Below are 144179 nucleotides of genomic sequence, written 5' to 3' on the forward strand. Positions count from 1 at the left end.
CTAAACCTAATCGAGTAGTTTTAATGTCTAAACCAAACCAAACTATGAGCATACGACACAGAACCTATTCAGTCGTTTAGGTGTGAGGACGTGTTGCTAAAAACTCACTGTACACTACCTGCTCAGCACGTAGTGGCCGATAGACAGAGTTAGGAACTAGCTGGTGAATATACCTTAAATACGTAAAATTTCTGAAAATACACTACCATATTAGTTTTAACTTATATATCTAAACATCTTTTTACCTTCAAATCACCCACACTTGACTTGGTTTCTGCTGATCACGTCTGTAATTTGCTTGTCATGTCAGCAGTGATGTTCCACAAATACTCATTGAGGATGCAGCATCTGTGGTCTTTGCCCTCCAGATTTAAATAATTCACACAAAGCACAGTCTCCATTCAGTTTTTATGAGCCCCCAGTGGCAGTTCAAGGCAGTTTCAGCCTGTTTATTTCACAATCTCCCTTATGTGCCCTCATCCCAGCCTTTCTTAATTTTGCATTTGGTTGCAGCCCGCGAAGCTTATAACCTCTTTGTTCTCCTCCTGCTTTTTAATAACAAGCACCAGCACCATTATAAGGGTTCTGTAGCCCTAACAAAGAACTACTGTCTCTGTAAACACACCACACCGCTCTGATTCATGGCACAGGTTATATAAGTGCACATATGACTTTTAAGATAAACCCAAGGGCAAATTCCTGGACGGCTTAGAAGCCTACCAACAAACAAAAACAAACAACCCATCATGCAGAGGCACCAACAGCTACGGGAAGGGCCTATTGTACAGAACGGCTGAGCGGAGCCGCGCCGGGCCTGGAGTGATGCACTATTCTCATCTCTCTCATAACGTTATTAAAAGTTTGAGCCTGGAGGCCATGAAGGTTTAGCAGAGGATTATTATTTCAAGCTCCCTGCAAAATAAATCAATCCTTTATCAAAGTCCGCAGTCCCCATGAACTGCGTAATCAAATTGAACAGTGTTGGAGGCTAGTATCCCGTTACTGTTCTATTAAATTGAGCTATTGCTGAGGGAGATGGCTCAAATATAGCCTTCCACATAAGACATGGGTGTTATGCGCAGACAATTGAAAAAGCCTATAAATTGGGCACTGTAAAACATTTGTCCTAAAGGATTCTTTCTTTGAAGTTTTCCTCTCTCGTCATTATCACCTTCTGAGTGCAGTTCGGTCCACAGTATGTAAGGTTAGCTGGATGTATTTTTAATGTGCAGGCAGTTTACCCCATGAAGCAGCCGAATCCTCATTTCTTCAAAACTCTTTACACTCTCAACTTTGCATGAGGTAACCAAGAATGCCTCTCTGACATTTAGGGAGAATACATTAGCCAGACCCGTTCCTATTGTTATATCACGTATTCCTGTAATGCAATTTCTGAACAAGAATGTCTCTCCGGCTCTCTCTCAGGCTGGGTACGCCTGTCCGCGTCCTCTGATTGGACGAAGCCTTCCTGCAGGCTCGGCGCTTCTATTCAGCCGGTCCCCGTTGAATAGCGGCCGTCAAGCGGCGGAGCAGATGAAGTGTTTTTGCCGTTATGGTCAATGAAGGAAATGACAGTGAGTTTGAAAATATGCTGATGACTCCACTTGAAACAGCAATTCCACTGAATTTAAAAGAGGCAGTGTTTCTATCACAGCCCCGACTCAGCCCTCCGCACCCTCCCGCCTCTTTCACAGGGTTTCCCGTGATGTTGGCAGGGATTTCACCTTGGAGATGATGTGAAATTATATTGTCCAGGGCAATGGATACAATGTGTGCCTGAGACCACACGACAGGCTGTGTTTTTCAAACAGGGCAGTTTTTTTTTTTTTTTTGTTTATTCCAGTCAGTCGGCGGCACAACGTGGGAACACATAAATATTTGGATGTAAACATTTTATAGAGCAAAAACACCATGTCCCTGTACAAACTCAACCAATTCAGAGGCTGAGAGAAAATCAACTGCACATTTTCTGGCATGTACGGTGTTACCATGACCTGACTTTATGCCTCTTTCACACTGTAAAGCTTCTATTTTGGGTTAAAAGCCACTTAACACCTTTGACTTACTAAAAATGTGGGCATAAAACAGGACCTCATTAATTCTTTATTCAAAAGCAAAGGCGTTTTTGCATAAGGCAACATCAACATTCATGCAGAGGCTAAAATATCTCATTAAAAGATCAGTGACATCCTTGCAGTGTCAGTATATTTGAATAAGGTAGCACATTTTAAAAACATGTAGAAATTCTTTTCTTTTCTTTCGTGTGTGCTTGTGCATGAGATTCATAAGCGGCTCCTTTGTATGCAAAACACGCATGCCATTTGCACTTCACATGTCATCCACTGTAACCTAGAGTGCGTCATTAAAGGGAGTGTCGAAATGCAATTTAAATTGCAGCTTTGACTGAACTTTTGATGATTGCTCGGAGGTGTTTGGAGGTACACCCACACTACATACCTGGACGACAAGAAAGAGCCGCTCTGCCTTTAAAGCTCTAATTAGGTTCTAGAGGAGCGACTGTGACAAGAACATCACTTCCTGTTCAAAGACACGGGCTACGCTGCTCATCTACTCTACACACACGCTTTTTTCCCCCCCAGCAGTAATGAGATGGGCACGTCCTTTTCCATTTGACTCAAGCAGGTTTTGTTTTTTTACAATCACACCTTCAGACGGTACAACTTATTTATTTGCTCAGAAGCTTGTCAAATTTGAAAAGCGCCGCCATTATCTTGTAACTGCTGTCATTTATGAATAGAAACATCAAATAACCAGAGACTCTTATCCTCTTCCTCTCACGCCCGCTCACAGAAACACACTTCACTTCTGATGTGAATGAATGAATTCTCATTCTTGTTATTCAGGCAGTGTCTGGGCCTGTAGCTTGTTCAACTTTGTTGCAGGAGTTGTAGTAAAAGCCTGGTATTTTGCAACGATGATGGGACTCTATGCACTGTCAGGTGCTGACAGAGCCTTTTGCTTCTGATACACTGAGCTTCTAATGGACTGGCAACAACTTGAATACTGAGAGAGGAGTCTAAATTACCTAAGTGTGTGAAAATGTGCTTTGATCTCCTGTCACGTTAATGTTTATTTAATGAGTTTTTACTAACTCATTAAATTACTATATCAATACTTTCTCCTGCGGGGACCGTATTGGAAAATTTCAAAAAGAGGGCTCAAGAAGGACACTGTAATTTATACAACTTGAAGTGATTGCTTAAAGTGTCATTTTATTAAATGTAATCTAATTTCAAAAGCAAACTGTTACAGTAAACAGGAGTAATTGTAATTTCTGCCTTGGGTTACTCGTGTAATTTTGAAAAGGTTCAATGTGAAAAGTTGGTTAAACATGCGGGAGCACTGTGGACGTTGTGTTTTCCCAGAAATTTGCCAAAAAGCTTTGATAAGAAGCTTCATACCACTCTCACACTAAATATGGAGCTAATTTAGCTTAGCATAAACAGTGGAAACAGGGGAAAAAGCTAACCTAATCTCTATAAACAGATATCTGCAGGCAAGGAGACTAAATGTTGGTTTTAAGTGTGTTCTGGTTTGCATTTGTAGCTCAAGTTGTGTCAGCCCTGGAGAGAGGTCTGGCTGCACCAATTCTCATTCTGGTGTAAGAAAAAAAAAAAGAATGCTTGCTTGCATGTCTTTAAAACAATCTCAATCATCTTTAACAGCACTTAACCTGGGATGCAGCGAGGGAGCCCCTGCAGAATGGTGTTGGGGGAGACTTCGGTTTGCATGTGGGGAGGCGACATGGGTCTTACAATTAAAAGGGAGGTGAACCCTGACATTAAAATGACTAAATTCCCTCAAAAAAGGGTAACAGCTGCTAGATTGTTACGCTGGGACTGTAAACAATGACTGGAGCATGAAAGGGGAAGTCTTGGGCCAGATATCGGTTTTCTGGATACCTGCTGGCCACACCGGGAGCCACAAAACATTAGCCGATTGCCACCAGGCTAAAATGTTGAGACTTTCCAAAATATTAAATCCCTAACATGTCCTCAAACAAACATTCAACATGCTCATATTTGACTTTGGAGGTAACCAATCTAGCCGCTTCCTCTCAGTGTCGGTCTTTACGCTAGGCTAGGCTAGGCTAACCGCCTGTTGGCTCCATGAGAGTGGTCTCAACCCTCTCACTGAAACACCCTCTCATATAGCCTGATATAATTATTTTTATTCTCTGGACTTTTTCCAAGAGTGCAATGGTGCAATGCTACATCGTTGCTATGTGTTACATCACTTTAACGCGATTGGCGATCTAACTGAAGGCGAAAGCAGCAGAGAATCGACCTTGGAGTGAATAACACAAATGCGGCATTTCATGAGAGCAAAAGTCTGCTTGGACGTGTGCTGTAACCCTCAATGATACATTTTTAAATATTATGAATTACTGGCCCCACAAATCACTATCCATTTAAAATGGCTTCATCTCGCAACATGAAAGAAAATAAGCTTATCTTCCAAAATGTCAAACTTCTCCTTCAGGGCTAAGATCATCTCAGTATGATTGTAAGTCTATGTGTGACAGTCATCTAAGCTTCAAGACGCTTTTGGGAAACATGGCCCAGATCAGTCGCAGATATTATTGCATTTGACTCACGGATGAGTCAACAAACTATGTAGTGACCTCGCTATGTGCTGATTTGTTTATTTATGAAAATGTGAGAGCGTTATCATTCCCCACAGTTTAGTAAAAATCCATTACACAGAGCCCCCCTGTAGGACAAACAGTGTGATTTAGAAAAGGCTGCAGTTGAGCAACAACATACACTTGAACTTTCATCAAAAGCCAATCAGTGGTTTCTGGAGGGATGGACCACAGCTGACTCATATTCCATTTTGTTATTGTGGGGAGCAATTATAACATCATAGAAAAACTGTTATGATGTTTGGACTGCACATTAGACTGTAAAAGCCTGAGCTGAAGACCGGTGACCCAAACAAACAGTTACCAAAGCAATTTCCTTTTGTGAGAAATAAAACAACTTGCTGCATGGTGGCAGCTGATGACTGATGGCTACTCCACTTCTGAGCTGTGCAATATATTTGGGTCAACATGAATTCTGTTTCAAAGGGAATACTGTTTCAGCCAGCCGTATGCTGAATCTATTACCGTAAAAAAGCCCGCTCCCCTGAGCTATAAGGAAGAGGCGCAACGTCCAGATGTGAAGTCACACTGAGCTACTTGTCGGTTCTAATGGGGCGTATTAATGAAGCTCTGCAGGACTTCAACCCCTGCTACTTTCTGTATTTCTTTTTCATCCAACTCTGCAAGACCTTTAAGTATGGTCCTCTGTCCTCCACATGTTTAGTGAAAGTGAAAAACTACATAGAAGAACAATCAAAGCTGCCATAAATCACTTACATTCACTCATATGCACTTTTGTTGATACGCAAGACTTCATTTTACTTCAAGAGCAGAGAAAGTCATCAAAGCATTGATTCAGCAAGATACAGGAAGCGCTCCACAGGGATGTTGGTCCATGCTGACTTGCGGCTGTCATACAGTAACTGCAGATTTTTTCCAACTATGTTTTGAAGATCCTTCATCTCATCCCAGAGGTTCTTTATTTGGTTACGATCTTGGCACCATCAGGGTAGACTTAATGCAGAAGCCACCGCAAACATTTTGGGAAAAGTGTCTGTCTTCTTCAAGCAAACAGCGAGCCTGGTCCTGTTGAATATGTGCAAAAACTGAAAGTTGTTTGACAAAAAAATGAGCCCTCTTTTAACCCCCTGTAAAACCATCAACATATCATTTCTAGTTTTGGTTTTGTAAGGATTAAAGGTCCCATAATAAGCACATCAGGCGTATATCTTATTTAAAGTGTCTACTAAAAAATTTCCCATGCTTCAGTGTTCAAAAGAAAACATTAGTTTTCTCATACATCTCTGGTTGCAGCACCTCTATTTACCCTTGGTCTGAATGCTCTGGTGTTTAGCTCTCACAGGCCTGAACAGGCACCGTCCACCATGTTTCCACATCAGCTCTGCCAGGGTTTTTGCAACTATGGCTGGAGGCAGTGGAATGTATATGAAAGTATAATGTTATTTAATTATGTAATTATTATATGAAATGCATAACTGTGACATCACAATGTTACCTCGGTTCGTTTGAAGGCACAGTTTCTGAATACGGGCTGTGTGTGTGAGTGTTTTGATGCTTTCAGTGTAAATATACTGCAGCACCTAGAACTGCTTTATAATTAACTTTCTACATTATGAGACCTTTAAACAAACAAGATATAACGTTGAATTAGTGAGCGTTAGAGGGCAGACTTTATTACCCCCTGACAGCTGTTTGCCCTGTTTGTAGTCTTTGTGCTAAGCTAACCAGCTGCTGACAGTAGCTTTATATTCAATATGCAGATATGAGAATAGTATCAGTCTTGTCATCAAACTCGCTGCCAGAGAGCAGAGAAGAGTATTGTTCCCTTTTTTTTTATGTTGGAACAGCTAAGGGCAATTTAATTTGCAACCCTGAGTGCATAGCTAGCACCTTCACTTGAAAAATCCTTTATAACTCTTAATAACAGCTGAGCAAACTCAGATGTGGGTGAAAGCTCTCGAGGACATCTAGTCAGTGGACCTTAAATTAAGAACTTTTAAAGCACATTTAGGAATTATTTTTAATGGTGAAACAGTTGTGTGCCTGTTAAGAGTGCTAATAAATGTTTCATGTCATTAAATACAAATTAAATAAATATAAAACACACATTCTACATGTGTTATCAGTCAATTATATACTAGTTACTCACTTAGTAAATCTAATCTACTTAGAACTGCATCAGTGTGTTTACTGTGGATGGACTTCTAGTAAATACTAGTGTTACCAGTGTTTTTTAATTTTGAAGTAGAGAATAAGTGTCAAATGTAGGCGAGTACAATGCGCAGCCTCGATAGCCTTTAATGAGACAGCGATGTTTAACCAGCAGGTTTTACTGTCTGTTCCTTCAGAATCAAAGGACAGAGAATTCAGTACTCCTGGGAGAAATGATCGTTGTAGAGAAGGAGATACCAACTTCTCCACAGAGCCCAAACGATCAATAATGTAATGCAGCCGCAAGATATGTTGTGTTTTGAGCAAGAGGTTCAACATCCTCTACAAAGCCTCCCTGAGCACAGCTTTCACTGTTTTTTTGGGATGGAAATGAGAGAAATGTAGGAAATCATGACCTGGGGTATGACTGAGGCAGGTTGAAAGAAAATGAAAACAACACTGACGATATGTTATGGTGCTAGAGGGTCTCAAAATTGACTTTTTCTTTAATCGACTGCAACATTCGTGAAATTGGAGAGACAGCGTGCTTTGTGACGTGGGACCTTATTTTAAAATGTGTGACAAAGACAGACTGAGGCCATGAAGGGATCCACCTGCAGAACAATAGATTTTAATCACAAGTACTGCTCATGTGTGCACATGCTTTACATTCAGTATGAAGCAGCAGAAAGCAGGACAAGCTGTTTTTTGAGCCTATCAGCTCAAACGACCCTCATGATTCTCATCTGACCTCTCTCTTTGAGGCTTTTTTGGTGTCAGGCTGTATGTGTTTTGTATATATTGCAGCATTCATTCTCTATTAACTCTCGGCCCTGAATCTGTGGTGCACAAATCTCCCATGAGGACAGCCGTCTCTGCAGATGCTGGCACATCTATCGCCAGCGATCACACTGTGTTCAAAGTCGAATCGTGAGCCATGCCCATTCAGGTTTAGTCAAACTGTAACAGGATCTCCTCTTCGCTATCTGCACGCTGTCTGTGAGTCACACTTGCATTACTCACCGTCTGGAGAAGCTGGGTTTTGCATAAACGGGAGACATGACTAAAAAAAACATGGCAAATGTGCATCATTCATGTCACCGTTGTAATGCTAAAGAATGAGTTGTGGGCCACGGTTCATGTAGATCTCTTACTCAGAGCAGAATGCTAATGGAGTTGCTGTGCTAATATTTGTTTCCTTCATATCTCATTGTTCCAGTCGTGCCCTCAAGGCTCTGAATATGAGCTCCATGTGTCATCTCTCTACATCTCTGTTGTGTTTGCAGTCGTTAAAATGTGCTTTCAAGAGCAGAATACACAGAAAAACAGAAATCACACTATCATATACCAGCAAACTAAATATGCCAGACATTTTTCATCAAGATCAGTACTTTATTCCCTGAGAAATTAACAAAGATGTTGAAAAGTGCCCCATCACGCACAAACAAAAGGCCATAATGTCAGCTAAGTAAGTTTCACCACGATCACAGATGGAGATGGTCTAACTTCCTGTAAAAAGTACCAGTCGGCACAAAAACGGCTGAAAATATATCCCCAGGCATCCTTAAAAATATCCAGGGGTGTGACTCGAAATATGGTTGGCCATTTGGCAGCCATGTTGGCTTGTAAAAACGCAACCACCATCCCCTCCACCTCCTGATGTGAAAAAGCAATAAGCATATAATGTGGTGGTGACATGCCAGTTTTGGTACAAATGTCAACCCTTGCTGGTTAGAATCAGACATCTTTGACATTCTTCACATTTTTGTTGATTTTTTTTCTGTAATTCTTACATATTGCACCTTTAAAGATTTGGATCTGCATCAAAAGTTAATGGGGCCTATTCAGGGCCAAGACCCATCCTACATCCAAATTTCGTTGGAAATACGTTGGGTAGTTTTTGTGTAATCCTGCTGACAATCCACCCAACCAACAAACGGGCATGGGTGAAAACACAACCTCCTTGGCTGAAGTAATAAAGATGCTCAAGAGAGCAGATGATGAAAGCATGACAAGCAGATCAAACAGCTATAAATGCGTAACACCAAAAATGCCTTTGAACTGTTTTTTTCTTCACAGCTGAATGTTTGGGGAGCTGATCAATGTCAACTGAACTTGAAAGTCAAGTGCAGGTCTCTTCAGGTGCACTCGAAGACAGCTGAAGAGATAAAGTGGAGAAAGGAGGGAAATGGAAAGAAGTGAGCTGGAATCTGATTTATTCATTGTGTCCTTGGAGAAAGAGAGAGAGAAAGAGAGAGACAGTGTGAAAGACTGCAGTACGCCGCAAAGTGAGGGAGCTAGTGAACCAGAAAGCTTTTTCTTCTCGGGCTGTAATCAAAGTATCCGACCTCCTTGTGCCTTTTGAGTTTTCTCTCTCACGCACGCTCCCTTTTCTTCTCTCATGCACGCACACATAACCATCTTCCCCCCCTTTAGTGACTAAGAACATGTTAGATCAGATTAAATTTCACAGCCACGGGCCCCCGAAGAGACACCGAGCACGAGGGGCCGGCCTGTAGCTGCTCGGCTCGACACATGCGAGAAGTGTGCGGGGGATGATTAGTTGTCCTGATCCTCTGACTAGATTAACAGTTCCTTTTCTGAATGAAAGGCCTCATCCTAATTGCTTGTTTGCCTCGTGTTTTTCTCCTATGCTTGCAGGACAAACTATCGCCCCTTTTGATAGGTGAGTAAACTAATTCCAGAGAATCGTCTCAGGAGCACCGTGTACTGCAGTGCAGTGCCATCCTCGCGCACCACCACTCCCCCACGTTGTCTTGTTCCTGTTTGAAAGCAGTCCAGGCATAACAAAGACAAAAAAAAACACAAAAAGGAGAGGCAGTGAAGCAAAGGAAGAACAAAAAAGCAATATCCTTTCATGCTTTGTCAGAAATGGGTTGTTTGGATCGTACAGTAGCGTTTTATACAGCCCGAGTCTGTTCCACAGGACTGGTGCAGTGAATAATCCTGAATCATACTGTCTGCATCCAGAAATGAAAGAGAGAGCGAGAGAGAGAGAGAGAAAATACTGGTCTTTTGCCATGTTTGTTGGATTTGTATTTGAGCTGTGGCAGGCTGGATCTCTGGAAGCAGGCATTTCATTTTTACCACACAATGCAGACCCAGAGAGCAGTGAGATGACACAGACTGTCTAGGCAATCTATTGTGCTGATTTACTGTATATTGGAGAATTTACACTGTGGGAATAAGCAGGATTTAAATGATTAACCGTCCCTTTGCTCTATTTACTCCGAGCAAATCCTGATGAAAATTTCCTCCCAGAAATATAAAGCTTAAAACTTGCTGGAATTCTATGCGGCACATCATCCGCGTGTAGTATGTTTTGCAGGCAGTTGGTGGTTAAAATAATACATTATTGATTGTGTCACAAAGCATCTTATAAAGAGAGAGAGAGAGACAGAGGGAGAGAAAGATCGCATGCCAGATGAAGCCGTCAATGGAGCCCCTCAATCAGAGGGATGCCAGGCAGGAGAGCAAGAGTGAGGCAGATGGCGCTTACTATTGATCCAAAACATGCACACACACTTCCACAGACGAACGGCTCAATATTAGAGAGTTACAGGAAAAACTCCTCTCTGTGTGTATTTGTCTGCAGGGTGCTGGCTGCTCAGGCTACCAACACTGGAGTTAAAAGTATGCAGTGTGTTTAACCAGAGTCGAGATGTGCTCCTCTTATCCCCCGCAGGCCACCGAATCATCCACAGTGTTTTAATTAAACAGGTTCAAACATTGTTGTGAAATGACACCAACACAGACACTCGACAACCTTTTCTGTACATTTTTATTTACAAAATGTATTAAAATTCTCTGTACAGCGCCTCACTAATGAGGTTCAGCAAATTATGCATGCATCTCTTGCTCTTTTGTACCCACTACTACGCCTGGCAACTTTTGTCTTTTAGTTTTTTTTTTTTTTTTGCAGAGGGTGAGGTGTACAAAAAAAGAAGGTGAAACCGATTTACAAAAGAAAAAACCAGGGCTGGATTTCTAACGTTAACCTAAGGTCAGTTTGTGAGTAGCAGAGCTCGTCAAGCATCACTGATTTCACATGCAATTTCTTAGAAAAAAGAACCAAAAAGAAAATAAAAGGGAGGCCAATCTTTCATTGTGGAATATAAATAACTCTCATTTATCTAAATGTACACATCTTTCACAACTCTTTATTTTTCTTCACATTATCAGTTTTTTATATATATAAAACTATTGGCCCATAGTTTCAGGTGATTAGATAATTATCGTCCTAAATCCTATGGAATCACAGTCTTTTTGAAAGAAAGGAAATTATTACAGCAATATGGAAATGTGCTAAGCTTCAGGACTCTCCCTGGTATAACCTTGTATAAATCTATTTTCCGTTTGTATTCATATATTTTCATTTACTAAGTGAAGTCACCAAACACTGTAATGCTCATTAAAGGAAATCAGATGAAAAGCAAACCACAGCTCGTTGTAAAATGTGCAATTGTTAAAGAAAATGGTAAGGTAATCCAAAATACTACAGTTTAAAAGCCATTACTGTTATCCTTTAATTGGATTGCAGTTAATCTACAATTGAATTACCCTTTTTGTTTGGTTTTACTTTCATGTACAGAAGACTCGAGACTTCAGGGAAAGACTGTTTGGAGCGACGAACATTAGCGAGTCAGCGCTCCTTTTGATATTTTACAAACTGTAAATCACAAACAGATTTTTTTTTTTTCTTTTTAACTCGAGCATGAATACTTTGCTTTACACACTCTTTGTCATACAAAACACACTCTTGGCAGTAGTGGAAGTGCGAATTATGACCTGGTTCTGCGGTGCGTAAAAGCCAAACCAGATCATTATCTCATCTTCATGAGCCCCATCGAACGTTCAGAAGACAGTGGCAGCAGCACCAGAGTTTAGAGTACAAACAACACACTCGTAATTGTTTTTGGGCTAAATGGCATTTCGCTCCAATAAGATCAATCTGTCTTTTAAAACAAGTACAAGGTCACTATAAGTGACTTACAGCAGTATAAAAGCTATTGTCTAATAACCAGTGTCTTACAGTGCACTGAGTAGATCTAATAAAATGATTTGACCACATATAACCAGTGAAAATCTGGCAGCAGAAGGATGAAGAGTAATCTGATCATATTGATTACAAGAAACCAATTAGACATAGAAGATTCGTCCTCTTTCTGGCACTTCAAAATGTGCTTAGGGTTGCAAATGATGGCTTTAGTTCTCTCATTCATTGTAGCATGTCAAATTAATTATATATATCTATATAATTATATATATAGAGATATATACATTTTATAATCACTGCACCATTCTTCTGTTTTGTATGAGTTTCAAGCAAAAAGCAATATCATTGTGAATGAGTTGCATTGATTGGACTCAGAGTTCCATAAGGCACTGAGAGGAGGGAACCGCATCGGCTCTTCCCGTGACCAGTCCAGTCCAGTCGTGTCGTCATTGCAGATTATCGTGCCGTGTCCGCCCGAGAGGATTTGGCTTCGGATGCTCAATCCCCGTGATCCCGTCCTTTCATAGATGTTTAGTCACAGTTGTAAGGGACAATGGAAATGTTTCCTAAACCTGTGTCAACATACAGAGCAAAGGCAAACATCGCAAGAGTCTGGGTTTATTTGATTGTCAGGAAAAATTTAAATCTGTGCATGTGACTCATGTTGGGTGGAAATATGTGAGTTAGAAATGTCAAAGTGAATAAAAAACTGATAGAATTATATTTTTTAAACTTGATTGCCCTTTTTAAAAGACCCTGAAAACTTTGTTTGAAATATTGTTTTTTTTTGCCAATTCCACCAAATATTTGTGACTGAACTGAATATAAAGGTCAAATAGTTCATCCTTTAGTATTTTAGTACACAGCCTTTTTCCAACTGAGCCCTACCCACTTCAAACCAGTGAGATGGACCCAGACAAAAAACAAATACAGGAATCCCTCTGTAAATAATCCCAACATTGCTACTTTGGCAGAAAATACGATGTAGCGTGTTCGTGTAGGATTCAATCACTCAACGTGAGAAGTTGATTGAGAAAATATGTTTTCAGGGCCTTTAAATTGTCTTGCTCCGTTGTACAGCTGCACTTCTGTAAACAGACCTGTCACACTTTGTGTTTAACGAGCAGCAACAGAACACACATGCAATCAATCCAATCAAATACAAAACTAACACATTATTTAACAGTGTACTTATCGGGGAACGCTCCCTTTTGTTTTGGTTCCATGCTGTGGAACTGCTGCACAGAGATATTTTCCCACTTATCTTTAGTGGCCTTAAGGGGAAAAGTGAGCTTTCAGTGGATCTTTCTTACTGTCTGTCTGTCTGTCTGTCTGTCTACAGAACACATGTATAGTCCATATGGAAGATGTTCACAGTGAGTTGTGTGGATCATCCCGAAAGAAGTTATTCTTTTGAAGTCTTAAAGCCACACTAATCAATATTATTTACATCAACAATGAGTAAATCTATCAATACTGCCTTAAAGGGTAACTCCATTAATTTTACACATTAAAGGTGCAGTATGTAAGAATTGGCCACCTTCTGAATTCAAACTGAAAAGAGTAGGGGGCAGCGTATCACCAGAGTAACCACTAACTGCAGCTGCCGTTAGCTTGCTAGCTCAGTTAGCTGACTTGAGTATGCCAGACTGTGAACTTGGAGCAATGGGGAGTGTTTGTGTTAACAGCACTAGCACAGGAGCTCTGGAATGCTAGTGGCTGAGTTGCATTGTGGGTAGATAAGCCGATATATCTGGTTCTGCTTTATCACTTTTGATCATTTGCATTTAAATGAATGAGTCTGATGCAATGAGAGACCAGTTGTCTGCTTTTCAAAACCTGGAGCCTACATTACCCACAATGCAACCTGTGTGTAATGTAGTGACATCACTGGAGGCAATTTATCAGATTACATGCAGCGTCCTCTGGAGCCACAAAAGGCTTTTTTCTACTTTTTTCACATATGCAATAGTACTCTGACCTGTAAACACAGTTTAATGTGTAAAATGGTTGGAGTAAACCTTTAAATGTATTTTTTAAATGCTGTGAGCACCACAAATTAACTTCTATGAGAAAATATGCAGGCTTTTTGTTGGTAATTTTGGACCTAATTCGACCCTTTAAAAATCAGTTTACAATCACAGAATGAAACCCATTTTAACAAAACGCTAAGTGCTTAAACAGAGCAAAATAGCTCTATACAGCGGTTCAATGATCCTTCACAAAACAAGAGTTTGTGCATCTGGCAGCTTGCTATGTGTTGTACTGTAGCCTTCATGCAGCCTGAGGCTCTCTCCATGCAGATATACGTTACAGGGAACAAACAACATCTCAGAGTTTTGTATTTGAGTAGACTTGTGTGCTCTGCTGTGTCAAACATGACAACCACAAACTACTTCACGAGCAGCAGCTATATACAGCAACACATACAAATGAATTATTTACTTTCACTGATATGACAGGAAGCTAAATGATTCATTTCACACAGTGCTCAAGGGACTGTGCGGACAGTGAGGAGAGGCGACGTACCTCTAGATCTTAACGCTCTCGGTTCCGTATACGTTGTAGCCTTCTCTGTATGTGGCAAAGTTCTGGGTGTTGGTCGGGGGAGCCGGCTTAAAATTCTGGGCATTCTTGGCCAATTTCAGCCGTTTGGTTTCTTGCCGTGATTTATAACAGAACTCTATCAGAGCCACCATCATGGCCAGCCCCAGCCCTCCAACCAGAATATAGAAGACACCAGCCACATTGCTTAGGCTGAGAGCACTTGTCTTGTCCTGGGGGAAAGTGAATAACATAGTTAAGAGTTTTGCAGTGGAGCAAGGACAAGCAGAACAAAATACAGCCTGCATCCTTCATACTGAGCCTCACATTGCCTTAGACTTAAAACTGCTTCAGTAAATCATCATACTCTGTCCTACTCCTGCTAAATGTGACAGAATATGAACTAACTGCTACAAGCAACCAAAAAATTGAAGATGTAATGAGGTGCTAAGGCTAGAATTTCGACTGAACTGATTTTCCCATGGCTGTCGCAAAGTCGTAAGGAACTTCAGACTGCCATAGTCAAACCATTCTCCGCTTAGGAGAAAGAAGCCAACTCTTAATGCTCTATCTGCTGGTGAATGTAGAGCTCTCCCTTCCCTGCACTACATGTATGCAAAAATGGCTTCTGCTCTTGACCATGTTAGGAAGCTGGTCAGTATCGCATAGGTCAATAGCTCTGAAAACCCTGTCTTTTTGTTTTTTATCCTCTTAGCGACATGTACGTATAACTATAGTGGCAACATTGTCATACAGTACAGTCAAATTCATAGTAGATGAATGATAGCTCCATTAAAAAAAACACTAAAGATCAAACCATTTTGCTGCTGCTTACCTACCAAACATATTCCTTAAAAATTTGTTCATTAGAGTTTTACTATTTGCAGTTTTAACCCCATGAGCGTGGAGATATCATAAAGCTATCTAGCAACCCTAACCTGTAATCTGAGGCTTTAAATGTATCTCAGAGGGTTAAATAGTGGGTTTATTACATTCCTCAGCTTCTTGTAATGTGCAAACAGAGCCTCTAACCTCAACTCCGAGCAGCCGCAAGATTTAGAGGACGCCCTACGGCGCTCTCGCTGCTTAGAGGAGTTGTATTTGAGTAACTCATCACAATAAGAGGCTTTGCTTGTTCATCACACCACAGGAGGCCAAAGAATCTAATAGACACATCTCGATGCAAACTAGTAACAACACAAATAAATCAAATTTTCATTAACAGTTTGGTAAATAGAAACAGCAGCATAATGGTCAAAGTATCATGAATGTCAAGAGTGAAAATGAGCAAAAATAGCATTTATCAACAACGGTTAACTGCTGTGATTCAATTGAAATAATGTGTCTGAAAGGCACTTTAGCAATTTTCCCCCACAGTATTATCATTACAGCTTTCACAAAAAAGAGAGTTGTATATTTTAAATTGCATCAAAAAGTGTCTCAAAAGAAAAAAGATTTGGGGAAGCGGTGCCTTGTGTTAAAGCCACGTCTCAACTGTGTTACAGTCTGTGGCAGAAAAACTGAGAAAAAAAGAGAAAAATAAAAATTATGTGTAGCAAATAAACAAAATGTATACTACAGATGTTAGAGAAGTCTTGTCTTGCATATGAACAGTACGTCAAAATGCAATTTGGAATCAGTACAAAAGACCTGCAGCGACTGACCTTACTTCCAGAGTCCTTGGTTCCACATTCACCCTTATCGTACCACCATTTGTTTTTCAGCTTGTCTAAGATGCCTTGTTCACTGAGTTTCAATACTGCAAGGTTTACAGGAGTTCTTCACGTGGGAAATAACATAAATAACATTATATTATGTTATTTTATGTTATTCAACTTTTAAACTACTACATACTTTACAAAGCGATAAAGCAGGGCTCCTGGCTATGTCAACATCACAGAGAGCAGGCATTCTACCTATTACCTTTATAACCCCTAGTCTAAAGCCAGGACCTACCCATATCGCTTTGAGTAATCGGCAGACGCTGTCACCACGGCGACGAGCAGGTACTCAAAGTACGATCTGCAAGTCTTTGAGTTTTAAAAAGTATCGGGGTGCATCAGTTTGGGGGGGCATGTGACGGATCACAGGAGCTTTCTGACCAGCGTTTCACAAGTTCAGTCCAACAGGAGCTCTGTCTTAACAAACAGAAAACTCTAGGTGATAGACTCTACCTCTGCTTAATCCTCTGATGGCTAATACTGCTAATGCTACTGTCAGCGGCATGACAACAATCAATTCTGGAGGTATTACAACAAATTTCATATCCAAACAACTATGCCCAAAAGTGAAAGCTTAATTAATTCTTTCATGTTCTGTCCCGACATATCACTAAGAAAACCTTATCTCCCAATTATGCCAGATTACTGTCAGATGAAGTGTGTCCCAACCAAACTGCAAGGAGCTGCATGACTAGGCTCAGCAGTATCAGTGGAATAATTCCACTCTTTTTGCCTGTAGCTGCTTAATCTAATGTGTGACACAGCTGTTTCCTGCCGTCAGCGGTGAAATGAATGACTATGCTGAAACACAAATTCAAGATACTTGTACTTTAGCCGAGTATTTACATTTGATGCATCTACTTCATTTCAAAGGCAAATATTGTACTTTTTACTCCACTTGTCCAACAGCTTTAGTTACTTGTTACTTTACAGATTGCTATTGTCTGTATCCGTTCTGTCCAGTGAAAACCATGTATCTCAAATTTGGATTTTTTTCTGTTTAACTGAAGGATGAAGTATTTCTTTCTGAATTGAGAAAATGCTCCTTCTTCTTATGCTAAATAATATTAATATTATGCTAATTTTCAGGTTCATAATTTTATGTTGGGGTACTACTAGAATAGGTTTACATGCTTCAATGCTTACGTGTCAAACTAGCTGGTAGGCACACATTATGTAAATGTGTGACATGGTGATGCAGTGTGATGTCACAAAGTCACAGAATTAAAGGTGAAACTACTGACGAGGCACTTCGGGAGTAGTGTTTTCTGTGGGAGCGAGGCGCTTCCTTTGGTGCAGGCTTTGACCTATTTAAACTTTCAAGACTTTTTACATGAATAAGAACATACTGATGTAAAACACTGAAGAGAAGGGAAAAAACAAAAAGGCAAAATAGGTCTCCTTTAAAAAACCTCTTTGATTAGCTGGAACACTGTCATAAAGCTGAAAACAGGCTGTTTTTGTTCTGAAAAATTGACTTTTTAGAGATGTATGGTTCTCACAGGGCAGCAATGCAACAAACACGATGATCTCAGATATATATAATATGAAGCATTGCTGTGGATTAAACAAGCCAGCAGTGTGTAAAGTAGTAAAAAAAAATAGCTCAACTGTAAATATCTACAGCAGTAAAATGCACCATGCACATTAATGCTGTAGTAACATTAAACATCATATTTTACTGCACTATGAGTACTTTTACTTTTGATACTTTGAGTAAATGGTGCTACTAATCCTTACTCCACTTAAGTAAGGATTTAAATGCTGGACGGTGGAGTGTTTTCAGTGTGATATTGATGCTTTTCCTTAAAGCTCCTGTAGACAACAGCGATAGGAGCACCACTGCCTCCTGTTGAAGAGTTCTTGACCTGACTTGCGCTTGCATTTGTTTTGCAAGCAATGTATTTCTAATACTATTCTTCTTTTTAAAACACAGTGATTAGCAGGATGCATAGTGATGAGGTAGTGTATCTATTTGTGGCTGTGTAAGTTTAATATGATGATGGGGAAACAAAGTGAACTTTGTTTTACCACCAGACTACACAGCAGCTTCTTTCTTCAGACTGTGAAACCCCTCAATATATCCTGGATAAGTCAGAATCCATCCTGGTGACAGGCACAGAGAATAACTATAATAACTACACAGAAATAGCAAATCTTCTGGCTGATGGTCTCGTTTCCTTATGTAGGTCATATAGAGGCATCAGCATTAAATTGAGTCTGTTTCACAACCAGTTAAATGTTCCTTGTAGTACATTAAAGCAAACGATCTGAATATCACCAACGCTTGCTTTTTAATTGCCATGTACAAGTATATCTATACACTAGGAGTTATATTCTGACATCAACATACTGTACATAAATATAAATGATCATAATCTCCTATTGCACTAAAGTTCTTAAGAAAAAAAAGCAATTGGTCTAAAGATCACATTGTGTAGTCATACTATAACATTTGTGGTTCAGGTCAATCTCTTTGTGTAAAAGAGAATAATAGTACATCGATAAATGAGTGACCTGACTACTCCCTAGGAACAATGTCCCCAGAGGGGATCCACGTAATGTGTAATGCACTGAGAGAAGATTACACCACTGTATATCCCTCATAGCCAATCTGGAGAAACGGACTGTGAAGACCAGACCATTGTCTTGGCTCGGAGAGACATTGATTAACAATGCAATTACCCTGTAACATGCTCTGTGTCTGAAACTCAATCAAGGCTGCACTGTGTTATGCCTGAGGGCAGGAAAGAGCTGTGTTAACTGTGTGTGCATGCAGCTGTGTGCATGGCTATGTGCATCTCCTGATGTCTGTTGGAACATGGAGCGGTGAGCGGGACAGGGCCAAGCGATGCGCCGTTTGGAGCGCAGCGCTCCAGGCAGCTTTATTCCAGCTAATCGGACCTTGCCACTGAGTCCTGGGCGGCCAAAACAAGCCAGGAAATGATGTAGAGTACATACCTGTGCATGATAAAAGATCGATGACAGCACAAGAAACAAGATGCTTTGAAATGTCTCCTTGGCATGAGCTCTTTGTAGCACAGCCAGGCCTCCTGAGCTCAGTGACTACAGAACACAGCAATGTTAGCAAAGCAAACACTGAAAGAAAGGTGACTTTTGAACATAAAATCCTTTTGAGAAATGAACCCCAGGCATTTAGTCAGACATTATTTGATCTCTGCTTCATGCAGCCTCTTGTGTTGATGCTATTTTAAAAATGCCAGCAATTTAACTGCTCATTGTGGTCTTGGCCAATCCATGACAAATGACTTTAGGAGTGTAATAACACAATCTGCAGTCCCTGGGACCTTGCAGCTTGTCTGTGATCTAGCCAATTACCTGACCCATATCATCACATGTGAGCTGACAGCATCATTTGTCAGTAAATTGACCTGCGTTGTGAAGGATATAATGCTACTGCCTTATAGCTAATCTAGTGAAAGTAGCACAATGCTTCATGACACATAATCTGCGTAACATTAAGCTAAGATGTCATGGCTGAGTGGGGTTTCACACTTTGCACCATTAGCTTCCATAATGGATCATTCATCATTTAACCACAGAAGAAGAGGGAGAGATCTGATGGTCAAAAGGGTCACAGCTGGGTTATTAATGAGTTGGGGTGTAGGAACTGCATGTAGTGGGATCAGACCACAGGTAGTTTATCAGATGACTCATTAAAAAGTCTTTTGTTTAATTAGAATTCTCACGTTTGCCTGAAATGCTTAGTCCCCTCAAGACGCCGCTGTTCCCCTTGCTTCCCTGTCGGCCTCAGCTGGGCAGCCATTTTGAGTTTTTAGGTAGAATTTATCCGTTGGCTTTAGAGCTCATGGGTTCTGGGCCAGTGTCACGGATGTGAAGCAGCTGTGCGGCGAAGTACTGCTAAGCCATGTACTTTACAGGATTAGCAAACTTCACCTTCAGGAGGGAAGGCTGGAGGTTTTATGGCCTTTTCAATCGGAAATATTCTATCACTTGCAAACTTAAAGGCTTCCTCTCGAATCACATGTGTGTGACTTCATCGACTGCTTTTACTCAACCTGTCAGAGCTTCCTAGACAAAGTCCTAATATCTGACACTAAGTAAGTGATCTGCCCTACACATGTGTAAGAGTGAAATAAATAAAGCTCAACCTTTCACAAGTGCAGGGCAGCCACATTCACCTCATAGACTCCCTTTTGTAGAGTTTGTCATACGGAGAGAAAACTCTATGTCTAACTTCACTCTTATCTATCAGCCTCAATAATCACAAATATCATTTTTCTGTTGGCTAAACAAAGGCTCCTTAGTTTGATCTGAGCTGTTAAAGCGCCTGGTCAGACTAGCAGTTAATTTGGTAATCTGCCGTGGGGCAGCAGCAGGTTGGTTGTGGCGGACAGTTGGTTTGGTTACGGTTGGGTAGTTGCAACAGCCTTGCCGATTACTCTGCACTATGGTACCCGATTGTGGTGACATCGAGGCTGACCTTGGAGTCACCTCCCCCGCTGCCGCACTCTCCCTTGTCGTACCACCATTTGTTTTTCAATTTGTCCAAGAGGCCTTGCTCATTCAGTTTTAAAACTGCCAGGTTAACAGCATTTCTTGAAACGATAAAACATAACTTGTAAGAAAATGCACAGGTCCGTGAGAAATCTAATGCAAAGTAATAATTGTACTAAGCATCATAATGATAGGTGATGGTAGAGAGACTACCACTGTCAAAGCAGGGGCTTATGCACATCTGTTAATCAGAATGGTCTAGGAAAGGACAAATTGTTTAAGAATTTAAGGAGAGATAAGAAAGGCTCATATAAGGTAAAGACAGTGTTAAATCTTGGAAAAGGTGGCATGAAGGGTTACGTAGTTTAGAAACTGAAGTGTGCGGGATGGGGACACTTGTCATTGAGAAGAAAAGTAACAACAACAAACATCATGCAATTAACATTCGTCACAAGTGACAGCGCAGCTTTTAAAGGCTAAATTGAAAAACCATTGAACTGTTAAATTAAAAGTGACAACACAACAGTCAGGTAGGACAGCACATACGGGACAGAAGGAGAGATCGAAGGAGAGAGAAAAGCAACAGTAAGAGAGACATAAATATGAAATGATTGTTAGCTTTAGCCTTATCATCTGGATTGGATTCTTCTAGTAGAAATTAGCAACTCTTATCACACATATATATATATATATATACATACTGTACAAATATAAAAACATCATTATCGACTATCATTGTTTAACCGTTGTATCATTGAAAGGCATACCACCGTTACCTCTGTGTCCATAAAAAAAACAAGAAGAGGAAGAGAAGACAATGACAACAGGGTACATCAGGGTAGGTGGAATACTATAACAACATGGAGAATATTGTTATATTATTCCACCCACCTTAATGCTGAGCCTTTGGGCGTCGCCACGCCGTAGCCTTTCGAGTCGAGGTTCCCGCCCACTTTCATGGTGTCGCACGGCTTCCGCTGCTCGATGTACTCGTTCATGGTGGACTCGAGGAGAAAGGCGAACTTGCCCTTTGACTTTCGTACCCGGGCTACGCCATCGGGTGTGGTCTTAACAAACACTGAGGGCTCAGCGGATTTCATGTATGACCACATCTTCTCATACACTGCTATTTTGGACCGCTGTGCAGAGAAGAAAGGGAGAGAAAAAAGTCGTTCAGGAATATACAAAGATCATGTGCGTTCAATGGGTTTTGTGGGATTGTTGTGCTTAATGATCACTTCATTTAAACTGGCATCATGAAGTATTTATAGACATCTTGGAAAGTGGCAGTGTGATATCTTTAAATACTTCCAGAAAATAAAGCTGGTGGACTTTTCGCAAGATCATGAAGTACAAGAATTTACAAAACCCATTTCTCTTCATCAGTACTCTTTCAACATTATGTTGCAGCTTGAGGCTCAAATCCACTGAGTGTAAGTAAGGATCACACATCACCTGTACAGTATAAAAATGTCATGCAAATTGGGTTTTCGCAGAAATACTGGCATTTGCAGGCTTTGTTATGAAGAAATATCTCCAGTAATTAAACTTTTGTAGCAGTGAACTGTGCATCATTTATATGGGAATTCGCAAAAGTTTTTGACAAATCTCTGTTAGTGAATTTTAACCTTGGTTTACAGTCTTAATTTGAACTTGTAGAACTTATTACAGTCATTCATTTCAACAACATTGTCCTGAATGTAACATCTCCACTGTGACTCGGAGGTAATGCACATGTGAAGCAAGAGGACTGAACAAGAAAGCGGGTTACACAGACACAAGGCAACCCATCACAAAGTGACACAGATGAGCATTTTCCCAGCGCCTGGGGTCAGGCTTAGCGAGCCTGTAAAATCTGTGGGAGTTGAGCGCTATCTATAATAAGCATCAATTAAATTATTCAATACCGCTGGATTTATTTTGGCATAGGCGTTTCACACTTTGAACAGATCCCGGTCCAAGCAGTGATGAGCCAGTTCCCGAGTGGCTCTGTGTGTGCTGCAGACTGGATCCCACATTAAAAAAAAAGACTTTCTTTTAGTAAAGGCCAGAGAGAGACGAGGGGGTTGGATGGATTTCAAGAACTGGCTCAATCCAAAGATTGACTGTCAACCAGACGGTTTGTGAATGGAATATGGACAAGCTGTTGATATACCAACATCTGCTGGAGACACTTCCCTGCAGCGTTTTTCACCTCACAAAGCCACAAGTCACACAGTGTTGTGAAAACTGAAATGATTGGCCAATTAATTCATTAGTTGATTGACAGAAAAATAATCAGCAATAATGTTCATAGTTAGATAGTTGTTTTAAGTCATTTATCAAGAGTCTGCAGCCACATTAAAAGCTCTGTGAGGAACAGTGGTAAGTGGAGCTAAATGTTATTATCAGCATGCCAACATGCATGCTAAGACAATGCTAACATGCTGACGTTTAACACGTATAATGTACCACTGTCTTAATCCTGGACCCCAAGAGACCGAAAAATGTCCCATTGGACTGGAGAGCCCATTTGTCCGACAGGCCATTAGGTCCATTGTTCCAGTATGGCCGACCATTCTCAAGTCAATACTGACAGAAAATGGGGAGTTTAAAAGTTGTCTATTTCTGCCTTCTTTTCCTAAACCTAGCCAAGTAGTTTTGATGCCTAAACCTTACCAAACTGCAACTGTTTCATGTGTTCACATTTGTCACCATGATGGCAAAGGCAACCTGACTTTGTCCTTTCCTGCATGTTTGAATGCAAAAAGATATTTAGGGGAACAAAAACTCCAGGGTAGTGTATATTTTTGGGGCAATGGCCCAGTGGGCTTTTGTTTCTGTGATAACGGGCTATCACGTAAACAGACTTTTGGTCCAATGGGACATTTTAGTACTTGTTGCTCTCAGCCTCTCAAATGTTTTCACCAGGATTTTTTGTCTCATGATTTTTGTGACTGATGACTGTGTTGGTCCAAAGAAGCAACTTGAAGATGTCTTTCTACATTTTATATACTAAATGTACATAAAGCAACATTATGTAACTTTTTTTTAAGCCTTAAAATAACAGCTTCAAAATCATGTTGGTCATGTTGGTCTGACAAATTGTTGCAGACCTGGGATTTGTATTCATGACAGCGTTGCACTCAGAAACTGTGGGGGGGCTCCAAATTGTGCAAAATACCAATTTCTACATAATGTTGCTTTAATTGAAAAAATAATGCACAAGTTAATCGATTTTGTAAATAACTGTGAGTTCTAGGTCCTGTTAAGAGGTCATACAGTCAACTAAGGATACAAGTGGAAGAGTAAAGCTCCTTTAAGAAAAAGTACACTTAGATAACCACTTATGGATACTGAGCTCAGCAGCTTTGCACGTCAAAACATACTGATCAGTATAGTGACTCATCGCAAGAGCCTATCCATCTGTAATGCACTTCTATTAATAAACAAAAGCATTAACCTTGACCTAACCAAAGTACTTTATGTAATCATATACAATTTGTTTGTAGGCATCTGTCACAGAGCATCAGGCCAAGGGTGAGGATGAGATGAGACAGTAACATAACACAGATTACAAAGTCTGCATGATGAATGTTCTCTGCTTAGATGTACAAGCTTTGAAGTTTGGGTAATGGCCATTCTTTTTTAATGCAAAACACAATGAGGGCAGTCAGAGTTGTATGTGATGTTTTTGTTGACAATCTTGTTAAATGTGTTCAATTCGCATGTGTCAGACATCAGGGAAAAGGACACTAGTTTGGAGGACAATTTCCCCGAAGACCCGGGGCTCATCTGCTCTGCAGTGGGAAAGCTCCAGACGCCTCCTCAAATGAAGAGAAAAGAATGGATCTGGGCATTGATTACTGGCGACAGAGTGTGCTGCCTCAGTGCTTTATGAAGTCAATTCATCAATATCAGAGCGGAGACGGAGTGCGACCAAAACCTAAATAGGCCGATTCCACCGCAACTAAAGTCAGCAGTGAGATGCTAAATGCAGATTCTGATAGAGAGAGAGAAAAAAACACAAGATACAGTGAGAAAGCCCAGCAAGGAAAGAGAGATATTTGATTATTGACTGCTGGCACACAAATATGCATACTCAAGGAAACACAGACACACATGAACAAAGCACTCAATGTCTTTTCCAGTGTCCTTTAAAACATAATTATTTAATTCCGGGCTAGGGTGGTCATTTAAAATTCAATTAGGCAATAATGACTGAAAAGTCCATCCTCAATGAACAGACAATTTGTTGAGCAGTTACATACTGCCATAAATACAGCTTTGTACATGGAACTCTCCTTCTCACTGTATAATGGCCTGTTAGAACATATCGCTGCTTTCTAAATGAGCTTCCAGACAATTAACAAGGAGTGTCTACATTTCATAGCTATTGTATAAAGTAGAAAGTAACACGAGTTGATGTTGGGTAACTTGCAAACGGCATAATCCTCCTCCTCAGTGTATTCAAATTATACTAAAACAATCATACTGCTGCTGCATTCATAATGAAGTACCTAAATAGTCGATCTCAGCCAGCCCTCCTACCTAAGCGACACAGTTACATCATCTGCGTAGGTGTTCCTCCCGCAAATCTGTCTGAAGCAGTGAGTTTCCTGCTGTCTTTTAAGAGTCATAAAGACAAACTGAGGCCTGTTATTCCAGCCTGGTGACCTAACATGAGGAAGAAAGAGAACAGGACATGCCTTCAGCAAGACAAGGTCAGAGGGACCCCAGAGGAAAACTGGTGGGAGCTTATTATTCTTCTTCTGGGGAGAAGCCTTGGAATCACCAAATCACATGCACATATGAACGCACAGCCACTCAGGCACACTTATGCATGCACATACAAATGTAGGTTTCCTCAGAGCAGAGGTCGGCAATTTGGTACAAGCTTCAGCCAATTATATCAAGTATTTTTTCAATAGTGGGCCAACAGAGTTTAAAAGGGGGGGTGGGGACGCAGGGAGGTTATATTTTTCTTATATAACTGTTTTTATATACTGGCATTAACTGATTTTTGACCACTTGGGGGGCAACAGAAACAAGCTGTAAACAGTCCATGAACATATTGTCAACTTTTAGGTTTATATGTTAGCAAACAGTTGCATGTTTACCCAGTCAGGCCCCCATTACACAGGTTTATTAAAAACCCCTTGGACAAGCATGTCAGGCGAAACAGTGTAGTGCCTTCACGCCTTGTGCTGACTTCTAAAATAGAATAGAAACGACACGACATATGGCGCAAGAGAGGACTTCACGTCAGGTGCAGCTAACCATAGCAGAACAAATGGCATTAGCATTAGAGTTGAGTCTTTTTATATGTGATTATGTAAGTGTAACATTCACTCCAAAAGCTCAAGGCTAATGGTGTTTGGGATGAAGAGAGATCATTCACGGGACACCTCCAGGACGAAAGGGATTTTGTATGTGTACAGTAGGCAATGTATGATCGACTACAACGGAGGGTGTGTTCTCATGCTGTTGTCATAGTTAGGCTATCTCTGTGTCAGTGCTAGTTACACTGATAGGCTGGCTACTCAGTTCGAGATGAGGAATGCAATCTATAATCACGTGTTTGACAGTTCCCACTTTATTACAGTATGTGCATAGTCCAGTAGGACGGTAGGAGGTATTTATATATTGGTTTGAGGATCATGTCTGAGAGCAGATGCCATTTGTTCTATCTATCTATCTATCTATCTATCTATCTATCTATCTATCTATCTATCTATCTATCTATCTATCTATCTATCTATCTATCTATCTATCTATCTATCTATCTATCTCATCAGTGTATGAATGTGTATGTGAATGGGTGAATGTGACAAGTGTTGTAAAGCGCTTTGAAAAAAGCACTATAGAAATACAAGTCCATTTACCATCCACTTACCATTACCTTAGTGGATACAAGTATTGCTCTCTTACAATAAGACACCTACAAGCTACCTTGCAGTTATCTGTTAGCAGTCTAGTTAAACTGCTTATTGGCCAGCATAATTAAAACCCCTTAAAGACTTCAGCGATGTACTGAAACAGACAAACGGAAAGCCGACAGGAAGAAAGACAGGAGGGATTTGCTTTTGTGTATTTAAGTAAAATCATTAGTAAATCTAGAAATAGGAGATTGTGCAGTCCCAGAAGTCTCCAACAATGTCATTAAAATGTCCGGGATGGGACAAGTGATTAAAGTCCAAAGTCAAAGAAATTGCCCTCTCCATTCTAAACAACCACTTAATCTGTATTGATTCTGAGTTATGCAGCATTTCCAGACCTCTGTCCACTGCCCTCCGAACTGCAGCCTGATTTTTATTCTTCCTTTGGCGTCGCAGGCTGCTTTCATTATGGCCTCTCCCACGTACGCTCCACTGCTTGTGTATCTAAATGCCATCTCCAAACACCCACCACTACATTTTCCTTCTACTTTACTTCCCTTCTATTTTGTTCGTGGTCATCACCACTTTCCCCCAACATCCTGTGTGCCAGGACTACCTGTATCTCAAGTATGCAGAAATGAAAGTTGAGGCTCTGGGGGTGCACTTTGTCATTGAAGTGCCACACGCTACATCCTGAATACCAATTGCTCGTCTTTGATGCTTGTTTGCTGGACTCCTCTCGTGCCTGCTGCTGCCACCTTAAGTTTGACAAGGCCCTCTGAGGACAGCTCTTTCCCTCAGAGGTTACGCCTATCTCGCACTAGTCCATCATCACTTTTGTCAGCATTCTCTTTTATGCAAACAGGCTCTAATCTTTATAGGAGCCTCCCCTTCACTCAGCGCTGTACTGAACCACATATTGACAAGAGCTTTGGGAATTGTGTTACATTGTGCTGCATATTATTGTAGGGCAACCTAAGGATTTCTTCGACTAATGCTCCTCTTCATGCAACCCTGGCCTAATGCAGGTCTGCTCTGCACAAAAAAGCCACTTATTAAACACTGTGTTGGACCATGAAGAAGCTATAGTGTCTCTGCCACAATAGCTGAGACGTGAAATTGATTTTCATGCTCAGTAAAATGCATTGCTGACTGCACTCAAGCTGTTGTAGCCATCTCAACACACCTGCAGATCAGTAAGATGCATGATGTTTGCTGCTGAGGCTTTGGGTGATACATAATCTTTTGAGAGGAACAGAAGACAATGCTGTGGTCTCATTTCTCTGCACAATTATCATTCTTTCATTGTTACGCTGTTAAATGAGGTGCATGATGGGACAGCAGTGTGGTTGTCTTTGATGGTCTCAACCCGGTCTTTACACGTAATTAAACAGCCACATCAGCCCATTTTATCATCTCAGCCATTATTACCATCCAGCTTCTCCTTCAACGTACATCTCAGAATGTAACCGAGCCAAGCCTTTAGATGGAATAAAACCTCATCAAGAGGATAAACATGGCCTTGCCGGTACAACTCATCATTTTCTAATCATCCAAAACACAAATATTCAACTGACTGCATGAAAAGATCCGTGACAGGAATTAAAATGATGAAACAAATCGCGGCGGTGCGGCGGCACATGACAGCTGCAGCGTAGAGGACGAGCAACACAAAGCTCGGAGCTATCCCACATTGTCTTAAGGTAAAGCGACAGACAGGCTGGAGACGGAGGAGAAGAGGGTGCCCAAACAAGCAGGGTTGTCTGGGGAAGAGGAGCTGCGATGCCAAGCGCCTGAAGCCATTCAGGCTTCCGCTGGGCACGTCAACGGGCTCCCAGGCCAGCTGTCCTAGTTGGTTGTCAGCAGCAGAATCGAGGCTTTCGAGGGGGATCTACTCTAACACCTCTCTCTTTGAAAAATGCCTCTACAGCTTCTCCGCATTCCCACCAGAAAATAAAGACACACACGGTGATGTGAATACTGTCACTGTCAGGTAATGAGCCGTATTTCCAAACAGGGGTGGAGATGTACCAATACCATTTTTTTCCTTCCTGGTACTGATTCCAGTTCCTGAACTTGTATAGCTTGATACAAGTGAACTTGTGTATAGGCTGATACTTAGTACTAGTCCGATGACAGTGTGTTTAAAAATAAACACATTACACATTATTATTGTAGCTTTATACTACACACGTTGCTTGACATTTATGGCTATTGGTTACTTGTGCAGTGAAAAATCTGTTAAGTTGCTTTCAGGTCTACAGGACGCTGCTAGGGTCCCGTTACTAATAAATAAATTACGTGGTATTGGATTGTTGCACAAACTAGTGTTCTCGCCAATACCAATTCCAGCATTTTAGGCAGTATCTGAGGCATTCTGGAGACAGATACAACTCCATTCAGGAGCAGCCTCAGAGGAATATCTTATAAGATAATTTAATCAATGAAACACAGGAAGGTTTTGTGATGAATCAGACTCATGCGACTGTTTCTTGTTTTCTGCTTAGAATGGAAGCAGAAAAAAGGATTTTACAAATTTTACAACAGTCCAGAGTCTGCTCTACTTGTCAGGCAGCCTTGTAACATACCAGGTGAAATCATCAAAAATTGAAGTCGGGGGGGTGGCAGCGATGATGACATATGTCTTGTTTGAAACATTGGACTTGATTTAACATTTCCAGCTGGCTGATGCCGTATGGGTCCAATTAAGCTCGAATGTATTTCCTGAAAAACAGACCTGAAATAGAACTTTAACTCTTATTAATCAGTGTGTTTTTTTCCTTGTCAGCCTTCTGCAGCTTTAATTAAAAGTCCTTTGGAATGGCGGTTCACACATGTCATTTCTTATTTGAAGACTCTGGGATGTAACTAGGACACTCATTATACAGAATAGAGTGAAAAATGTAACTTCCCGAGCACCTCCTGGATTCTTCTGCCAGCAGAGAAGTCCTGTGGTGGCTCCTAATCTGTAATTGGTGTTCGTCATGCTTGTGACACAGAGACATAAACTGTATATACACCTGAGGAGCATCTCTGATGAGAGGAAAAGTGATGACAGGCTTTGTATTGAGAATAAAGTGCTGCTGTAGTGAATGTCATTTTCCATGTTTCCCAGGATATATTATCTTCCAGAGCCTCTTCCAACCAGCTGTACCAGAGTGTTCACAGCCTTAAAACCCTTTAAAATATCAAACTCAACTATCTTGTCTCTCTTTGTTTGAAAAAACATGGATTTGATTTTGCATTTTGTTGTTCTGAGCAATCCAACCCAGGGGTAACACAAATGAATTGCTCTTTCTGCCAACAGGCTGCAGCTGTGAAACATATGAATTGTTTCTCTCCTGCTGATGAGTAATGAGGAGCGTAAGATAAAAGACTGTCAGATTGCCTTTTCGTCATCACAGGCAGAGTGCTGTTTCATTAATTCTTTTTCAACTTATTGCTCTGCGAATGCAAGGGATTGGACTGGAGATGCAGCCTCACCACAAGCTAAGACATCTATGAATTTCACAGCAGAAGGGTGAAAAGATATGAATGTAAAGATATGCGCTGCTGTTTAACTCCTGCACGGTGAGCATGTGGCTGCTTTTCAGAGACTAATACACTTTCGCTTCAGATTTTTAGTTAATTTATGACTTAATTGCCTGGCTACTCCCTCGCGCCGACGGACATATTGCTTATTCCATCTGAACCGTTTTTCAGACTGCTCTGTTTGACCTACAGGGCTCTTCTTCATCAGGTCCAATTTGCCAGCCATGGCCAGCTAGCTAATTATATTTCATGAGCTGACCCTTCTGAGTTTGAGCCTGATGTGGGTGCTTTGATTAGCCTCCTGTTTTTATCACCTCTGAGGCTTCCACGTTGTTATCACACTTTCTGCTGACAGCCCCTGTGCCTCAAGGTTGCACACTGCAGTACAGCCGCATAAATTTCACGTTCGTGTCATAAGAGTTCAAGAACTGCTTCTCTGTCAACATGCCTCATTTGGAGCAATCTAGTGTGGGTCAGGAGTGCTGCGCTATAGGTACAAAATGGAAAAGCTGCGAGGAGGAGTTTATCAAGGACATTACACAAAGTAGTTTTTTATGATGCACCAAGCCAGAGTGCAAAATATTTAAGCGAGCTATTGCCAGTTTTAGCTGAAAGCAGACTGATTAGTCAGGTGCTGTGTGCGTGAAACAGTTTCTTGATGCTACTCACCCTAAAAAACTCCTTTGTGGAGCCTGAGTCCAGAGTGCCGTATGCTATCTCTGTCTGCTTGGCCAGATCTTCGGCACTTTCTATAGGAGAGACCATCCTCTCCACTGTCAAGAAGGCAGCCAGGTTGGCTGTGTAGGAGGAGATGATGATGAGGGTGAAGAACCACCACACACCACCGACGATGCGGCCTGACAGAGACCTGCAAGAGGGGAGGTTGGTGACAGGGAAACAGAATGTAATTACACAGTGACATGTGGCGCCGATCAGCCTGCGTAGATCAACCAGTTGTGTTTGTACCTAATTGCATCGTCATCAGAATTTTCATGTACATCAAATGCTACTGTGTCAGCACTCTAAAACAGCACATCTCCAAGGAAACTAGTACAAGTTGTTTAAAATGTACTCTAATCCTAGTCTTTAACTGGCTGTGAAATCAGGGTCAGAGTTCATTTCATAGCCTGAAGAAAGTATTGATGTAACCATTTTGGTGAGCATATAAACTGACAAACTCAATTACACATATAATAGCAGCAATAAATGTGAAATGAGTTTAGCTTCAAATAATGAACACCTAAAGGAAGAGGACAGGAAATGAGGATGCTCGAGTGAATCTGTGTACTGAACACATCTCATCACTTGGATTTTTTTTTTCTCTATTGTCTCTGCTGTCCACTCCTGGGGCTGGGTGTATAAAACTCTGTGAAGATTCACAAATAAAACTGTGTGTACACACAAAGACAGTAATTTGCATACGCATCGTTTTCGTCAGATTAATAAAGATGCTGACACACCTGCTTCTGTTTTATTAATCTTAAATGAGACGCATTCTGTTTATTTTCAGGTTCATCATTTTATTTTAGGTTACTACTAGAATATGTTTACATGCTTTAATGCTCAAAACACACCAGTTTTATCAAACTGTCCAGTGCTGCAGCTCTGTATTCCCCCTCTGTCTGAAACTGTCTGTTTTAGGCCCCCCTCCCAAATATCCAGTCTGCTCTGATTGGTCAGCTCACACACGTCTGAACCAGCACCGCTCATCGTGTCTCCGGTCAGCTCTGTCGTGTTTTCAGCTTCCAGTTAGCCTCGCTTCTTCCGTAAATATAAGCATAAACTATGTAAATGTGGGTCTCCTTTTGTAATTGTGAAAACGGGCGCACATGCACATGATTTAGATCCACTCCCACTGTTAGCCATAAATGGATGTAGAAACGCCCTTAAGCATCCATTCACACACCGATACTTGTGCCTGCTCCCCTACTCATGACTGAGAAGGACAGAAACCAAGAAGCCTGAAGCAATTTAACCAACTATGTTGCATCAGCGACGTTCTCCAACAGCATCACAACAGCTGTGGCTACTTATAGTGCCTGTCCATGTACCTGTAAGCCATCATCGTGGTTACATCTCAATCATTGTTACTAAATGTCAGAAGGATGATCAATGGTTAATCCATAGAGTTCATATTATATATATTGACTTCACAAAGTGCTTTGCAATTCAGGATCAATGAAAAGATAATTAACAAGGAAGGAAGTGGCTCAAATGTAATAAAAATATGTTGAAATTACTCACTCTATTAATAATTTATAATTACGTTTATAAATGTGCCTCTCATTGGCTTTTAACTGAACACTGTGTAGACTGCAAAACAATAACACAATCAGTGAAAAGGTTAAATACCAGTTTATGTGTAGGAAAAGGCGTATGCATGGTTTTTGTGCAGAAACATCGCTGTCTACTGGAGTTGACCCACCTGGGGGAGATGTCACAGCCTTGCTGCATGAAGGCGCCCAGTGAGAACCAGAGAGAATTGAAGATGCCAAAGTCATTGGGAGGATCGGGCGGTGTCTGGGGGTCTTTGGTCTCGTCCTGTTCCTCGAGGTTCCACTCGTAAGGACTGAACCGACTGACCAGGAACAGGACCACGCTCACCCCAATATAGGCAAACACTATACACATCCAGATCTCATAGGCCAGCGGGTCCAGGAAGGAGAAAACGCCAGGCTTGGACTTTTGTGGCTTCTTTATCATAATGGAGATGCCCAAGCTCATAAATGGCTTGGAAAAGTCTATCACCTCCTCTCGAACCAGAGTAATGGTGAGAGGTGCAACAGCTATATCTGCTCTCTGGAAACAGGGACATGCACAGCAAGCATTAGTCATGACCTGCATAAAGAAACGTGTCATTTTAAATGTATGTGTGAATGACTGCAGCTGGAGAGAGGGAATAAAACAATGTTGTTATCACAAAGTTTACACATGATTATAAGAGATTTGCTTCCGGCTGGGACTCTCGAAGCAAGGCTGAAGAAAACACACACACACACATACAGCATTTGCACAGTGTTATGACCTCAGATCTTAGCTATAATACATCTAAGATTAAACCTGTAAAATTCATCAGAGGTTTTTTTACTGAAATGCTGCCACATAGGGAGGGAGAAGGAGGAAAAGCTCGGCAAAACTTTCAGAGAGACAGCTTGGAATAAATCCACCTAGGCAGATGGGTGTCTGAGTCATGTTTGACCAAATGTTTCCTTCATCAGGACCAAAAAAGAGCTGAAACTTTTTTAAATTGTTTCATAAAAAAGCTTTTTTATATGACATATTTCTATATGACTGATTTGTTTACATTAAAACTGCATATTCTGCTCATTTTCAGGTTCATAATTTTATTTTGGGTTACTGCTAGAATAGGTTTACAGGCTTTAGTGCTCAAAAAACACACCAGTTTTCTCATACTGTCCAGTGCTGAAGCACTGTATTCCCCTTCTGTCTGAAACAGTCTTTTTTAGGTCCCCCACCCAAATATCCAGTCTGCTCTGATTGGTCAGCTCACACATGCCTGACCCAGGACCACTAACAACAACAGAGCAGCTGTGCTAAATCAATCCTTGTGTGCCAAACTAGCCACGAGGCATTAATTATGCAAATGTGTGACATGGTACGACGTCACAAAGTCAAAGAATTTAAGGCGGGACTACTGACGAGGCGTTTCAGGAGCAGTGTTCTCCGTGGGAGAGAGAAGGGGAAAAAAGCATAATAGGCCTCCTTTAAAAGAAAGAAGTTAGTTGTCTGATATCTATCTCCAAGTGTAGCTGTTGTCTATTTATTTTATTTTTTTAATTTAAACTGCAGAACATACAGTAAAGAGGTTGCCGTGGACAAAAGAAATCAACAAGCCACATGCCATTCAGTAAGCTGGATTTCCCAAACACAGCTTTTTCTGGCACTGGCTTTATTTTTTTAATTTTCCAAGCTGTTTCTCTTTATCTCCCTCCTTTGGTCTGCTGCTTCAATCACATTATGTTATCAAAACACATCCATGGAGGTGGTGCTGCCTTTTAAGAAATCACAATGGGTTTCTTTGTAAAAGCAGAAGAAAATAATTAATCACGTTAGACAGTGTTACTGCAGCCAGTGTGCATGTGATTAATTAAATAACTGCTCCTCTTCAAAGGAGCCACTCCGTGAAGGACAATTCTTTGTATTGTGTCTGTGTATTGTCTTTTTATGTCGAAACGGAGAAAACGTTGGATTGAAGCAGCACGAGGCAGAAAATGTTTTCTTACAAGGTCAGACTGGGAGCAACACAAATAAACCCAATAAACCCGACTGTTTTCTTTACCCTGTCAACACAAGATTGTGAAGGGCTATAACCATTTAATCCTCGTGCAGGCAGTAAGCAGCACTCAATCAATGGCAAGGGAAACAAAGCAATAAAGAGCAGCCGCGGGCCTAACCTTTAAAAGACAACTAAAATCAAATTAATTTACTGGTCAAAAGGTCAAAATGTACAAAACTATTAGTCCCAATTATAGGCCTGGAAAGCCGTGACAGCGACGTGATGGGGGAATTTTTTTCACCTTCCATCTGCAGGGAGTAGACTTTTCCCATTTGAAAGATAATTTGGTGGCGATAGCACATCAAACCAAGCAATCTCTGAGGCTGATAGTTGGGAAATTGAACAGATGAGGAAGCCTAACCCTCATGCATTTTGTATTTGGCCCCTGTTCAACTATTGTGGCCTCGGAGAAAGGCGAGAAAGTGGGGAAGAGGGTGGGGGGTGGGTGGTAATTTTGGATAGCTTGAGGTGCTGCGAGAGCCCGAGAGCTCTGTCAGATGTAAAACACGGCGTGACCCTTCCCTAATGTGAGAGGTTCAACCTTTATGGAGCGTGACACATATGGATCTTGTTGTTTCAAACCGCAAGCCGCCATTTAGCTGTTGATGCTACAGCACATTTTCTCAGCTGTGAATTTACAATGTGGCATATTCATCATACACATCAAACATGGAACATAATTACACAATCACTTCAAAGGCATACAATCTTTCATTCATCAAAGTGATTACAGTGTGTTTGCCATATGGACTCATTGTTTTCATGTACCTACCTCTGTATCGACTGTAAGAGAGAGAAGGAGACAGAGACAGAGAGCTTTCTACGCTATGCAAGGAGGATTAATTGCAATGAACAGCACTGAGAAATGATTTCATTTTCTCCGTCTCAAGATGATCACCAACCCCCCCAATGCTTGAGGCATGCGTTTGACAAATTCACTCACAGCTGAGCTTCCTGAGACAGCATTAGACCTTGAACTGGGCAAGAGCTGATGAGTTCACAACGGGTTGGTGATAACCTTAAGACAGAAAAATGAGATCTCCTCTCATGTTGAAGTTCCTTGCAAACTGTCATGTAATCAGCGAAAAAAATTCCGAGGCTCCCAGTACTCACCCCATAGACCAGTTCACCCACCATCCCGTTCCACGTCTTGGTCTCGGGGTCTCGGGCTCCGTACTTCCCATCCATTACTATAGACAGTTTGTACTTAATTCCAACATGTTTGGCAATCTCAGATGCTAAATCGACGCAGTAGCCTTCATATCTTTCATTCCCATCCAGTTGCATATAATTTCTCTTGTACATCACATAAGGAGCTTCCTGTTGGTTCAAACACACGCTGGTTTATTCACTCTCATGCCCTGGCACACAGTTCAAATATACAGAAATATGCATACATGCACTCACACACCCCCGGCACACACAGAAAGATTCAAAACATTATAAGCTGCTATAACCACATCCATGCAGGCATGCATACACAGATGATGCCCCGCGAATGCACAAATATAAACTGATAACTGCAGCCTGATCATGTGGTCACACTGCTTTCATCAAGCTGTGACAGCCAGCAGACACCAAGCCCAATGCACCCAACCCATTTTCAGCCCAAGGGTGCAACTCTGTGGCATAATAAAGAAAAAGGGGGGGCAAGGGTTTTCATTTCTGTAGGAGAAGACAGGAGGCCAGGATGAGATCTGAATAGGGCTGGGAATCATTGAGAGGCAAGGTGTGGGTCAGCTCAGGTGGGTGGGGATGGGAATGGGGATGGGTTTCATAAGTAAATGCCAGTGACAGGAGAGGGATCAGAGAGTGCCCATAGTATCTCAACATATTCAAGCACATTGCACCAATGCGCGGTTAAAGGCTGTTTCATTCCAAAAAAACAAAAAAAAAACAAAGAGCTTTTATTTGCTATCCAGAAAAATGCAAAAGAAAAAGAAAAGAAAAAAGAATAGTTCATAAATAAAATAATTACATCGGGAGAGCAGGAGCGTGCTAGTTTCCCTCTCCTTTTCAAAACGCTGGTGCAGCTTTGTCTTTTCTCTTACTGAGCACATCATCATTATCAAACAATAGGACTGCTCAGGAGAGGCATTGTCATTACAGCCACACACAATTAGAGTGCAAGTAGGAGAGCAATGGTTTGTTTGTTCTGTGCTGAACGTATCCCCTCACCTTGGATCCTCTGAGTGTTTCCTTCTAGTTAACACATGTTTACCTCCTGACTGTATTTCTCATCTGGAGATGTTCAATGTTTCCCCTCTGCTATCGAGTGACGTCGGCTTATGCCTTGGAATACAAATGAAATCTAACTGTGCATAAATGGCAGAGATTCTTATCGCATTTTCCTTTATCGTTTCAAAATGTTTGTTTGCAGAGATTGAGGTACTGCAGCAGGTAATTATAATGCCATTATACAGTCAGTAAATACATTTGCAATGGAAGCTACGCAATAAGCCTGAAAGATTTAGTTGAGTAAATACAGTTGAAAATAAATAGATTGAAGGTATTTTCTTTGTTTATCATACTTTGGTCTGGGAATATTCCCAGAAAATTCCTGAAAATCACTGACGAGAAGTCATACTTCAACACAGAACACACATAGGAGCAATACAAAATAGATTGGAGAGGCGATAACAAGGAAAAATACCCACACCTACTTATCCCTCCTCCAATACTGTTTATTTTGCTTTGCCCAGCTTGAGAAACCATTGCAGCATCATCCTCTAGTCATTCTTCGGCCAGTCTATCCCAAGTGTCATTGAACATTTACTTGATGAGGACAGACAGGTCTACTTACGTATGCGTTTGTATGCTTTTTTTTTTTTTTTTTTTAATTGATGGAGTCAACCATTATCATTTATACCATTATTGTGATGTCACTGCTACGACAGGCCACTGAAGTATGGAAAATCAAAATGCTTTGACACCCACACGGATACAGTTGAAACACTCCCCCGCTCTCGGTACCGACTGTTTCAACATGTAGTGAGTGGATGGAAAGCAACACAAAAAAGATGTGGTTCTACCCGCCCAGGACAGAATGTATCACTCGTTGGAATCAACACCATGACCTTGAGTGGCAGAATACGTGAAACATTTAAAACTGCATGGAAAGTGTACCATAATAGTAGTGACCACAATCGTTCGGTTTTCCACTGAGGAGTCGTTGGAGACCTGCGGGTCCATAATATTTACAAATCGCGCGTACTCGTTCCAGTACCCAATCTGCAAAGAGAAAACAGTGGTTAGTGATGCATTCCAACCCTCTGACGATACGTAAGAAAGCATATAGCAGGGGTACTTCTGAGTATTACTGGTGACTGCCATGATGCAGGGCTCATTAAAACAACACTGCATCTCCCAGAGGCCTGCTGCCGCTGCCCTAAAGTTCGACTGAAACAGCAGCGAATGAGCAGAATACTAAACAGTGGCTTGGCAATCTAAGCATGGGATAAACAGAGAGTTTCTACATTCAACATGCAGTTAGTGTCATGATCAAAGATATAGCCGAATGTGCAGGAGCAGGACTGCATGAGCACACGGCAGACAAATTCAATCCCCCCCCCACCTTCAGCTTCCCAGGTTTTATAGTAAATAATTGATATTCGGGCCTGTGAACTGCATACATCTTAAATAATTTAGCATAATATTCCAGTGGCTGCACAGTCTCTTGTGCGCAGTCCTGCCGTTGCAGTTACGCCTCACTCTGCTGTACAGATGCTTAAGTCAAACCAATGTCAAGTGTTTGTTTGCCCGTCTGAAATAATGGCTGCTCTGGCTCACGATGAAACGTGTTGCATATGTTGCTGCCAATAGTCTAACTGTTGCTGGCGAGGATTCCCCCCCTCCCACCCCCCGCGTCACATCTGGTCTGCATTACTTTTTTGGCCTCAGATCTTTAAATGTTTGGGCCAGACAGGTGTACAACAGTGCAGAGTTTTTAAACGCCAAGTGGAGGCGCTAGAAAGCAGCAAACTTTTCAAACGTCTTCAGCTGCTCCAGACTGTTTTTACAGTCGCGGGGTGCAGTTAGCGCATTTGCCAGACTGGAGAAAGCTCTAAATGTTTATTCTCTTGTCCGACAGCGGTGTTTGAGAGGACTGTGGGGAGCTGTGTCGTGGAGCGCTGCTCCGGAGGCAAAGTCCTGATCTCACCCCTGAGCAGCTGGGACAGATATCAGCCCATACATCACTCTTGACAGTCACGGCTAAGAACCTTCATCCTCTAACTGTCAGTGGGGTGACTGGGGCTCCAGGTCCTGACAAACTGCTGCCCAGCTTGTCTCATCTTCCCTCTTTCTTTTACTCCCCCCCTCGCCCTGACCTCCTTTCTCCAACTCTCTCTCCCTGCTCTGGTAAGCTGTGCGCGGATGGGTCTAAGGGCTGTGTGATGCTAACTGAAGTGTGGGCTTTAGAGGCCTCGGAGGCAGGCGGCATAATCACACGTCATATCAGACTGAGCCCACACTTATCCAGCTAACGAGAAATTCACAGCTGCCTCTTGGAACTGGGTGAGGTTATGAAATAAAACCAGAGGTCATCATATGGTACTGGTTATAATGTGAGTGTACCGCTGGGAATTACCATTCTGAAGAGGAGCCAGAGGAATCTGTGGATCCCCTTTATAGTAATTGGTGATTTGAATGGTAATTACTGTCAAATCGTATCTGCGCTATCCCATGGCACAGAAAAAGTCTTATATCATTCGTTTGATGAGACACTTTTAGCTATCAGATGGCAGGCTGTGTGTGATTTGTAGGGCTTGTGATGCTTGGCTCTTCAATGCTGCTACCTAACAGAGGCAGAAAGAGGCAATCAGCATTACTCTGCACTGTCCTGTCAGCCCTGCTGGTCCCACATGGCTGCAAAAGCCCCTGAGTGCTTTATGAAGGTAGAGGCTTTGAGTTTGAAAATCTTTTTCTACTTTCAGAGTCCAGGGCAGCGTTTTGGCAGGCTGAAACATATGGCCAACATTCACTGGGTTTTGTTCTTTAGCGCAGATGATCGATAAATCATTTAAAATTACATGTTGGCCAGATTCCAAGTTTTTTTTTTCTGACAAGTAATGAACCAAACCTTGATGTGTGCCAGCTGTGTTTTGACAAAGAGCAGGATTTCTGACCAGCTCTGGATTTGACAGTTGATGGATGAGAATTGATGGAGGTCACCTTACTAACTTACCTTCCTTGGCCCACCTGTTTTCATCTCATACACGTCTATGGTGTAGTTGGTCCTACGGCCGTAGTTGTCAAACTGGATGTTCCCAGTCATACCGTGCACTTGGACCTGCCGCGAGTGACAGACAGGCAGAGAGACAGACAGACGGACAGAGACACAAGGGAATGTGTAATAGCCATCACTTTGCATATATAGCTGGTATTAAGGCGCTCGTGTCCATGGAGCTACTGGAGTGCGTGCAGTCTGTTAATCAAATGATGAACTGGATACGCTTTAATAAAAGATGTAGTTTTATGGTAATGAGGGCCTGGATTTGAGTGAGCTCTGCGCAGAGATATCTGGGGGCAGAGGGAGGAGAACAGCTCTGCACTCTCTTCCCTTCTCTCTGTCACTTTCCATCTTTATTACACTCTCACTCACTATCTCTGCTTCTCTTCCTCTAGCCTTTTCTTTGGTTATCAGCTTGCCACTTTCTCTTCCCCTCTCCGCTCTCTCTCTCTCTCTGTCGCTTTTTCTCTTCACGCCCCCTACCGTTTTGAGAGCTCTCTCGATGTCGATGCCTTGGCTCCACGGTACAGCGGGATTGGCCAGACAGTCTCCGGCGCTGCCTCGGCGGGAGACGTCCACTCGTTGGCGACGCAAGTACCTGAAGGCCTCTGCTATCACCAGGATGGCATCATGGGTCAGAGCTGAAGTGTACTGTACAAAAACACCCCAAAACATGAAGCAGCAGCACACAGAAGAAGAAGAGAAGCAAAAGATGGAGAAATATGGCTGTGCAGGGGTATCAAAGGGACAAGAAGATATTCAAACTCAGAAATGTAATATTTACAATACTAATGAGGTAATAATACAAACTCATAACTGAATAAACAAGCTGTTCTCAGAGGAAAATAAGGTCCCCAGAACACAGTTTGAAGCTAGAAAGGTGGCAGGGTCCGCCACATATAAACAAAGCAAAACAGTATGAAATTGTGTCCTTTAAGGTCAGTTTGTTTATTCAGTCAAGAAAACAAAGAGAGGTTGTTAAATTTAGTTTGTTTAGGCATAAATGATCTTTTACTTCTGATCAAAATCTCTTCCCCAAAACTACATAGTGCACCTTTAATATTTTTAGAAACATCAAATGTAGCTCAGGATAAAATAACTGCATACCAAGAGTCAAAAATGTTTTCAAAACGAGTTTAAAACCACTTTGTGTTGATGTGTTATGTGAGTGCATCTTTCAGTTCATGTTCATGGAAAAATTGCCCGCTGGTCAGGTCAGAGTGTGTGGGTCGGGTGCAAAGCTTGGCCACCTCACTCATGATAAAAATAGTTTCATTAGACAGATTTAATTAGAAAAGCCAAGACTTGTCTGACGGTCAGGACCTCTTTCAAACTTTTCAGTGCAGAGTTGTGGAGAAAACTGAGCATTTCATGCGTGATTTTATCTCCCACGCACTTCCCCTCCAACTTTGCCCGACCTTTCCGCCACTGGGGGTTGAGCCACTTGTTTGTGGACCACTGCACCATGACAAAATCTAATTAAATGCCATTCAAAATCCATTTCTTTCTTGATCATTGTTTAATTAGATGTAAATTGAAGCTGCGATATAACCTTGCCTTGCACCGCCTATTGATATATTGATTGCTGAGAGGGATGCGGAGCAAAGAGGAGGAAGCGAGGGGTGGGAGGAAGAGGGGATGACAAAGGCAAACAGAGGATGAGAGAAGCAGCAGAAACCGATAGAGAGCACTTCAGAGGGGATGGTAGTTGTATTCTGCATGCACAATGAAAGGCCTTGCAAGCAAAAGTACCTTCAGAGGAGTGTTTCGGGCTTCTGGGAATTCTCTTTCATCTAGTCGCTCCCAGCGCTGCATAAACTGCTGCACAATTGGGTTCTCAGGGTTGACTATCTGAAACCCTGAAATGTTGGCTCCGCCGGCGAAGACTTTGTCCAAGCTCACGTTAGAAAATCCCTGAGTTGAGAAACAGAAGGAGAGGACTCATGTCACTTCTTCCTCCTTCTTCGAGGTTTTTGTTTTTATATAACCGGGGGTGAGGCACCACAAAACAGCGTGCAAGGTGCATTTTATTATGAACTCAGCGCTCTGTGAGAAAGCAACATGTGTTCGCCATTACACTGAGGCCAATGTTTCCCTTCACACATTGTGGTGTAACCTGAATTCACTTACAGACAAACAACCTGCCGGGAGATAACTTTAGAGTTTGTGTCAGATCATGTAGAAGACTAAATATTTTTTACTTGAGCCAGCTGGCCTACTTTCATTCATATTGCTTTGCCATGTAAAAGTAACAAACAGGAAAAAGGGAAAAAAAACAACATTTTCTAATGCATTTCAAAAACCTCTGCTGCTCCAGCTGCCTTTAAATTTCCTTCTTTGCCCTCGAGCCATGACATGGAGTTATTTCTTTTTATGGTCAAATTGCTGTTTTTTAAGTGCGGCATTGTGTCGTGGCGTGCAAGGACATGTGTCTGACTGCTGCATAATCACATCTTCTAAAGTCGGAGAAACAGCAGCAGGGGATCAGCGAGTGTGAGCAGGGCCGGCCTCCACTTTAAAACCCTCATGCTAATATCAAGGCTAAATGAATATTTCCCTCCCCAGACTGAAAGGGAGGGATGGCTGTCCTCCAAAGATGGTTAAAAAGGTTAAATGCTGTTTATTTATTGCTTGGGACATTAATTTATATCTAAATATGAATATATTCATCAAGGTAAATATGTCATGTAGTCTGGCTGCCAGATTGTGATTGATGAGGCACGAGCAACAAACATAACAAGCTCTATATATACAGCAGAGGGAAAAAACAAAATATATACAAGTCTGTGTTTTCATACAAAAGCCTATAATCCACTTATTGTGCATGCATTTGTGCTTATGGCTGAGACTCGGTCCCTTCACATGCAGCAGCAAAAAGCAGGTCCCACTGCCTCTCAGGGGACCGGCTCGGTTATTACTCACAAGATTGGCCAGAATGTAGTGGTAACCACGGCTGTTCTTCCCGAGGGTCACAACCTATGGGACAAAAACATCGATACAGTAAACCACCCATGAGATGAGAGCTAAGAGCCAAGCGGCTACAGCAATCCCTGTAAATGCAGTAATGTCCTGCGAGTACGCAGGAAGCCACTGAAGTCGGCAATTGAGCTAGAAGAGAGAGGCAGCAGTTAGAGAGGAAGTGTTCATTAAGGAGGAGCTGATAATGAGAGAGGAGCAGGAACAACGTTGAACATCCTCGAATATCCTGCTCACTTTGAAGTCATTCACGGTGCAGGGATACGAGTTCTCGGCAACTGTTGGACAGAAGGTAGAAAAACGAAAAAAAAACATTTCAAAGGAATTTACAGTGAGACAGTAAGATGTAGATCTCGCTCTGCTTTGAAAGTATCACACCTTCAGAGCATAACAGCATGTTTCAACCCACGCAGCCTGTCTGAAAATAGTAAGTGGTGTTCTGAGCCATTCCATCACTGTGCTACAAACCATATGCTGCCTTTTATTCCAGATTTTCTTCTTCCTTTTGTTCTCGGCCCACAGACAAATCCAATATTGAAACTCTAAATTGTCCTGGCTTTTTGTGCGCTTTACTTGCTGGACGGGGTTGTGGACCGGGCCCTCCGAGGTCTGTTATTTATGAGTTTGCAGTCTGCTGTGGATGGACTTCTGAGCGGCTGCCATGCAGAAACCTGTCAACCATGTCTCGGTTTTCATCTGCGTTCTACAAACACCGCAACACAAGTTTACAGCAAAATCAGCATGTTTGCACATGTTCTGGCTCTGGCTCTGTCACAAAAACAAACCATCAGTTTATCATCTGTTTGTGTGTGCGTGTTAGGCCGGGAGACGTCGGATATTTGTTACTGTGGATCGTTTACGACATTCCCGCTGAGTAGGGGAGAGTGATGGAAAGCAAGCTTGTAACTTCACATCTCGGGCTGCAAAAAAATGTTTGAAGGGCGTCTTCAGTTTCACCCACTTCAACTACAATTACAGCTTTTCAATTTAGCCACGGTGAACTTGAAACTGACCTGGATGCGCTAGTATACAGTAGCACCAAACAATACAACAATCATCCTGGATTAGACTGAGCGCTCTTCCAAATTACATAAACTACTTGTCTCCTTCTTTTGTGGACATCTGAAGGTTGTCCACTGAGGGGAAGAGAGGATGCTGGTGTTTTTCACAAAGGGAACACAACCACACAAAGCCTTTCACTCACGCTATCGAGCTGCTTGGATGGGTCAGCGTTCTGTGACAGCTTCCCCATCATTAAGGCTTTAAACTTCCCACACTGCAGGATGTCAGACAGAGAGGGAAAAACCAAGAAAGTGAAATGGAAACAAAGAGGAAATGAGCTGATTATAATGCAGAAATAGCAAGAGTGGGCTTTTATAATCCATCAATCTAATGAGTAAGTGACAGAAAGCTCTATGAAAAGAAAAGCCTGTACCACTGCAGTGATATCGGAGCTCGACGGATCATAGCTTCTCCCACTGTAATTGTTCACGAGTCTGACTTCAGACTTTTAGCCTTGCCGCAGTTTCTTGCACAAGCTCTGCAGCCCGGCACTTCTTCACCGTGTGCTAACCTTGACTCTGGCCATAAGCCTCCTCACACCTGACCTGGAGCTGGGCAGAGAAAGGCTTCACCCCCCGCCTGCAGCCCGCAGCTCACAGCCAGCCTGGCAGCGGCTACAAGCAGCAACCTTGGGATGAAGCACAGCAAGACGCTGATGACACACAGATACACAGAACCTCCGGCCAGATCACGCCAACCTCTCTCCTCAACCTCTTTAATTAGGCAGACGGTAAGACCTGACTCCAGTTGAGACGGGCTGATTTCATTGTTGCTGGTGGTGATGCACCGCTGACTGCCCTGTCCGCAAGACCCTCAGATACACCAGATGGCAATAATTATCTTTTTAAAGTAAAAAATTACTAACTTCCTTGTGAGGGTAAATAAGCAGCAGACCTTTACAGACCATTGAAGGCATAGTTTTGAGAACTATTCCAGGGTCACATAACATGGGTCTTTATCGGCTCAAGCTTTGATCGGCAGTGGTGGAAACATGAGACCTGGGTGCACATTTTCACTCCTTTTTCCAGTGCGATGAGACACAATTTCCGGATATTGACTTGCAAATAGTTTTCCATTCATCTCTGTTCAGGCAAGCCTGAACATCATTAAAGGTCTAATTTGTAGTAATTCCCAACACGTCATAAACTGAGGCTTCGGGATGGCAGCCGGCCCTACAGACAATCCCAAAGCAGTATTTGAGATGGGAATGAGAGACTGAGGTAAACAATGTGATAAAGTAACCACTGTAGCATTATTACTGGCCTCCCTGCTGCTTTTCTACTGTTCCCTGTTTTCTGGTGCATTTGTGACATCAAACGTGATATGCCAAAAAAAAGAGAAAAAACAGAAAGGCAAACTTGCCTACTGGGAAAGGAGTTAATCACCTATTTTAAAAAACCTGCATATACGTGCAAATTTCTATCTAAAATGGTTTAATTAACAGATGGTGTCTCGTTGGTTTAATCTGCACACAAATGGAAACATTAAAATCAAGGCTAATGTTTCCCTCCAGCGGGGTGAAAGATGTCTTCCCTCCAAAGTTGGTTAAAAAGGTTAAATGTTTTTCCTTGAGTGGGACAATGATTTAGACTTAAAAACCGATGTAACAAGTTCTAGAAATTTACATCTATAATCACTTTTTTATTGGCCATATGTGAGCAGATTGTAAGGAGTGATGAAAAATCAGACCTTCCCCGTCTCTCTCGGTTGTCTATACAAGCCTGTGGATGATTTGTTTAAGTTGTTTAATGCTGCTGGACTGTGGATTTTTTGGGAAGGGGTTGGATTTTTCGCAACAGTCCAAAGGACATGACTTGCCTCGTCTCAGTGCCTCTCTCTGCTACACCAAAAGAGAGCAACAGTAGCTAATTTAGTTTAGAAATGTAGTCCGCTAACATGAACTAACGACAACACGGAAGTTCCGCAGAGCCCCTTTAAATATGAAAATGTTAATTTAAACAAATGCGATGTTGTCTGACTGACTGTTATTAGTAAGACAAAAGCAACAACACTGCTAGTCTACATGCAGCTGAAGTCGTGACTTAATTAGCTGAGTTTAGCATCGAGACTGAAAGCAGGGGAAACTATTCAAGCTCAAAAGTAAAAAGGAGGAGAGATGCTTTTTCATTTCACTCTGTACAGCGCTATGCTACAGCTAAGCTAATGTTAGTTGTTAATGTTTCGGTACAGCACCCCCAGAAGGCTTTCTAATGACATAACACAGAAAAACAACCACATAATTAGAATATAAATTTAAAAAATAAACAAAATTATATAATAATAAAAATAATTTCCATATAACAAATAATAGCAAGAATAATCATAATTATAAACCGATCCATCATCAACACTAAGGAAAGACAATTAGCCTACATTTTATTTGATGGGGGCGGTAAGGGATCTGGATAAAAGATAGGGGGGTGCTGGAGAACCACTGCGTTAGAGTGACATTAATCTTGGCATCTCACTTCATTAACTATGTTTTTCATAATCATCTCTACCTTAAAATGGATTTTTGCCAAGAGCATGGACTCGGCTGATTTTGCATCGTCTTTCAAAACGTATCCAGATACAGCAGATTTTCATCTCCCTCTATTTTTTGCCTCCATTCTCCCTGAATTGATTGTTGCTGCTGTTGTGCACCTACATGCAAACACAAGCTACTCACCAATTACTCTGTTTCCCAGTGGCACAGTAGAGAAGAAATGTGTTTAATGTGTAACCGCTTCAATAATGCCATTCCTCTTTTTCACACTGTACCCTTTTGCACATCGATCCACTAGTTGGCTCCACCACCTTTTGTTCTACTGCTGAAGAAGAGCCAGTATCCGGCAGACCAGAGTTTTCTTTAAAGCCTGATGGGGACAGACAACCAGGATGACCTTGACTTCACCCTCGTCCAGATTCGCCCTGCCAGACAGAGAGCCCTAAATGTAAAACTACAGCTAGTAGCTACACATTTTCAGCAAACGCCAGACCATTTTCCTCCAAGTTTGACCTTTCTACCGCTGAGTTCACATCCGCACAGGGAGAAGCAGACTGAAAATGATAGTTTCCCCAGAGTTGGTAAATAACATACCATTCACTGAGGCATATAAAAGAAGAGCAAATAATGATGCAATTAATTTTTAGTCTCTCCCTGAAATATAAATACTCAGACCACATAACCAAACTGGTGGGTATGCCACTAGAATGATGGCTGTGTATAACAGTTTTTTTCATATTCAAGCAACTGGATGATTATTTTTTGCAATAAAATAAAATAAATACCAAAGAAGAATCAATGACCATTACCATCTCTTGAAGCCTAAGGTGTTTTGTTTCATCCAAAAAACACTCCATACCCCAAAAATAAAATTCATAACGCTAGAAAACAGAAAAAACATCAAATCTGCAAATGGTCAGCAAACTATGGTCAAGTGTACAGACAACAGTTTCATTGTGTAGTTTGGCTAACTCACAGAAAACTCAACTTTCCCCTTCAGGGGATTAATCTTATCTTCAGATATAGCTTTAAAAGAGTTCAAATGAAAGGCCTGCTAATAGCATTGATCCCACCCTTGACTTTTTGGGAGATAACTGGGCACAAGGTCCAGGCTGTAGTGACAGGACGTTTTATTCTGTAGATTGGTCTCTGTTGCAATGGTGCACTCTTACTCAAACACTGAATAATGTTATAGATCTTACTTGCATTATTAATCAGAGTGTTAACAACGAGCTGCATGACCTGTTACATATAATTTAGAGGCTGCAGGATATCAATGTGATCCACTTCACACAGGATGGGACAGCGGGGTGAATTTGAGCTGAATGCTTTGATATAAAAGGACTTCCCTCTGCTTCAGTCTCCATTTCTGCTTCAGTGCTCTTGGTAGAAGGGCTCTTGGTGGAGCACTCCCTAATTAACAGCCAGTGGTGGCTGTGGCTGAGATGCTTTTCTTGGCAGATGCGATAGATGCCTCTGAAGATAGTGGGGTTGGCTAGTGATGGCCTTGTAGTGTTGGCCTTCCCCCAAATGTAGAACTTCTTCGAAACACCTGAATCATATTGAGATAATTATGTCTATGATTGCTCTGAGAACCGAGAAATGTGAGACTTGATAGTTTGGGAGGAAGGAATCACTGACACTGCAGCTGTGACACCCTCATGTTTGTGTGCCAAAACTTGGCTTCAACACGGTAAGATGTCCTTCTCTGTTTTCACTGAAAATGATCTGGGTAGTTTTGATTGATTGGTAAAGGAAACATGATCCTCTGGTACACAGACTGTATTACAAAAAGACTGTATACTTGATGAAGTTATAACTACATGTGCAAATGGTCTGAGTCACAGCACACCGGTCTCAGCCTCTCATTCAGTCGTAACGTTCAGCAGGTCACATTCTGTTTAATGATAACGCTTTAATCCCATTTAATTCTATAATCTCAGTTAGTAAATGGCCTTCAACAGCCACGGTGGGTGGTGTGGACTACGAATCCTTGGCTTTACATTGAGCAGGAATGGTTTAGCACATACTGTACCAATTTCATCCCTTGGTTGACAAAACACCTACATTGTTCCCTTTTCTTCACTGTGTCATTAAAAACATTTTGGACTGAGGACCTTTTTTTACTGCTGACATTTTTCTACTCTGCTGCCAATGTATTTGTCTTGTCTCTCTCTCTTCGATGGTCAAATTTCTTTCCCCTTCTCAAATTCGATATAACACAAAGATTTCACATTCTCTAACACTTCCAACTGTGGATTCTCTCCGACTTCTTCACTGAAGAGCAGAAAGAGGGATATGGAGGATCTCCAACTCTCCATGGGGAGGCAATATGGCCACCCTTCATGCCTCCACAGGCGGCAGAATGTTGTTCTAACAAATCCCCAGATGTACCTCTCGTTTGTTTTTTTTCTTTCAGTGAATCCTTTTCACTTCTTATTGTGTTTCCCCCTTGCATGAAAATGCAGCTTTGTGGCTGGCAGAGCGCTGACTGTCTGCCTGTCTTTGAACAGCTTGCGTGCCCTGGGCCTGTCCCAGACGCCGTTCATCTTTTTTTTTGCCTGCCTGCCTGCCTCTCTTTACACTAGTGATGAGCAGGTTGTTGCCTCTGAGCAGACTCCAGCACAGAAATCCCTGGAGGGAAGAGAGCCAGGAAGGAGCATAAAGGCAGATATGGTGCTATATGTGCACTCTCATAGATGGATGAGATTAGGACGGAGCATATGTGGGCCTACAGTCAAACACACATATGTGCATTTATACTCAAGAGACCAGAATACATATACTCACTCTGAAAAAAATCATCGTAATGACAAGTGGTGGCAATACGAGATGATTATCTTAGACTCAATCATAGTTTATACTGCCCTTCTTTAATACCACAGATATTTCTCTCAGCATATAATATCATAAACCAAGATGGTTCAATGAAACACATTCGTTGGATGTGATTCAGAGAGCAGAGCTGGCAGAGGCTCTCTGATTTTTGTCGTAAGGGAAGGATTGCCATTGGGTTAATTTATCTGCAGTGCAGTGTATTGATGGAAAAGCCCTATGAGCGATAAATCCTGAGTGGTTGTTACAGCGTAAAATGATAATAGCCCGGGTGTAGCATTCTCCTCAGCATCCCAAAACAAATTTGTTGGGAGAGTCACTCTGCTCTCATACGAGCAAACAGAGCTACGCCTGATGCAGCAGTATGCAAATGGTTTTTCTTAGCGTGTTTCCACATCATGTGAAGTGATAAACGCAGCTAATAAAAGTGACAGTAAGCAGAGTGTGCTTACAGCCGAGTAGGAAGTACATACAGTGTTTTTGTCTGTGTATGATGGGCCCTTGTCAGGAGTAGCTGTCCCACATCAAAACTTGGCTGGGGACAATTAGTCAGTTGATTAGTCAATCCACAGAAAGTAGAAGTCATTTTAAAAACTGAAAAACTAGCTTCAGTATTTTGATTATGCAAAATACTATAATATCATATTATTATCTTAATGCCCCTGAAAAGTTTTTCTCTGTAACATTACATGCATGACTAAATAAGCAACAATCAAAAATTAATTATTTATTTTCACAACACACAAATATCATCTGATTTTGATTAAAATGTTGCTGTACTCTGATTGGTGCACAGAAGCATGTGACCTCACATTTTTCCAGCCAAGTCCCACCCACTTAAAGACGATGAGAAAAAACTTCCTAATACAGAAATCTGATGAAATAAAAGTAAAATAACCAAAACTGTTTTAACATTGGCATGAAATTCTGTGATGTAATAATTATGTACGACCCCTCACTCATAATAGACAGCTGATTTAAAAATGCTTTTAGAGCCTTTAAATGTGGGAATTTGCGGTCTTCTATGTTTTATACCATTTTAAATGAAATAGGATTGAGTTTTGGACTGTCGGTCAGACAAGGTGACTTATGGCGCCACTTAGGGCCCTCAAAACTTGTGACAGACTTTTTGTCAATTTTTCCAAAAAGGTCCATTATGTAGGATTTAGTGGCATCTAGCAGTGTGGTCATGTGACTGTATTAATTTTATTATTTATACAGTCAGATGAAAGCCATATTTCAATGTTGTAGCTTGTTGCGTTAGAGCTACATTTATCTTTTGTTTGTATGTTTTACAGTTTTTGTTTTGAACGAGAATTTGTTGATATGCTAAAGAGATGTAACTATAGTCACAGTCGAATAAATGCTGGATAGTAAAAAGTAAAGTCTTCCCCTTTGAAATCATATTAAAAAAAATACATGGTCTGTGTAATGTTTTCAATTGAGTATATGCCAAAAAGGATTAGCAAATTATCACATTCTTTCTCATGTTGCACAAGGTGTCCCATCGTTTTTGGAATCAGGGTTATAGAATTGAAATACCTCTAAATTACACTTGAGCGCAGTACTTACGCTACAGCTGGATGCCCCTTTAACCATTTCAGAACCTCATTCAAATACTGAAAACTTCAAACTGCTACGTGAACTAGCAGAGCAACAATGGCCCAGCAGAACCAAAACATTCACAGCGACTGGATCAGAACTGGCGCATATGAAAAGCAGCATGGAGGTTTTCCTTTGTGTGCCACAATTGTACCAAATTGTAGAAGCTCAACAGATAACTCTACAGTCCATGAACTTCATTGCCTGGTATAAAGACACTCATTCTGTGGTGGGATTACTCCGACTGAAATCATAAAACTAAGCCACTGAGCTGATTCCCATTTCCCCCAGCAATCAGCTCGCTGGATCTATCCAGCCCCATGATCCTCTCTCAACAGCAGCGACCTTGACGGATTGAAGCGATTCGTCGGCATTGCGACACACAGACACTGGCCTCGGCACACAGGTTCTGCTCAAATTCTCAGTCCTGTCCTCCAGATATGAAACTCTATCTGTCTACAATCATTGGTTAATAGAACTACAACAGCAGGTAGAAGCAGCAGGCTCCCACATAGCTGACAGGGGGTGCCATTTTTGGTGTGATTGCCCTCATGGGAGACGGTTCATCCCTGTTTCAATTTATAATGGTACGGCCCAGTAGGGGGCAGCTGCAGAGTGAAGTCCAGCAGCTTCCCTGAATGCCTGTGACTCATTCATATTGGCAGAGCTGGCCAGATTATTTCAATTAGCTCCAACAAAAAAAAAAATCCCATGCTGAGGTTGTCACTGAAACAAGGGGCAAAATGGAGCTGACTGCTGCTTTGAAGGTTAGCTGCTGTAAAAGCTTTATCCCCCCTTTTTCTGCGCTAAAACAAACAGAACAAACAAACATACAGAAAAATGTATGATGCGATAGTTGGAGGTGCAGGAAGAGAGAGAGCTCCCTCCAGAAGAAAAGGAAATATTTCATTAATGGGAACAAAGATAGAAACCGGAGAACATCAAACAGATTACTGTCCCGCATCCTTATTATTATTGTTTGCATGGGGGGAGGGAGCAATTAAAGACGCAACCATTAACATGCCTCACATGTGATTTTTAATGAATATCTAAGCTTTTCTTAAAAGCTCTTGCATATTCTTAACACAAAAAAGAAATAGATTTCAGTATAGGCCCTTGATTGTAAAGGGAGGAAATTTGCAGCACAAGAATTAAATTAGACACAGCAAATTAATACTAAAAACCATTCTGCTTTAAACTATGACTCTGTGATCAAATTAGATTCATAAAAAACAAGTGAAACTAACAGTCGTTGAGGGATATTGTGAGGCAGAGAGAAGCCAATATCTAAATGAATGTTAACGAGCAGAATCCAATTCGGGAGCTGATTGCCTTATAAGCAGGCAGCAGCAAGCAGAGGAGTGCAGGGTGGAGCAGGGCAGGCGAACTGAGGAGATGCATGGCATAATAGCCACTCATCTATTCATGGTAATTGTGTTTCCCCTACTACAAGGACTGGTGGACCTTTCATTTCCTCCTCAGGCATTGGACGTGATAGAGGAACGGAGGGGTTTGGGGGCTGTTAGAAGAGGATTAAAAAGGATGCATCATCAGTGGTCTCTCCAAATGGCTGCTCACGCTCAGACCTCTCAACCTCAGGCTCTCGGGCAGCATCGACACACAATGATTTTCGAACAAGCCGGCCTCAGACTTAGCATCCAAACAACTCCAAACCGAGCTCCTCAAACAGGCACGATTACTGCCTGTGCCTAACACTCAACTTAACACACTGTTAACATTTAATGAGGTTACACAAACCCAACTTGTATAAAAAAAACAAACAAGTTTGTTTCTGAAATTAGTTGTGCGCTACTTGTAAAATGCCACACAGAAAACAAGCAGCAATTAACTAATAATAATAACGATTAGAAACTAAATGATAACTCCAAATTAAAGGGCTCCTCCAGCAATCTAATATTGCACTCCCATAAAGTTAGGGGACTCAACATCTGAAGAACTTAAACTTAATTAAACTGCTACAAGGAACTATAGATATTTGTTGATTCTGGCGGCCCCTGTGGACAAAATAATATAGACATAATATTTTTACTGCTAATGTATATCGTTTCCAAATATTGGTTATCAGTCACCTTAATGACTAACTGCCGTTATCAGCCCTGAAAAAAACAATATTGGTCAATCCCTGCTATTTGTGGCTATGTAGGATTTATAACATGACAATGGTGGAGTTTAACTTTGTTTTCGTACCATTGATACACCTAGGTTACCTGTAATCCTCGAGTAAACAGGTTCCGTTTCTCAATAATAGTAGTTTTGTTGAGAAACCTAAAGTAGGCAACATTCCCCAGCAATGGCACGATTTCCTGGGGAATTCCACCAACAATAACTATTTAGAAATAGCCAATCTTCTCGCTGACCTTTTTTGCTGTGATAATGGTTTGTTTTCACATTAGACAGATATATTTATTTATTCAAAAATATTCCCGTGACTGGATGCACTTGGCTAGTCTTCCTGGAGTCCCGAAAAGCCAATTCATCATATTTACATTTAACATTAAAACATTGTGTTGCAATTTGTTCATTACATGTGTACCTCTAATTGTGTTAAGCCAACACTGGACTATGGATCAGCTGCTAAGTAATGCATCCTTAAATGGTATTGGAATGAAGATTTGCTATTAGATCGACGTGTAGAGAGAGGGCGGTTATTCCAGTAACTGATGACATGATAAATGACATGTCTTTTCAGTGCGTTAGATTTTAGACAAGGTAACGTGACCACCACCTGCTGTGATTTAATCACTGACTATGTAGCAATTCATGTTTAGTGGAAAAATGCTATTGCTGAAGAATGTGACTGTGCTTAAGGCGAGCCTACCACATTTCCCATAATGCCACTCAAGAGTATATTTTGTGAGATCCACCTTGCATGGTAAAAGAAAACACATCTTTTATACTCCACGCATCCAGTTATTGTCAACACGTAGTCTCCGAGCCCAACTCAAGGTTACTGTAGTGATGTCATTTAAATCAAAGTCCAGAGCCACAGAAGACAAGATTAGCATCCGACATGACCAATAAATTGACTCTGGCCCTTTAATTCTTCTTCTGTAAATTGAATCTGCTCGGCACCTGTATGACTCAACCAGGAAGCAACAACAGTGCAATATGTACATTGTAGGCGTTTGGTTACATAATCTACAGACGTCACCACATGTACACTGAGTGTGAGGCTCACTTGTTCTAATATGGTGTTGATCCTGTCCACCTCGCAGTCAATCACAAAGCGCTTCTCCTGCCTCCTGTCCATCTCCTCAATGATACGCTTGAACTCGGCTGCGTCTGTTGTGCTGCTAACAGAGCGAGCGGTCACCTGCCAGTTGTTCGCTACTGCTGCCTCCATGATGGCCTGCAGTATGGAGAAACCTGGACAAAGGGAGAGAGAGAGAGAGAGCGACCCGGAGGATTAGACACAAAAAAGACTGGCACACAGTAACAGTTACACAAGAGCCGAGTGGCTGCTAATTTATTCTAGAGAGGTTTTTGCTTGGATCCGAAGGTTAAAGGCCATCTCATTACAATCTAAAATAACATTCCGAAGTCTCCAGGCCCACTAAAATATTGTCTAGACTCTAGAGTTTGTGTGCCAGTGTATAAGTGTGTGTGAATTTACATTTGCATATTGAGAAGGCAATATCATAATGAAGTGAAAGCACCAGAATCGTATCTCCATATTATTAAAAGATCAGCGGGTGATGTTATTGCGCTTGGCATCAATTAAATTATGGCATTTAGCTCAGCCACATGTTAACTTTGACAGTGCGGTGAAACACATCGCGGCCCATGTCTCCTTGGAGGATTGTGCCAAGTCATTTAAAGATAAAGACAATGAAAGTTTCATCCCGGCCAGTGGTAAAAAGAGATCATTATGCTACCAGAAGAATGGAGAATGAGCCCTTCTAATGATTAATTCACACGTGAAATATTTTCATTTAACAGAGCGCTCAGAAACACTATGGTCAAATCACATACCACAAAATGAATAATGTAGTCCTATTTCTGGAGGGATTGATTGCACATAGAAATGGCTTAGCTCTTCTCCCATGTACAACGGGCGCGAAATGAACATGAAGGTTATTAATGAAAATCAAGCACACTGCTGGTATTTCATTAAGCCATGGACAATGCAATTGCAAAGTGTATGTACAATAAGCTTCTTTTCCCATATCTCAATTCATTTTTCATCGTCAACGTGTGGTTAACTGATACAAAAAAAGCGAAAGAAAAGAACTTGCTGCGGCGGCAAATTCTGGCATATACAGATTTTATATGACGATTAACATCATGCACTTGATTGGGTATTATGTAAATTGTCTCACATAGTCTGAACAGCAGTGGGCAGAGTAAATGTTTGTCATGCATTTTTTTTTACTGTAAGACATTTCTCCGTACAACCTTATCTCTATGAACCGGCTGCAGACAGACAACAAAGCCAGCACAGAGACCAAAGAAACACAACAACAGCTATAACAAGATAACCACTTTGTGACTCTCTTCATTTCCCTGCTTTTGCATTCCCCTTCTTTTCTATTCCATCTGAATGGTCAAGCAGCCTTTTTTCTTCACTTGTAAATGCTCCTGAGACTGCTGTGCCGTCTATGTCTGCACTCCAGCAGATGATCTTTTGGCGAGCGACGCAGCATGTAGCGGACTCCTACGCACACTGTGTCATCTGTCCAGAGGAGCAACGGCATACCGCCTGGAGACATCAGACTGCTAGACCTCAAGGTTATCGGGCATCAGGGTTATCAGGTCACATCTCTGAGGAGTCGGGCCTTTGGTTTATGAATGCAAGTTGTAGCACAACACTGAGTACGGATGATATGTCGAGGGCATGTCGAGGAACACATGTAGGTCTGTTTCTGGGTTGCAAAGGCTAGTTAAAAGTGGCAGCACTTGCGCAGCTGAAGTGAAAAAAAACATGAAACAATCAGAAATTGAAGGTTAAGTAGTCTGAGGGAATTTTCTACCTGGACAAAAGCCATAATTTAACTCACTTCTGAAGCTTTTCTGAAGTATCATCACTTTTAAATGTGCAAAGCAGCAGCAGTCTCTCATGTACTATACCTCCTCACATCTCCCCTACCTAAAGCAAGAAGTTACAGAATGAAGGTTTGAATAGCACGGATGCATTATTCATCTTCCTCGGGCATATGCTCAGAACCTCACCAACCACCAGCCAGCTGGATAGCATGGCAGTCTTCCCGGCAATAAAAGCTTCTCACATTAAGAGATGTCATGCAGATTAACTGGGTCAAAGTGGTCTCGGTTGGTTTTGGAAACTGTTGAAAATGCAGCTGGTAAACGTAAAGATGCCAATGAGCCATTTAACACACGGTAATTACATTGTGTTTACAACATACAGCATATTTGTGTTGTGGGAAAATATAGATTTTTTGATACATATTGATTGTGATTTTTTGAAATGGTTTGAATACTCATTTTCTGCAGTACCGGTACCAGCTGCGCCTTTTGGCTCTGCCTTCTCTCCGAAATCAAGTTGACAAGCACAAATAATTTTTTAAGGCTTGATCCAAAGAGAAAAAAATCTAATGTTTGTTTAAAAAATTATGATATTTAATGTTTACCACAGTCATTCTGCTGTTTTCTGCTACCATCCAAGAAAAGTCATACCTCGTTCTTATTGTCAGCTGCCTTAACAATAAAATAACACAAAACAATGACTTCATATTAATTGTGGAGCTCCCGTCTGTTGCTACTCTAATTGCCCCAACAAAATCTAACCCACATTGACGCTGCTAAATGGCTAAGATTTAATGACATCAGTTTCTGTAGAATGTCTTTTTCTATTTTTTAAAATGCAAATCACTTGAATTTAATTAAATACATTTTCTCATTTCTCATTTTGATATAGTTGGTATATCCCTCTAAATATTTGTCATCTGTAACAAGATATTTTTTATGTATATGTGCCCATCTCTGATTGTTGGTTAATACATTTTTAATCAGTTAAATTCTTGACAGCGATTAATCAATTCATCAGTAACATCCCTACTTCATATATTTATCTTTCAATAAAAATCTACATATAGAGATTAGATGCAATATACATATATATATATACGGTGCAATCACTGCTTCCTGCTTAAAAGACACAATAGCATGCCTTAGAAGGTTGTAAAAGGAAAAAGAAAATACAAATGCTCAAAGGGAAGTGCTCTAGGGATTTGGGCTTCATATATGTAAGTATCTGTGCATTTCCATTTCCGAGGTCTGAAGTGCAAGAAAAAGACATGAATTGTTCGTACTCTTATGTGAGAGAAGGAAACAATGTCCTGTCAATCAGATTAGAATCACACAGGGCTTTTATTTTGAAATTGCTGATTTGCGCGCCGCTCATCTCCTGCTGTCTCCAGCAAACCCTGAACTCTGTTGGAACAATTGGATTCATTTAAGATTCACAGAAGATTCCATGCCTGCCTAGTTTTACATTTGTATGGAAATTAAGAGAGATGGAATCTGGTGGCGGTAAATAGTTTGTCCAGAAATGGATTACTTTTGCTCCTGTTTTTTTCTTCAGTCAGCAGAAAAGTTTACGTTTAGTGATTTAGACTTTAAAATCGAAAATGAACAAAATCCTTTGAGCGCGACTTAATCTGACAGCAGCAATAAGACTGACTCCTTTTTCATCTCTACCAGCAGGTAAAAAATAATACATTGTTCTGTTATCCCATGCTTGTCTTCATAGATTTACATCTGCTAGTCACCTTCCCCTCCTGGACCAGAGCACATTCCAGCTTCAGCAAATCAATGGATTCAACCTCCTTAACAGCAGAGGAGAACCTCATAAACGCTTCTGCTCGTGATATTTATTTCAAACATGCAGAAAAGCCATAAATCCCATTCACCTCTCTGCCTTCAGGAGCCCCACAGCTGTGTTGCATCTAAAAACGTAATACAGTCAACTAAATAAATTATTGAAGACAACAACAAGATTTCCTTATCACCACCTATAAATCCTCGCTGTACAGATGCAGCAGCAGCGGCGGCGGCTTCTGCTCATCATGCTCCTCACAGCTAATCATCGAGACAGGGAGAGTTTTAACATGCTGTAATGCTCGCTGCCGCCAGCCACATTATGCACCGCAAACATAGAAACATGCATACAGTGTAGAATGGTACAATGTGCATATTTGTACACATTTGGTAAATATATGTCAACTCAAGATACACAGTATTTGGTATTTATGTGTAAAAAAAAAAAGAAAGAAAGAAAGAAAAAAGGAAAAAGAACCAGTAATTGTATGTCAGCTACTGAATTGTAGCTGACATATATTTTGTCGCTGCATGTATTTTTTATACACACTAAAAAGTGCACCATTTTAACATATTTCTTGGTTTTCAGGTTGTTATTTAAATTTTTATGGTAATCATTATTATTCATAGCACACTAGGCTTTCAGCTTGAAGAGTATTCCCCTCTGCGATTCCCTCCACATATCTGAATCATTTAAAGTTAATTTAGGTAATAGGTGGCATACGGTGCTAGCACTTATAGTACATGGTTAAAACAGGCAGGCGGTTAATTGTGTGTAAGTTATAAATGGTGACTGTACCCGGCTTATAATTGCATGATTGCAGCTGCTTGCATTGTTTTTCTACATTGGACACAGGGAACAGACGTTGGTTGCGTAATGTTTATAGAATAACCTGGAGCAATTACTTTTGTTAGTAAGAGGTGAGTACAGGGCTGTCTATGCAGCATTGATGAAAGGGCTGTGGTATTCCCTTTTGCTTAAAAGGTAGAAAAACCTACAACAACCAGAATGCACTGCGCCGAACTGGACCAATAAACACTCCAGCTGATGGGTGACATACTGCGAGTGGGTGCTCGTTTTGTAACAGGAAACAGTAAGATGTACAGCTCGTAACAAGCTCGCTATTACATCTAAATAGTACACAAAAGTATGTTGTTGAAACATTGTAGGTGAAAGATAGACAATGAACAGGATCGTGGTTCATATTTGATCAGCACTGCCTTGTTTGACCTGATTTTTTTCAGCCCCCCCAATTTGGTGGCCGCTTCCCGTTCATGATTTGTCTGTATTGCAGCTTAAAAGTCTGCTAAAATATGTTTCTGAAAGCATTTTAGGGGAGAAACAGGAACTGAATCTTAGTTTTTAGTTTTAGACAGTTTGACCGGAGTTTGGTGAACCCCTGGCTTGATACGAGAGAGAGAACGACGACTCTCTGTCTCGAGATCCGACTGTACTCTTTGACTCCGTGGATGCATGCATACAAAATCCAGAACAATAATCTGTATTTGATACCACAGCCCCAAAGAAAGATGTCATCTGTGGCAAAATGGAAAGACCAAAATTATAGTGATACAAAGCTGGTTGAAATTTGGCAAAGTTCCTGTTTATTTATCAGTTTTTTAACATCACGGTCACCACCAGTTTCATAGACTAAAAAAAGGTGCATGAGAGCAATATTGCAGTGTATGGTCTGGTGGTGTAATGATGCACATGACACTTCGATTGGCCAACATTGCCAGGAAGCGGGTCAAAGTTGAACAAAGGCAAACTCACTTGAAAATTGCACCAAAACAGAAAACATGTTTGAATTTGTCGTGGCCAGGACGCTTGGAATACACAGAGGTCAGTTTCTTTTATACCCGTGCAGACTAAAACGTTTATGTGTATTTTTATTTCCTTTAAAGCCTCGTGACCTATGGTTACCCAGAACGCCTCCTTGACTGAGGGAGGCAGTATTCTGTGGCTGTATTCCAGAGAAGCTATCAAACAGAGCCGAGAGGGGAGCAGGAGTGCCATCGTTTGTGGGGTAACATTGAGGGCAGGGCCGTAGGGGTTTGTTTCTGGCTCTTGATGCGTTTTTTTTAATAGTGTGCTCGGGCTAAAACAGAGTTTTAAGCGTTGCTGTAATCTAAAACACACACTTGAAACAACTCTGCAGTTTGTGGAGCAGTGTATAAACGGCTGCAATGGTTGAAAACTCAATTATTTCTGCATTTTCCTTTAAGTCTATATCAGAACATTGCAGAGTGTGCTATCAAATCCCGACGGAGCCTAATGACGCCCCGTGTGCTTATAAATCAGAGCTGTTGCGAATGAGACGCTGTGGCAGTGTAGCATGCAGCGGTTGAGTGAGAGCTGCAGTCCTCTTCTTCGTCTGTGAACCGGATCTTAACAGGATGAGTTTTGAAGCGTCACCCGTGGCGGCTCAGCAGTAATTGAATTGAGTTGCATCTAATCTCATTGCCCAGCTCCTTTGGTTCCCTGCCTCTCATTAGGGTACGGTGTAGAGTGTCACAGGCCTCCGTCTCCTCTCTCTCTCACAGCCCTCTCTCATATCTCACAGCTGATCCGGGCTAACTGGGCAAATCAGAGGAACCATATTGAAAATTTCTCTAAGCGTACACCTCAGCATTTACCACGACTGACTGTCGGCTTTAGAGCCACAGCTATACCACTTGCTTATATCATTACACAGCGTCATTGTTGGCATTACACTAATCCATGTCAATACAAAATCTAATCTACTAATCTAATTAAATAATGAAATGTGAATAAGTCACTATCAGCTGTACTACAGTATACAATAAATAAAGGGAACTGAGTCTTCCAGCAAACAGCAAGGACTGAGAAATGAACAGCAATAAAAACACGATCTGAACTCATTTCTGAAGGATCAAAACCCGAAGCGCACATGAAAAAGAGGCTGCGGTCGTTGAGCCGATAGTAAATGCGGCTGCTCTCCCCTCTAACTTGCCAATCCTCTGGTAAATGAGGGTCTGTGGTGGGCCGAAACGCCCTGCTGAGCAGTGTCCAGGGTCTCAGAGGGCATCAGGAACAACTGGATTGAAACCACAAAGATAATGGCTTTCACTCATAATTGCGGGGTGGGCTTAATACTGAGTTTTAGGATCAGACATCTGCAGAGAAATGTGAACTTTAGAGATGTCACAGCGATTTCCTAACAGCTGTAAAACATTTCCTTGAAGGGGTAGTTCACCCAAACTCCCTTGCTTAGTTTTACTACTGTCATACAGGTAAGGTTTGTGGTGAGGTTTATACAAACATTTGAACTCCATTAACCTTCATTGCGCTGGGTTGGAGGCAAAGAAAAATTCAAAACATGAGCAAATAATATCAAAGCTTCCATCATGGCTAGATACGACTAAAGGAAGGTGTGAAAATATGAATATAAATATGTGGCCGTTCGTTTTTTATGCTCTTGTTCAATTGGCAGGGCTCCAGAGGAGCTTTTTACACTGATTGCACTTTTTCATAAAGGTGCAACAGGACATAATTTAGGTACACCCAATAATACATTTTAATTTAATATCTTTACACATGATGAAAATAGTTATAAACAGGAACAACAGTGCAGATAACTGTTCTGGTTTGTTCATTTAAATCAAAGTACACTTAACAAGAAATTACGATTACCTCAAAAATATTTTTTTAAAGGCTCCATACTATTTTCTAAACTAGACCTCCATATTTAAAACAGACATCCATTCATTTATATTTTATGTATACGACCTGAACAGTCACACCCTGGAGCCCTGGTTTTGGGTTAATTCAACCCTTTAACACTGAAGTAAAATACTGCCAAACAGTGCATAATCAAAGGTCAGTTACATGTTTTCAAGATTTCATGTCTGATGTTTGTTTGTACTGATATTACAGTATACCAAGTGAAGTTAAGATGAGGACTGTAAAAGCCAGTTAAGCACATATTTGTATCCAGTCATTAGATATCACTGATGTTAATAGCACAGTTTTACGTACATTTTGAATAGTTATAGTTAATAGTTTTGTACAGTACTGTATATAGTTGGTATTTTCATTCAACTTGTGCCAAAATACAGTTTGGATATTTTCATTAGTTGTTTTGCATAAGTTTTACAGAAAACATGGTACAAGTTAAGATCTAGAGAAGTCTGCAAGCCAAACGTGACTAAAAACAAACGTTTTACTGTGTTTTGGCATGTTTATAGTCTGTAGCATGGAATAGGACATCAGGCTGGTGATGGTCCGGTCTTAGATTTCACATTATCCCTGGACTTCATTGAGTAAATTCACAAGAGTTATGTACAGCATTAAACATACATATGAAACATATGAATATTTTGTGTTGTAGGAAAGTCACTTTCAAAGGTCAATTGGGATAATCCATCATACATACAGATACAATTTTTGTTTTCATTAATGTTGGTCATGTCCGTGGAATACACACTTTTTCACTCGCCTCATCGCTGGATATCCTATCAAGGGGAGTTATTAGCCTCCAGAAGTGGATGTAGAAAGTGCACATGGTAGACAGCATAAGTCAGAACCCTTTATATCCTGTGGCAAGGAAGGTTTTTAACATCTTGCCACCAACACAAACTAAATTAAACTTGTACTTAATACTGCAAATCCTAGGAGACCAAGTGTCCTTGGAACTGAATGTCACACAACAGGAGGAAGGTCATGCAATAACAGCTGAGAGCTTCCTCCACTCCCCCTGTGCCGTGAGCACACTAGAAGTGCCTACTTAAAATTCTCAAGTTGTCAAAACTCTCACTCTTCATTAACTTCATCTCCATGTACGTACTAATTTATAAATATTCCCAGAGATGTTTTGTCTCTCTATTGTCTTTTGAGGGAGCCAAAATAAATACTTAGAGTATTTAGGGCCTGGTGAGCGTTTGCCTTTGGGCTAAGTATGCTCCCAGGGCTCTGAGCATCCCTCCAGTGTTTGTGCAGTGGAGATCAAAGTATTGGGCTCAGAGAAAAAGTAGGCTTTTCCTCTCATTAGTCATCCAATATAGGCCCATAATATATATAAATAAGGCTGCAGTTTGCTGCGATTATATGACCTGTGCTCTCGACTTCTCCAGCAAACTATATATAGAAGCAACAAACAGGTGAGCTGCAATCAGTGTCGGACGGTTGATGAGAGACTCTAAGCAGCTGTAAAGAAAATGTAATTGAGATGACTTTCAGGAAAGTGTTTAACTCCTTACAATTAAACCAGGAAGAAACTAAAAAGGCACATTACAGTGCAAAGGCCCAGCAGTCCCCTTTAATTCAATCAAGCCTAATCCAATATCATGAGATACTGGAATCCGCTTGATTCAAATTTTTCTTTCAATCTGCATCAAATTGTACTCACTCATAGATACCAGCCACCTCAAACTGCCTGAGTTTTTTCATTGAGATTCATATATTATTCCCTGAAAAATACATTTACCAACCAACTAATGGACGGTCTGACCAACAGACCAATCAGCCAACCAACTGACCAACCAACTGTAGCTGTAGTGGCTGTAGCTTTTGGGGCGGCTGTAGTTCAGTAGGTACAGTGGGTCGTTCAGTAATCGCAAGGTCGCTGGTTCGAATCTCCAGCTCCCCCAGCTGCATGTCGAAGTATCCTTGAGCAAGATACTGAACCCCAAGTTGCTCCTGATGACTAGTTGGCACCTTGCATGGCAGCCTCTGCCATCAGTGTATAAATTCGTGTGTGAACGTGGGTGAATGTGATAAAGTCCATCTACTAACTGACCAACCGACCAACCGGCCATCATCCGGACATGGGGAAAACATAACCTCCCTGGTGTAAATACAGACTCAAAAACAGGCCTATTCAACTTATGCAATTCAAAGAGGGGAAAACTGTCATAGCTGATGTGCAATCAGTCAGAGCTACAGTACAGTATGAGCTCCTCCACATTTCCCTGCCCACGGGAGGAGGAAGCTTTTGACGTTTAACTCAATGGCGGAAACGTAGCATTCCCCGTGAAGCGAATGCCAAACTAGCCCAACAGTGTGCAGCCAAGGCTTTGATGTGGTGTTTACAGTAGGCCTATAACCAAAACAGCCTCACTGCCAAGTGTTGTACTAATCAAAAAGACAGCGCATGTCAAATCAAACAGAAGCAGCATGCTGTCCGTATCTTTAGAAGTGCATACATGCAGGAGGGAGGAGAGGAGCGCTTTGCCACTGTGAAAATCCACCCACAGACTTTTTAGAGCTTCTCCAGCTCGCCCTGTCTGTCTTTGTTCCCTGGTCTCTCTCTCAATCACACTGCATACTGTGACATATCGGCACATATACGAGCATGGACACACACACAGACATGTGTGTGTGTGGATTGATCAAGCGCTGCCCAAAACTCTGCAGTCGGCTTTGGCTGATCGGCTGAAGCTGGAGGGAGAGATGACAAAAAGAGAGACTCGCCTCTCATGAAGAAAAAAAAAAGCCCAAATATTATTTCGCTCTTGTGTTTACTGTTGAGAATGACATATATATTTTATTTGTTGTTTCTACAAACAAATTGGCCCTGTGACATGGTGTAACATCAAAGCAATCAACCTCTACTCTGGCTGCTTGAAGCAAAGGCCAGGACATTTTGTTATAATGAAAAAAAAGAAAAAAGCTCCCAGCAGTAATTTCATGGCTGCTGAAGCTACCAGTGGGTAGGTGGTAAAATGGCTTTATTCCAGGTTCAGTTAAAAGAGGACACTGAGAGAGCATAGAGGTTTATTGTGTGCTTATTGTGACAGACGATGGCACTCGTATCACTTTTTTTGTCAGGAACAGGTGCTTGACTGTAGTTTTTCAAGGGGCTACTGAATTACAGAGGTTGCAGCTGCAGGTTGGACTATCTGTATATTGGGATGTCACTTTGGCAGTGATACCAGTTTATGTGTGCAAAATAAAAAAGAGAGCAGAACCGCCAGTGATGCATAGCTTCATCCATATTTCTTTAATATTATTTTTCTTGTGCATTTTATGGCTTCTCTGATGTGCCCTTTCTTGTCAGCGTGTCCAAGCTGATTTATTCTCCTGATGCATGCATAATTTAGTTGTTATGAAGCCGGCGTGAAGGAGAGGGCCACTAAAGCACAAGAGGCATATGTGTGTGTATAAAGTCTCAGCTGGGTGCAACTGATGTGCCATTATATTGGCTGTGATGAGACCACAAAGCCAAGGAAAGATGCTGCGGTTGATGTAGACATGGTTGCAGTAGGGAGCTGGCATTCACACTTATTATCTCACATTGTGAGCAGAGTATAAATCAACAATTGTGGGTGACAATATTGCACTTGACAAGACATTATTCGCATGAAATGTGTCAGAATGGCATAAAAATTACTTGCATAACAAATTAAAAGAGAAAAAACAGCTGATGGTTTTTAGTAGCACGCAGAAAAACGCTGCTTTGGTTCATCTGCAAACTAATGGTGGTTAAAAGATGAAATGCCAACTACAGAGACACTGTCAGCACACCTTCCAAACTGGTTATGCAGAAGGGAAAAAAGGGATGGCCATTACATGCTTGTCTGCATGTGTTTAATCACTGGAGTATTGGACTATACTGAGTGCATTTGGTAGTGTATCACACCGCTTGATTTGTTATGTTGTTTACAACAGTAAGAGCAATGCCAAACGACTACAATCAAACCAAAGGACAGACCTGATTTGGTTTGCCATCAAAGGCATCCAGGAGAGCGGCGGGAGGCATTAATTATTTGACTCTTTTAGGGAACAAAGGCAACTGTCTCTGGATAGCCAATTAGAGGGATTGCCAAGGAAGAAGGAGCAAGGTTCACTTTTGTTACAGTGTATCTGACTCTGCCTGATTGGCCCCCCAGCCCCACCGCCTCATATCTGTCTTTCTATCTTTCTATCTACAGTAGCTTGGCAGGAACTAGAAGAAATGAGGCTAACTATGTGCGGTCATCCAATCCTCCCATTCACAAGCCTCTTGGCCCTGCTGGCACATCGGTCTGCCAATTGTGCCAGGCTGGAGTTATCTTGTCTGCTTGTTTAACGGCTGATCAACAGTGTCTGCGGAGACTTATGAGTGTTTAATACAGAGCCAAGTGGTCTTTGATTGATGCGACCAGAATGCTATCAATCTGATGGATGATGTTTTCTATGTTTTAGCATGCTTTCAAATAACATTAGCAGCAATTATGGAGGTTATTACATGTTTAGAATGTAATGTTAAGAAATAACCCAAATCTAGTACATGTACAAATAATATATATGACCCACATCCTTCAGGGACTTTTATGTGGCCTGCAAGTAAGTAAAAGTGGTGTCTGCAAGTATCAACGCTATTTAGCCTAAAAATTACATCTCTGTCTGGACAGAGAAAGGAAGCATATCATCAAGGCCGGTATTAAAAAGGTTCAACCAAAAGATTGAAGAGGATTTAGCACGCGAAGTAGGGCAATTTGGCCCTTCAATTTGAAAATGAAATAAAATAAAAGATTGAACATTAAGGTGTGTTATTTTTCACACCTGAGAAATAAGAGCGAGAAATTTAAAATAGTTCATCTTTGAGAGGATGCGCCCTCCTGGTGTTTTATTTTGTCAGTCATAAAGGTAGCACACGCAAAAATCTCCAGGACAAAGTGGACTAAGCTCAATTAAACTAATTTATTCTGACCATGTCAGCCAACATGCTAACGTTTCTGCCAGTACAGGAAACATAGACTATAAACATTAACATTAGTTTAACTCCTCCATCCAGACAGGGCCACCTACCAAAACTACTCTCTCGGAGAGAAATGTACGGGTTCTCAGCTCTCAACACGCTTGACTGAAAGATGATTTAAGTTTCAAAAGGTTTCTCTGAACAAGTTTCATGAGATTCACCATTTCATCTATTTTCAGTCATTGCAGTATTGTCAAGAAAAGATGTATATGGGACCTCAGGATGTTAAATACCATGTGACCCTTTAGGCCAATCAAATATGAAAGCGTTTGCATGCTGGTTGACATGGACACAGTCAGAAATGTAACATACTTAACATACTGGGTTAGGACTGCATTGAGTGATTCACAGTCGTTGCACATTAGCCTTTCAAAATAATAATAAAGTCTACTGTTTCCAATTATGTGAGCATGTTAAAAAGCTCAAATCAGGTCTACTGTTTGAGACATTTGCTTCACTGTTAGTACATGTGACTCACATACTACACAAGCCACGTCACACAGCACGTCAGCAGTGTATGTGTGTGTGTGTGTGTGTGTGTGTGTGTGTGTGTGTGTGTGTGTGTGTGTGTGTGTGTGTGTGTGTGTGTGTGTTTGTGTCCTCTGTCAGTGACACACTGGTTCCACTCAGTCATTTTTGTCACGTGTAGTCAACATCTTCTGACTAAGCCAACAGCTCTAAATATGCAGTCGGCACTTAAAATGATCCTTTTTCATTTTTATTCATTTGTTGCACTAAAAATGTGTCTGCTTATGTGTACCACGTTGTTTTTAAATGTAACATTTATGGGTAATTGAAAGGAAAAAGAGCCACAGCCATTTAATATGAAGGGAAACCTGACCGCCTCTGCTATAATTGGCTACATTACCTATGTAAAAATAATCTTCAATAATAAATAGAAAAGTCAAACTCATAGGTAACATAGCCAATTATAGCAGAGGCTACAGGTTGTTCCTTAACAAGAACAGCAGTTACTAAACCAGTACTTTTATGTACACTCTGTAGGTGCTTGGGCTGGGGATTTCCATTAAATTTGCCTTTTGATTTTACTACTTTATGATATGATTTTTTTGTGGTTGAGTTAATTTGGGGAACATTTCAAACATAAAGAACTTGCTTTGACTACCACAACCATACATTTGACTGTAAAAAGAATAAAACCACGTTTTTCTTTTGTCTTTATGAAGACAAAACTAGTTTTATCGAAGTGCGTCATTGCTTCCACAGTGAGGAACCCAAACTGGTTTATTTGATTTAGGCTTAAATTCAGACTGTTGTCGAGGCAGCAGCTGCCTCTGTGATCTTGAAAGAGAAAGTCACTTTTTTAGAAAGTACATATATTTGTCTTAAGGGCTTATTTAGTGTTGTTCAACTTCTGTCTGTTTAAAGGCACACTATGAGAACTTTCTTTTGAGTTTTCTCTTTCTTCCTGCCACAAATAGCTAAATTCTTATTCAAAATTGACATTTAAAGACCTTTAACAATAAATGTGACAAACAATTGACTTAAATAAATACTGTATAAATGCCTGCATACACTTTGGAGACAATATAGTAGGTCAACATTTGCACACATTTGCATTTTTTAATCATAAGCTATTCTCTTTGTGCTTACAAATACAGCATCAACCTCTAATGATCAATACTGCACATGTGCCTTATTGTTCCAGATAAGTTGGCTGAATTGACTCAGCTGCAGTTGGGGTCATTGCAAATATTGACAGAGTGAATGAAAGAAATGCCCTGGAGGTATTTTTGGACAGAATGCTAAAAAACAGCATCCACCTGACAGATTTGTGTTCAAAGAACATCTGACTTCCTGGTGCTATAATGAGGCTGTGGTATCGAACACTATTTCAACTGTAGTTTCGACTGTCAGCAGTTAAATGATAAAAGTAAATAGCTCTGTGCCTTAAGTGCAGCAGCTACGTGTTGGATCGTTTTCCTCCCAACTGTATCACATTCAGAATATTGATTGGTGGAGGAAATGATGGAAAGAGACGACAGGAGGCCCACGATTGTTCTTAATATGTCATCTACAGCTTGGTGTGGCGATGGGTATTGTGAGACAGGCTAAAATCCTGTGGCTCACAACACCATCATGGATATAAAGAGATGGAAGCTCCAGGTATTAACACAAAATATCACCGGCATCGCTCTCTGCAGATTGGTATTCACAAAATGTCAATGGAAAATAGAAGTGCTTTTACACTGTCAGAGGATTCAATCAGTCATATTTATATCTTCATTCACATTGTTTTATTTCTTTTTTTGGCTTGCTGCTCAGCTCAAGGTGAACTGGATTTTCTCAAGACTGAAAAGATAAAAAAAAAAAATAATAACGCTCAGAGGCGGGGGAGAGATGAAAGTATGAGAGACATTACACTGACCCTTGACTAAACCCCTCCCCCAATCACCAATCATCCAATCACTGCTTAGCAACCGTAACTAGGCACAGGAGGCTTGTCAAGCTTCAGATTTACGGCGATACTGTGCATTTAAATTGTTTGGATGGCGGTGTCCTTTTATAGCCTTTTGGGACCAAAACAAAAGCAAATGAGTGAGGAACGGATTATCTGTTCTGATGTAGAATGCAACCCTTAGTGTATCTGGCTAACTAGCTTCAAAGCTACAGAAGAAGCCTATATAGGTAGCTGATGGCTCAGCAGCTTAGCATTAGGGCTAATGTCAGTTTAAACACAGCCCTAATTTGTGGTGTTGTAGAATATATTCAAAAAAAGAAAAGCCCATTCATGTGGAAGTTGGTCATCATATTTTCGCTCAGTACAGTTTTTTAGTACAGAAATGTCTTTTGTGAGTCTATTTTATTCATTTATTACGCTAACACCTACAGGGCTATCGGACTATCGTCTCTTGGCCCATGTCGTCTACAAACGTCAGCTGCTGACTTTTTGTATGATTTTGTTTTTGTATATAGCCATCATATGCAGCAACAAGTCAGCTGGAAAAATGTAAAAGTCAGCCAGAGACAGTGCTTGTAACCAACTCATGGAGCTAAAGTTCAGCACAAACCTCCTAGTTACAGCCAGTTGAAGCATGCAGAGGTGAATATATCTCTATCATCATTTTAAAGTGCCTACTGTACATGGTGACAGACCACCTGTGGTTTGTTTTATAATGTATCTTTTCTCCACCACTTTACAGCATTTAAGGGCAGAAAGCTTTCCTTCGCAGTGACAGCTGTGCTACTACAGTCACAGCTAGCTGAAAGGTAGACACTCATGACGAAGGGACGTAAGAGAAGCTTAGAGTATATAAGGAAGAGGTATGGTATAGAGGGGTGCGTGGAAGAGAGAAAAAGAGAGAGAGCGACTCATAAATCAAGTAGAGGTGAGATTGCTGAATCAGGGTTGATTGTGCCTGGGAGAGACAATAAAGCCTGTAATCATCTGTCTCTGCTGCACAGACCCAGCAATTATCTGCCCATACCTGACCGCCAGAACAGAAAGGGCAAGATCCATCTACCTTCACCATATACAGCTCGGGTTTTTTAAGGGTAAATTCATCCGCTGATGCAAACTGAAGGGACTAAAAAAACAAAAAAAAACAATATTCACTCTCTGAGAGAAGAAGAATGTGGAAAACAGAAGATTTGGCTGAAGGAGTGTTGGAGGGATTGTCAAGTTTTCTCCCGGTCAGCCATATGTGACTTTTGGGGGTGATTCAAAAGAATGAGTGGCTCAAGATCTGTTTGGCTCTTTTAGCTCTCTCTTCTCTACCCACACGTGTATTAACATACACATTCCCTATCAATATATTACATCAGATAAAAGTAGAGTAGCCACTCATTAAGCTGGCATAACACTGCCTACGGAGGCTCCATTTGCTTCCAGAGCTGTTCCTTCATCATAACGTCTGCTTTCGAAACAGATGTGCGATATTGGCATTAAGGGTACAAATTTCCCTCCATTTCCCTCCAATCCATCCGAGACTGACGCATATAGACCACCGCTCTCTGACTGAAAGCACTGCACTAATGCCTAAAAGCATTTTTGCCAGCACAATAACAAAGTCAAATGAATAGTGTGGTTGTAATTAATCTTTTTCTATTGACTGAATAAAACCTCTTGGTGGAACTCAGTTAGCTGTGTTTTCCCTCCCTAATAGAGGAGTTTGGAGAATAATTACAAAGTTGCTTCCAGTATTGTGGATGATCAATGCTTTTATCAAACGCAAATCAAAAAGCAAAAAGGCACTCAAGAAAATAATTAATCACAACAGGTGCTTTGTGTCACACATCATGAGCCCAGGGTCATTTGTGGGTTGGGTTTATTTGTTCATTCGCTGTTTCTGCAGCAAAATTATAAATCTGCCAGAACCAGCTGCTTACGGGGATGTATTGTGACGTGTGGGTGTTTTTTTTTAATTTACCTTCACAAAGACATTTACGTTCAGAGATTGCTTTTCTCACCATGTCAATTTTCTTTTTCAGACAATGCTAAGACAAGAAAAGCACAGGAGAACTATAACACAATGGACTGCAAGACAATGATCTGTCATTGACACTCAATTGGATGACCCACAGCTGCATCACAGACTGAATAAAGAATCAAATAGATCAGTGATTCCTAAACAGGGGTACTTGTACCCCAGGGTATACTCATGCAGTTATGAGAGGGTACAAGGAAACATTGTGAATTAGCTCAATTGATTTGGAAAATCAAGTGGAAAATATGATTTGATTAATATTTGTTTTTCAGAGGACAATTTAAAAAAAAAAAAAAAAACAATTATGAATTAGTGTGATTCTGATCTTTAATACATTTATTTTCACAAAAAAAACAAGTAGGATACCACCTACGATTAGCTAACTGCAGAGTGCACAGTTCCCACGAACAAGAGTCAGTTATAACACCTTAGCCTACATATTGAGAGCGTATGAAAACGCAAGCAGAGAAATGGAATTAGTTACTTAAAAGTAATGGATAAATTGTTTAAATGGTCGGATCAAAGTGGTTTCGAAACCTGTCAAATTCATACTCAACCTAAGCTAGTTAGCTTAGTTAGCTGTGCAGCTAGCAGTTTGGACTGGGAGCTCTGAGCCCAGGGGAGTGTTGGTACACTGCTAGCGCAGGATCTTTGGACCAGCACAGGCTGGGGGCCAGCTGATTAGCATGTTAGCTTCAGTAGATATCTCTGCAACACCATGCATAGACATCAGAAAGTCAAAACTGATATTTATTCGCATTCTGTTTATTTTTATTTATTTATTTATTTTTTGGGGGGGGGGGGGGGGGTTAATTTGTGAATGTCTTCAACTAAACTAAAATTCTTTGGCGCCTTGAACGTACGGAAAAGTGTTGGATAAACAGTTGAGATTGTTGGCTAAATGTGATACATACATGCTTGAAAGTTTCAGCTTGTGACACTCATAGTGGTAGTTATATTGAGACTATTGGAGAATACTGTAACAATATTCACTTTGATATTTCTTCACTTAAAATCCATGTGTCTAGTAGAGTCAGGGAAGGGGTACCTGAGCTCCTCTGACGGGGTTATGGAGGTGTGCTTGTCATAAAAGTTTGGGAACTGCTAAAATAAAAAAAATAACTCAAAATTACACAGATGAAAGGAGTTGTCTGTCAATTTTCCTTTTGCCTCCTGGCCAGAGGGTAAAAAAAAACATTCACCCTTGAAGACTATTTTCCCCTGTCACTCCTTCTGGTTTAGCCAGCAGTCAGTGTCCATATTGCCAGGGGAGCTGCACTACCTGATAAGCGGAGGTAGAGGCTCTCTGACACATCTGTCTGCTTGATGAGCCAAGTGTCAAAGCCCCTCAAAGTGCTGGATGGAGTGCATCAATAAACGACTTTAATCCCCTCCTGGGGCCAATGTCCTCCTACTAATAAGGGATCGTCTTACACCACTGGCAGCAACGAGAGAGGTAAAAGTGGCTTGGCATGGGCCTCGGCATGGGGATGTACAGTACACAGGGAATTGTCTGTACACAGGTAACAGGGTGTAAATCACACACGCCTGCTGTTGCCTTAATTGCTGTGCTGAATTGGTGTTTTGTTTCCTCCTCCTCCTCACTTTCTCTCCCTCTTTTGCCCTCTGTCCCCATTGTCTCTCTTTTAAGTATATGTCTATTTGTCATCACTCTGTCTCTCTCCGACACCTCCTCTGTATTTGTATTTCAGGCTCTTTTCCCCACCTCCGCTATGTATCCAACTGTGCCCCAGACAGTCCCACTTGCCAGACAGAAGTGGAAAAGCAGAGGGATGGGGACCGGTAGCTGGGCAGTATTGGTTGTGCTGAAGGACGTGTGGGTCGCTCGCATCCTCAGGGAAGATCCAATGAGTGTTCTAGTCGGAGTGACCCTAATTAACCACATGTTATCTGCAGGCTGTGTGGAGGATTAAGGCCCTCAGCTCTGGACCCTACAGGCCTGGAGACCCAAAGACAGAGTACTCTGCGCTAAAGCACACTTCATACTCCTGCCTCAGAGCGAGAAGCAGAGAGGTGGGGGAGTGAGGCTGGACCAGAAATAAAGAGTCATTCAGGAAGCTGCAGAGAAGACCAGCTGCCTGAAGCATATCTGGAGTTCAGGACCTTTCAGTAATGAGCAAATAAACATAGCAAATCCATACTGCTATGTGCAGATCGGGAGGAATGTGTCGCCGCCCTTTTGTGGCACCATCACAAAGAGGAAGACATATTGTGCCTTTGTCTGTCACATCCTGAACTCCTGCCCAGGTGCTGTTTGAACAAATTGAAGTTCCTGTAGAAGGAGGTGATCATTATTCTATTGAGAGATAATGAGCTCATTTTCTTGTTTGACATTAGAACATCCAGAAATGAACACTTCGCCTTGTTGACAGGTCGTCATACGCGCAGCGCGCGGCTACATTAAACCAGTGTCTATTGTCAACAAGGCTATGCAATCTGGGAAGTACACAAAAACCCTCATTGATGCAACACAATAAGCAGCCCCCACAGGCAGCCAGAGACTCTGTTTTGTGTAGAAAACATTTTAGCAGCAGCTGTGACATACCTCATTTCAGATGAAAGACGAGCCAATATCAACAACATGATTAAACAGAAGATTAACTGACAGCGAGCAGCCAACTGTTAGAAGAATGCAAAGGTTATAGCTCATAGGAGATGCCGTTTCTTCAAGTGTAATGTGTTATTACAAGTGTTATGAGCTGCTGGTGAATTTATTTTACATTTACATAACACCAAACTACTGTATTAAATAGTGCAGAATTAACAGTTCAAGCATTTACAGGGCTTTCATAAAGTATTACAGGGTAAATCTATCCTCTGCTAACCCCATTGTGCAGCTGCTATTCTGAGTCGCTGTAACATTTCCTGTGGTTCCACACTGTAATTCAAGCTTAAAGTCCCACAGACTCAAGGCCTGTGCTGTCACCTACCTCGCTCGGTGTCGTAGAGATAGACAAACTTCTGCCACTTGTAGTGAGAGAGCAGGCTGAGGACAGCGCCCCGGAGGGCGGGGCGCATCTGGATGACAAACTGCACCTCGTTATCGGTGGGGTAACTGGGTGTGACGAAGGAGGTGTGCAGGGCGCCGCAGAAGGAGGTCAAGGTATTCATGGACTTCTTGTCGTAGAATCCGAAGATGGCGTACACTCCGCGGGAGAACTGGGAGCAAACTGCAGGGACAGCAGAGGGCAAGAGGACAGGAGAGTTAAGACATTATTCAGCAAAAATTAAAAGTTTACGCACATTCAAAACTGAGTGCCTCATCATTTTAGGCAGTAACAGATCGATTGGGTTGTTTGACCGAACGCTAATGACCCGCTAATTAAGGGTTCAAGTGACTGTAAATGACCCCCAATACATTTACAGTACTGCATATCCTGAAAAAATATTTATCATAATAATGTGTGTAATAATATCAAGTACAAAAAAGTTATGTCTGCTCAGATTAGTAGTCTTGATTTTGCATTCAACAATTCAATTCATTATCCCATTATTATTCTTTTTTAAACTGTTTTTTGTTGTTGCTGCAAGTTTCTCCCCTTTTGTGTTTCTGTTTGTTTGGTTTTGTTTTGTACACGTGTCCATGCTGGGACAGCAGTATAAGACAGGTGTGTATTAAAATTGATTATACATGCACGCTGCTTTCCTGATCTGTTTTGCTCTAAAAAGAAAAAGAAAAAGAAATTAGTAAATTAATCATTATCAATTAAGCTGGCAATTAATTCAACCATAATCCTCGTCCCAATGTGGTATATTCAAACTGCTGGTTTTGTTTGACAATCAGTCCAAAAACAAAATGGACAAAATAGTCACATTATTGTCTTCTTTGATCAGACAGTTCCTGATTTTTAATCAAAATGTTGCCAGGTTTAGATGATCTCATCAAGGCAAATAATAGGTGCTTGTCTTTAGACCCTGAACATTTGAGAACTTTCGCATCTTTTGTTAAATGAAGGATTTTATCTAAAAAGATTGTTTCTTTTATTAAAGTATGATATCAGTGGTTTTGTTACTGCATCACAGGTTTTGTATTAGCACCTGTGTCAAAATATTTGAACTCAAACTACAGCTTAAACGATAAGTTAACAATTTACTGACAAGTTGACCAACAGAAAAATCATTAGAAACCACTTTGATAACTGCAAAGCAAAAATGTTGAACAAGAATTCTTCTTTATTGGTGGGAATTGCTGTCATTCTTACAGTGAATCACTTTGAGGTTTGGACTGTTGGTCAAAGAAATTGAGCACTATGATGTTTGACGGCCATTTGTCACTATTGTGTGACATCAAGTTCAGTTCACTTGTCATCAGGGGTACGAGTCAGCCAGTATAATGACTTCTGGGGCTCTGAATAAGTAACCTTGATGATGTCATCTGTGTTACCAATTGGAGATTTAGAGTTTAAAAGATGAGACCATATACCAGCCAGAAAGGGTCTAATGAAGGACAATATCAGGTTTCATTATGGGAAGGATCCAGTGTTTTTAGAGTTTGACACACACTGAAGAGTAATAGTCAGGATATCTCAGCTTCTGCTGCTTTGAAGTCTCTGCTGAATCACTGCAACAAATTGAGAAAATAATCAGGTGAGTAATTAATAATGAAAAAGAAAATCTGTTGCGTCCCTAAATGATACCCTATGATCCAGAGCGATCACAATACAAAATCTCATTTGCACCTGGTATTAACATTCATTATCTGAATCTGGATAAGAGAAAAGCATTAATACACAAAATGACAGCGTGCACTGAATCAGAGAGTGAACAGATCGGGTAATGGTGGCCGGCATTATAACAGGATGTCATCAAAAATCCTGCAGGTGTACATGCAGGCGGCACAGTGTGCGTCTGTGTTGGCAGCCAAAGGATAGAAACGTCACAGCATCAACCGAAGGTCTGCAGCTCCCATCAGGAGCTCCCACCAGTTATCGCTCTGTTCCCTCATCCACAGTGAGTGAACGACTCACTGCAGCGTTCACAGCAGCTGTGAGCGCTGCCGCTGCCTGTCGCCGTTTCTGTTGCCTCCTACGAAAGAGCTGAAAAAGACAACTATCTCTGCCTCGAGTGAAAACTGAACCAGTTTCACTTTCAATGACCTGAAACCCACACGTTTGCTTTGGTGGATGGCACGATGTCAGTCATAGCTGCGTACTTGGTTTCTTTGCAAAGCTTGGATGACGAATGAGACCTAATAAGGGCATGATGTAAACAAAAAGGCTTAACGTGTGTTAAAAGGAACAGTTCACCCCAAAATCGATGTGTATTTTTCCTCTTACCTGTAGTGCTTTTTATCGATCTAGGTTATTATGGTGTGTGATATCCAAACCTTGTTGTGAGCGGTTTTATGTAGGAACTATTTTCTTTCTACCAAACTACACCTTCCAAACTGATTACAGCACAGAGGGAAGATTGCATCTACTCATGCATGAGAGGCTCGAGTTCATGACGGCATAGGATGTAATCCTACTTGGCTGATTTGCAACATTAGCAAATTTAGCTAGCCTCTCTTGCATGAGTAGATGCACGTTTCCTTCTGCTCGGCAGATACATCAACTTAATGATCTAATACCACCGATGGAAAGTGAAAACATCGATCCATGTCATCATCTTTAGGTTAAGCCTTTATTTTTGAAATTGCCCTTGCACATCTGTGTCACCTTGTCCATCTTAGCACACTTCCCTCGTAAAGAGTCAAACAGTACAAGCGCCAAACAGATGATGGCAAGCAGCAAAAAAAAAATGAGACGACGGGGACAGTTATTCCACTTTCAGGAATAAATCAACGATGTGGAAATATTCTGGATTTTGGAGAAAAAAATGAGTCAACAGACAAGCGGAGCGTCTCACTCAGCAGTCCACTAACTTGTTGCTCTTGCTACGGCAACATCAGTGGATCTTTTTCAACAATGTTAGGCTTAAAAGAGCCTTCATTCAGGCTGAAATGCAAGCATAATGTTCTGTTGGGAGTTGCAGTGACTAAACCAGCGTAACTCAAGCTAATATTGGTGACGAGCAAAAAACATTTGTCTTATTTACAGTTGATATTTGTTGATTAAAACTCTTGTTGTTGTTTATGTAGTGTTATTTTCTTTATGGACAAAAGCAGAAAAGAAAGTGGTGGCAGCTTCTTCTGTAACTGATTGGGTTAAATGTGCAGATGATATTGTCATATAGATCATATCGATCGAAGGGCCCTCAATTAAATCAAATCGAAATCGTATGGTGGCAGACTTTGTGATAATGGCAAATATCGAATGTCCAAAGAATCAACATGATAACGTATCATTATTTACACCCCTAATGGTTGGCAGGTGTAGTTGAATTGAAAGAAAATAGTTCCTACATGAAACTGCTCCCAACAAGGTGGATTATCTTGAGTAACCAGGTCATGATTTCTAGAAAGAGACATTGCTGTTAAGTTTTTGCCATCAAGTTCCATTATATTCAAAAAAAGGCAGAAAAAAACTCAGAAAGTCAATCCAAAACAATATAGACAGATAAATAAAAAATATCTATTTTTGATTTTGGGATGAACTTTCCCTTTAAGGTATACATATAGAGATCACATTCATATATATATATATATACATATATAAACAAACATTTTCAACAAGCTGCATAAAATCTAGAAGCTGTTCAGTGAAATAGCTATCTGAGGCCACCAAAGGTAAAAGAAAATAAACACTAACAAAATCATTTGAATGTTTTTCACTGTTACAAATCTATAACAACCACTTTGGGGGAATGAACATCTCACTCATACAAGCATTTTTTTTTTTTTTTATCAGCTGCTGCATCTGATGACATTTCTTGAGAAACGGTTTCTATTTGTTTGTGTATTCATCATGCACTCTAGTGGGACAGCGCAAATTGTCAGGCAGGAGCGACTTCCATTCAGTCAGAAGCCATTAATGTGTAAACTAACATTCAGAGCTACAGATGTGTTTTGCCTTCCTACCCTATCATGAATGGCTGTTCACTTATTCTGATTGACTCTCAAGGGTTCCCGCTGGGTAATCAAGCATTCTTAACATCCGTAAATACATCGCAGTATTCCAGCACAATGGTTGGATGACAGGAGGGAAGGCTCTATCTAATCTTATGTAATGGCTGTGTTAAATATTTGTTCCTGATTGGCTGACGGGTATTCATTCAGTTCATATATACACCAGATGTAGCTTAGTCTCTTGTTAAAATACAGAATTTTCAGCCTCCTCTGAGGTTATTGATGCTGAACCAGAAACAATTCATCACCAACTTGACAGTTTGTATTTTTGCCTTCATCCTAATCAAGCACTAGATGCAATCACACACACATACACACAATAAAGCATGCTTTATTTTTTGAGCAACCCTTTCAGACACTCAGAGGACAACATGACAGTGCTCACGTACTCGCCTCTTAAGCACAATTGCTGTGTGAATGAGAGATCTAGTCACTGGTGGGATTTGCCTCATCCTTTTTAATTCTATTCCCTCCCTATCTGTCCTGGTACAGACACCTCTCCCAAGGTATAAGCATCCATTCTCAGCAACACACACAGGCAAAGCCGCGCACACGCATTCAGACATACGAGCGCGCGCACGCTCACAAACAAACGCACACACAATGCTGCCTCCTGATAAGTGAATCAACAGATGGACAGCAGTATTGTGGGTAAGTGCTGCAGGGTGAGTGGTGCAATCTCCCACACTGAATGGGAGCCAGTAGGAGTTCTAGCCCTCGTCGAGGCCCAGTTTTCTTTGCACTCCCTCTTAATTTGGGCCAGTACTGACACAGAACCTATCCTAGGGGACCAGATCTGGCAGCCTCTTTCTCTCTGCTCAGCTGTCCTCTGCTTATTAGGTTGAGCTTTGAGCAAGCCCCAGCTTCAATAACAGATATGTCCACACACATGCACCCTCATCTTGCTTCCTCCTCTTCCCCCTGTTGTGCTCTCATGTTGCCCCCCATCAGTGATGCAGTGTCTTTGTGCTGCAACCTTTTCAGGGTCGCCAAAGGTTCGCGTGTTGCAGGGATCCCATGAGCTACGACATGGAGAGTGATCAGAGCTGCAGGTACAGTAGCTTCTCCCCCAGATGGATGTTCTGATTCAGGGGCATGCACTAGCCGGCCTCACTGCACCAGATCTGCCAACAACTCTATCCCTCAGACTCAAGTCACAAGAGCTGCTTACTTCACAATAAATCCATTCTCCACCTTCTCCAGAGTCTGCCCTCATGGGCATTTGCGACTGGTATTCACAGCCAATTGCATGCATTGCCATAAATAGACCCAACCACAGTTAATGTAACACTACATACAATTAATGGAAGCAGTGTTATTGATTTTCAGTGCACTGCAGTATAAGCCGTGCTGTGCAGGAACCTCTTGTTTTCTCACTCTTAATCACCATTGGCTCATTTCCATGGTCGGAGGCTAACAAGCCAACGCCACATGTGGAGGCTTTGTGGCTTCTGAAGGTGTTTCTATATTAAAGCCTGGAGGTGAGAGTAAACCTGAGCACCAGGAACTTTCAGGTGGAGACAGCAGTGCTGTTGATCGTGACCGTGTCGTGTCATCAGTAAAAACTGACCCTTCCTTTGGCAGGCGAGGTGGCTGCAACCATCATTTTTACAAACTGCTTTAAGAAACTAGCAGAAAACAATGTGCTTTTTCACCCAGCGGTGGTGCTGAAAAACAAAGCAGTGCTGGCTCTTATCACCACCAGTACACCAGCAGGGATCACCTGTGAGAAAGTGATTTTTTTTAAATCACACATCTTTGTATAACTTTCTAATTAATCTACATTTTTTGTTAGGAGCCGCACCGGTTTGCTCCCTTGCTAATCTGAGCCGCATGTAAATTTCTTCACCATTTAAATTTTAATAAACTCTAATTCTCTTTCAGTCAAGGGTGAATAACAAGACAGCAGAACAAATGAGCAGAACATATACACTGGCAAGTTTATTAATGGGAAACAGCAAACAAAATGGCAATCAGTAGAAACATATTGACCAAGTCGAACTGAAGAATTTAAAGTGTCTTTGCAGTGAAAGAAGAAAGTCAATTGCACCGGGATTTCAGCTTAATAACTTCAATAAAGACAAATGCTTAGAGTTTAGGCACAAGCGATTAAACCTTAATTATTTATGATTCTTTGGAGCCAAACTCACAACTTGAGCCGTTTCTGAAAGGTTCCAGAAACTGTTTGGAAAGTACTGGATGACCCTATTGCAGCCCAAAAGAGACGTGTTCTGTATATGTATGTGTTCCTACACTTTACTCAAGCAGTACTGATCCCCCACCCCCTCCTTCAACGCTGCGCTGTCTCTCCTCTCTATCCTCACCACTATATTTGACCTCTCCTTTTGTTGCCTGTCTTCTGCCTCAGCCATCTGGTCATCCCCCAAAGCATACATCCTCTTCAAGCGTGGCAGTATCTCTCTCCACCTGAGTGCCTCTCTGCTTCCCCTCTCACATTGTTTCCCCCATAATATCATCCCGCTCCATCAGTGGAGCAGAGATTGGTGGTGGACTTGTTTGAGGGAGAAAAAAAAAAAGTGCATGGTACAGTGAGGAGAGAGAAGCGGTCCGGCCCCCGGACTCATCTCTCTCAGTAATTAAATAAAAATGAAATAAATGTTGTGCTGTAGGTGGAAATAAGATGGCTGAACCTGTCTCCGACTCTGAAGAAATAACAAATCAGTTAATATAATTTGATGATTCTGTGAGTGTCACCTTGAATTTCAATAATGCTAATTTACTCACAAGTCCTCAGCCAACCATGTGCATGCACACTGAGTGATTAGAGGAGCTTGCATGAGGACCGAGTGGTAAACAACACAAAGATAATTTGCTCTCATCCGCTCCTTCTCTTTCCCTTCTTCTCCAATCTCATTTTCCCTTTTTTTTTCTTCCTCTGCAGCTAACCGTGCCTCCTCCTCCTCCTCCTCCTCCTCCCCCATCCTGCTGCAGGGAACCATGCATCCCATCTCCAGTTCACTGGTCAAACACACACACTGTGTCGCCCTCATTCCCTTCTATAATCAGGACACTTGGCAGTGCTACGGGGATGTTACATTTCTGATGCATCACTTGAGATGGCTGGCCTGGAATGCTAGTTCAGAGGAATATATGTAGTGTCCTGCAGGCATGCTGGGCTAATTCATAAAAAAAAAAAAAAAACCTCTTCATGCACTCAGAGTATTAGGACTTCCATGTTCTTTCGCAGCCCATGAGCCAGAGCTTTGCACAGCCTTGGGAAGGGGGTCGGGAACAGTAAATGTCAGCGATGATTGTATCTCTTTTGCTGTTTTCGGTGTCTTTCTTAAAAACCCACGTTCTTTCTCTTTTTGGCCCCGTTGTTTCTCCTCTCAGCCACATGTCCTCCATTTCCTGCCCGTGTCTCGGTCTCCTTCTCCCTCCGGTCCTTGAAGCTCCGCTTCCCGGTATCCCCCCCACCCACCCACACACACCAGCCTACATCAGTACCAGCCTGCTCTGAAGAAGGGATGCTGTCACTGGGAGATAGCTTGTAAGTGCCCTGGGGGATTGCATCAGCTCTTGTCATATAGAGATGTGAAGTGCTTCAAACAGTTAACTCAAACGGCAGACCCAGATTCAAGAGCGACTCAACCGCAACGGTGCTGTGAAACGTTACGAGGAAGCTGTTACTTGTCCGCTCCATCAACATATAGCACCTATTTACACTTATCTACTGGGGTAAATGACACCGATACACACAAAGTGGAAAGAGAGCACGTAAAAACACACCTTCACTACATACAGTAAATGTATCCAAGAGAGCAGGGTGTATTTTAATGTTATCAACTAATATCTGAAAAATTTGTTGTTTCATTTTATGATTCCATGCAAACTAGGGGTGTAGCGATTATGAAACCAAGACAGAAGCTGCAGTACAAGTGTCCACGGCATTGGCGCTGCCACCGATTCATCACAAGTTTATCTTATTATCATTTAACTTTTAACCTCACTCACATTAACGTGTCAGGTTAAAAAACGTTTCCGCTGCTATCGGACTCCCTTCACATCTCTAAGACTCAACTGGCTAGGTTTGTCGGACTGCAACCAGCTCCCTGCATCTGTCGACCGACAGCGCTCAGCATGGTGCATTCAGGGGCAGCTCCTAAATAACACACATTCTGTCGGATACCATTCAGATCTAACTTTTCTAAGACTTTTTGCTTCGCTAAGGTAGAGCAACAAAATGTTGATTGGCATTCTGTGCGATTTGGTGCCCCCCACAGTTACTGAGTGTAACACCACTGACTTGAGATTTGTAAATACAAATCTCAGGTCTGTAACAATTTGTCAGGCGTAATGTAGACAGTGTTAGGTGTTGAAAACTTGTATCTTGAAGTAAACTTGTAACGCTGTGATCCTACCTTCTCACTGAAGTTACACAATGCAGAAACAAGTGATAGGGGGGCAGAGTGGCTGAGACCGAGACACCATTCACCCGATTACAAGACACTGTACCATCAACATGATTTTGAAGCTGTTCAAATAAAAAGTGAGTGGTGAGTAAAAAAGATTTGTACTTTGTTTACAATTAAACTCAAATTACCGATATCATCTACTCCAATAATTTAAATCAAATTAAAGCAGCTGTTTTAAAAGGTGATAACATCTAAATGTACTTTGTTTTAATGAGCAGCTCTGTTATAGTCTATCTTCTGTTCACCCTGACAGTTTGGGAATCCGTTGGGAGGTGTGTCCATGTATGTGTCTCTTTACACATGTACTTGTGTGTCTGACATGTACTTGAGTGTATGATGGATGATAGGGGATGAGGAGCCTGGCCTGGGGGTGCTCTGTAACCAGGGCATGTTAGCCTGGAGCTCACCCACCAAGAGATCAGCATCCCCTATGTACTGACGTACTAAATTTTGATCTTGAGTGAATAAACTCTGTACTCACCTCAAGAAATGTGCTGTTTGTAAACTTCATGTCAAAATTCATATACCGTAAATCTGTATTGCAGCCGGCCTAGATTTATTACAAGAAAATGGATGTGTATGTTTTATTGTATTTAACAAGCGTCTACAACTGCAGAGTGGAAACACCCAAAGCATTTCCTTCAATTCTAGATACATTAGTAAAAGTCACATCAAAAAAGGTTACTGGCCAGTAACTTTAATGGCTCAAATTAGTGTGGCTCTATCAAAGAGGGGGCTGAGTGGCTCTACACAAAGCAGAAGCATTTAAAAGTCTCCGCTGCCTTGACAACTATTACAAGAAACAGATTCTTATTCCAACATGGCATTCGCATGTGTGAGATTTTTGCTCACAGTTTTGATCCAAATGTAAGGTCTGAAATAACACAAGCTAGTTTTTCCCAAAATATATCTTAAGGTTTTATTATCAAAACAAGTTTTCTGACACCCCCTGCGGCTCATATTTTTTGTATAACAGATGAAGCCCACAACATAGCGGGCGAGCAGAAAACTTTAAATATGACAGGCGTCATTTGTGAGAACAAGCAAACTGAAATGTTATTTAGTATATAGCAAAAGCAAGTATTAGCATGGCAAAGTGGTAAGTATGAATATTTACTTTGGTTTCTGTGAAATTTATATATTCCAATGGAAAACATGTTGACAGAGCGGTGTGGTTACCAGGTCAGTAGTCAAATATCCTCTAAGCAGGAATTAATTGATACTTGCGTGTTTTTTTTTTCTTTTTTCTCTGAGCTCAAAGCAGATTAGTGTATCCAATTGAGAAGGACATTATGGAAATCTGTGTGAAAGCATAAAATTCAGACTCTAGTTAGCCTGATTTACAATCTCTTTGAAGCTTCAAGAATTGGATCTAAAAGGCATCTATAGGAAAACCACTTACCCCAGCATCAGAGTGCTCAGATGAAGCGCTCGTATACAACCTACAACAATCCTAATAAGATGTGACCGTACTTCTGCTCTGTCTGCAAGAAAAGACAGAATTAAAACCTGAGAACTCACATGTGAATGGAGTGATAGGATTCTGTTTGTCAAATCTTTGCACATTTGCCAAAGTAAGCCGAGGGAGGATTACTTATGCACACTAGAATTGTCTGCTTTTTGAAAAGACCCAATATTCCAATTAAACAGAATGTTTATGAACAATTTTCAGATGCGGCTGAATCACAGTGATTCATGATTATATGTAATCATTGAAAAGTATTTTTTCTTTAAAAAAAGATGGCCAAATATGGTTAAAAATAAACGTGGCTAAAAGATGGCAGACAAATGACTATGAAGGGTTGATCATGATAGTTATTATCTACTTATACTGCATCTACCCGACTGATGTTTTTAACACTGCTTATTAAAGGTGCTTTTTTCTTTTTTCCCTTTCCTTCAGTGTTTTATAAAGCTTCTTTTGCATGTAAAAGATCTTAAAAAGTTAAAAGGGCCAAAGTTCGCACCAACAGAAGCTCCACTCCAAGCCCCGCCTTTAATAACGTGACTTTGTGACATCACACTACGTCACCATGTCACACTTTTGCATACATTTATGCCTAGCGGCTAGTTTGGCACGTAAGAATTAATTCAGCACAGCTGCTCTGTTGTTGTTAGCAGTGTTGGCTCAGGCGTGTGTGGGCTGACCAATCAGAGCAGACTGGGTATTCAGGAGGGGGGCCTTAAAGAGACAGGAGCTAAATAAGAGTGTTTCAGACAGAGGGGGAAAACAGAGCTGCAGCACTGGACAGTTTGAGAAAACCGATGTGTTTTGAGCATTAAAGCATGTAAACCTATTCTAGTCGTAACCCAAAATAAAATGATGAACCTTAAAATGAGCATATAATAGGTCTATCTATCTAATCTAATCTCTTAATACTAAAATATTCTAAAATAATGATGTTGTTTATACTCTAATAACACTCATCTAACAGTGCTCTTTCAGTTTTACCTTTGTAAATTCATGTATCAAACATGGCCAACATATATTTTTTCTTTATAGGCAAGTCTTTTCCATCTGCAAACATAGTTAAAAATGTACAGGATTAAGCCCCATCCATGGTCTTCATTCAGAACCTTTGTTCCATCATTAATAATGCCTGACACATCAAAGGTTTGCCTGCTGCAAATTACTATGTATATGGTGGCCTGAGGATGAGAAACTGATCGGGGACCAGAGATACTGAGGTCAGATGTGGCCCACGAGCACGTACTTCCCGATCACTGAGTTCATTAACTATTCTCTTTCCTCTCTTGTATTTCTCTGCAGCCCTTCAACCAGCAGTTCCTTTCTCCTCTCCACCTGCCATCTTGATGATATAGTCCTGTACTTGTGAGAGGAGAGAGGGTGGTGAGCAATCCCCAAGGGAGTCAATGACTCTCAACTCCATCTCCTTCTGACAGATATTTTCACCTTCAAGGTCTTACCATCATGCATTTGTTTGAACACAGGGCTGAAAGCACCACACGGGTCAAATAGACCTACATGCCATGGACGACCTGCACATGTGCTGATGTCTTCATTATCATGGCGATGCCCTCCATTTGACCAAACTAAAGAATCGTTATGCAGAGCAAAAGAGCATGAGGCTTGAGCAAGTATGCTGTTCAAATGTTCAATACGTCGGCCATTTCAAAAGTGCAGATAACGCTGTTTTGATGGCAGCTAGGAGATTGGATGGTTTGCTGAGCAACTCTGGGGAAAAACTGTTTGATAGGACTCAACCGATACATGCAGAAATCCCACTTTGCATGCCCTCGTCCGCAGCATGTCATTTCCTTGACACATGCAATTAAGTGCTATCTATGCGAGCAGATAACAAACCTAAACCCTTGGCCCTCGCTTCACCTCGAGAGCCGTGCTCCGAGACGCCGGCCCATCACGCTGAACAAATAACAATCCCTTCTTCGACAGGCTCATGCAGTCCACCATTTGCTGCAATGCAGAGGCGAGAGGAGTGCTACAGGACTTGTCTTATCCTTTTCAAAGATGATCACTCCTCTCACCTTCAGGAAGATTTCACCACAGTACGCGGCACGAGGACAGCAGCTAAACACTGACCCTTTGAGCGTGTCTGTGTGCATTTTTAAGGAGGATTCAGCAGAGTATGAAACATGTAAGGCTTATGATATTCTGTAATTGGATTTCCAAGAAAGCTGGTGACAAAGTCCCTCACACACCACTAATCCTCCCAATCAGCACTGCAGGCCTAAAGCTTGCTCTTCTTCGCAGATGAATGTGGTGGAAGGGAAGAGAAAGGAGCATGAAGCGAGGAAGGGCGAAGGGATCGGGGTGTGGTGTGGATGGCGCCACGACTACATAAGGATGGACAGCCGCTGAAGGCGCGACAACGTGTCCTTACACACACAGTCTAATCACCATCTTTGTGCCGCAAGTGAGACGAGTAAGAGAAGGCAGGACACCCGGGACAGCTGCGAAAAGGAACGAGGGAGACAGAGTTCAACGTGTCAGACCACAACAGCAAACATTCAAACTGTTGCTGTCAGAAGCGGTCTGGGCTCCTGCCTTCACAACAAACAGGGAAGATTAGCTTTGCTGAATCAGAGGAAACAGTTCACTTTAGGACTCCGTGACAGATGCCTTAGAGAAAAAAAGGATACAAGAGAAAAGTCTCAGCCATATCAAAGAGATTAAAATAACAGTTTAAGAAGATGCCTCTTCATTATCAGACCTGAGTGCAGGAGAGCTGGGCTCGCCTGGGTAAAGATTTGAGGTGATATTTCAGGTACAGAGAGCCGCACCCCGACTGACTTGTTTTGAATCCAGTTCTAAACAGCAGGTGAAATACCTGGCAGCTCTCTTGTTCCTGTTCTTATTTGGATGAATGCAGAAAAAAAAAAAAGCAGAGAAAACCTTCCAGATGTCTGGCAGGCACATATATTTTTCCATCAACGTCAAAACGCTGGTTTGTTTGTCCTGCCCTCCTGTACGCATCAATTCTATCTGATCCTCAGTCTCGCTTCCTAAACTAGCTTCTGTTTGTCATTTTCTCTTTTACTCAGCTCCAAGACAGGACAGCAATGCATCTTGAAATTTCCATATTCCAGTTAGGGTGCATACTGTGTGAGTTTAATGCTTCCTGACTGGTGGTTTCTGTCCTTTAGGGAGATTTCTGATCTGCGTGTCTCGTGCATGGCTTACATGCACATGCGAAGCCAAGAGTGTGCCGCACAGGGCCACCAAGAGCGGATGACTATCTGCCAGTCTCACGAGGTCCACTTCCTGCGCATGTAAACTAAGCCAGCGCCCTCGGTGTCGCTAATCAAATTACTTGTCACAATTCATATCCTATGGCGATGAAACAAACGGAGCCGAGCCGTTGAGGGATTTGCATTGTGAAGCTTGATTACAAGGCTGAATTTTAAAACAGCACCTCTCCAAGACCAGTCAGTCTCTGCTCTTTGCCTTTCTCTGAAGAATAATGGAAGAAGTGAATGAGGACAGGAGATGGGCGCAGTTGTTTAACCTTGAAGACATCACATAAAGAATTCCCTCTCCTTCTCAGCCTCAATCCAGGCCTGGTTAAGTATGTAGAGTCCAGTGCCACTTTTCATCTTATTAGTGCCCTTGCTGAGACGGCGCTCCATTCCTGAATGATAATGGTGGAGGTAGTATAGAGAGAGAAAGATGGAAAACAGAGGGCGACGACAGTGAGTGAGCTGTAATCCTATATATGCCAGGTCCCGGTCAGACAAACCCTTAAATATGCCTCACTCACCTTACTTTTCTAAAGCAAATTTCCCCACAAAAACCAATAAAGATTTTCAGCAAGGGGCTTCACTTCAGAGCCATTTCATATCAAGAGATGAGAGCAAGAAGTTTTCTGGCATTAGATGAAAAGATGTGCTCCATTTTATTCTCAGTGGACCTTTCATTGTCTGGATATGTGCCGGGCACTAACGCCAATAACAAGAGGTTCAGTCTAATTTGGTGGCTGTCTGATATCTTGTCTGATATGGTCACTGTGCTGCAGTGTAGTCAAGTCAGAAAATGACCGAGGTTTAGAGATATCTCATGTCTCACGACAGCATGATAAAGACACGCTGAAATGGAATCAGTGTGGTAGACCGATCAGCAAAAGCAAAACTAAAAGCTAAATTGGAGCATTTGGCTCTGAATACTGATTTTTCATTTGAAGGTCAGTTCAACAAAGCTCTGATGATATCTCTGCCATACAACAGTTTAAGTAATATTTGCCCATATCAGTTGTCAGGGGCCTCCAAAATCAATTTCTTTGTAGGAGCTTTAACATGGTTTAATTTCACTTGTTAAATTCTGTGAAACAGACAACAATGCAGCGAATAGTTCCTGATTTTTGCCTTTTTAAGGTACTTTTTCTTCTTCAGTTACACAGACATCATGATATATGGTCGATGATTGTCTTGCAATGTATCAAATGTTGCAGAGCCGTTAGTCGTGAGTTACTCTGTGATTCCCAGCCCTAGTCTTAAAATCTCCTTTCGGCCAAAGAAATAGTCTAAAGAAGAAAATCATGGTTTATCACAACTTAGGTTTTATTTCCAGGCTGTTGGTTCTGTGGGTTATGATATAATTGTATTCATCAAATTACTTGTTCAGATCTCGCAACACAGTAACATTGTTAAGAACCAAAAGAGGCCACAAACCCAAATGTCAGCCAACCATATAGTGAGTGGACAAGAGCACACCCTAATATCAGTAATAAACCCTCATTATACAGGAAAACAGTGATTCAAAAAAGTTTTAGTTTCCTTCAACAGCATTCCCAGGTTATAAAGAGTAAAAGGAACATACCATTCACTTCCTCTGTGTTTAAGTGGAGTCAGTAATCTCAATGGATTTCTCCAAAGCTGGACAAATTCACTGCTACATACCACTGATGGTAAGTGAGGGGGCAGACTGACACGTTAGTTTGTGTCATATACATTTTTAATGGTACCTGCATTTTGTGCTAATAGCATTTCTTTCTTGTACTGAAAAAAATAACAAGGCTGCGACACAACTTCTACAACGGGAAACTCATCATGCAACAAGAGTCTTCATTACACCTAAATATTTCATTCAGTTCCAGGGTGTCCTCAGGCTAAAAAGCTTTACTCTGAGACAAACCCCCTGAAATTGGGAGTGAAACGTTCACTGACACAAACTTCGGCCACTTGAGAGCAAATTCCAAACTTAAGCTTCTTTATGCATAAAAGACCCAAAGTCTATCCCCTTACAGCTTAGTGATGGGCATACAGTAGCAGCAGCAGCAGCAGAAACACTACAATGGGCAGGAGGAAAATATATTGCACAAAGTGTTGAGAGAAAAGCAGAGGAAACTGATGAGAATTCTCTGTGCCCTTGACATATTTAAAAATGGTATGTTATTCGGTCTTACAGTCCATTTGCACTAGAAAGAGCTAGGTGCCATTCACACATACTGTAGTTTCCTTGATGGTAAGTTAATTTCAAAGTGGACATCAGGCTACTTCTGGCCACTGTCCCCTTCACAGCTATTATGGGCCTTATATTGAATGTATGTAGCTCATCTATAGATGCATATAAATCCTCAGACGGCATATTCAACTTGCTTTGGTTGAGTATAGCAGACAGGTATGTGCAGAGATGAAGGAAGAGCCGCTGTGTGCTTACAATCCAGTTCACATCACACACGCGGGCATACACAATCACAGTGGTTGGTCACTTCATCTCTCCATCTCCAGCACTGTGCCTCTCTCCTGCACTATTCCCTTCTCTCATAAACATAGCTAAGCCACTGAACTCTCCCAAGTCCTTTTTCATCATATTCTCGCACTGTCAGGGCTGCAAAGGGCACCGGCATCTGAGAGAAGCTTCCCATTGAGGCCTTTTGGAATGGATTCACTCCAAACGGCCTTTTCATTCTGCAGCTGCGATGGATTAGCTCTGTCATGGGTCCAGATGAGGTTTGCCTTCCTGATCTGCACGCCACGCCGGGCAAAATAAAGCCACGCCACCGAGATAAAAGAAGGAAGGGAAAAATAAAATTAAGGGACAGGAATGGCGCCGGCGGCGGCCGAACGGTCGATGATAGAACACTTCAATATTTCATCACAGAGTCATGCATGGACACACAAACACGGACAGCGGCCTGGGAGCAACCGCCCACAGGTTTTATGAAGCCATGTGTGAAATGGCAAGAGCCACACAACAGCACTCTCCGAATTAACCATTGGAGGGAGAAACAGAGGAGGGTCACGGTCGAGCGAGCACATCATGTTCACTTAATTCTCACTCATGGGGATAGTGAGCACTAAGGACAGGAGAATGGCAGTAAGACGCATGTCAAGTAAGCCAACACCACCTCGTCACAATGAGTTGCTGTTCTCCTTCACACCTGTAAAAACTTCCTCTTAATAATATGTTGGAAGCCACTACTCTGATGACCCAGCAGCAGATGAGTCAAAGCACTTTGGAGCTTCATAGTCGCCATAGTTTTCATAACATATTATTGATGGCCATTTGATCATCATTCCGCTCTTTGTGGCATTCATGCGGATTCGATTAAACTTGTTCAGTGTGAATCAGTGAACAATCAGAACTATATTGGCGCTTGTAGCGGTGACAACACAGATAAAGTGATTTGAGTGGCTCCTCAGGCCCGCCAGAAGATATTTCTGTTTCAGTGTCATCAGCAGTTTATTCCAGCACGTCAACAGATCCCGCTCTGACACTGCTGGGCTCTTCAATCTACAACCACAATCACACTTGCAGTAATTGTCTATAAATCCACCCTGTCTCCAGAGGTGTGGCTCTGCATTATGTCTTTCATTACATAAGATGTGGTTAATATTAACCACAGAGGCTATTCGTGGCATGTCTTATTTGCATCTCTGTATCACTGCAAGGAATATGCTAATATCTTTTTTTTTTCCCTTGCTCCTCTCCTTCAGCTTGTATGCTAGAGTGCCCGTACACTAGTTTCACAAGGTTATGATGCTTCAGTGGCCCGGCGACTGTGAACTGTCACAAGCAATCAGTTATGATGGAGCCCTTGTTTCTGCACAGACATGCAGCTTTGGCAGGGGCTCTGCTAGCGACTGCCTCTTTTGAAACAGGCCAGAAACGTGCGGATCAATCTGCTCAGTCGGCAGACGGAAGGCTGGAAGCTGGAAGCCCCGTCGCACTGTGATCCAATATTTACTAGTTGGGAGAGTACATCGTGACACTCCCTGTTGATGTTTTGTATTCATCACAACGCCGGCCTGATGTCCTCCTCATTTTTGACTGTCTTTAGCTCAGAACAAATATTCTCCGTCACCACACACACACACACACACAGAGGGAACCAAAACAACAAACAGGTAATAATGCAGTCCAAGTGTACCGAGAAGATTAGACGGCACATAGGTGCCAATTAATGCTTTTCTTCAGGCTCCTTCAGAAATAATAAAAGGCCGAAAAGCTGTCTGACCTTGGTCAGGACAATGCAGTCAGCAGCTCCTATTGAGGAGGACTACAGAGTTTCCTCTTTTTCTTTTGGACGCAGTGAAGCCAGGCCAATGCAGCAACTTCCGATGAGGCACGATGCGGATGTGCTATTCCAGCTCAAGTAGGGGATTACTGATTCAGTGATTATGGGTATTGTAGGGGAGTCTAGTGAATGGCCAATAGCTAGCTGAGTGTGACTGCAACGGCTGCAGGAACATAGCTGTAATGGGCTTTGTGGGAGAGATTAAATATATATAAAGAGAGAGAGATAGAAATGAGAAAGACGGGGAGGGGGGGAGCCGAAGTGAAAAATGCTGACTGCAATGTCAGAGATCTTTTCAAGTGACAAGTTTGGAAAATGCTCTTCCTTTCTTCTTCTTTACCCACTCTGTCCCTGCCTCTTCAAAACTGGCGCATGAGGGTAAATGACATTTGGAAATGAAAAATAATCTCTGCCACAAACGACGTACCCCACTCTCCTTGAGAGGTTTTGCTCATTGAGAAAACAAAATGGAAAGCAGCCATCACATGGAGCTGAGCTGCTGGCAGACGTATCCCCGAGATGCACCTGAGATGAATAGTTCACAATGGCAGCCTGCCCTCCTGTTCGTTTTACTTAAAATGCACCACATGTACAGCCTGTTTCTTATCATAAACAGTTTTTTTTTCTCTGCGACGAATGCTCACAATGCACCGCTAAGAATTTCTGCGTCTTCCTCCTGTGTGGTCCCTCATAGTGTTTATCGCTGCTTTTTCATATGGTCACCCAGCTCCTCTTGTTCATCACAACGCAGCACTGATATCATCTTCAATAACAGAACACAGACTTAGGCTGTCATTGTTGACTTATAGTTCAGAAACCGCCCTATTATTTGGACAGTGGTGAACAGATGTGCGCAGCGTAGATGGGCTGTCACGTTGCATTATGTCTGCCGACAAAACAGAGGGGTTTGATCTACGTCTTGCATTCATTGGCTCGCCGTAAAGCTCCCATATGGGTCAGTGCTGCACAGATTATTCTTTAACTTATTCTTTGTTGGTTGTTTAATGGTAACATCTGTTTTTTATTGATCAGCTGTGGAGTAAATTGTTTTTATAGTTGTGGCAATTTATTTGTCAACAAATATCTAAAGTGTTAAGGCTTTATGAGCGGTCCTATATGCCCCGGTCTACTGCAGTATGTATTCTTTAAAAAGCATCAGTTACCATGTTAATACTTGGTCCAGTCATTCTATGTTGGCTACGTTGTCTGTTTGAAATAACTGCAGGCAGTAGGGTGATGATATCTTTAGGGTGCCATGACAGTCCAACCATAATCATATCACCTTAATCCCTCTTCTCACTTGCAATTCATCACATCCCCAGAAAATTGCACATATAGATAAAGGAAATCAATAAGAAATTCAAAGACTCCAGCATCCCCACAGTAGGTCTGAACACACCACAAAAGATTGATAACTGTCCGTGCTGGAAGAAATCTTTGAAAAGTACTGATGTAAATCTGTCTGAGTGATTTACTGAGCTTCCACATCAAAAGCAAGTCTCTAACCCTATATGCTTTTTATATTCCATAGCTGCTGAAATGGCCAAATGCCCAGTGTTTGTGAAAGATGGATGGAGATTTGAAGCTACCACAGCAGCGAGGAAGGAAAGCTGTTGTTTTATCAAACAACATCTGCCAGCGTCATTGATTCCAAGACAAATAACACTCCGACAGCAACACTTCTCCTCAGGTTGGGCTTAAGAGGATCTTTTGATATTCTGATTAAAAATTCATTGTGTTGAATCTGCCTTAGAGTGTGTTCTATGTTTTCTGTTCTGAATCTCATTACAGCTTCAGCTGTGCGCCTGACTTTAGAATAAATAAATAAAAAATACAGCGGAGGGCATCTCATGGCCAGAAAATTAGGTCAAAATAATGTTCCCTGTGGAGTTTTGGCTTCTGGAAAGTTTCCAGCGTTTTATGTGTTTGCAGTATGAGAAAGCTTTAACCTCACGTGACCACAACAAAGTGTACCAGTGACTGCAGTGATGCCAGCAAGACTTAGCCGGGTAAGTTATTAGTATTTCATCAGTGCTAAACTTCAGGGAGACATGCAGTGTTTTGCTGTAATGTAGCAGAAATGACTGTAGCACAATCAATATTAGTTTTAATGAAAAAATCCTAAAGAAATAATGATAATAGCTCAGCCAGACATTTTAAAGCTTAAGTAAAAACATGTGACTCTGCCTCATCTTTTCTAGTTGAACTACGCTGTCAGTCAACCCCTTCTGCTCACGTCCCCACTCCCCTCTCAGAGGCCCTGCAGTTCCCAGAGCATGTAACCTCATCCAGGGCCGTTACTGTACCACTCATCTGACTGAGCCGCCTCGACAGGCCTCTGAGACCGCCTGGCCTGCTGGCCTGGAAATCGCCCCATTACGTTACAGAACGGTGGCTCATGTTTCTCTCTAAGGCTTTTGCACAGTCATGGTGCTCATCAAATACGCTCGCTGCTCGTTTACTCTTTGCATTTAAAATAAATAATCGCCTGCATATATTTAAAAAAACGGCCTTTTCTGAAATTTTGTTAGCTGGTCGCAGAAAGAGACACAGGGTGAGCCAGCGATATTATTCACCGTGACCTTTACTTTAGATAAAACATGAAGTGTGTCATGGGAGCTTCAGTAGAAAACAGTGAGATACTCACTGACAAATGTGAAGAGGGAGACAGGATGTGTCCGTCTATGCATGTGTGATTGCATACGCCCACAGTGTCTGTTTGTGTGACTCTGCGCTTATGTGCACACACATGCGTGCATATGCACACGCCATAAACAAACCTCCATCTGTGCCTCTAACACAGCTGGACTGTGATGGCATGTCCCGGCACAACCCCCATCGCCTGGAGAAGTCTCTGTCTCTCACTCGCACACAGTCATACACTCATGCACACACATGCCCTCTATATAAAACATTTCTTAATCAAATCCTTACTCCTCTTTCTTTCTCTTACTGCAGTCTTTGTCTCCTAGCACTCAGTTTTCCACTCTCTTTCCCAGCTTCCCCCTGCCATGTTTCCCTGTGTCACACCTTTCGAGCTGAGTTACAGCCTGCAAGGACAAGAAGTGTGGCACTACTACAATCACCTGAGGAGCTTCTCTCAACCACAGCCTGCTGCGTAAACATGTCTGCCTGTCGCTTTGTTTACCGTCCTTTCACACACCACCACGACCAACAACAGCCCCAAAAGCTATACTCAACAATACACGCGAAGATTTGGTAAGGGCCCTTTCGTCTGTGCTTCAGAACATATGCCATTTGCCACATGTGCTCAGTCATAGCATAGGCCGCCGGTGTAAAGAGACTGTTGGTGTTTCTGGGCAACATGTGCAGAGCTAGCACTCTCCGGGTGGGCGTAAAGGTCAGTGAAGAAGATGTTTCTAAGGATGTGTTGTGTCTAGACAAAAATTACACTGGTGCTCTATTTTTGTGAGTTTATGATACTCCTAATCCATAATGTTGATATCTCACATCCATGTAAATACAACCATCTGCTGGCGTTTTCTTCCTGACTGCTCAATGAAATGCCAAGCAGCTTAAAGGGGATCCACACAGCTTGTGATCCTGATACAGTACCCAGGACGACATCTCTCACACATTATGACCATACATCACCCTGCATCATGTGGAATAAAACATACAATCAGGATGCAGCACACAAATTAAATGTGTCTGCATGACGAAACAGCATGAACCTTTCGCATATATATATTATATTGCTGCTATTTAGAAGCAGGTTGAAGGTGCAATATGTCAGAATTTTAGTTGAAAACGTTCAAAGAATGAACTAAAATTATCAACATAATGTGAAGAAATAACAGTTTTAACTTTATAATGTCTGTGTATTGTGCTGCAGAGATATCTAAAGTTAGCATGCTAACCAGCTAGCCTTGGCCTGTCCCGGCTCAAAGCTCCTGTGCTAACGGTGTAAACACCAAGACTCCACTATTGCTCCAAGCTCCCAGCCCGGACCATTAAATACACGGCTAACCAAGCTAACTAGCTAATGGCAGCTCTGGTGATATGCTAACCCCTATTTGTTTTGAGTATGACTACAACAGCTGGCCAATTCTTAAATCTTTGAAAATTTTTGATATTTTGCGAATCACAGTTGTTCACATTTTGACAAAGTTTTTTATATGGATTAATGAAATGAGATACAATAAGTTGATTAGTGAGCCTTGGAGGTGCTGGCAGGCAGATTTTTATTACCTTTCTAGTCGCAAGCAAACTCCCACACGCTGTCTAACTTGCAAAAATAGATTTATTTGCGACATTTCAGGACTAGATCTTCATCAGGCAAACAGTTTGATATAAAGAGAAGCCAACTTTAAAAGCGAGCGGCTGCAAGCGTTCAACCAATCACTATCCCCACATAAAATCTGGATAAGTAACATCAACTTCCTAACTGAAAGTAAATGATCTCCATATAATTACATGAGACTAGAGAAGCAAAATATTGGATGTTGCATCAAGCAAAAAGTTACATCCAATTGTACACATAAATAGATAAATTAATGTTAAGTGGAGGCTGAAATTCCCAAAAGCTAAACTGCAATTTATATACAACACGATAAGTAAGAACAGCGACATTAAATAAATATGGAATTTATAATAAATGCAAAATAGTCTCTACAAGCCCCCCAATAACCTCCCTCATCTGGCTACCAGGCTAGCTGTTCCCCCTTGTTCCCAGTCTTTGTGCTAGGCTAGGCTAAAAGGTTACAGGCTCCAGCTTCATATCTACCTTACAGATGCAGGAGTGGTATTCATCCTCTCATCTAATGCTTGGCAAGAAAGCAAACATGCATACTTCTCACAAGCTATTTATTTAACCTCATCTTCTCATGGCACCTTACAGTCGCTCTGCTCTTCTCTCTTGTCCCTTCTTTCTTTTGCCTTTAGAAATGAAAATTACAATCACAGTGACTTGTTTCATTCTGTCTTTTTTCCTCCTCGCCACAATGCTGGAGCAAAACAGTTTCTACAAGCAGCAAAGGGAGACATTGGCTGAATGGTGCAGCCAAAGAAGCATCTGCTACTGCCAGGGTTTAAGGACCTGGAGGATTCAATAAAAGAGGGGTAGGCACATGTAAAAAGGCTGGCAGAGGGGACACAGACCATTAGCTTAATGACAGAATGAGGAATGAGGAATAGGGAGATGAGATTCAAAAGCCAAGCATTGCAAAATTTGCCTTTAACAGGAATTCAAGGCGAGTAATCTAATAAATAGCGTGGCGAGGAAAAGGGGGGGCTTGATGTTTTTTTTCGCCTCAGGTAAAGAAGGAAAAGGAGAAGGGTAAACAGGAGAGAAAAGGATGGCGGTGTCATTAACTTGGCTAGCCATGACCATCAGGAACATTAATGCTGTCTGCTCTGCCTTCTTTAAACGGCTCCCCTTTGCTTTGAACTACCCGTCTTCTCTGTGAGCATACCTGACTCCTAGCTCCGACAGCTATTATGGACCCTGCACTGGTAATTACACATTTCACAATTTCTGATGTCACTTCAAAGCAACAACAGCCCTGACAACAAAGCACACACCATGCCTCTGCCGGTACAAAGCCAAGCCTTAAGGATTACTGAAGCCACACATTGTTTTGCTGCCGGTCACTAATTCAATTAATAGCATAAGGCTTTAAACGGACTTGAAAGAAATTGTTCTGACACAAGACTACGCCTTCGTCATACCTACAGTGAGAATTTCCATATTTTGTTTTTCATGAAAAGCAAAATAAACTCAGAGCGAGTTTAATCAGAATGACTGTATGCAGGTCCTCTTGTTCCTCTGCCTCTATTATATCATTTAAAAGGATGTACAGCAAATGAGGGGGAGTGATCTACATGATGAGTCAGAGGAGAGGGCTTTGGCAGTATGTGTCCCAGAGTAAAGGGAGAATGCACACTAAAGCAAAAGTAATGTCAGCATTGGGAGTCCGAAACAAAACAAAAAAAAGGAAAGAAAGAAAAATGCTGTCATTTCAATGACTCTGCAAGGCCCGAGGCAGCCACATCTCATCTTGATCAAAGCAATGAAGCCAGCCTCGAAATAGATTTACTCCCCAAAACTGCATAAACACCACTTTTGTGCAATCTAACTTTGCCCGATCATAAAATAGATGTGTGTGGTATTGCTGACAAAGGTCTGAGTCGCCCACACGGGGCTATTGATGACAAAGGAAATTTGAATGTCCACTAAATAATTGTGACAGCTTGCAGAACAAACAACAGCGCTGACAAATCTAAAACTCCGAACACAGGAGGTCCTCGCTCACCAGAGGCAAAGCCTCAAAGGCCTGAAAGTCAGCAGATAAGTGATATTTAATAACCATCATCTCTATTTTGTCCACCACATCGGTAGAGACAATCTGAGGTGCTTGTGGACTGTTGTGAGCTCAGCATGAGCTGTCTGCGGTTTGCGAGCTCAGCTTGACGAGAGTCTCAGGGCACTACCTTGAAAAAACGTCTCAGATCATACATTAAACCAGATTCATAACAGAACTGCGTCTCACAGTGTTCTGTGGTCCGTCTCTGCTCAAGCGTGGTTGACTACAATTAAATGGAGGACTCTGAGTGGGTTAAGTCTAAAACTTCCTCCTGTATGATGTAAACATTCGCTACAGAGGAGGAATCTCTAGAAGAGCAGATTATTAATGTGCACATCAAAGCAAAAGCGATGCTCTCTCCAAACATTATAATGATATTTGACAATCGCTCTTGTGTTTTTGCATCACTGAACAATCAATTTCTGTTAGGCATTGGTGGCTTTGCATCATTAAAAGCTAGTAGTTTTCTTGTATATGAAGTTCGAGGCGGTCCTGACACTGTGCTCTTGATGGAGATGCTGAGACGTGGCAGCGAGAAACGGGGCCATTGCTCCCACAGGAGCCCCTTCCTCTCACTAAAGCTCTGTCTGCCCCTGAATTTAATTAGATTCTGATATCAAGCCTTTTTCTCCTATGCTTCCCTTCCTCTTCAACATGCGTGAAATTGCACGGCACTATCTATTATTTATTCACTCTCATTTGCTTATTGTTTCTTATGGATGCCTTCGTTAGGGCACTTGCAGCTCTGCTGCCTGTGATATGACGCTCTTCTTCATCTCCCTCACCGCTCAGACCCACCTCCTCTGCAGGTCTGAGCCCAACTCATTTGCTAGCGTTGGTTGGGGAGCTATGGATTTTTTCCCCCTTTCACCCAATGACAGCACGGTGAGGTGCTATGAGGGCTGGGTGCTAATGAGCTGACTCTGCAATGCTGGGGGAGATGCTCTGTAGCACAGGGGGGAGTCAGAGGACGGTGAGACGGGGATGCTCTGGCACAAGGAGAGTCAGAGGGGCCATTATGACTGTGCCACACCGGGGTTAGAGGGACTCAACCGTGCCAGTCAGACAGAGACGCTTGTCTCCAAAGTCGGTCATTCAGCCAAACTGAAGTCATCATTTAAAATGACAACACAAAATGGCACTCTGGACTCTTTTCGAATTTATTCCACTTTTCCCTTCCACTCTGTTTCAGCTGATTTCAAGAAACTGTAGCCGAATGGGGGGTCGAGAACACAGTGGTTATATGGCAGATCAGCCACCGCACCAGTTGCACCATGGGATGTTTATAACCACATAACAGGACCCATGGAGAGGCATGGGGGGAAAAAATCAAGTGTTTTATATAATAGATACCAATTTATATGGACAGTCATTCATGTGATGAAACAGTACAATATTTGAACATTTTAACATCCACTGTTTCTATCCAGTTTGCTCCACTACACAACATGTGAACTCCTCCAGCACAGAGGCCTTGAGTCACAGGCTTTGTGTAACTGGCTGCATTTTTTATTCTCAAGGCCAGCATGTACACAGCATGATGCCGAAGGAACTTATTATAATGTGGAATTCATGTATTTGTATTATATCAAGTCCGGAAAACCGAAGAGACACAAATGCTGCAAATGTGGCAACAGTACTGTGATTTGCACCCACAGCTTATGTCTATAAATATTATTATTTATAAAAATGTATATATATAGCCTATCTTTAAAAAAAAAGTGTATGCATGCTGTGATAAAACCAAAGAAAACTACGCAGGATAAATGTGAGGAGAACACCGTGTGACATTAGAGACATCTGTATTCCCACATGCTCCTTTAATTCCCACTGAGACTTTCTGAACCACAGTGAAGTGAGATGAACTTGACTGCCTCCCCTGGATTGAGATGTAGGAGCCCCCCACCCACCCACCCACACACACACACACACACACACACACGTACGAGTTTGACATGAATAATTCTGCTCATCCGTCCTGCGTGGACACTGGGAGACGTGTGGAGACATGAGACTGGAAATAGAAGCACACTTACACGCATGGGTGACTGAAAAGCTGTTGGACGACTCGAGGTTGTCGACGTTGTAGTTAAGGTGGAAAGGCTTCTCAGTGGTGTTTTGGTTGGTGTTGTAGAGTTGGACAGCGAACCTGAACGCGCTGTGCTCCTGCACCGTGGATCGCATGAACAGTCCCCCTTGAAGAGATGGAAACCAAAGATAAGACAGTCTGCGGAGCTCTTTTAATCACTCTGTACGTGTTATTGTGACACAAAAAAGAGGCTGATTGCTGTTTGAAAGAACAACTATGATGCATTTTAAGCGGTGCGCCTGTGTGTAACTCTTCAGATCGAGCGGGGGGGAGGTGGAGGGGGAGAGAAGGAAACTGACCGTCTCCCGTCCTCCTTATAAAACACTCCACTTATCTTCAGCCAGTGGTTACAATAATAACACTCAACACTACATGTTGGTTACATCTGTGTAGTTTCTAAGCGTGCAGCATCTGTAACATCAAGTTAGTCTGGTCTGTCACTGCGCAGAGCTCCGGCGCTCCGTCCGGATCTCTCCGGTGCAAAAAAAAAAAAAAAAAATTGCAACCTTGCGTTTGATTTCCCCGCACAAACCCGCTCAATCTGCAGTCTGTGCACACGGCAAGAAAAAAACAACAACAAACACTTACCGATATTAATCTGATTGGGAAATCCTGCGAACGATCTGTCAAAGAGCCACAGTAGGAACAAAACCACGCGTTGTGCCATTTTTTTTTTCTTTTTTCCTCCGACCTGTCTGTTCAACTCCTCAAAAGGGTCTGTCTAAGCAGATTCATATGTTCTGGGTGAAAGCCGGGCGCGATGGAAATCCAGTGGAAAGATGATGGTCGCTCACAGTGCGCCAATTAGGTTCATTGAGGTGCAGCCCAGCTGCAGAGCAACTAAGAGAGAGGCTGAGGGAGAGAGAGGGAGAGCGAGGAGGGAGGGGGTGGGCTGGTGGGGAGGTGGAGGGTGGGGGGGCGAAGGAGCTGATCTGAACTCCGATTGGACCCGAGGCGGCGGGCCAATGTTGGTCGAACTTGATCCGACGTTAAATTAAAAAAAAAGAAAAAAAGAAAAAACATATAAATAAATAAAAAGCCTCAGCCCGCTAGACTACGACGGCTTGGAATAAGCGCTGCACTTGTCAATATTTAGCCTTCTGCCGGCCCGATCAATAGAAACACTGCAATCTCAGGTGGCCAATGACTCCGAGCAGCCCGGCCCTCATCCAGCCGCTGCACATCCGGGCGTGATGAGGAGAGCATGCGGCCATGTTCCTGTGCCAAAGTTTGTGCGCATGTTGAGTGTCCATGTTTACATCCGTTCTGCAAATATACCCCACAACACTGACATTTATTAAGGTTCGAGATGGGTAGAGTAAAAGGTAAAGTTCAAAACACAAACACACTCTCTCTCTCTCACACACACACACACACACACACAGGAGGGCAGAGGGACACAGAGCCAACAGAGCTGTCTGTGGTCCTGAAAAGTGACTGAACAACACTCATTTTCTCACCACAGAGTATATAAATACACACCCTTCTTTGGAGGTTTTAACCACAACCAGCCGACTGATAACTGTGAGTAAAATCTGCATCTCCTGTTATTTACTTGAAGTTTTACTCTGTCTCTAATGAAACATCTATCATTCCTGTGATTCTGCCTCACAGAGAACAATTAAGGGATTACTGGCCCATTTATCACCCTCAGCAAAGCGCTTTGAAAATTGAGTTTTTAATTGCATTGCAAATGGCTGGGGCTTCGGCTATTGATACTGCAATGCACCGAGTCCTCTTTAACATGGGGACAGACTCGTGTGACCTGTTTTAAAGGGACAGTTTCAAAAAACACACACTCTTGCTACATGTCCATCTAACTAGATTGTTTTGGTGTGAGCTGCCGCGGAGATGTCTGCCTTCTCTTCAATTAAGTGGGGCTAGATGACGCTCAAATGTTTGAAAAACTCAACCGCAGTGTCTCTTTGTAGAAATCATATCTGTGTTTCTCACTATATGATCCACAGACCTTGTTGTGAGCAGTTTAATGTAGGGCCTATTTTCTTACACCCACCAACCTTATCACTGCGCGGAAAGCACGACCGAGGCTAGCTAACTGAGCTAGCTTATAAAACTGAGTGTTTCACTGGGGATGTTCGAAGTGGCTTTAAATAAATGCTCCCAGAGTGTTATCTAGTTCAAATTTTATTTTATTTTCTTATGAAAAAAGAAAACAACAACATGAAGACTTAGCTATCATGCCGCCTGCTGTTTCTTTTATGTTTACTGTCGCTTGCTTGCTGTCCTCTTGTTGTTTTGTTGGTATTTTGCACTAAGTGTTGTGTTTATTTCACTGTCTTTCTTGTCGTCCTGTAGGTTTGTGGTGTGTTATGTTTCTAATCATCAATAAATTAATTAATTTATTCATTCATTCATTCATTCAATGTTACGGCCCAGCTGAGGACGCCATTTCTGATCCGGCCTAAATTGATGTTGTCAATTTAAAAGATAATTTTCCAAATCAAGAAAGTCGCAGTTTGTTGTGATTCACGTAAAATATCATCTATATTTATGTGAAACCGCTCAGCGAACTACATCGTCTCGCGCAACACACGTCACCAACAACGCAACACACTAACTCAGCACAGAAAAGGTAATAAAAATGATGAAAATCACAATAAATCTGGTTATTTTGAAAACTGCAGTTATGTGAAAGGGAAGTTCATCAGTTTTATGAGGAAGCTAATATACAGGACCAGCTGTACAGGTTTTGGTGGCCGTTCAATGAGATGACGTCACTAATGCCACTCTTGGCTGTGTAGTGTTTAGAATTAATAGTCTTATATTTCATTAGTTTTATGACAAACTGTGACTTTATTGATTTGAAAATTTACCTTTTAAATTGACAAACATCATATGTGTGATTCATGACATAATTCAGACGGGACGGGAAAATTATTTGTCTCTCTCCATATACTGCAATCCAAAGTTTTTCTGAAATAAGGTCCCAGGGGGCAAAACAGAAGGGCCGCGACTTCGGCTCTTTATTAATGTTTACATCCGATGCTGACATCAGCCTCTCGTCCGTGATCTACATGCACATTTCCTTCTGCACTGTAATACACTTGGCACCGCAAACCAAGTGCCATCTAGTTCAATTATGTTTGAGAGAAGGCAGACTACGGCCAATATCTCAAAAACTCTGCAACTCACACCCAGAGAATCGAGAACAGATAGATCAATAGCACTACAGGTAAGAGGAAGAAAATCTTTATTTTCGGGTGAACTGTCCCTTTAAACTCATGCGCACTGTGTAACCTGAATTTAAAGTGGCAACAGACAACTTTCAACCTAATAACCTAGTAAAAGACCACGTGCCCGGTGGCAGACAAAACTGTGTAATGATCTCAAGGTTTATAGGGAACCAATGTCCACGCAGATGGTTTCATTGTTCTATATCCATCACATTGTGCTACTTAACATTTACTTCATAATGATACGTTGAAGCAGAAAACTTGTCTATTGTCAGTAAGTTAAAGTTAAGTTAAAAGGCTCTTCTACAAAGATGCAGCTGATCAGACATCACAGGAAAATAAACAATACGGAAATAAATGAATACACTGATGTAATATCTGTTTTCTGTTCTGATTTATATTTCACAGCTGAATTACACAAACATGACTGGATTCATGTGTCCAAAGGCGTGCCTTAATCATTCCTGTCGATCAAGTAATGCTGCGGTGTGACCCCGTCATCAGAGAGGAAGATTTCCTTTCCAAACGGGGTCAAAGTTGATCGCTATTCCCACAACTCAGCAGCTCTCTTGGGATGAATCTGGGATGACATCACATTGATTCCCTGGTCCCCATGGCCTCCGTGTCAGAGACGCAGGACGTCTGTTACTTGACCTCAAATGTTGAAGTCATAATGACCAATGTCAAACTGTGACCAGCTGACTTGTCTGGTCGGCCATTTTCCCACAACTGTCCTCACGTAACACCTGAATGTGAGATGCTGACGCTTATTTCCGTGGAAGTGAGAGGCCACCTGCGATGTTGGTTTGCTAAAATGTGTGAAGCAATTAATTGAAAGAATACCAAAGGAGCCATTTAATTGATCATTTACAGTACGTGCTGGTTCTCAGTGTGAACTGAGCTAATCATGCATCTTTTCAAACAAAACCCATAAAGAAAAAACATTACTCGCTACGAGGGGAGCCCGAGCAGTTTAGATAAGGGCTTGATATAATTGATATTAAATGATGATGATTCTGCTGCATTATTTGTAATTAGGACATTTTGGCCACGCTGCGTTATCCTCCAGGCTCAACCTCTGCAGGAATTCAATTTTGTCACGAGTGTTACCAAAAAGAATTCACAGATATGATCTATATGAAAACAAATAATTATATGATATGCCTTTTTGGATTTGAAAACACTCGCAGGAGCGTTACTCCAGCAGGCGAAATGAAAAGACTGAAAAATAGATGAAAAGATGTTGCCTTTTATCTCATGATGATGATGATTCACAGGCTATAGCTCAGAGCAGTGCGAGCCTCACCAGCAAGAATTATTAATTTGCTCCCTGCCTTCTCCTCCTAACACAACAGGATGAAATCTTCATCTTTGCCTCTTTGAGAATATGTGAGCAAATAAGTTAGAAATTTATAGCATTTATTAAAAAATGACATCCTTAGTCTCCCTGGGAGTCTAAGAGCTGCCGGCATAATTATCTTTAGGTTTGATTGCTGGATAATTATTCTTTCAGCCTGAAATAACGAGCGTATGTTTTCCTCATGATCACAAAATAATGATTTAACACAAACTGTCCTCTTGTGATCTTATGAAAACAGCATGTGTTTAATCATCTATGATCAGCAGGTGGACAATGGAGTCTTGCCTGATGTCAGTGATTCCCAAGCTTTCACTGACTTTTGAGGCCAATATAGACAGATTGTTATGTGAAAGTTGAACTAATGATTAATGATATATTGGCCCTTAATTTTTTTTTTTTTGTGATAAGAATCCTTAATGTATTGTAATCTCAGTGTATATACTAAGCAGGACATTTTACAGCTGAAAATCAAACTGGTAGGTTGTTTTCTCGTTGCAAAATCAAGTAAAGGAATGGTGATGACACTTTAAAATGACATCTACTTGTGACCTGACATTAAAGAATATTTTTGCTAGAATATGAGTTTGAATGTGAGTTTACAGCACAGACCACATAACTGCAACATCCTGTCTACACTGTGACTGTCAAATAAAGATAAATGGGAGAAGAAAAGAAACATAAATACCACAATTCCTTTGTTTGTTTAATTTAAAGGATTTTTAGTAACCTATGTGACCAATATTTTGCAAGGGAAAAAAAGGAAAAGCTTGGAGAATTATTGTTTTGTATTGTAACTGACATATTTGTTGTTTTTGTCCCATTCCTTTAGTCATATTTCGACCCCATATTTTTTATCCTGGGAGCCCATGTTATTTAAAGGCAAAGTATGTCATTTCTGCCTCCAAGGGTCTCTCAATCAAAACAAAACCTGGGGCTCATGGGATTTGTTGTCTTCATTGTTAAATGACCACCACTGATGATGAAAATAAATCTGACGTGACTCAGGCAGAAATGTTCACAGATGTGGTGAGGTGAAGATTCAAAGATTTATTCAAGTTACGTCTAGTCAAGTTCGCCAACTTCCTTCTTCACGTAAGAGCAACCGGCGACCAAAAGTGACGCACCGTTACCTTGAATTACAAAAAGGAAAGGCTCTGCTTCTTACGGAAACTTAGCAAGGCTAAGTTGCGGAGCAAGATTCTGGTCAACTCAAGCGATAAAAAGGATCCTGAATGGAAACATCACAAACTGTCATGGCTGAACTGCGGGTGATTAAAACTGCCCAGAACATCATTAGTACCTATCTACCGAGCATCAGCAATAATGTAAGTTCACAACTGGACAAAATATATAACAAAGATCTAGTCGTTTTTAGACATTTTAATGCAGAAATGTTACATATTGTATCTTTAAGTGATCTGTCCTGAATATTGATTTCTAGATTCCAGGGACTCACAACACTGCAGAATGCTTCCTTTCAAACGTTCTACTTCATTAATTTTTGAAAAAGTACATTTTGAGCCCAAATTAGTCTGTCATTAGGCAGAGAGGTATCAATCAACATACACAGTTTCGTGAGACCAAGAGAATCAATATTACTGACTAAATGTAACATTTGTGAGCACCCGGGTGGTGCAGCGTGAAAATACTCGCCCACCACTTCAGCGTTCAGCTTTAATCCGTAGCTCCAGTGTCTCTGGCTCCATAAACCCCTGTTGGCAGCGTTCCTCGCAGCTGCACTGGTGACTCCTACTGGTTGGTTGGGATGTCTGTGTTGAGTCAAAGCTTAGATCGGCAGGAGATTATTTGAACCTCTGCATGTGCAACACCCTCCTGGTGAAGCACCTCGCTGTCAGGGAGAAAAGAAGCAGCTGGCAAGTCCATGTGTATCGGAGGAAGCACATGGCTGTCTACGCCCACCTGAGGAGAGCAGTGGGTGCCGCCACGGCAGGTTCTGCAGTACATGAGGATTTGGCCTTCACAAATGGGTAAGGAATGCCAAAAAAACAATAAATAAATTTAAAAAAACATAAGCAGATAACACTATTAGAGCCAACTACTGCTGCAAATGACCAAAAAGTTCCTGTCACATCCATTAAATATTCACTACAAGTGGTCATAAACTGTTGGATGACGATGCAGATTATGTCATGATCACAAGAAAACAAACTGTGTTATGTAGAGATAACCAAATAATCCTTCTGTGATCAAAACATGAACATAATCCATTGGTCCGTCCTGCTCATGTCATATTGTTGTGAGTAAACAAGAAAACAGGCTCAGTGTGACACATCTGCTACATCTCTCCTTGTGTATGATCAGAGGACTGGCATCCGGTGACTTGCAGGTACAGAGCCAGGTGTTTGGATAAATTCTTAAATCTGCTGCAAATTACCTTAGGGCTTTAATCTAATGGGCTGTGATGCATCAGGGCCTTACGTTGTAAATCTACAATGATGACTTCAATTTGAAAAGACTCATTTTCTGGTGAAAAAAAAAAAAAGTGTGTGTATATCAGAGAAAATTGCTTTCCGTGTCAAAGATTTTAACACCGAACAGCTTGCAAATTCAATATTTCTCTGACTTATGATGTACAATCATGACTGGTCAAGTCAAATTTAATTTCCCTTGCTCACATATGACTTGACTCACCTTTCAATCTGTTTTTACTACCATTTAGTGCACTCCCTCACATCAAAGCTCCCCCGCTGACGAACAGAATTCATAGAAATGGGTTCCTCTGGTGAAAGACACATAATGAGAGGGGGTGAGTAAGTATTGTAGGAAGGATGCAGTTAAACAAGCATTATGCAGCTCAAACTCAATGATTTGGAGAGCTATTCCAAGAGCCCATCAGTCTTGGCCAGATGTTGGAGGCTGATAAGAGACTCTGTTCTCAAGGAGCTCTTCTTTATTCTGTCAGTGCCTCTTCCCCATGAAAGAGACTCCGGCAAGGCAATGGCCTAAGGAGATAGAGAAGCACTTGCTATTGTGGTGGAGTGTCACACAGATGTAAAGAAACAACAAATCTAGTTGAATAAAACATTCTGTGCAAACACTGAACACTGTGGAAATCACATTTGGTAACAGAGTGTAAAAAAAAAAAAAAAGAAAAAGAAATCTCCAGTGGGATAAAACTATGTCAAGTGGTAGAACATTGTGATGGAAAAGATGTTCGGGATGAAGCGCTGTGAACTCCCCATGAGGAAAATGGAAACGCATCATGTGGCATAAGATAACTGACGTGACATAGTTCAGGGGATGAGGAAAAAAGTGCCTACCCCAATTTCACTATTTGAATGCCGCTGCGTGCTGCGTCACAAACCCATCATGCGCTTTGGCTCCCCAGCAAACGCTCTTTGGCCTGAGTGTGACAGAGGCGGTGTTATCAGCTGCACAGGCTGACACACTTCACTCTCTTGCCTCGGGCTTTGCAGAGTCAGAACCATGCGACCGCAGCAGTCAGCGCAGCGTGGCGGGAAGACATCTTCACCACATGAGGTTTGAGATTCACGGAGAAGGCTGTGTGCTTCTTAAGACACAAATTTGTACTGGACAAACATGTTTATGCACACATGCGTGCACAAGGTAAATCAAAGGGCATTTCTGGTTAATCGTGCTATCAGTGCATGTGTGTGGGCAGTCAGAAGGTTACACGTGGTCTAGTCCTTTAATGATTATTTGATTACAACATTAGGGGGTCAAGGGAAAAGTTATGTGCACTGATGTGATAAATGATTAAAAATTCAAGTCATTTAAAAAAAATATGCTACCGATGTTTGTTTTTGCTTCAAAAATGCTAGCTTTATTTTCTAAAAATACTAGTTTTAACAAAGCTGTTAGTTTAAGCGACAGAAAACGCTAGTCTCAGCTTCTAAAATTTCTAGTTTTAGCTAAAAGGCTAATCTAAGGTACAAAATGCTAGTCTTAGCTTCTAAAAATGCTAGTTTTAGCTTCTAAAAATACTCTTTTAGCTTAAATGCCAGTTTAAGCTACAAAATATACTGATTTCAGTTTCTCAAAAAAGCCGTTTTAGCTGAAATTGGAGTTTAAGGTACAAAAAATGCTAGTTTTAGCTTCTAAAATGCTAGTCTAAGCTGCAAAATATACCTGTTCCAGTTTTATAAAGTACTCCTTTTAGCTCAAATGCTAGTTTAATCTACAGAAATACTAGTCTTAGCTTCTAAAAATACCAGTTTAAACTGAAACGCTAGATTAAGCTACAACAGAGCCTAGTTTTAGCTTTTAAAATCCTTTTTTTTTTTTTACATCATTATAAATTAATATCTTTGGAGTGTGGATAATGATAATAAACGTAAATAATTAATTGATTACTCAATAACAAAAATGTATGTATTGTTTTGCAGCCCTAATGTGATGACTGTGAAGCAAGCAATGCTTGATAAAATTAGTCCTGGCTAAAAGGGATAAAACCTAAAACTCAGATCCTGTATGTGGTTATTAAAGACCCGTCTGATAATCTAAGTGCCATATCCCAAAGAACAAACATACAATGACTATGGCTAAAGGATCACATTAATTCCCACTTGTCTTCTACTGGCTGAATTTCAGATGCCTTCAATATATCCCATGCTTGTTTTTTCTGCTTAATATCCTCTGCACAGCATAGAGGTAAAAAAAAACACCACACACATACCAACCACATCACGACTTTGACTCAGGTTAGGTTTCAATGACCCAGTCATTTTAGACCTCCAGAAGGGAATGCCAAAGGTTTAATAGCAGAGGCAAGTTATGGTGGAGAGAATAAAGAAATGAAACGCAGCCAAGAAAATGCTAAAAAACAATCCCTCAGCAGCAGCAGCAGCAGCAGCAGTGGTAACAACAACAGCAGCCTGTTATTTTCCCTTCCCCCATGGCCTCTGTTGCCATATCGCAGTAATAGGAGATGGGTGTTGCTCGCTGCCTGCGTGCCTAATTGAGAGGAAAACAAACTGGTTGCTACAGATAATGGGAAAGGTGAGGCAAAATACCATTAATAGGCAGTGATCCTTTTAAATAATTACCAGTGTCCACTGTGTCATGTTACCGGCACTGGTTCTGTGATTGATTTCCCACCTATTATTATGGGTGTTAAGATAAACCCGCTAATGTAAAGGGAAATCAATCTTACATATTATAATGTATGATAGATATTTTCTGTGTGCAAATACCACAGTATAAGGTGATTTAACAACACTTTTACATAAGGTTTCGTGTAGGCTGAACAGCAAACATGACGAGCAGCACATGTTCATAAATTGTGGCAAATAATGATCACCACAGGTATACAAGAAAAAGGGAAAGGACATATTTATCTTTATATAAGTCGACATAAAGGTTTCAGGACACACTGAGCACATAATAATAACCTAATGGTATTCCCTTTGATTTCAGGCACACAGGAATGCATGAAAGCAGCATTCAAGGTCAAACATTTCATAGGAGGAACACACTAAAGCCAACAGCACATGATAAATGATAAACATTCTGTAGATAGTCTGTGCCATACTTCTTCATAATGCACTCCACCACATCTCTGCAGCTATAATGAAACATTCAGTAGCTGTGAGTATGAATATTGCATGTCATTAATGGATCAAAGAATCAAGAGGTCAGCAGGAGATGTGTGCTTTTTTTGTGTGTGTGTGTTGTCCGTGCTGGTGTGTGGTTCTGTCCGTCTGTATGTGTGTTCCAGTGTTTGTCATGAGGGACGCTCCTGCTGTTTGTGAGTCCCTCACAGACTGTAATGCTTCAGTTATCCCATTGTTAGCCCGTTCTACTGTACCTGCAATTAAATTTCCAAAGTCAGAGGAGCTTAACTAATTACTCCCAGCAAATGCCCCCTCTTTCCAATGCAAATAACACCGCAATATGCTCTAATAGTGCAGGAAGCCATAACATGGGCATGGTGGATCTCGCACTGTCAATCAATACCAAATTGGATTTGCAACATAATGTTATGTCAGCTATTTCTGCGCATTCATTTGACAGATAAAACTATAATCAAGCTAATGCAATGCTCTCAACAGAATAGTTTAGCAGCGTTGAGTTGAAATGAAGCCACGTTTTCCTTTTTTGGCCGACTGGGCAGAACCCAACAAGTCTCAACGGCAACATTTCTCATGGATGATACTGACAAGTGCTTGACAAGGCCAAGACCGGGCAGCTTGTCTGCACGCGAATGAGAATGATGCATTCTTTTTTTTCTTTCCAAACATGAATAAGGCTCGAAACATCACCCTGGAATAGGAAGTTTAATGGAAATGTTCTCAGTTTTGAGGTATATTTGCATATTCTCATGTAGTGTGCTGTCAGTTGCGGCAGTGGGTGGCAGTGGAGTGCGGGGACGCTTCAGTGTGTGTTCAGTTCGGCAGACAACTATTGCTCAAATTATATTAGGAAATCTGCAAGGCCACCGGCCACCTATAAACACCACCTGCAGTACACAAGGCCTTCAAAACCATCACTGCATGCTCGTGTGGCTCTGTAGAAATACTGTGGCAGAGCCTGAACCATCGCAGAGAGGTTTCCATCAGTGGTGACTCAGAAAAAAGAAAACAGACGGTAACAACCAAAACAGCAAACATAGCCTTGCAGCACCCACCCTCTGCATTATTCTCTCTATTGCTGTTACTCTGAGCAAATGTTTGACGTTATTGTCTTTACTGTTTGCATTAAGATGTTATTTAAAGATAACTCAGTGATGGGTAATATAGGTGATGATAATGGTTCTATTGACAAAACAAACTTGCCACAAAGCGGTTTAAGGAGCTAATAAAAGTCAGCAGCAACATATTGCAGTAGGTTTAAGCAGTGTTGCCATCTCTAGTGTGAATGGCATCAGGGTTGCCTCACTGCATACGTTGTCTGAATTATACATTGAGTCGTGCTGCAGATGCACGGGAGTGCATTATTTACTGATACCAGCAGAGGAAACGCAGATGCTCCTTCGCTGTATGTCAACCACATGTGAGTACCTGACAACTGGAGGTTTTATCCTATAAGCACCTCTAGTCTTCATAACAATTACTGAATACCGCATTCAGTTTAACTGATAACCACAGAGCTGTCAAAGTATGTACTGAATGTAAGCTGTTGTTTGTGGTTTTTATAAAAATATATATATATATACTGGCAATATTGAGCGGAAAATAACTGAATAACGTTGAAAACATGACTTTAACACTGAACATTTTTGCCACAGTTTGTGTTTTATTTTTAACATCCCGTTCTTGGGACATTTCTAAGACATGCTTCAACATTTTCAGATCATTTTTCCTGAACACCACATTCCTCTTAGGGTCATTAAATTTTCACATATATTCTCTTTTTCTTCTAAAAGGTAAAGTGCACTAGATGTGACATCCATGTGATCCAATCCACTCTGGCAGAAGTCGTTATAACTCGGCCACATTTGCTCCGCGTGTATGCTATGTCCTTGCAAAACAGCCCTTATTCATTTCTATTTATTTTGACCAGTGGTGGAGCTGCAGCAACACCGCCAATAAAACAGCTCATTTATTTGACATGAAAGCTGATGATTACTAAAGACAGCTAGAGTGGTGACAACAAAGGCAGAGGAAATCCAGAGAAGATAGAGTTGGATTGATCTGCCTCAGAGCAAACAAATGGTCCTGTCACTGAGGGGAAAAGTTATACTTTATCCTCTATTGCCCATCTAGTAAAGCCAGATGTTTGTTTAATCTTATGTAGAAATAAAGTACCATATTGAGCACAAACCTAATATGAAAAATGTTTTAGTTCCTAAAAAGTCTGGAGAATTGGTTGTAATAAAAGACAGATCCGTCCAGTTCCGTGGGAGTTCTGCTTTGAAAGGGGTTTCCAAGAACATATCTGGACTATAACAAATTGCTCTGAGCTGTAAGATTCATCACTGTCAGACCTCTTTTTCGCCACACTTCTATAGGTCATCACGAGCCCCCTAAAAGAGGATATTTTCTGAGAATATGGCACACTTATTTTAAAACCTTTTCACCTGACATTTTAAAAGGTTAAGCTACCTGAAAAGGGTAAGCTAATTAAATAATTTCTCCTCAAAGAGAAATCACCGTCTCACAATATTAGATCATCATTTAACAACCCTTTAGAAGAAGCAGTAGTGGTGGCATGTCAGAGGAAAGATACAGTAGTAGAGGGAGGAAATACTGTAATATCATGAGCATTTCTTTTTTTTTTACTTTAACTATTATTAGAAATCCCATTCCCTGCTGTTTTTTGTACGAGTTAATCATGCGGTGTCACTCAAAGCTTAGTAACCATAACTAGTCACAGCAGGCCTCACAAGCTTGGGGATTTCTACACATGTCGGAGCAGTGTGCACGGAGCAGCAGCAACAGCGATACTCTGCGTATGAGGAGGCTGAAGTTGTTTTTTTTACTGTAAGGCCTATATTTTTCTGCTCTTACACAAGCTGCAAACATTAGAATGTTTGGCTAATCATCTTATTACCTACAAGGGATGGGCATTTTAAATTCACCTAATTTCTGTACTCAAGTACTTGCATTCAATTATTATAGAGCACTTCGAGTACTTGCAAAAAATAATCAAACAGGACAAACGGGTCCTAAAATCGAGGTAGGAGCTAGAGTTGGTTTACCTGTCTGCACAGCACAGATTAGCCTGCAAATTAGCCTGGTCACTTGTACTTTGGCTCAACAGACACTATTACCTCATGGAAGCCTTCTCCTTCCAGTGTTTCAAAGCATAAGTTCAGTCGGATCCAATCCTGGATGCTACTATGTCAGAGTATAGGCTAATAGTCCTGCTTTTTTTTCTGTAAGGTAATTAAACCAACTATTGGAAAATATGAAAGAAAAAAGTACAAAGTAGTTCTACAGTCTAATACAAGACAGATGCTGTTGCGTGTCATTACATGCATCCCCTGGTGGGTGAGGATACTTTTGCTTGAGTCTTGTAGCTTTGGCCTCAGTCTTTCAGCACAACGCACTGTATGTATATTTATTCAGACACCTCACCAGTGTTTTACCAGTGGCGACATAGAAATGTAAGCTGAAGACAGCATTATCAACCAACTTGTGAACCTAACAACAGCTTAATTAGCTAGCTAGATACAGCCGATACAATCTGCCAGCAACAGTTATTTCAGTCAACAACATCTATGGGCATCGGCTGGAAATGAGAGACCTGCTTATGTCTAAGCAAGGATCCATTGTTTAGCAAATTGAAAAGAATTCAGAGTGATCAATCTTTCATTTTATGTACTGTGTGAAAATGCAAAGTCTGGCAGCAGGCAACAATACTTTGACCTTGGTTTTAACATGATGGTCATTTAAAACACCAGTAACTCAGAGTTAATGGCTCCAAGAAACTGTATATCATCCCTACAGCTCCAGAGGATCTAACTGAAGCGGTAAGGTCTTACATAATAATCACATCACTGATAACACGCCTACACAATGCAGTGAAGTGACAGGTTCAAGAGGTGTGTTCAGCTGATTGTTCGGATATTAGACATCAGTTCTTGACTAAATGAAAAACTGGTGAAAATCATCAAATGTAACAACATCTTCTTGCACCCTCCCACACAAACTAGCCCCACTAATCATGGCCTCCGAGCCCCCAGCCACACTGTCCCCTCCGACTGTCACACATGCAGAATTATTACAGTTCATTGCTGTAGGCATTCACACTGTTGTTCTTCTGGAATTTAATAATATTATTCTTCTTCTGTATGTTTTTCGTCTGGCTTCTCCTCCTACAAATTTTGAGCTACAGAAACCATTCAACTATCAGAATGTTCACCTTTTAAGGACATTATGGCTTCTACTTTTCAGCCTTTCTGCCTTTTCAGCTGTTTCAAATATTCAGCTTTTTCAACAAAAAATGTACAATGGAAATAAATGAAAAAAGTTTTTTCAGTTTTCTCCACATTTCTCTCTCAATGACACAGCAATTTCCAGCCTGACTCAGGAATTCCACTGGTTGCACGTACGTTGCTGAACGGCTTTGCTACAGTTTTGCTCCGTGCTTATTATGACAATTATCCAGATGTTATGTTGTTGTTTCCATGTCTGACTTGTCTGCTCTGTGCTGAATTCAGCTGAATTGATGCGCCGTGCTTCGGCATCCGGCAGAAATAGAAGCCTTGCGTATCTGCTACGGAAGAGTTCGGGGCTGCAACGGAGTAGATACGCAACACAGCAGAGCCAGTGGAAGTAAACACATAGACTAGAGTGAAACCTATCAGCTTCACTGCCGTGGCGGCTCGGAGATGGACCGAACACGGATCTGGTCCTCCAATCATGTTGTTTGTCTGTTCTGATTGGTGGACTGATCTTTTTAGTGAGTTTAACTGTTAATAAAGTCAAACCTTGATCTGTTCCAGATTACATTTACATTTCAATCGTTTCTTCGTCCGTCTCTCTTTTTCTCTTTCCCTCTCCCTTTTATCGCTCTCTCTCTTACACACACACACACACACACACACACTTTGCCTTTCATAAACTTAATTTTGTCTCTGTCTTCCTCCTCTCCTGGTCGACTTGGTTCTCCTCCTTCGTTTTCCCCCACTCCCCCGATCACTTCTCAAAATTTGATTTTGACTTTTTAAGCCCATTCAGCCTATGACTTTTCAGCCATTCTGCCTTTTCAGCTTATTAAATATTCAGCGTTTTCTGCAAAATCTTGACCATTCATTCAATTTTCAACTTTGGTTCTGCTACTGCTTCAGCATACATTCAGCTATCAAAATGTTCAGCTTTTTTAGTCTTTCTGCCTTTTTTCAGCTACTACTAGTAGTACTTCTACTAACACTACTACATTACCACTACTTCTACTCATACTACTTCTTGTACTACTACTACCACTGCTACTTGTACTACTTCTTGTACTACTTTTTCTTCTACTACTACTTCTACTAATACTACTATTTGTACTACTACTATTCCTCTTACAACTACTTCTACTACTACTACATGAAGGTTTTTCACCAGTGTAGTGCAATGCATTATAGTTTTATGGATTTCAGGCAATTATTTTCCAGTACATTCAGTAGCTTTTTTCTAAATCACTTCAGCTGTCAGCATTCACACTGTACTAAATTTTCTAGTTGGTATATTTTCATGCTGTTTCTCTCTTCTTCAATCAGTAGGACAGCCGGAACTTCTTGCGCCTGTGTAGTTTCTGCTCAGTTTAAGATAATTTGTGATTTTCCAGAACGATGACTCATGTAGCTCTCTGGACATGACAGCAACACAGACCGGCTGTAGATGTGGCTATTTACCAGGATCCTCATGTATGGACATCATCTTGATATTTTCACCAAGACATCATGTCCTAGCCTTTGCATAAAAGAATGCATTAGCGTGATTAGGATCAGTGCAGGGGCGATAATGCTCGGTGCAGTCTATGTGATTTCAGATTTGACACAGCGGGTTATGATATAAGACTGTATCCTATCAGACAGGATGGAATGGACGGACGAGACCAGTGGACTAATGCAGAGTGACACGAGCTCTCTCAGCACCTCCCCTAATGGCCCTTCAGATAGACATGGTGGCGTGAAGGGCAAAGGGTTACGGGTTTTTTCAACCACACTTCCATCTAGTCAAACATGTTCTATTATTGTAGCATTCCCATTCAGATACCACAGATACAACATCCTGCTTTTATTTAAAATAAACCCATTCTTCACGCAGCCAAAGGCAAACCTTGTATTTTTATCTTCCTTGTTTGGTGTGTGCGTGTTTAGAACAAGGTTAGGGTTTTGTATCAGAAAGAAACATCTCAGTGTGTTATTTTGAGCGTTTCACTCCCAAAAAAGAAAACACAACAAAACAAAACAGAACTACAGTACATAACTGTAGTAAAAGTGCAAGTAGGTGTTTAGCCAAGTGACAGTATTCATTTGTCACCTTGCAGACTGCTGGTGGTTGAGTATTTGGAGCGCAGGAGTAGAGGTTATGTGTGGTTGCTTGTGTGTGTGTTTTGTGTGTATTTCCAGGGAAAAGTGCTGGTGGCAGAGATGCTACTAACAAAAACACTATTCTGCAGGAACACTCTGTTATGGGAAATAAAGAATAGGATGCTTTCACCGGTGGCCCTGGCCAGCTGTTTCTACAGTAGATGTGAGGATATGCATGTTGGTCTGACATTTTATGATTCATACAATTCAAAATTCACTGAATGACAACACTCAGATATGTTTAACACGATATCACTGTATCCACTGTAGGTACTAGACTTATTTGGAATGTTTTGGTTGTTTTTGTTTGTCTAGCTTTATTAGTTATCATGTTGTATCTACGTCAAGGGGTAAAGAGACACCATCACTGAGAGATTTCATCTGCCTCGCTGTACAGTATTAAGACGTTATATAATCTGCTCATGTCGTGGCCCTGAGCACCGTCAAGGCTGCTGTTGCCGCTCGCTCCAGAGTGGGCACCTGCCTGCAGAAAATGTCCTGAAACTGAGACAGTCTTTGCTCAGCTTAGCCTTCTGATGTTGTCCAGAGACACTGGAAAGGCTGCAGGCTGAGCGAATGTTGGCTGAACTCAGCAAAGACATCCATGTTTACGTGCTTTAGTAACTTTTCTGGACAAATAAAGGATTTTCTCCAACTGTGTACTTTTTCTTCACAGCGTTTCAATATAAATCTTATTATGTACAATAAGTTTTCATCTGTAAATGGGGTTTTTTTTGGATATTCCTGCTCAGCTGTGAAACGCGCCAGCAGATCACTGCTGCAATAGAAGAATACAGACTCCACCGAGTTACGAGGGCACATCATCACATCGCAGACAGGATTATGTAGCACATTTCAATGCAAATTAAATTAATTAAACAAATTATTGAGTGGGAAAACTGTATACAACTGATAACTGCCTCTCATCCAACATTAGGCCTTTTTCACTGCACTGACACTTTGACACGTCACACTAGGAACATCACAGGTGTAAAAAAATAAACTATGGCTGAATTCCATTTAGCTGCTTCAGTTCCAGAGTCCTGGTATTGTGCATGCTGACTCACTGTCACACTGTCATGGTTTACAGGGACGCTTAAACTGAACAGAGCCCTTGTTAATGTTATTTTTAACACTCTTGCTTTTCTATGGACAGTCAAAATGTCTGCTATAAAAACAAAAAAAAAAAATCATGGCAAATTCAATAAATCACGATAAAAAACAGACAGCTGTCACTATATTGGAAAAGCAAATGGCACAACAAAGTAGTAATACATCTTGATTTGCAAATTTTGAAGGTAATAACTGGATCACACGGTTTCACACAAATTAATGTTGACTGTTCTGTGAAATCATTCATTCATGAATGTATCAAAACCAACCTGAGCCTGCTACCAAAGTGTTATCTGAACCTTTCACTTTCATTTCACAGTTTTTAGTTTTACATCAGTGAGCTGAAAAATGATTTAAGGTAAAAAGATTTAGAGTATGTCAAACCTTCACTGATCTCCTCAGGGGAAATTAAGGCATTGCAGGAGTGCAAGGACAGAAATAAGTACAGACAGATACAAAAAAACTAATCATTTGAAGTATATGAAAAAATACCGTTAATAATAGATATAAAGATTAGAAACTATGCAAGAACAAAACAATTACACTCAGATTTACAAGGCAAGTAGTATACACACAGTGGCCACGAACAGTGGCATGGTAATGTCATTAGTGGCCGCTAAGTCAGCAAAGTATCATTTATACTAAACATAGAATAATATTTAATAAAGTATAGTAGACATGTATTTGGTTGCAATATTTCCAAAGCAGTCTATCAGTGACAATGGGAGGACAGTACAGTTCTATGGGCCACGCACTTTGTACAAAGTCTATGATGTAACCTTGTGGGTAGGGACTGATAAATATGTGGATATTTTATGCTCCATGCTTTTGCTTTTCAATCCTGACTAAGCTTTTTTTTTTCTTCCTCTTTGCTATAAATACACAGCTTTCCACGGAAAATGTGTTTATCAAGATGAAATCTGAAGCAGGTAGAGCAGAACAGTACTGGCAATTTTCTCTGAGAAGTCTTTAGAGAGTCTCTGACTGAGATCGACCACAGTACAGTATTTAAAGACTGAAGCTATATGAAACTTGGCAAAGATAAGTCCAAACTTGGCATGTGGTGGTAAAATAACTCTTACTCTAAAATAACAATATCACACTTACATATTACGTATATATTAGATAAGGCCTATTTTATATTATATCATATTATATTATATTGGTCTTAAATAGTCTAAGTCTTAGAAAAATGCACATAAAAACCAGCAAAAGTCAACATTAAAATTTACATCTACATTTACTTTCTACTACTCAGTCACACAGCTTATAATCATATTTCCCAATGAAAGAAAGAAAGATGAGGACAATTATATTGGCAACTTTACACAAAAAGCTCCTTCAGAGCTGTCCATGTTTGAGGCTGCAGGAAACAGATTACATCGGCTCTAAATCCACTACTGCCAACAAATCCAACCAAGTATTATTAACATAAATATGTTTATATTTGCTGTTCAAATACTGCTGTTGTTTACATAGTTCTTGCTTCTACAAAGCTAATAAGTAATACAATTTGCACAAATGGCTGCCTCTAGTTGTTGAGTGTTCTGTCTTAAAAATGAACCTGCATCACAATAAAGGCTTTACTCTCATGTGGTAACCTATCAGGCAGCTACAATAATTGGTAATGGGATTTTCACTGAGCTCTAAAGGCAGAGTCAAAACACCAATGTACTCTAAAATGATTTATTCCTACATGGGCCCCAATAGCAACACCTTTGTCATTCCTCTGAATTAACTTAAACACAAACTGTATGACAAAAGCCACCCACAGCTGAGCTCTGAAAAAGTGTATGATTGTAAATGACCACTATTAAATCAGTAGGTGCAAAGTTAGTTCTCTGTCAAAGGTGGGAAACAAGACAAACATTGTTTTCTTTCAATGAACTCCCTGTGTGTTTTAAATGTCCACAATGGAGCTTTGTCCTTATTTAAAAGGAGACAAATGTTGTCAACCGAAGCTGAGAAATATAATGTAATCCCTGCTGAATACTATAATATGCACACAGGGGGATGGCATGGCAAGAAAAAACACACATTGTGTTTGTATAATAACGGAACAGAAAAGTATCACAATATAAGCAAAAATGAAATAATGTAGTTTTTTTCCACTACAGCCAGGATTACGAGGAAGATGTATGAAGCATACAGGGCTAAAAATACAGATTGATATAATATTGGAATAACTTAACATACTGAAAGCTCAGGCAATTACTCCAAATTAAAGGACAAAATATGTCATTCCAATCTAATGACATAATTAAGTCTGTTAATAAAATCTCTTTTATTATGTGGCAACACTATTGTTAAGGTTTCGTTTTCTCAAAAGACGATTTAATCTATATGGCCTATTGGGAAATAATGTTTAGTTTAAGATTTATCAACATACTTTATCAAGGTTAGGGTTGTAACAATAACAACCATGTATCTGAGGTTGGAGGGTCTTATGTTTGTTCTCCATCCACCTCCTCCCCTTTGGTCTTTTATCCCCTTTAATAATGTCATGTGACTTCCTCCTTTGCTCCTGTCATAACTATTCTGGCCAATAGAGGACTTTGTCACTTGTTTGTTGTTCGTACGCATTTTACTGTCTTGGAGAGAGTTAGATAAGAGGATCAATACCACTCTGTGTTATACTGAATAAAAAGCTACCACCAACAGCTGGTTAGCTTAGCTTAGCATAAAGACTGAACACAAAATTCCATTTTTTTTTTTGATGAATTTTGTTACCTTTGGACAAGGAACATTTTTCCAAAGGTAACAAAATTGGCCAACCAATATAAACAGTTTTCTCTAGTTGGCAAACTATGCAATGGTAACACACATTTATACTAAAACCATAAAGCCATAAAACAAACCTTGATGTAATCTTAATGAACACTTTAGTTGTGTAAACTCTCCCAAACTCAGCAAATCATTTATTTATCAAAACAGGTAAAAATGAATTCTCTGGTCACAAAATCCAATCTGCTTTGGACCAGCGTGCTCATGTAACAAACAAGCTCATCCAAGCTTCTCTCTGTGAAATCTTACAGAAAAAGATCCATGTCTATGAGTTTTACATAAACCCTTAGATGACGATTGGCGGTGTAGCACACTCACCATCAGGCTCGGCTTCCCCCCACCCCGAGGTCTCTCACAGTTGAAACTGTGTCCAGTGGGGCCTCGCTGTCTTTACGATAGCACAGTTCATTGACATGAGCGTGTCTGAAGCGAACAGATTTCATTCCCTGGGCACTGATCCCTCTTCCCGCAACACTCCTGAGTGTGTTATGCTCTGTTTGGGTTTGTCACCCAAAGCTGCTGTGAACAAGGTGGATGAGTAAAGACAAGGCAAAAGCACAGAACCATAGCAGCCTGGAATACAGATTATACACCGGGCTTTGAGTCAAGCATATGTTGAAATTACATTTATGTATTTGCAAAAAAGAGTCTCGTCACAAACATAGAGTGAGAAAGGGGTCAGTTTGCTCACAGCGGATCTTTTGTTTCTTCAATGATTTGTAGTGTTCAAAGGACGGGAGGGCAAACTTCTACATTATAATTAGCTAAAAATATGTGTTCAAATTGTCGTCTCTTTCTGTTATGGCAGCTTTGTCCTTCTATGTCTGGATTTTTGCCATTTTGATTTTTTTTTTTTTTTCTGTGATGACTCCTTAAAGCCTCCTTCCTGATTAGGCAGCAGAAGTCATTTGGCATAGTGAGGAAACCGGTGCCTGTTATTGTTGAACTTAACTATTGTGTCTGTTTATCTTGCAGAAACATTTGTTTCTGCAAAGGTTTCTGTCAAAGTTTCTGGTCATGCTGACGAGAACACTGGTACTCAGTTGAATCAAGGCATTCTTAATATACTGGTGTTGCACTATTCTGCAGAATTAGAGACCTTGCAGACTTAAGCCTGCATGAGCAGAGATAAGATAAACTACTGAATGATCAGAGTCTCCTCTGTGGTCTACCGGAGTGGGCCAACAAATAACAAAGGAAGGATTTTGATGTTTGTTGTTACTTTCTTTTTAAACTTTCCACATTTATGCAGCAGTTGTAATCTAAAGTCCAAATAACCGTTCAGTAACCAAACAATTTCTTTATAATCCATTTGCATGCTGCCTGTCTGCGTTAAAACGCCCTTCAGTGTTTATATACACAGAAACCTAAAAGATAGATTTCCCACGGAGAGTAAAAAGTTCTGTTTAGTTTATGGACCTCGGGAGGATTGTAACACTGCTATAGCACTCTTGATTAAAGTAGAGGGAAAATTTGTCATCCAACAACTCAGCATAAGCTGGTTACATGCAAGACATATGGGACCTTATGGGTGTGTTGTGATTGTTGTTTTGCATTAACTGAATTAATGCTGTTATATATAGGACCTCATTAAATTTGCTGTCATGGTTTCTGGGAAACAAAGCCATGAGAGCTTAACTGCAATAAAACATAATTTGAAAATGTCACTGAATGCCAAAAAGAGTAAAGTAACTATTTGAGGTAAAAGATTCTGTAATATTCTGCAAACATTGGAAATTCGTACTACTATACCACTACTACAATTGTGAAATGTATAATAGGTACATTTACTCAATGATTGTGCTTAAGTAAAAGTGGAAATACTCAGGTAAGGTACCACCAACCTGAGTATTTCCACTACTGCTACTTCATACTTCCACTTAGATTTCAAAAGGAAAGTTTTATGCGACTGCTACACTCACTGTTTACTTTGCAGTCTAAGATTAACATATAAAACAAGATTAACTGTTATTGAGTTAACGACCAAACAATATATAAAGTTCAAAATGTTGCCTACACATTAATCCTTCGGCAATGATAACCCAATATTAATCTATGTAATAGTATAACACAGACAGGGTCCCATCTGCTTCATAATGAATACTTCTACTTACTTTCTTTAAGTATTTTGTTTTCAATATCTTCTATTTTTGAAAAAGTATCAACATTACATTAAACTTCCTCCCTCTGAAACATAAAAACACTGTGCCCTTGCTGGGTAAAACTCCTGGTGTAAAACAGTTTGAAAAGCATTTTATATACAGCATGATTTATAGTATTAATTATGCAAATTTAACCCCCACCTTGTGCACTTCTGTGGCTATAGCAATGAACAGAGAATTATTAACTACACAAATCAAACTGAAAAACTTGCATTTATATTATCTTGGGAAAGTCTCTTCATTGCATAATAATAGCAAATATAGAGCTCCCTTACTTTGTGTTCTAGTCATGTATATCTCCGAGCCGGCGAAAGCAGTGGTCAGAGGCACTGTGTTTTCAGGTTGTCCATCCCATTCTTGTAAATGCAATATCTTATCTTAAAAAGTGCTCTTTACATATTGGAAGGTGTTCTATAATTTAGCCAATTGGATTATCTAAGTGTGACTTCTTTGGCTAAATCACTTTTTTATCATGCCTTTTTTTTGTTTGTTGATCACCTCACACAAACATGGCATCAAGAAAGGTCAGAAATACAATTTGTTACTATTTTCAGCCAAATGTCTTATTGAATAAAATGATGGAGTGATGACATTTTATATCCAAAAGGTTGAAGGTCAACTTCACTGACACGTCATAATGTTCTGCAAAAATACTTTTCATTATTCAACTCAGAAACTCAGAAACAGAAGGGGAGATTGTGACCATATTTCACATTCAGTCCAATTGGTGGATTGGTTTAAATATTAAAGCATCAACATTTCATAATTTGTAGCCTTTTAGTGGCGACATCCATGTTTGAAGTATTGTCTAATGTCATGGCTGCAACTCTGTGTTCTATCAGAATGAGCTTTATTGGCCAAGAATGTGAATACATACAAGGAACTTGACAGTTTTTTTGTTTCTATCAATGAACTTATAGTCATACAACAGTAGTCCATCACAAGCTAATTGGTTTTGCTGATATTGAGCTTCAGGTGATTGTCGTTGCACCATGTGGTAAAGCCCTCTATGAGTCCTCTGTGCTCCTCTATAAAAATAGTCTGTGAAGTGAAGACAACATTTTTCTCACTGGAATCACTCACGTCAATATAATGATAACTTCCATTTCGCAAAAAGATACCTTTTCATAAATTCGTCATAAAGTCTTCACTACAAGTATTATATGAGTCTGGTTAGATGAATTAAACTGCAACTTGACAGGTTGGTGGAGGCATACAACCACATGGAGATGAGTCTATTTTCCCTTGTTCTTACAGTGCACATTTACGTTTTTGAATATGGCAGAACACAGCAGAAACTCCTCTCTGTAAGTGAATGTTTTTGACAGGAACACCATCTACAGTATGTTTTGCGCTTCTGGTAAAATATAGAAGGATAAAGGTTTGCAAGGCATATGTGTTTTTGACTATTAGGCCTGACATGAACCTTGGATATTCCCTTTCAAATCTAATCACACAAAACTGAGCTTTGACTTTGCTAGAATATACAACAAACCTCTGCCATTAAAACGACTGAATGCTGGAAAAATATGTTTCAGAAAATACCAGACGGCATTTTGATCAGTAATGGGAGCAGCAGCATAAAAACTATGCCGCTTCCTTTGACAAAGCTGTCTTGAACACTTGTGTTTACAACAGGAGTAACAGCAGATTAGGGCGTTTCTATGTCAAAATCCACCCATTAAACAGACAGTCACTTTTTTATCCCTGTCCTCAGCTTTTAAACCACTCACTGTACTGTAGGAATTTAGACTGCTCTGTAAAAAGGATTCGCTCTCTAATTCCTGTTTGATATGTAAAATAGCAACTCTATCAACATAGGAAGCGCAATGTGCGGAGCAAATTTACATTTCCTGGCAGCAAAACATGAAAAAAAACAATCACAGTGCTCAGCAGCACACTGTACCTTCCTGCAGGTTATTGCAAGTGTTTCAGTAACAATTTCGTGATATGTTGTGTCCTTTCTGCATTTCATATATGATGCTTCAAGCCACTGCAACGCTTAAAGTAGAGAGCAGATACGTTGAACGGTGATTAAGACAAAGAGAGGCCATCTCTCATTCTGCCAATACTTGTTGTAGCACTAGTGTGACTAACAGCAGGACTGAATGTCTTTTGTCAGTAAATGAGAGTTTAATACGTTGCACCATGGAGATGGGACGTAGAGTGTGTGGCCCCTGCTGTTTCCTTCATCAATGCCTTGGCTTGTCACAGACCACACCACATGAATCCAGCTCTCATCTTCAGCGACAGGAGTCTGAAAGAGCACAAACCTGACTCTTTTATAACGGCCTCCCGAATTGCTCTCTGGTGTTCATTCATCAAGACTGCTCGACTAGAAGTTACCTAAAGGTACAAATCTCCATTAATATTCTCACATATTCTCACTGGAAAGGTCATTTGTCTTTTTTCCATTAAAGGAAACTAACTGTCCTCTAAAAATTAATGACTTACAATTATTTCCAGCTGTTTTGGTGTGATGAAAGTGCTGATGGAGAGGGCTGTTTTGATTTTAGAATATCAGGTGAAAATACAGTCTGGATGTGACCAATTTTATAGAAGTCAGGGCGTAGGATAACAGTGTCATAACTACATTGACCTCCTGATTTGTATGGGTTTATTTAAGATCTCAACCCTGTCAGGCAGTCTGTGACGATAAACTATAGAGACTTAAACTAACTATAAATGTAAAAGTACTCATTTATCACATGATGGTATAATTGCAGTACAAAATCGGTTATAAAGCTCATGTGTCTGTGTTTGTTGATCAACTTTGAGAACAATACATAACATAAATGGCCAAAAGTCTTAACCTTTTATTCAATCATCACAACACTTAAAGCAGAGAGAATGTTGTTACCCGACCTGAGCGTGTCATCTCCTGACAAACATCATGCCTGGGATCTTGTCTGGTTAGTTTTTCTGCACACGGCATCAGCTTGGGTCAAGTTCAGGTTTGGTTATTTTTAATACAGAAATGATGTCCTCTTCCTCTTTCTGGCAGCAAATGGTGTGCATCAGTGTGTGTCATGAGTACAAGTAGGACATGCATTGCCCCATAGCAAAAGATATCTACTATAATTTAACTGGTCTTAGTAATGTAGTGAGCGGTGGTGGTGGTACCGTACAAAAAAATATTTAATGATAGCAACTTCTGTCTGTACGTCCTCTTTGTCTAATAAATTAAATTAGTGTGACGAACACATGATAGCATGACTGTCTCCAGAGTACTTGGAAACTATAATCACACATATTTGCATAATTCAGGCCATCAATAACTTTAACTGACAAAATGTTCACCCATATTTATCAGAAAAAAAAAAATGCTTGTGTTCCCCTCAACCCCCTTTTTGTCGCTCCCACACAGCTTTAAGCCTGTTTATACTTCACTATCCTCGTACAAACAATCATTGCAGAGATGTACATAGCGTGATAACGTGGACTGTATTTGTTTAAAATGGTAAAATAGTTTTGACACGGGACTGTGACCAGAACAGAACCTTAAGTGAGAGGAAGTGTCATTATCACTCAAGTGAGTTTTACATAGCTTTAAACCCTCTTACAAATGGAGCCATCAGATAAAGTGGAAGACATATCAAATGGGGCTGACATGGTTTCTTTGAAGTAAATGATGAAAGGTCTTAGAAGAGTCACATTTTCTTTGATGGATTATATAATGATAATTATAGATGTCGGAGTTGATCGTGGACACGCACAGTTTATAATCACAGCTTAAACACTTGACGCATTACAATGTTCAAGGATAGCGGGGGGTGTATGGTACTTTGTAGCTTGTGTCATAAAATAAGTCTTTGATCTTCAGGAAGACTATGCACTTGTTTGCATATATCTATAGAGTAGGAGGAAAAATTCAATGAAAGCTCTTGCAAAATCAGTCAATTACATCAACTTACTAGAAGTGGATGTGAATTTGAATAATATTATATACAGTAAGATATACAGATCAACCTGCAAGCACAACATATGGTGATATACTTTATGAGATTGCCAGGGCTATTTATAAAACGGAGTGTTTAGCTTCGAATGTAGCAAGCCAATTTGGTGGTATATGTGCATTTACTGACATACCGTGTCCTAACTATAAATGCTCTGTTATCTAAATGGAATGTATTTTTATATACTATCATGTATCACCATGTGTTTAAGAGGCCAAGTTAGCTGCCTTTATGTTGGATGCAAAGCTCCATGTACTGTATGATCAGTGAAGCGGAGCTCACCTAAAATAAGGACATGCATTACTGTGCCCAGAGAGTGACATCACTTTTGAATTTGAACCAAGTTTGAGCTGGTCCAACTTTGGAAATGTATTCTTGCCATTCCCTTAGGGATGTGGAACACAAAAGGCCCCCATGAAGAAAATTAACATTTTTCACAGTTCGTTGAGCTCATTTAAATGAATCAAAAGATGCAACTGACTCATTTTCATATAGTATGGCAAAGCTGATGCCAAGCACCGCTCGGTATTGGGCCCTACTGTATTTACATTGTTATGAAAACTGCAGTATCAAAGGGAGTTTGAGAGGGATTTTTTGAGTTATATGTCAGGCTTCTAATTCAGGTCTGGTCTGCTGACTCTCCACATACAGTAGTGCTCCTAAGCTGCAATGATACCTATAATACATTTTACATTTTTCGCATTGTGCATTATCATACTATTTCACTCGAATGTAAATGCTACAGTAGTTTGAAGTCACCATATCTATTTAAGGCCTCATTCCTTTGGGTGGAGCATATCCACCTTAAATTTACAATAAACATAGTGAGATTTTGCTCACTAATACCAGGTTTTCCTAGAAAATATTTTTATATATAAAACAAGTGGATTCACATTGTTTGTGAGAGATATGCCGTTATTAAGATGTTCAAATTATATCTACTTTTCTTTAAAGGTGCAATATGTAAAAATTGTCCACCTGTTGAATTTATACTCAAATAAAAAGGCAGCATATTACCAGAGTAACTGCTTACCGATGCTAACTGTATTCTATACACACCATTAGCATAGGAGCTTTAGACCACCAGGAGAAAGAGGTTTTCAAGCCCAGGACTGGCTGGTTAGCATGCTAACGAAGATGTCTTTGACATAACATCAAAACTGTTGTTTCTTCCCATTCTGTTGATAATTTAAGTTAATTTTTGAATGTTTAAACCAAAATTCGTACATATTGCACCGTTAAAAAAATTCTATTTAATTTTTTAATTATTGTATTTAAAAATACAATTTCACAATTGTATTGTCTTCTTGGCAAAAGCTTTATAAGAAATCCACTCTATGTGCAAGATAACCCCTCTTGTTTTTGGGTTAGGTACGGATGGGAATAGAGGTTTGAGTTGGTTTTAAATATAATGTATCATATATCTTTATGACTGAAGCTTATATCGTAAAATAAAAATTGCATGTCATAAAAATTGTAAAACAACCTCCTCCTGAAGCTTATTTGAACTATTTTTTAGTTATTTTGTAATTATCTCCATTAATCTGAAGTTCTTTAAAAGCAGTCCAAAAGAAGCAGCTAGTTTAATTCTGTTCAAGGTTTATGTCAGCGTTTGATTTACAGCATATTTGGGGTATTTTGCATAGTCTCGGAATATTGCCACTGAACCAATCCCATGAAAAGTTATTTCCCTTGGAGGACCATTTATTTAGTCAAGGCCGGAGTAGTTTAGCGGGATGGCTTTCATTTCACGGTTCATACTCTCAATGTGATTAATAAGTAAAATGCTGTTGAAGAGAGAGAAAAGCCGTCATTCAATCCTATCTTCCTGGGATGGTAGGAGGACAGAATATCCTGGGGCATTAGGAGCTGTTGTCAATCACTGCACGGAAAATCAGCATATTTGGATCTGGTCTGACAAGTCCTCATCTGGTCTGACTATTTCCACAGCTAGTTAGAGTAAGATAGGAAATACAATACTGTAGATGTAACATCAGTTTAGTATTGTAAATCAGTGCCGTACTGGATTCTCTGCAGGGTTTCTTTCTCTTTTTTTTCCTTTTATTTGAACTTTGGTGGTGAATTAATTTGATGTGTGACATTTGTTAATTGATTTAATAACAAAACACTGGTTCCTCTGAGAACTTAATTAGTTAGGACATGATTTCAGTCACTTTCTCTGTAACCTTGTGAGCTGTGGGGCTACTAGGTTTTTCCAAAATACTGTATTGTAATCTGCTGAAAACTATAGATACATAGAGTGTATGTGCGTAATACTGTCTTGAACATGAGCAACACACTATTAATTAATTCTTTCACCGTGGGTTCTCGATTCTGTACCCAACCCTGTGTCCCAATAAAGGTCATTTTATAACTGGATCACGATACAATAGTACGGCACATTCTCTGTCAATTTGATGAATAATTTGTTCACATAAAATGACCACATGAAAGAGCCTATTTCTTATTACATTCTGAATTATATATTTGGCAAATAACGGTCATTGCTCATTGGATTATTTTTAGCTTTTACCCCTACTTTGTACGAATGTTAAATTAAGCATTTAACAAACTATAAACATTAATGTATTGAAAGGTAAATTATTGACCATGCTTTTGTTGCTCTCATCTGTAGACTCTCTCCGTACTGCTTGCGTAGGTGGTGAAAGAGGTTAGTGGTGTTTGAGTCTGATCAATGTTTCCCACAGAATGACAAGGGGGGTTACTCTCAAACTACTTTAATCTACTCACTTTAGGTCTCTTTTCCCCAGACGTTTCCAACTGCACCCACACTGGCTTGTCTCTCCCTGTATTTGACTGATCTGTTGACTTTCTTAGTCAGCAGTATGTTTTACAAAGTCTGCCAAAAGAAACATGCTTCACGTTTTGGATTTTTCATCTACGATTTCGTTTTCACAACAGCAGATGAGCCGCGTGTAGCATAGCCCGTCAAGACAATCGAATCAAACGTGGTACAAATAATACCAACCAGGTGTCCTTGCAAGCCCTTACACAACAATAACATACTGTATGTAGTTTGTCTCACCACGATCAGTGGATTTGTCTTGTTTTGTCCTGAATGTCATTAAAGAGTTGACACCGCTGAGTGTTGCTTCCTGTCTTTTCTTACTCACTGCTTGCCACAATATTGCTATAAAGAGTGTTACTGCAGCACAACGAAAAGACAATAGAGCTATAGAATCGCAAGTCCATTTAAAAAGGAAACAATAAATGTTTTTCTATCATCAAATGATTTATGTTGCCATATTGCACTAGCACACTGCTGTTTATTAAGCCCTAACCCGCACCACAAAACACCTACATTTCCCTCAAGCATGTACTGTATATCCACTCATTACATTTTACTTGTTATATTAAATGGTATGTCCTGACATGCACACTCATCAGCTATACACATGGGCACATGCACATAGTGGGGATTAATAATGCACCTGGATGACAAGCTAAAAGGAAGATTTACCAAATATAAAATAGAGTATTTCTTCATCATCACATACAGCAGACGAGATCTTCCCACTTACATTGCTATAATAAAGAAATAAAAAAATACAGGGTACATTGTCAACTACAGTATATTATACTTGCAGTTGAACATGTTTACTTCAAAAGATACAAAGACAAAAAAACAATTACTGAGAAAAGTGCGTTGATCTATTTCATATTTCATGATGATTCACGTTTGCTGGCTGCTGCTTTGATACCAGCCTGTTTTTTATAGCTGCCTCCCTCAGCACTTTCTCTCTGCCTCTTTAGAGGACATTGTCACTGTAAACACTGAATATGAAGCTCCATTTATGAAACTACATGAGCCGAAAGTAACAGTCAACAAGGTATGGGCATGTATATTAAAAAAAAAAAAATCTGCATGCACACGAAGGTTCATGTAAACAGTTAAAACACACTGACCGCATTATTCATTCATTCATTCATTGCTGAGTGCTCTACGATGGCTAGCCAACACTGAACACTGCCAACACAGCCTACACTAAGGATGAGGACGTCATCACTCATTGACTGGGAGCTTGGCAGGCTTTCTGACAATAAAAAATAAAATAGCAGCAGCTGCAACAGCAGCACACCTTAATTTATTCTGATTATTATGATGGATTTTTTATACCTCAGCTAAAATTGGCATAGCTCATGTAGTTTAAATCTTCACCATCACCCCCATTTAACCTCAACACATCCATTTTTAATTATTTAAATGATTTTTTTCTTGCTCAAAAGCCACCCATTTTCATAGTTTTAATTATGCAACAGTACAACACATTCCCAAGTATCTCCAAATGCATGTTTGATGCTTCTTGAACAACTGTGCTGCCCCTCTGATTATTCTAAGTTTCCTCCATGTTACACCTCTGGCAAAGCAAAGTGTTTATCAGCAGGAAGAGACAGAGTTCAGCTGAAAACTCCATATACTCCCTATAGGAATGTATGCATGATTAATACGGCTTGTGTGTACACAGCACACTCACCATAAAGCCAGTGTCTGCCATGACTCATACAGCCCTTGGCAGGTGGGACAATATCCATCTAATTTCTGAGGAGTGTGTTGGTGCCATCCTCTGCTTTGTCGTTTTTAACGCTGTACGATCACCTGTCATTTTGATTAAGTAAGCTCTTGAGTCTTCTCCGGTGTATTAACTTCAATTTCCATTTTCCCCATACAAACTCAAACACTGAGGCTAGATGAGGGAGAGGATAAAACCTGTGACTTCTTTTGAAGTCTGGTCTCTAATGACTTCTCTCCTGTTGGATGCTCAGCAATGTTTTAAATATTGTATCAGCATCACACACTTTATGGCTGAATGACGAATGAATGTTGGTGTAATACTGATGATGCAGTTAGAATATAGTGTATCTGACCTATACGGTACCGTATTTGTGTGTATGTGTGTGTGTGAGAGAGAGAGAGAGAGAGAGAGAGAGAGAGAGAGAGAGAGAGAGAAAGAGAGACTGTAGCCGAGCACGAACGTTGGATTCAGGGACTTTGTGCAAATGTCAGCAGGCCTCCCAGCACCTCCCTAGCAGTCTAACTGGAAATGGCACTGAGACACTGCTGACCATATGGCTCTTGTAATTAATCGCGCCGATTAATTTTTGGCTCGCCCTCAACGTCTGCACAGTCACTTATGTAATACCAGAACCCTATGAGCAAGCACTTCCCCAAGCCTTTCATAATGAATGTTAGAATGTGAGCAGAAGGTCATGTGGCGCAAAGGTTAACACCAAAGCAGAGCGCTTGATTTCATTCAGAAAAACTTAGAGGTAATTTAGATCAGTCTAATTGTTTTATACTTCTTAATTCATAACATTGCACGGAGTAACTTAGAAATGACAAGGAAATATGTTGTCATTAGAAAAGGACTTCTCTCCTTTGTCATTTAAAGAAATTCCATTTTAAACTAATTTCATTATTTTCATTTCATAAGAGAAACTACTGAACTGTACAGTGGGATAGTCACACTCACTTATTTCACAATGATGATCACAATGGATATCGTATCACTGCAGGAATAATCTAAGCATTTAAAGGGGAAGTCTAGGGGAAAACAAATGCATATATGAGACAAGCTGTGTAACTAGTTCCAGAGGGAGCTGTGTGAGCTGTGAAGTCTGATAAATTGATGCAACTGATGTTACCTGAGTCACTGTCAGTTTGGGCTGAAGCCTACAAGTTGGAAAATGAAAGAATCTCTTGGTGAAGAGTTCGAAAGACATGAGCATAGCAGACTTCTGTAGCCCACTCATCTCTATTTGAGGCTGGAGGATTGAGGCTACATTAATTGCTACACGTCCAACACACCCTAATCTATGACCTCTCAGACTGTCGGTAGTCAGTTGCATTGTGGGTAATGTAGGTAGGGCTGTCCCGAATACCATCTTTTGGGCTCTGCCTGGCCCTGGCCACACAACACACGGAAAACGTCTTTTGTTTTTGCTATCACTGGATGCGGGCGAGAGTTAACCATATTATCATAATTTTATGAAAATGCAGCATTATGATACAGCCATTTCATACACAAGACGTAGCCTACGTACGGTGGGTCTACTGATGTGCACTCAACCTGTGTTTATAGAGAATCCTGTCTGCAGTTTATACACTTAAATGATAAACCCCGGAACTGCAGAGTAAATTAGCTTAAAAGGTTATTGTATCATGTTGCACGCTCCCTCTCTTGTCCACATGAGTGCTGCATCTGAACCGCAAAATTGAAAACTAAATACCTACACAACGAACAAGTATCTGCATGGTCAATTGTTTTCGGTCCAGCAGGCACCGTGTTTTGACAAGGAAGAAGAATGCATTGAATTTTAATTGTTTATTGTATGTTTAGGTCTGTTTGTGATAAGACAAATTGAAACTTGTAACAACGTAATTGTTAGCTTGGCTATGAATATGAACAAATGACTCCTGCTCTTGACCATTTTAAAACACACAGGCTTCAGAGTTATAATCTCTAAACAAGATCCAAATCTTGATTCAAAATCACCCAATTTGGCCCAATTAAATTAGTCCAAATTAAAGACATAGTGCTGTCTACACATTATGCAAAAGTTCTGATGGAAGACAACACTATATAATCTTGAAATATATCAACTCACTAATGTTTGCACTTGCCATTTTTCCCTTCCATTTGACATTTAACAATGCAGACGATCGCAGTGTGTATTTTCTGATGCCCTGGTATCCATTGTACATGAGTCCTAGCTAAAAATAAAGGAGGCATTGCAGCGTAAAGCAGAAATACTTGCTTGCGTGGGTTCACTGTCATTTCACATAGCCTATGATGTGCAACATTTGCAAGTACACATGGCCTTGATACAGGCCAAAACACTTCAGAGTACAAGAGTTATCTATTATGTATTGTTTACCGCTCAATCTAAGTAATGTATCCACGAGAAAGGTGAAGAATAGCCTGCAGGCATTTACCAGATGTTCATTTATAAAACAAAATATATTCACTTTAAATGCCCTGCTCGTTTCAACACACCTTCACTGAATTTTTAAACAACTCACTGGGACTGTGAACAATATCCAACACCGTCTTGTATTTTTTGTGTAAGATAGCCAAGGTGATGTTATCTTTGATTCATATGCTGGAGACACTGATGCTTGTCTGTGAATCTCTTTCTGTATCTTCCATCGGGTTGTTTTCTGTTTATGCTGGCCGATTTTCTGTTTTTAATTACTTCATTTATTTTCAGCTCTCAGATTTGAGATGACCTATAATTGAGGTGTACAGTTGGTCTACCTTGTACAGCAAAAGCCCTAATTAGTATGCACTGAGCCGTCAAAGAATCTGCGTCACCTTCTGTGTCGTAGGGCACCACACTAATCGTCCTTGACTAAAGAACTCGGATTATGATGCTGTTTTTTTCCACCCTTTTTTCTCCTCATAGGAATGAAAAGGTCGGCCCTTCAGAATATTAGTCGCACTATATGCATGTGGGGAGTCAGAGGGCGTCGCTGGGGGGAGCCTGAAGGGCTCATGCTCGTTGGTTTTTGAGTCTCACCCTCCTGCTGCTCTCTCACCTTAACTCTGGGATTGATAAGACTTCTGCTCCTGCAGCTGTGCTTCTCTGGAGCATCGCACAGTGATAACAGACCAGCGAGACGTCAAGCTGTTATCTCCTTGATGCTGACATTCACCTCATATACTTGGTAACATGTGTCCAAAAGGTACAGTGCTCTCACCGAGACAGCTGCAGGGAACCAACGAGGCAAAACAAAGTGGAGGAAGACTGTTCGTATTTTGACAATAGAACACGACTGATCCATTTATATATAAGCACCAATGCTCCTGCTAATACTGCTCCTACTTCTAGCCCAAACTCAAGTTCATCAGGTTATCCTTGGTAGTTTCATGTCATATTTGATTTGTGTTCTCAGTAGGCATGTCAGGATTTCAATTCTACATCAAAAATTGATCAAAAAACAAAAGCAAAAACAAAAAACAACATTTCTAAGACAGTACAGTCAACTTACCAGTCCTGAAGCTACACTTCAGGACACTTAACCTGTGTGCATGAAGACAACCAACTGACTGATACCGTAGGTAACTCCAACACTATCAGAGATATTGTGTTTATTTTCTGTTTTTAGAGATCCTTCATTGATTTGTTTTGGTAGAGGGTTTACTTGGGACAGCTTTGAGCAACTGAACTTTGTGACAATCTATATTTTATCTTTTGTTGTTTATAGCTAATTCTCCAAAGGATGATGTTCATTTTGTTGAACTCTGGAATCTTAATTTTTGGTGAATTTTATTTGAACTTGCCTGACCCTAACCTGTTAAAACTCGCCAGGATAAAGTCAACTTGTTGTTATAAAATAGCACTATCTTTTTAAAGAACAATTTGAAAATGTAAATGACAGTTGTAAGTGGATAAAAGCAATGCTCTGTTGATCTTAAAGCTGCAGCATGTAAGAATTTTAGTAGGAAACATAGTTATCAGCATCTGAATAACTGTTATGGCATCTATGTATTGTGTTGCATAAATACTAAAGTTAGGAGCTAAAGCTCCTGTGCTAGTACACTCCCCAAGTCTGACTGCTAGCTGCACAGCTAACTGAGCTAACTAGCTAATGTTAGCCACAGTGAGCAGCAGTTAGAGGTTACTCCAGCAATATGCCACCCCCTATTTGTTTTGAATTTGACAGATGGTCATTTATTCTTCCATATTGCACCTTTAACAAATCCAGATGCAATATTCTAACAATGCGATAGCCCTCAGTACTGGAAAAAGGATGCTTAAATCAAAAATCGAATCGCAAGTTTTGGAGAATCGTGACACCCCTAGTTCTAATGATACTTGAATTGATTTATTCAGATTTTGTTTTATATTTTATGAAAAATCACCCTGATAGATACACAGTCGTTGTAAAGATTCAGCTGGACCTAATTCTACCAACACAATTGCAACGAAACCGTCAGTGTTATTCAGAAATAATCCCCAGTGAGAGAATAAGAGACGACACAATACACGCTTTGAAGCCATCGTTCCTTTTTGTTTCAGACATGACACAAGTTGGACAGAACCTGTTGAGAGACAATGTGTTTTGAGACACTTTGTTCTCCAGAATTAAATTAAGTTTTACATTAAAAAGAGGTTTGTACTTCATAAGCGCCGGCAATGAAAGGGAAGGATGTACCTTATCTCTGCCTGTACTCTCGCTCACTTTTATTACGGAGGTAATTTGCATTTTAATTTGGAGCTTGAACCTGTGCTTAATAGAATTAAACTGAGAGACACATTGACATGGTTTCCTGACCCCTCCAAGGCCAGCTAATACAGAAGGGGCAGAATCACTCGAGCTGTAGCGAGGCATGGGGTTGACCCCAGCTGAGATAAGCCTTAAAGGTAAACATTGGCGCCTTAAATGCCAATTATTACCGTCATTTTCAACAAACTCCCTGCAGAAGCAGTGCATTAACCTGCAAAATGATGTGTTACTGAGAAAATACAAATCAACTAGATGAAGTTTTGATGTAACTCTCCCTGTCAAATATTGCCTCTATGGTGTACAAAATTGTGAGACCTTGCACAGAAAACAGAACAGTTTGTCTTTTTGTCTTTAATGCACAGCAAGAATGCAGTTTGTTTTGCCATAATAACTCCCAGGTCTGCATCTGTGAAATTGGAAGTGGGCTTGTCAGACATTTGAATGTTTACAGCAGCTTTGAATTTCCTATTCCAGTCAATATTAGGTTAGGCTATGGGGGAAATAGCTTGAGAGGGGGAAGTGCTATGAAGCATGAACAGCCTAGCTGTCTACCTACGAGAAAGAGAACCAGACAGAATGAAGTTTGGCATTTTATAATTAGAGATGAGGTGCTGGAGTAGTGAACAATGCGTTTCAACTGCCACAAGTCAGTGTCTTCTACTGTAAGTACAATCGCAGGAGTGAGATGTAGCATCAAATGCCTGTCTCAAATAATAACAGCATGGCTCCTCCAAAGTAGGTGGTTGCTTATTTCATTATGTGATCACTTTCACAGCTTTCAGTACTCAGACCTTACTGAAAGACACTTTATTGTTTCCTCTAAAGACAATTTGTTGGCTTTCATAAGACTTTGTTCCTCCGTCTGTATCACTGTGTGAGTCATCTAGTCATAGACAGACAAGTCTAAACGCCATGTTCTTTCAAAGGCTGTCAGCCTTGACCTTTAAGCTGGTTTTAATAAAGGTATAATTGACACAGAAAAGACTGTTGCAGCAGGAATACAAAAAAAAGCTAGGAAAAATAATTTGCCCCAAAGCCAAATTAGTGATATCTGAGTAGATCATTGCCATATATAGCATATACAGCTTTGCCCAGCAATGAAAGCATGTGGTAATGTCCGCCTACACACTTTAAATGTCTCTCATAGCCTTGAAACATAACACACTATAGGCCTAAGTGCTCAACCCACAACAAACAGGAATTAACAAATATTGCAGTAATGTAAAAAATGTGACAAATCTCCTTTCACACACAACAATAGATAACAGAAGAGCACATAAACGGCATTTTCTCTCTTCTCTGTCTTTTACTGTCTACATCTCTGCAGTGTCCGTCTCACAGAGTTAAATATACGGGGCGTTTTAACACAAGATTTAGGCTAATCAGTAAAATCAACATGAAAGACAACATGGCAACTTGTTCGGGCACAGCATTCATCATATGCAGGGGAATTGCTCTGACAAAAAATGTTGTATTCTCCAACAAAATCTGCTACTTAATGAAAACTAAATTACACTCACTTTAACTGGCACCTGTAAGTGGCATCCTTGGCCTTAAGCAGCACACAGACTGCTGCTAATCTCTAAGCATTTTGCAAACCAACAAAAAACATTTACACACAATCTGTAAGAGGCTGCTTACCTTAATCTTTCTTACCTTAGGCTTCCGTTAAACTTGGAAAACGAGGCTCACAAGTGTGCCGTAATATTAGCTAAGCTAGCTTGTTGCACAGGACAGTAGCAGTGCTAACGTTAACTAGCATCACAGCCCGAGTTTTCCTCCAAATCCATCCTTTAAGCATCCTCTATAGCATTTTTTGTCATAGTTTCCTAATTTACTTCTTCTTCTCAATAATAAAATAATAGAATAAAATGTCTTCATCACTAAGGGTCTTTAATGATTTGGTTAGCTCGCCATCTGAAGGTGCATTTAACGAGTGAGTGTGAAACAGCGCCCCCCTGTGGCAGCTGATAACATCTGAAGAAAAGAATTTTAGACCCATTTTTATGTTTTGTCTTCTGACATTTTTTTTGGTGTAAATTAAACATTGTCATTCAAAGAACTTCAGCCTCTCCACAGTCATCCTCTACTGACTGACTGACACTTTCATTAAGGTGGATAGAGGTATGTGTGGTCACATTTATTGCAGACACCCCCTGCAGAAGCCAATTTCTGCATTATTGATAAATTAAGCAATTATAAGTAATTTCAAGCACACTGTATTGCAGTTGTTCATCACACTCACTGCAATTGTGCTTCTGCAAAAATAATCATAATGTGTTTGTTTCCTTTCACAAAGGAACATTGTTGAATTCTCCCTGACAATTCAAGGACAAAAGTGAGCATTATTGTGAGAAACTTTATTGTTTTTACATTATTTTTTGCTTTTCCAGATACAGTCTTTACTACTGGCACATTATACAGTGTGTACCATGCGGTCTTATCTTGCCATTTTCCATAGTGTGGCCATGAATTGTCAATGCATGCTTGAAGCCTAAGGCTGTTGCCACTAGAAAAGAATGATTAGTCATAGCAGAGGTGTTGCAGAGCCACAGAGCTGCTGGCACCACGAGGGAGATCCACAATGTAATGCTTATTAATTCTGAGAGACAAACTGTGCAGTTCATTTGATCTTCTCTTTACCCCATGAAATAAAGCGCTGCGTTTAGTAATACTGTTTGTTTGGCAGTTCATGAAATGTTATGGGGGGGGGGGACGTACCTAGCAATCCTTGTTGCTTCCAGGCAAAGCACAGTAAACTATTCAAGCTGGACCAATATTTAAATTGGATGTGGTATTTATTTTCCTTATTTTCCAAATGAATTGCTCCAGCGCACATACTGATTCATAATCCAATGAGAATGTTTCCCCATCATATACTTAAAGGTTTCATTGAAGCAACACTAAGTTCTGAAAACCCTCATAATCAAGTAATACAAACAGACATGTCCCCCTGTGGAAATGTCACCGTGGTTTTCTCTTGAAGAATATGTTTAGTGATTGTAGTTGATGTGACAAGTATTATCCAAGTAAAAACACAACTCACATTTCACTGATTACAACCATTATCATTATATAGCATGTAGTTTATTAGATTTTGGCTTTTTTTAATTGTACTCAGTGTAGCTCATCTTTTACTTTTACACATCTTATGTAATATCTAGCCAGCGTACAGTAGCTTTTGGGGATTTGCACAGTGCAATCTAGGATTGTCAACCACACATACTTTACTAACAAGTCCTGCCCCGAGCTAACATTGTTATTTTTGTATCAGTACACAGAACTGGCCCTCAAAGCAACATCTCATTAAGAATTTCCTTTGAAAACATTTTTCTGTCTGTGCTACAGTCTCATTTCTGCACCGAAACCACAGTGACCCAAAATCACTCCAGTATATCACTCAAGTAATTAGGCTACCAAATAAATTAAAAATAAAACACGTTCATTATTGAACGTACATTTCAGATACATGTATTTGATACATCTAATCTAACAATAAATAAATAATCAAATATTGGGGAGTGGGGTGCCGAAGCGGAACCTCTGATTGTGGTGTTGTTCTCTCAGGTGTGAATTATTGACAGGAAGTTGATTCAGGAAGCTAGCCAACGTAAAAAAAAAGACAAAATCAACATTAGTTCGATATTAAAAAATAGTTTTAGAGTTCTTGTGACCAGAAGTCTACATAGGTGGGGGCTCTGTATGCTACAGCTCCCGAGGAAACAGGTATTTGTTGGTGAAGCGAGTGTTACAAGTGAAGAAAACCACTTTAGTTCAGAGACAGAGATGCTAACACGTTAGCGGTTAGCATTGGCCAGGTGCAGCCGCCGCCCTCCTCCTCCTCCTCCTCCTCCTCACCTCTCCAGGCTGTTTCTCTCCTGGGACTGCTGACTGACACCAAGCCAAGTCTATCAACAACCAGTCCGTTTACTTAAAGGCACAAGGTACTTAGTGGTGAGTGCATACATTGGGATTAAAAAGACTGTAGTGACATTACAGCGCCGAGGAAGATGCTGCATATTAATGGCTGGACATCCAAACATTTACTGTTTAAACTTGACATCAGGGAGCCATAACTTGAGTTAGCTAACTTCTCAGAGGAAAAGGGCAAAGTAAGTGCAGCTGAAGTTTGAGGGGAAACGCTTGCAAGTTGAAGGATGTTGACACCAACCAACTATCTCGACGTCAATGGTGAGTAAATCTTTATTTGTTACACCTCTGGCTGTGTTGTGTTTCTGTTTAAGCTTTCTGTGTCGCTGTCCATGGTGTTGATGTAACGCCACAGTGAGAAGCCAGTGGTGCTTTGAGGCGCAGGCGACATGAGGCTTCCTTTATGTGGTGTGTAGGTGCTTGATTTCTATGTGTCATCAGTAGGTCTGATGTAATATGACGTCCTTGTTTGGTCTCAGTTCCCTTTGACTGTCTGTTGGTGTGGTTGCTGCTCTTCCTTCAGTATCTGCACACTTGAGGTGCTGTGCAGTTGTTGTATGTGGAAGGCCCTTCGTCAGATTGACACTCTGCTCATGTGTTGCATGGTGCACTGATACAAGCTTAGGCCTGATTAGTAGACTACTAGAAAATGTGTTGACAACAATTGTGATATGCCGTCTCATTTATTAAGAAAACCTTCTAAACATTTGCTGCTTGCCTTTCTGAAATCATCACTTGATTATTGTTGCCTTGCTTTTCTGATTTGATATGATTTAATTTGATGTTTCGTTGTTTTGTCGTCGCCTTGATGCTGCTTTTTTGACCCTGTCTTGACTAGGTCTCACTTGTAGGAGATTTTAATCCCAATGTGACTTCCTAGTTACATAAAGGTTATATATATGAATAATTGGCAACACATTAATACATGTTAAATTTTTGGTTAATGTAACTTTAGTTATTTCGCTGTTAACACACAATAAAATGACTTATAAAGCATTTATTAAGCAATTGCAAAGGTCTATTAGCATGATAAACATTATAATGGCCATCCAAATAATGTATATAGATGAACTACTCAGTTCCTTATTAACCATTTACAAAGTATTATAAACAATTATACATAAACAAATGCTTAATAAATAGTTTATAAAGCATTCCATTGTTTGTTAACAGTGAAATGACTCTTAACAAAAGTGTATTTTACTAGAAATCAATCATTGTTAAAAAGGTTTACCGATGAATTCATATCGGAAATAACCTTTAGTTGCTCTACTTGACACATGGATGAATTTAGAAACTTTTTTTTTTTAATTGGAGGGCAAAAACTGAAAATGAATGGTGGGCAATGAGCGAAAAGCAAACACCTACAAAATTGTATTTTATTGTATCAATCAATAAGATGCTCCACTCTGCGCCCCATGCCTGGATTATGAAACATAATTAGTGATCCTTCATTTAGGAGGAGTGTTTTTACCTCACAAAATTAAAATGACATAAATATTATTCGATTTTTAAATAATTGCAAAAACATCTGGTGGGCCAAATTGAACTTTATGATAGGCCAACCATTGCCCCTCTTTGGGCAAGCCTGATTTACAGTCTGTGTTTTGGTCTGTCGGGTAAGTAAGACCCACTATTACAATGATGTTTGGTGCCCAGTTGTACCAGTGGGAGGTGACACATATCTGCTCTGTTTACAAACTGATTGTTCAATAAGAAAGGAGGACAGAGGGATGTTCCATTGAGACAAAACCAACTCAGTCATTGCACCAGAGAGATCTCAACAGCACGCACTATATTTCAATTTAAATAAGCTCCCACTACACCAATATAACAATGCTGTGTAAAAAAAGATGACCAGTGGACTTTGTACAGGAAATGCAGAGAAATAAGCCAGATGATAATTGAAATAAAAATGTTTTCTGTATTTTCTTTTATTTTGCAGTGAAGCACTGTCCGAGAAAACATCATTCAGACAAAATATCTATATTTACTCAGATATTTAAAGCATTATAAGCCTGTTATCGACATCAAAGCTTACAACATTCTGCTCTTAAAGTAAGCCATTTTTAAATCACCAAACTCATACGTCTGAGCAAACAGATGGTAGTTTCACACAGTTATTCACTTTGAAGCTGCATCTTTGCTGCGCCCCTGTCTCCTATGCTGGGGAGCTCTGGGTAAAACTATCTTCCAACTAGAACATACTGACATGATTTCAAATAGTCCTTCTCTCTTGCTCTCTCTCGGGCTGCTGCTGTCCTCACCGCGAGCAGTTAAGAATGTGAATGTGTCTTGTGTTTGTTTTGCTGAGGGAGAAAATGCATGCACTCCAGAGTATGATCTGAAGGAAAGTAGACTGAGACGGCCACAGCCCAGATCTATAATTGGGATCTGTTCTTGGATGTGGAGAGTTTCGAACGCCTATCCCTCCAAAACCCCTTTCTCTTCCTAATGGGAAAAAAAGCGCGTGGACATATCATCTTAGATTTCGGCTTGTGCTCAGCACCCTCAATAGAAAACAGTGCTGTTCAACAATATTAATGCCGCAATGCAGAATTTCTCCTTGTAATAACACAAAAAGCTCTTATTTTTATGGCTGTGGATGTGCATCTTCAATAACATCACAGTCATGTGCACTATTCTGCGTACTCAAGGGTCTGTTACATATTTACAGACAAATTGTCCGAGAGCCGTGGATGGACATCATTAATGCTTTCAATTCCTTGTTTTTGTGCTCTCAAGTCCTGAGTCCTGTGTTCCCATTGATTGGCCCATTATTGGAGACACCAACATGGAGCAGCCTGTGGTGCTAATGGCATGCTCTCTCATTCATACGGACACTGAGCAATGGTAAACCATTACAGCATGCAGCTCCTCAGCATAGCCTGTCACTGCAGCCACAGATTCGGCATCCATCCTCACCAGTAGACCCGTAATTGTAGTCCAGGGAAAACGATCGGGCTTGTTAACATTTTTTGGAGGAATGCCCATGTCAGGTGTAATCCGTTTTGAAAACCAATCGTGATAAATATCTCAAATACGGTCACTGTTACAAATGAGTCTCAGTGGAAGAACAGGTCTGATGGAATGCCCCTTCGTAATGTATATCATTGCGGCGGCTAAAACCAAGGCTGGCATTTATCACCTCAGAGAGGATAGAAAGTTTGGTTCTCCAAGGTCCTTCTTACCCCCTAATCTGTTTGGATTTCCGGAGATCCCCTGGCTTTGACTGACTTCACTCAACAAGGCTGCAGAAGTGAGAAGGAAGCAAAAGCAGGGGAGTGAAAGAGGTACAGAGAGTACAAGGAAATAGGAGACAAATAAGTGATATGATGAATGATAAGGCCAGAGGGTTAGAAGGAAAGAGAAAAGATAAGGAAAGAGAGAAGCAGTGATTTAAATGTCTTTCTTGATTTGGATGCAGCTGTATTTATCAGTTTCCTGGTTCCCTTGTCTGGAATCAAAAGTTAAGAGCAAAGTTAAATTTCATGGTCCACAGATATAGATGTACTCATCACTTTGTTGTTGACAGTTCAAAAGTTCCCTTTCACTCAGCAACGTGTTGCATTCTTATTAATTTGATATTTGACATTCACTGTGCAGTGTGATGTAAGTGCAGTTTGAAGCTGGATGGATGTTTTAAAATGAATTTGCTAAAGGGAGTGGGTAGCTCCATACTCACCTTAAATCTGAGTTGAGGTCGTGTATATAAGAGTTAGTGTTGTCAAAGATATCAATTTTCGTAGTAGTGTATTGAGTTTTTTTTGGTGGAAAAACCATATGAGACTTAAAGTCCATCCTGAATATTTTGACAATGCATGAATAAAATCATAACATTATGTTAAATATTAATATTTTAACATAAAACAAGAAGTAATATAAAACAGGTGTTTTTTGACAAGATTTCCGCAGGACTTTTACACATAAATGATGGTCTATTCAAGCCCTTGCCAAATCAGTTCATACAATGCTTATTAAGCCTATCCACAGCAAATAGATCTCTCTGCATTTGCAGTATACCAACATTTTTAAATCTGGTGTCTGTGGCGAAAATGTAGGCATAGGTCATAAGCACACGTTGGCATTGTTAGTGTTATTACTCTCACTTTTAACAGGTGAAAAATAAATATGTCGTACATGTTTTCTGCTGTATGAACTGGTGACACTGTCTCTGAATAATATCTTTGGCACTGCGATGCTTTAATGCTTATTGGCCGGCATATGTGGTGATATATATATCTGTGATAGCCTAAAATTAGCTCATATACTGTATGTTGGGTTGGGGTTAAGCAAATTCTTAAGAGCTCGGCTTAAGATATTTTTTACATAATTTTACATACAGTTAATGTCATTATTGATTAATCTGACATTGATTTTCAAAACTTTTACAGAGGCAAAGGTGTTGCTTTCAAATAGCTTGTTTTGTCCAACTAACAGTAGAAAACCCAAAGATATTAATTGTACTGTCATATTAGACAAAGAAATCAGTAAAATCTCACATTTTCCAAAAATGTAACTGAAACTATGACTCGATTATCAAAATACTGTAGTTGCTGATTAATTTTTGTTTTGATTGATAATTAAATTAATCATTCCAGCTCAAATTTTTACCACACTGCATTTGTGGGAGAAGTATATGCAAAATAAGTTCAAGAAGTCACATTTTCGTTTAGTTTATTCCATCAGTGGGAAGTGCAGTAATTTGTTAATATGTGAGTGACACAGACAGAACACAGATCGACCTGCCTCACAGATGAATAGTGTGAGAGAAGCACTTCCTTGTCTGTAAGCCCATTTACTATTATAGTGTATAAACTGAGAGTGGCCAGTGACAGCGATGGAAAGGCTGTCAAAGGATAAAGGCACAAGCCCTCTCCCTCAACACTATTTATAGCTGGGCGCTGCAAATATCAATAATTTATGCTGACACGTGTAAACACTGCTGTCACATTAATAATTGTGTTGCTAAAATAGTCACGCAAAAAGCATATGGAGCTAAATGTAGGCGGCAGCAGACGTGGGCCGCTTTTCATACGTGTAAATCTTGTGATGATCGATGTGAGGCTGAGACACATGAGAAGCAGCCTCCAGAACACTTTCAGATTAATAAACATGGAACCGATGACTATGGTGAATTATTTTAATTGCACGTAATGAATATTGTGAAAAACAACAGGATGCATGTGTGTCAATGACAAGTTCAAGTAAAAAAAATTTAGATGCTGCAGTAGATAAACAACCCA

At 40.7% G+C, this 144179-nt stretch overlaps 1 protein-coding gene across 2 annotated transcripts; it reads right to left on the minus strand.

Moving 5' to 3' along the window:
- Positions 1-14326: 14326 nt before the first annotated feature.
- LOC141013214 (glutamate receptor 3) lies at positions 14327-99904 on the minus strand. Of its 2 annotated transcripts, none has more exons than XM_073486837.1 (15): positions 99826-99904; positions 99185-99343; positions 73315-73554; positions 53615-53802; positions 42378-42431; positions 41208-41369; positions 39939-40106; positions 39411-39515; positions 37352-37456; positions 35339-35545; positions 32354-32727; positions 30598-30796; positions 21431-21678; positions 16004-16118; positions 14327-14572 (listed from the first exon to the last, which is right to left on the minus strand). In XM_073486837.1, the coding sequence occupies exons 1-15, from the start codon at positions 99902-99904 to the stop codon at positions 14327-14329; spliced, it is 2649 nt and encodes an 882-aa protein (XP_073342938.1). The 2 variants fall into 2 exon arrangements, with proteins under 2 accessions (XP_073342938.1, XP_073342939.1); XM_073486838.1 differs by lacking the exon at positions 16004-16118 and adding an exon at positions 20526-20640.
- Positions 99905-144179: the final 44275 nt, after the last annotated feature.

This window comes from Pagrus major, chromosome 18 (assembly GCF_040436345.1).
Source record: "Pagrus major chromosome 18, Pma_NU_1.0".
In the NCBI taxonomy this organism is placed as follows: Eukaryota; Metazoa; Chordata; class Actinopteri; order Spariformes; family Sparidae; genus Pagrus; species Pagrus major.

What these genes read in the sequence shown, in the direction of transcription:
- LOC141013214 (XM_073486837.1), bottom strand. Translation starts at nt 99,904, where the DNA reads ATGGCACAACGCGTGGTTTTGTTCCTACTGTGGCTCTTTGACAGATCG. An exon ending in TCAACACCATATTAGAACAA is followed by an intron (nt 42,432 to 53,614) that starts GTGAGCCTCACA and finishes TTTGTCCCATAG; the next exon opens with GTTGTGACCCTCGGGAAGAA. An exon ending in CCAAGGACTCTGGAAGTAAG is followed by an intron (nt 14,573 to 16,003) that starts GTCAGTCGCTGC and finishes ACTTTCCCCCAG; the next exon opens with GACAAGACAAGTGCTCTCAG.